This window comes from Lepidochelys olivacea (genome assembly GCF_965140295.1).
Source record: "Lepidochelys olivacea isolate rLepOli2 genome assembly, chromosome: 1".
In the NCBI taxonomy this organism is placed as follows: Eukaryota; Metazoa; Chordata; order Testudines; family Cheloniidae; genus Lepidochelys; species Lepidochelys olivacea.
In genome coordinates this window covers 252,440,554-252,584,732 of record NC_140411.1, presented here as the reverse complement: position 1 = coordinate 252,584,732, position 144,179 = coordinate 252,440,554, and the positions used below count along the sequence as shown (strand labels likewise).

General features: G+C 40.3%; 1 protein-coding gene across 1 annotated transcript; it reads left to right on the top strand.

Moving 5' to 3' along the window:
• The first annotated feature begins 65,764 nt into the window (after positions 1–65,764).
• IGF1 (insulin like growth factor 1) lies at positions 65,765–143,754 on the top strand. The gene is made up of 4 exons (XM_084614633.1): positions 65,765–66,125; positions 69,799–69,955; positions 124,894–125,075; positions 142,947–143,754. The coding sequence occupies exons 1-4, from the start codon at positions 66,063–66,065 to the stop codon at positions 143,004–143,006; spliced, it is 462 nt and encodes a 153-aa protein (XP_084470759.1). The 5' UTR covers positions 65,765–66,062; the 3' UTR covers positions 143,007–143,754.
• The last annotated feature ends 425 nt before the right edge of the window (positions 143,755–144,179 follow it).

Sequence of the window (144,179 nt, the reverse complement as noted above, 5' to 3'; positions counted from 1 at the left end):
GGGGTGGGAGGTTGAGGCAAATCGCCTGGCTGCTGATTACGCGCAGCCAGACACCAGGGCGGTTAGAAGAGCACAGGAGGGCGCGGTACGCATCAGAGAAGCTTTGAAAACCAGTTTCATGACTGGCCAGGCTACGGTGTGAAAGTTCTGTTTGTTTCTCCTTGATGAAACCCCCCGCCCCTTGGTTCACTCTACTTCCCTGTAAGCTAACCACCCGCCCCTCCTCCCGTCAATCACCGCTTGCAGAGGCAATAAAGTCATTGTTGCTTCACATTCATGCATTCTTTATTCATTCATCACACAAATAGGGGGATGACTACCAAGGTAGCCCAGGAGGGGTGGTGGAGGAGGGAAGGAAAATGCCACACAGCACTTTAAGCACAGCACTTTAAAAGTTTACAACTTTAAAATTTATTGAATGACAGCCTTCTTGTTTTTGGGCAATCCTCTATGGTGGGGTGGCTGGTTGGCCAGAGGCCCCCCCACCGCATTCTTGGGCGTCTGGGTGTGGAGGCTATGGAACTTGGGGAGGAGGGCGGTTGGTTACTCAGGGGCTGCAGTGGCAGTCTGTGCTCCAGCTGCCTTTGCTGCAGCTCAACCATACACTGGAGCATACTGGTTTGGTCCGCCAGCAGCCTCAGCATTGAATCCTGCCTCCTCTCATCACGCTGCCGCCACATTTGAGCTTCAGCCCTCTCTTCAGCCCGCCACCTCTCCTCCCGGTCATTTTGTGCTTTCCTGCACTCTGACATTATTTGCCTCCACGCATTCGTCTGTGCTCTGTCAGTGTGGGAGGACAGCATGAGCTTGGAGAACATTTCATCGCGAGTGCATTTTTTTTTTCTTTCTAAGCTTCACTAGCCTCTGGGAAGGAGAAGATCCTGTGATCATTGAAACACATGCAGCTGGTGGAGAAAAAAAAAGGGACAGCGGTATTTAAAAAGACACATTTTATAAAATAGTGGCTACACTCTTTCAGGGTAATCCTTGCTGTTAACATTACATACATAGCACATGTGCTTTTGTTACAAGGTCGCATTTTGCCTCCCCCACCGCGTGGCTACCCCCTCAACCCTCCCCCCTCCCTGTGGCTAACAGCGGGGAACATTTCTGTTTAGCCACAGGCAAACAGCCCAGCAGGAATGGGCTCCTCTGAGTGTCCCCTGAAGAAAAGCACTCTATTTCAACCAGGTGACCATGAATTATATCTCACTCTCCTGAGGATAACACAGAGAGATAAAGAACGGATGTTGTTTGAATGCCAGCAAACATACACTGCAATGCTTTGTTCTACAGTGATTCCCGAGTATGTGTTACTGGCCTGGAGTGGTAAAAAGTGTCCTACCATTGAGGACACAATAAGGCTGCCCTCCCCAGAAACCTTTTGCAAAGGCTTTAGGAGTACATCTAGGACAACCGCAAATGCCAGGGCAAAGTAATCCTTTCACATGCTTGCTTTTAAACCATGTATAGTATTTTAAAAGGTACACTCACCAGAGGTCCCTTCTCCGCCTGCTGGGTCCAGGAGGCAGCCTTGGGTGGGTTCGGGGGGTACTGGCTCCAGGTCCAGGGTGAGAAACAGTTCCTGGCTGTCGGGAAAACTGGTTTCTCCGCTTGCTTGCTGTGAGCTATCTACAACCTCCTCCTCATCATCATCTTCTTCATCCCCAAAACCTGCTTCCTTATTGCCTCCATCTCCATTGAAGGAGTCAAACAACACGGCTGGGGTAGTGGTGGCTGAACCCCCTAAAATGGCATGCAGCTCATCATAGAAGTGGCATGTTTGGGGCTCTGACCCGGAGCGGCCGTTCGCCTCTCTGGTTTTCTGGTAGGCTTGCCTCAGCTCCTTCAGTTTCACGCGGCACTGCTTCGGGTCCCTGTTATGGCCTCTGTCCTTCATGCCCTGGGAGATTTTGACAAAGGTTTTGGCATTTCGAAAACTGGAACGGAGTTCTGATAGCATGGATTCCTCTCCCCAAACAGCGATCAGATCCCGTACCTCCCGTTCGGTCCATGGTGGAGCTCTTTTGCGATTCTGGGACTCCATCATGGTCACCTGTGCTGATGAGCTCTGCATGGTCACCTGCAGCTTGCCACGCTGGCCAAACTGGAAATGAGATTTAAAAGTTTGCGGTTCTTTTCCTGTCTACCTGGCCAGTGCATCTGAGTTGAGAGTGCTGTCCAGAGCGGTCACAATGGAGCACTCTGGGATAGCTCCCGGAGGCCAATACCGTCGAATTGTGTCCACAGTACCCCAAATTCGAGCCGGCAAGGTCGATTTAAGCGCTAATCCACTTGTCAGGGGTGGAGTAAGGAAATCGATTTTAAGAGCCCTTTAAGTCGAAATAAAGGGCTTCATCATGTGGACGGGTGCAGGTTTACATCGATTTAACGCTGCTAAATTCGACCTAAAGTCCTAGTGTAGACCAGGGCTATGTATGTGTTAAGAGTACAATACTTATGACGGATTGTCACTTATTGTAATTTTGTTGGCACCCAGAAAGCAAGGGTGATGAATATAGTAGAAATAGGTAGAACAAATAGATTATGCAGACTGGGTCACAGTAAAGTAACGCCTGAAATTAAGAGCAGCAGCAAACGGATTTGCCCTTATCTTGCTGAGGAAAAAGCAGAGAAAGAACAATAACAGCCCTTCCATTACGTGGAGGGAGGATTGAAGCAGAACTGTGCTTTGAATTGTATTAATCGGGGAAGAGGGGAAAGAGAGCGTTGGCATTGCATGTCTTTTATTTCAAATCCAGAATGCAAATTTAAATGCAAAACAAAGCAAGGCAAATGAAACCAACCTACTTTTTGCCTGGCTCCATCCAATTGATCTGTTCTCTCCCCCACCCCTAAATTGGTCCAGATTCCCTTGAAATTTGGCCTATGTTCAGCCAATAGTCCTGAAACTCAGCTTAATCTAAATGTTATATGGATTTTATTACAAAAATGTCTTAACCATTCTAATTCCAGATTTTAAGTTTGTTCATTTCAAAGCATTAGGAGGGTTCTCTAAGATTCTGTTGTGTTCATGAGTTTGTTACTTTTTCATACTGGGATGAAAATTAATAGATACATTTACAAAATAAGATTATAAACAGGTCCCAGTTGAAGTATGTGCACAGCACGCTGCACGTGTAGCTATAGCTGTAGGAAGAGTTATAGCATAACCTCTCTGTGGCCTCAATTCATCAAGGCATTCTGGTATAAGCTTGACTTTAAGCACAGGAGCAATCCCATTGGCTTCCACTGACTTCAGTAGGACTGCTCAATCATGTATTTAAAGTTAAGCATTTTGCTGAAAAGTGGATTCAAAGCTCAAACGCTTCATTATATTATTTTCATAAAAATCTTTGAAATTCTGTTAGGATATTATTATTATTATATATAGTACTATTAATAACCAATACCCACAGTTACTCTTTCCCAGTTTCCATGTCTGTCCAATGCACAAGCATTTTTAAAACCTGGAAAATATGTTCATTACGCTTGCTGGAAAAATGCTCTGGTTCGATGCTAGGCAACAGCCTATGTGGTTTCCTTTGGTATCTTTATTTAATCATTGCCATTGGCAGATCACTAGTTCCCTACCATCCAAACTGGGTCATTAATTTGTGAAAGGTCAACTGCAAAGTAAAAATCTTCAACTGAGTCAAGCACCATTCAGTGATCACATTTCATAAAATTTGTGAGGCGTATTCAGCACAGAAATAAGTTCTAATTAATCTTCGTTACATTTTTTTTCCCTGAATTAAGTCCTCTTCCTATTTCCGGTTAACTAAGGATACCTCCGAATGCTTCACTCAATATGCCAAAGACCATGCACTGCATGGGGGTGATGACTGGTACTGGTGATGTCACATTCAAGATAATCTTCAGTGAAACTGTAAGTTCCCCAAAAAAATGCTATGGGAGAAAAATAGAATTTTAATAATTTTAGACAAGTGGGAGTTTCCCTGCAATATACTCATCAACTTTAATCTGCAGAGTTTACAATGTTTCAGAGAGTGCAGGGAACATACAGAGCCAGATCTGTGTGAGTTAAGTCTTTATTTTTGACTTGCCCAAACCCAGACCTGTATATACCAAGAACATGCTAGTCTCTGGTTGGAAAATAAGGCTTACCACAAACAAATTGTAGAAATTTTGAAACAACATCCTTAGATGAGTTAGAACATTCTTCAGTGTAATATCTAGCTACCATTTGCTACCACTGTAAATCTTCAAACTATCTTCACCCAATTTTGGAATACACTGAAGACCACGAAATTTTTGTACAAAGGCTAGAGGATCTGGCCCTGCCATTTTTATTTTCAAAACTTATAAACAAGTTGGTTTTTCAAAAGATTAATGAACAACAAGACATGGTATGTGTCTAGTGTTGCATTAGGTTAACAAGGCTTATATTTATTGATGTGTGAAAGACATCTTTTTTCCATTTGTATGCCACTGATAGTTGATTGATTGATTGTCCAAAGCTTACAAAAAAAGTATTTTCCCTCTACATTCAAAAGGACAGGATTCCAGGACATCTTTGTGTTAGATCAGATACTTGGCACAATGCAAGTAACCTCAAGTGATACTCTATAAACTGTTTTTATAAGTACTTTCCTCACTTATGTGGAAGTGAACAGTACATAATATCAATTCTCCAAAATACCCCATCTTTCCAAGAACAAATCAAGCAGAGATAAAATTTAAGGATTGGCTTCTAGTGTTTACTTATACAACAGGACCAAATTCTACTCTCAAGCTGGTGCAACCACTTTCTCTTCAGTGGGGTTTTATTGGTGAAATTGGGAGAAGAATTTGGCCCACATTATGTTCTATAACCAGTGTGGGAGGATCATAAAATGAATATTTTAATAACTTTAAAAATCACGAAAGTCCCAAAGCAAACATTATTTGCATTTAATCAGTTTTTTAACAGCGTTGTAAAGCTTTTCACTCATCTGCCAGGTATCTATTCCCAAATACCAAGACCTGCTGTTCTAACAAATCCTAATAAAATGTGAAATAAGCCCTCTCCATAAAATATTTAATAAATCTATAAAAGAAGAATAGCACATAATGAGCAACCCTATAAAATCTATGGACAGGCTTTAGTCATTAGATTTCATTAGTTCCTGGCTTAACCAAACAGATAATAAAGCCATTCTTCTAACAGTATCTATTGCATGTGATTTTTAAAAAATCAAGTTTCAAAGATGGGGAGGGGGAAATCCTGTCAGGATGATACACCAATGGAATTTTGTTGGCATTTTTATTATATTGAAAAAAAATAAATCACCCCTGTCACTCTGGCAAAGTTACCCTGATATGAACATATGTCAGTCCTAACTGGAACCTCTTAAATGTCACTATTTGATTAAAGAGAGAAGTAGAACTGCTTGGTATTGTGGTTATTAGGAGAAGTGCACTATTAAAACTATTAACAATTGTACGGAAGACCATTCATACGGAGATAAGGATCACTAACAATGTGTCACATGATAGGACTTTTCTTGAAAGAATAATCTGGGAATATTTGTTTTTCAGGTCAAATCATATTTGCCTTAGTCACAGCAAAGGAAGTAAAAGGATAAATGTTCCATTATCCTCCATGATGCTACATGCATAAGTCAGGCAAGATTTGGTCCTGTAAATCTAAATGATATACTTCCCAAAGAAAGCCAAAGTACAGAAAATATACATCAAACAATAGTGAAGACTGTTCTCCATTTCAGAAGTCTAAGTTGGGAAGTGTGGACATTAGTGTGCCTCTCCACACAAACTTATGTTTTAATACAGTACGATCTGTGAGTTTCATATAAATACTTGTGTAACATACAAGAAAGGGCTGAGGGGGAAAAAATGAAATTCCTATGACTTGAAACTTAATAGATTGCAGTTGGTTGCTCCAAATTGTTTGTGGTTAAGAGCATTTATAAGTTTTAAAAGCACAGTATTAGACTATGAATAAGTCAGGATTTGGGGTTTGGGGGTTTTGTTTAGTTTTTTTTTTTCCTGCAGTGTAACTTTTCCAGGAAATGTCACCTTGAGCAAAAACTGTACATAAACCCAAATACCAGATGCTACATTTTTAAGTCCCTTTTGAGCGATTAGTTTTAAGTCAAAGTGTCTTGAAGGTTAAGGGCCCAATTTTCAGAGGTACTGAGCACCCATAATTCCATTCAAAGTCAATGGGGTCTGTGGATACTCAGCAGCTTTGAAAAATTAAGCATTAAAGTAATACTGTGGACATGTAGGAGCAAGCCCTGAAAGCTTTTTGCATGAAGATCACCCACTGATTCAAATGGTATTTCCACACGTGAAGAGTTTACAGGATTGGGCAATTGCTTTCTGCCACTTTTCTGCACCCAACTCCTAAGAGGAAGCTGGAACCTGGTTCAGCATCATGGCTGAGCCTTTAACAGAGCCTGTCTGTCAAACAGTCATAGACATTCCAAAAGAAGGGTTCCCCACCCCCTTCACTCCCAAGGGTTTATTTTCAGATAGTCAGCATAACAAACTCCAAGTCCAAGTCTTCAGCTCTTGGCTGTTTAGAACTCACAGCCCAAAAAGAGTTAGAACTCACAGCCCAAAAAGAATGAAAAACGAAAAGGACCCCTTATATTCTTGAAAGACCCCTATTAGTAGTGAAGAGTTGATCTCCTGAGAGGAGCAGCAGCAACCGTCGTTACCATGCTTTCTGCCTTATATAAACACTATCCATTTGGTGCAGCCTTTGAGCATCTGAGCACGTTCCTCCAGATTCAAGTGTCCCCCCTCTCAGTTGGCCATCACTTCCTTTTACTAGCAATCAGTGGCAGGGAGAAACCAAACCAAGCCAGATCCTTCCTTGGCACAAGGTAAAGCACTCTCAAGGCTATTCTAGCTTTCACCAATATCAGTGTTTCGCCAGAGACTATTTTGCTAGCCAGGATTGCCAGAGCCCAGCATGCTGTCTGGCCACACCTTTATATGGGGAAAGAGGGGGGAGGAGAGAAAGAGGGGCAGGTGACAATCAGCCAGCTATGCCAGTTTTATACCACTTAAAGATTCCCCTATACAACCTACACAAGCTTTCCATCCCCTTTGCACTGACTGGGCAGCACAAAGAGGACATAGAAAGGCCCAGGCCCAGCACCTTAGCATATGTAAAAGAAACAAGTATGTGGTGAAATATAAGAGATAAAGGTTAACCCTTTGTCTGCCAAATGCCCAGTATTCTCATTCACAACTAAAAACTTTAAGGGAAACAAGGCAATGTTAAAATTGCCTCCTCACAGATGACCTGCAAAGTAAAAGCAAGAAAGTCTGTGTCTCTTTTATTTCTTTATAAAGTCCTGGGAGGTTTCTTAGCGTGCTCTCTCCAGCCTTTCTTAATTGAAGAGGGAGTGAGGTATTGATTTTAAAAAAAAGTATTTTCTTCCAACTGTTTGTTAGACATTTGAGTTAAAAAGGCATTCATGAAAACAAAGAGTAAAAGATGTAAACAGCCTGAATAAAAGTCACTTCCCTTTCTCAGTTAAAGCAAGTTCCTTGGTTCTGCTGCTGTGCCATAGTGCACCTCTGAGTCCCCCTGGTCATCCAGAGTCTGCCAAGAAAACAGGGTGGACAAGAGCTGAATTTCTAATGTGAAAAACCAAAATCTCCCACTCACTTTTTTTTTCTTTACTTTAAGTTAACATCATTCCTCAGGCCTTTTTGTATAACACAAAGAAGAAGGTGAAAAAAGGGTACAACAACATTTTTGTTCCTTTGCTGGTTACTTTAACATTTAGCCGGCTGAAAGGCCAACAAGTGGAGTGTGGTATTGACGTAAGAGGTATCATTCTAATTAACATGCCACATAGAACTTTTATGGGAGAACAGCAGCAGTGCAAACCAAATCAGTGCAGAATGGTTGCTGTCTGTTTAAAATATTTGGACAACAGGCTCACATTGTGAGCCTGCTTCCAGTTTCCAGTGGTATTAGGGCTTAAGCCAGTGTAAATCCAGTTGTCACAAAATAACAAGTTATGGTATATATTAAACCACAAAGAAATACTTTCAAAAGCATTAAGGGTATGATGTAAGCCCATAAAAGCTAGGAAATTCAGAGTTAGGACGGAAACTCTGTCCTTAACTCACCCCATTGTGTTGAGGTATTGTAGCATATACGAGCAGGGCTGTGTGAAACATGGTGGTTTTGGTTTACAAGGATTTGTGCAAAACTTGGGCCTTGTCTACACTAGAAAAGATTTGCTGATATAGCTATAGTGGAGCCTCTATTGGAGAAACAGGTTATACTTGTAAAATAGTTCCCTTGCCAGTACAGCTTATACCAGTCCCCTGAATGAAATAAGTTACACCAGCAAAAGAATATTTATGCCAGTACAGCTGCGTCTACAGTAGGGCTTTTGCCAGCATAGCTACGTTAGTTAAGGATGTGATGTTTTCCAACTCCTGCCCAGTACAGCTATTCTGGCAAAACTTTTAAGTGTAGGCCTTGCTCTGTTCTCAAGCCTACTCCCACTAAAGTCAATGGAAGAACCCATTGGGTTGGTTTGGGCCCCTTATCTTTGGTTTTGATTCACAAGCATTTGCATCCCCTAAGTTTAGATTTTGCTATCATTTACACTAATGACTTTAACTGAGTTATTCTAGAATTACATTAGTGTAACAGAGTAGAATCTGACCCAATAAAGGGAATGAACCCCAGAGCTTAGTTGGAACCACAATTTCCCTTGGTTTAGATGCAGAATCATTAATTGGTGCATGCTCTCTCAAAACCGAGTCTATGATTCACTTAAGATTTCTGAACCTTTCAGAAAAACTGGCCTGGATTTTGAGGTTCCAATGAAACAGTGGATTTTTGAATGACTCCAGGTTTCTTATCAAAAGTGTTGCACAGCTTTCCATAAGACAGAGTAGAAAGTCACTCATGGCTCTGTGACTCCTTACAAGAACTAAGTATAAGGAGCTGAATTAAAGATGGAGCAATAGCTGTCCACTTCTTGGGTTGAATTCAGAATTTTATTTTCAAAGGAAAAGCACAGAGATTTAGCAATATGACACTGTTTGATGTTAATAGGATTCACATGTTTTAAATCCCTCTGTACTGCTTTGGAAGTGTAGCAATTAGTATTATTTGAAAATACATTTGTAGGGCTTAATTCTCCTGCTTCTAAGGGAAACAGAGGACTTGTAAACACATATTCCCTTTAAAAACAAACTTATCTGACAAATTTAAAATGCACTTTGTATCTATATCATCTGTGATTAAGGTGAGGATCAGGAGGTAACTTAAATCTACCACAGTCCTCTCAACCTCAGAGGCGCTGCACTGAATCTCACCCTTAGGGCTGGTCTACACTAAAGCTGTAAGTCAACCTAAGTTATGCTACTTCAGTTACATAAATTACATAACTGAAGTTGACATAACTTAGGTTGACTTACAGCAGTGTCTACACTGCGCTATGTTGACGGGAGATGTTTTCCCACTGACTTACCTTATGCTTCTCAGGGAGGTGGAGTACAGAAGCCAACAGGAAAATGTTCTCCCATCGATTTAGCGTGTCTTCACTAAATTGACACCACTGCATTGATCGCTGCAGTGCCAGTTTAGCTGTAAGTGTAGACATGCCCTTAATATGAAGTCCAGTCTTATTTGGACTGTAGAGCTGGGTCTAGTTTGCAAGGCTGCCAAAGCCTTCTTTTTCTCATTTTCATTTTGCATAAAGGATTGCATCAAGTTTAAAAAAAAACCCTAAATTGAAACAGCCAGGTTTTATTGTTTTCAGTTCAAAACATAAATTGACCCAGACTTGCTTTTCACAGCTCTGATATATGGATAAAACAGGGCAGTTGCACTATAATATGGGTCTGTGATATGGCTGGGAAAGTTTGGCAGAAATCCCATGCTAAGGGAATCACCTGCATTTATGTCTACCTAACTAAGCCAGAACATTTTGAATCTGGTCAGAAAACACCGTGTTGTGTGACAATTGTCATCACATTGTGTTGTCTTTTCAGAAGACTGCTAACTCAAGGATTCAAACATATTCCCAGTATGCTAGCAGGAACCAGACATGCCAAACCCGTGAAAAAAATACAGAAATTGGGCTTGTTTTTGGCTTAATTGGCTTGTGAGTTGCTTGTTGGTTAGTTTTTGGCTTGTAGGTTGTTTCTTGTTTGGCTTGTAGCTTCTTGCCTTTTTCTTTTTTTAATCGGCTCCTGACAAGCGGGGGAGAGAGTCAGGGGTGCACAGCAGGGGGATCTAGTCACAGAGTGTTGGGGTTCTTAGGGATTGGCTTGTTTTGGCCTTGTTTTGAAATGGGATTAACTTGATTTTTGGCTTATTGTGAAAGTTGGGGTGCTTATTTACTGCATGAAAGTTGGCAACTGTGCCAGGAACATGGGTTCATTTTCACGTTCATCAAACTCTATTGTTAATACCAGACTTGAATGGACTGCCTTTGCCCCTCACTCCTATTCTATGTACTAAACACATTAGAAGAAAAACAAATTAGTTAAGCACCCATTGGCTTCAATAGGGCTACTTACCTGTGAAGGCAAGTAGGAGTTGGCCACTGGTAATCAATTTTCAAATATTAAAAGCTCAGCCATTTTAACTATAGTGAAGAAAAATGTTCACAAGTGAGTTCTGTAAGTCAGCTGATTTAAGACTTCCTTACAATCTCTAAATGCAATTGATGTTCCTTGAAATGATTGCAAATATTTTGAGAAAGCCATGACCCAATCTCGAGAAAAGTGAGTCCAAATGATTTTAGTCTTCAATGAAATGCACATTTTTGCATCACTTCAAAATAAGGCTGAGGGTGGGGGGAAGGTTTGGGATGAGTTTCACTTTGTTTCTTGGAAAAAGAAAAGGAGGACTTGTGGCACCTTAGAGACTAACCAATTTATTAGAGCATAAGCTTTCGTGAGCTACAGCTCACTTCCTCAGATGCATATCGTGGAAACTGCAGCAGGCTTTATATATACACAGAGAATATGAAACAATACCTATTCCCACCCCACTGTCCTGCTGGTAATAGCTTATCTAAAGTGATTTCCAGCACAAATCCAGGTTTTCTCACCCTCCACCCCCCACACACAAATTCACTCTCCTGCTGGTGATAGCCCATCCAAAGTGACAACTCTTTACACAATGTGCATGACAATCAAGCTGGGCTATTTCCTGCACAAATCCAGGTTCTCACATCCCCCCCACCCCCATACACACACAAACTCACTCTCCTGCTGGTAATAGCTCATCCAAACTGACCACTCTTCAAGTTAAAATCCAAGTTAAACCAGAACATCTGGGGGGGGTAGGAAAAAACAAGAGGAAACAGGCTACCTTGCATAATGACTTAGCCACTCCAAGTCTCTATTTAAGCCTAAATTAATAGTATCCAATTTGCAAATGAATTCCAATTCAGCAGTTTCTCGCTGGAGTCTGGATTTGAAGTTTTTTTGTTTTAAGATAGCGACCTTCATGTCTGTGATCGCGTGACCAGAGAGATTGAAGTGTTCTCCGACTGGTTTATGAATGTTATAATTCTTGACATCTGATTTGTGTCCATTTATTCTTTTACGTAGAGACTGTCCAGTTTAACCAATGTACATGGCAGAGGGGCATTGCTGGCACATGATGGCATATATCACATTGGTGGATGTGCAGGTGAACGAGCCTCTGATAGTGTGGCTGATGTTATTAGGCCCTATGATGGTGTCCCCTGAATAGATATGTGGGCACAGTTGGCAACGGGCTTTGTTGCAAGGATAAGTTCCTGGGTTAGTGGTTCTGTTGTGTGGTATGTGGTTGTTGGTGAGTATTTGCTTCAGGTTGCGGGGCTGTCTGTAGGCAAGGACTGGCCTGTCTCCCAAGATTTGTGAGAGTGTTGGGTCATCCTTTAGGATAGGTTGTAGATCCTTAATAATGCGTTGGAGGGGTTTTAGTTGGGGGCTGAAGGTGACGGCTAGTGGCGTTCTGTTATTTTCTTTGTTAGGCCTGTCCTGTAGTAGGTAACTTCTGGGAACTCTTCTGGCTCTATCAATCTGTTTCTTTACTTCTGCAGGTGGGTATTGTAGTTGTAAGAAAGCTTGATAGAGATCTTGTAGGTGTTTGTCTCTGTCTGAGGGGTTGGAGCAAATGCGGTTGTATCGCAGAGCTTGGCTGTAGACGATGGATCGTGTGGTGTGGTCAGGGTGAAAGCTGGAGGCATGCAGGTAGGAATAGCGGTCAGTAGGTTTCCGGTATAGGGTGGTGTTTATGTGACCATTGTTTATTAGCACTGTAGTGTCCAGGAAGTGGATCTCTTGTGTGGACTGGACCAGGCTGAGGTTGGTGGTGGGATGGAAATTGTTGAAATCATGGTGGAATTCCTCAAGGGCTTCTTTTCCATGGGTCCAGATGATGAAGATGTCATCAATATAGCGCAAGTAGAGTAGGGGCTTTAGGGGACGAGAGCTGAGGAAGCGTTGTTCTAAATCAGCCATAAAAATGTTGGCATACTGTGGGGCCATGCGGGTACCCATAGCAGTGCCGCTGATCTGAAGGTATACATTGTCCCCAAATGTGAAGTAGTTATGGGTAAGGACAAAGTCACAAAGTTCAGCCACTAGGTTAGCCGTGACATTATCGGGGATAGTGTTCTTGACGGCTTGTAGTCCATCTTTGTGTGGAATGTTGGTGTAGAGGGCTTCTACATCCATAGTGGCCAGGATGGTGTTATCAGGAAGATCACCGATGGATTGTAGTTTCCTCAGGAAGTCAGTGGTGTCTCGAAGGTAGCTGGGAGTGCTGGTAGTGTTTCTTGGAATACTCAAAACTTACAGCAAAATGAACAGGGCAAGTTAACATAACCACATGACCCAAAACCAAAAGAAAGGTTTGAATGGAATGCTATTACAGATATTATGTATATCTGTCTAGCTAGGTACTTATATGGTCCCTATCACAACAGTATTTGAGCAATGTATTTAGTAAGATATTTTAGGCTTCATTCTCAGTAGTGAGACCATTACTGGAAGACTGTGTTCAGTTGTGTCCATGCTTTTAAAAGGATAGTAAAATATTGGAAAGTGTTCAGAGAAGGGCTGCAAGAATGAGCCAAGGTCTGAAAAAAGTGAGAGATTAGAGATACTAAATATATGTAGTTTATCCAAGAGAAGATAAGGAGGTGACTTCATCACCTACATGGGGAGAAGAGTTTTGATAGTAGATGGCTTAATAACCTAGCAGCCAAAGGCATGACAAGATCCAATGGCTAGAAGTTGAAACTATATGAATTCAGACTGAAAATAAGGTGAGGGTAATTACCAACAGAGGTGGTTGATTCTCCATCACTTGAAGTATTTTAATCAATTTTTAATTTCAATCTTCCAAAAGATATGGTCTCTGACTAGGGCTCGTAGGTGCTATGGTAATAATAATAATTAATTATTATTATTATTACCATAATACAGTTCTAGCTCACACAGAAGCTAAGAGCTTGATGTAAAAAGTTACTACTTTAAAATCAAGGTGTGATCACCGTAGTCACAATGAGTAGTATCTTACTCTTTATTTCAGTGAGGCTTCTTGTGGTGTAAAGTACTATCCAAAGTGAGTAAAAGTATCAGTCTGGCAACAAGGCCCTCATGCTATTCCTGTTGAAGTCAGTGGCAAAGATCCCATTAACTTAAATGGAAAATCAGGGCGCAAACATAGACTTAGGCCAACAATAAGCACTTCTGAAAATCTGAACCGAACTCTGTTCCCACCAAAGTCAAAAGTTTTAGCATGTGCTTAAGTGATTTATAGCATAGGGATGGACAGCTGAATTGGGGTTCATGTGGTCTTAAATATCCACTTATTAAAAAAAAATCATTTTATGATGTTTACATCATCTACTAATTGGGCCAACGTGTAAGGCCCTGATCCTTCAAACAAGGATGTGCATAGCTTTACTTATGTAAGTAGTTGCATAAGCCAGCTAACTCCGAATATAAAATATATGCACACTACTGTATCCTGTAAGTTATCTGAATTTGTCAACAAACAGAAAAACAATTTCATGACCATTATTAAAAAATTTGAAGTTGTTTCTGTTTTACAGCATTTGAAATGTAAAAAAAAGATGCTCCGTTTTACCTGCATTCTGCCGTACATTTCATGTTATAGCAATCTCAAATGATGACCTAGCACATGTTGTTCGTTTTAAGAACACTTTCACTGAAGATTTGACAAAACACAAAGAAGGTACCAATGTGAGATTTCTAAAGATAGCTACAGCACTTGACCCAAGGTTTAAGAATCTGAAGTGCCTTCCAAAATCTGAGAGGGACAAGATGTGGAACATGCTTTCAGAAACTCTGATGCAGAAACTACAGAATCTGAACCTCCAGAAAAGAAAATCAATCCTCTGCTGGTGGCATCTGATGATGATGATGAACATGCAGTGGTCCATACTGATTTGGATCTTTATCAAGCAGAACCTATCATCAGCGTGGACACATGTCCCCTGGAATGGTGGTTGAAGCAAGAAGGGACATATGAATCTTTAGCGCATCTGGCACATGAATATCTTGCGACGATGGCTACAACAGTGCCAAGCGAATGCCTGTTCTGACTTTAAGGTGACACTGTAAACAAGAAGTGGGCAGCATTATCTCCCACAAATGTGAAGACACTTGTTTGTCTGAGCAATTGGCTGATCAAGAAGTAGGACGGAGTGGACTTCTAGGCTCTACAGTTTTATATTGTTTTTAATGCAGTTATTTTTGTACATAAGTCTACATTTGTAAGTTCAACTTTCATGATAAAGAGGTTGCACTACAGTACTTGTAATGGGGAAATTGAAAAATACTATTTTTATAGTGCAAATACTTTTAATCAAAAATAAATAAAGTGAGCACTGTACACTTTGTAGTCTGTGTTGTAATTGAAATCAATGTTTGAAAATGTAGAAAACATCCAAAAATATTTAAATAAATGGTATGCTATTATTGCTTAACAGCGTGATTAATTGCATGATTAATTGCGATGAATTTTTTTAATCGCTTGACAGCCCTACTTACAATTAATACAGTTTTCAATATACCACAGTTCACAACTGTACAAAGAGTGTGTGTGCTAAGGATCAGGTTAAAGTGTAGTGGCTCCAGGTCTAGGGAACCACAAAGATGGCTCAAAGCCAGCTTGGTCATTCTGCCATCCTCCAGATTTGTGCTGTGTGCTTCTTGGCCAGCCTGGAGAAGTTTAGCCCGCTTTGCACAGATTTAAATTATTACACAAGGTGCAAGATGAGAGCAAATCAAGCCCACAAAGTGTTATATAAGTGAGTACTACCATTAATGCTTCATTTGTGTGGAGTCACCCAACTAGAATGATCCTTGTCCACATAAATTGTCTTTCAAAATTAGTAGTGTATGCCTCGCTGGTGACTCTACTGAGTTTGTAGGGTATCAATTCAATAATGTATGCCAAGGTCTGCATCCTCTCCATCCTTAAGATCCCTCATTGACTCTCCCTTGTCCACTACATCCTGTTTCAATTTAATTTCCCTCACCTTACATACCCTGAGCAACTCTGCCACAGCCTACATCTCAGACATGGTCTCTTATTGCATCTGCAAACCCACTCGATTGTGAAAATGAACCTGAGCCAAAACCTAGCCTAAATACCCACTTTGTTTCCTTCTCCCATTCCTTTTGCCACGCTGTCCCTTATGCTTGGAGCAACATCCCTATCTTCATTCAACAGACCACTACTCTCTCCTCTTCCCTTCCTCTCTAACAGCTCAGAACTGCACTGCCCACAAAAAGGGAGCTTTGGAGAGTAATGAAATCATCAGGTCAGTGCCCGCCCTTGCTTCTCTACTTTTGTCATTTCTTTCCTATGCCTATCTATTACATTGTAAGCTCTTCAGGGCAGGGACTGTCCTTTGCTTTGTTTTGTACCACACTATGTATACTGTCAAGGCTTTATAATAACATGAACCTGAAAATGATGTTGCAGTATTAATTGATGTGTTTAGCATTACAGCAGGCATACAGTCATTTGAATGGTAAAGGAAAAATATCGTCTTTCAAATTAACCAAGCTGTCTTGTTTTCTGCACAAGATACACCATGAATTATACCAATGCAACACCCTATTCCTTTTATTGGGTATGTTCACTATAGGCCCTATTCTGAACCTGGTAATGCAAGTGCACAAGAATCAAAAGTTGGATCATTGCTGATAATGCACAACTAGGGGAACCAGTAGGAAAAAACATACATGTAAAATACAGGTTACTAAAACGACGTTTATGTCACAAAAGGAAAAGGAGGACTTGTGGCACCTTAGAGACTAGCCCATTTATTTGAGCCTAAGCTTTCGTGAGCTACAGCTCCCTTCATCAGGTGCATCGGAGGTCACAGAAGTCATGGAATCCACAACTTCCAGAGACCAGACTGACATTCTCTGCTTCAGCGCCAGGGGCTGTGGCACTCTCAAGCTGGCAGCCAGTAGGGCCCTGACAGGATTCTAGCGACAGGCGACAAGGGGCCCCCTGCAAGGTTCCCGCAACAGGTGACAGACTCCTGAGGGGGCCCTCCTCAGGGTTCCAGCGACAGGCGACAGCCTCATGCGTGGGGAGGAGGACGCCTCAGATGAGTGGCTGGAGGTGTCCCATTTTCTTTTTGGGAAATATGGTCACTCTGCAGCTCCCAGCCGCCCTGGGCAGAGGGCCCCTCCCCGCAGCTTCCAGCTGCCACGGGCAGAGGGGGATCCACACAGCTCCCAGCTACCATGGTGCTGGGGGAAACCATGGAGCTGCAACAGCAAAAGTCACAGACAGGTCATGGCTTCTGTGAATTTTTGTTTATTGCCCATGACCTGGCCATGACTTTTAGTAAAAATAATCATGACAAAATCTTAGCTTTGCTGATTACCATGCACACTGCAAACGGGGAGTGAGCTTCACTGGAGTGCAAGGATCCATAGAAGAGGTAAATGGGGTGTTGCTTCACAAACTAAGGACCATGGTCAGGACCTCTGCTTCGGCATAAATCCTGACAACCTTCTTGTGACCATTCTGCTAGCTATGTTCTTTACACCAGGCCAGCCAAAGAAGGAAGTGGCTATGAGATTGATTGCACAGATTTGTGAAGACACTGTGTCTGTACTGAGTTTCTTTCCTCCTCATTGCTTTAACAGTTTGCAGTGCAGTTTCCAGGACATTTTTCTTAGCTTCCTTACTTAGGTGGAGATTGATGCTTTATCCCTAGGGGCTAGATTTTTACATTCCTTACTGGGCCACATAGGGGAGTAAGGCCTCGGCTCAGACTGTAACTCCATCTGGGGAAGGAGGAGAGAGCAATGGTTACTCACTTGATACTCCCACAGGTAAGCAAGTTGTAGGCGGGGGGGAAGACAGAAGGGAGTGGGAGGAGCATTCCCACTAGACAGAGAGATAAAATGGCTGGGCACACAAGGCAGGAAGTAAGCTGCTCCACAAAAAGGGGTATTGTAATTTATTCTTTCCCCAGAGCTGGGAGAAGGAGGTAGGCAATTGTGAGTCAGAGCTGTGTCTCAGAATCACAGTGCCTGCCAGGGCTACTCATGGCTACACCTAAAGTCATAATCTCACCCTATGTGAATATATAAATGTCTTGATATGAAAATATTAAGAAGGAAAAGGAATACATAATACTAATCAAAATTCTATAATGTTAATTGCTGTTCTACAAGAGATCAGGTTTAAATATTTTTCTTCTATATTATACTTACATAATGTGTGACAATAACAGGCTGCCATCTTAAACTAGTTAGTAACAGCATAATATTATGATGAAAATTATATATTATTATTTTTATTTATAGCAACTACTGCTGAAGTTGTTAGGTTAAAGAGTTAGCCCAACTACAGAGGAATAGTTGGTTAACCGATTATCGCATTTTCTTAGAAATGAATGCATAAACCTCAAGACACACCACAGCTAAAAGCTATTTCTGTCACTGGCAAACAATTGAAAGACATCTAGAAACCTTTAGAAATCATTTAAAAAAAAATCTTTGATGCAAGTCACAAGAAAGTTATTATCCCAGTTAGGTCACTGACAAGAGATGTCATTAATGATCCCCTCTAAATTATTAAAGCATTTACCAATCACGTTTGCAAACTTTAATAGCATATCCTGGGAGAATACTGAATCATGCTGGTTACTTGGCTAAAGATCAAATAAGCAAAGGATGAAAAGAGCAGACTCTGAGAAGGTCTATAATACTTTATGATTAATAACAATTAAATGCTAGAATTGTTAGACTTCCATTTCAATCCACAAAAGAGAATCTTGCTAATCCATAATACAGTTGGTTTGTTCAAGCCACGTGATTCAGAATTAGACAGTACCTAAGCTTTCCCCGGTACACGCAGAGTAAGTACAAATATCAGTATGGGGTGTCTAATGCAGCCAAACATACACAAGTCATAGCAATTTGGTATTGCTACAAGGAATATTGTACACTCTTGGGTTGTTGATCATTAATTTAATTACACTGTATTATGTTTAGTATAATCAGGTTTTTGGACTATTCGTATAGGGTGAATTCACCCTTGTGTAGAAGTCCTGCATACGGACAATGCATGACTGAAATCTCATGTAACCCTTCAAAACACCAGTTCACCGATGCAGTGATCTTTTGCGGAATGATGAACTACACCTTCTGACACCTCAGTTTACTTCATCAGTAGCTCAGATCTGAATATCTAAAAAGGTGCCTAATCGATAATACTAAATTAAGCAATAAATTAAAGTAAAATGATCTCATAAAATCTGAGATAGCAGTCAGACAGGCAATGAGAACTTTCTCAGTCAGGGTACATGTATATGAAATATTAATTTAATAAATTAAAAGTAGAATAACCATTTACAGGAGTTATGTGTCACCTGTTCACAAATTCTGCTAATGTTTAATTAAGGCTCATTTGGGCCCCTTTGATCCTAAACTCTGAGTCTTAGAACACTTTCTTATCTAAAGAGCCTATGGTTGTAGCAGTTTTAAACGGCTCCACCAGGCCAAATGTCTTTTGGGCCTGAAGGTTGGGGTGCAGAGCGTTTTGAAAGGAGAGAGTCAAGCCGGGCATGTCTTTAATGGCAAAACAGTGATATGTCTCAGACAAACAGAGGAGATTGTTATGGGGAAATGAGTACACATGGTCAGCATCTCATGGTTGGGGAGCCATTGTTGGTATGAGGGATCTTGAGTGTGGGTAGACTTCTCAACACAATGTAGCTCTTTCTGGAGACAGAGAAGGAAAACTAGTGACCAACAGTCACCCCAAGCTGCACCGAGAGCACAGGCTGCTGTGGATGACATGATCTTGACTGATAAATTCACATTTTTCTGAATTTGACAAATAAATTCAAAAATAAGTTTCCACCACACATACCTGGGGGAGAAATGAGGAGAGGCTCAGTGACTGCTTCTGGGGAACACAGCACTTTCTATGCCTTGCAGCAGGAAGCAGTGTGCACATTACAAAGTGTTCTTGCACCAGCCTCCTGGGAAATACAACTCCCAGGCTGTCTTGGGAACAAGGCCACAAGATTTTATTTCAGAAGATGGAGAAAGTGACTAGGGTAGAGGCTGTTCTAGATTTGATTTTGACAAATAGGGAGGAACTGGTTGAGAATTTCATGAAATGATAGAGTTCATAATTCTAAAGAATGGTAGGAGGAATAAAGATAATGGATTTAAAGAAGGCAGACTTTAGCAAACTCAGGGAGTTGGTAGGTAAGATCCCATGGGAAGCAAGTCTAAGGGGAAAAACAGTTCAAGAGAGATGGCAGTTTTTCAAAGCGACATTATTAAGGGCACAAGAGCAAACTATCCCATTGTGTAGGAAAGACTGGAAGTATGGCAAGAGACCACCCTGGCTTAACCAGGAGATCCTCAATGATCTGAAACTCAAAAAAAGAGTCCTACAAAAAATGGAAACTAGGTGAAATTGCAAAGGATAAATATAAACAAACAACACAAGTATGTAGGCACAGAATTAGAAGGGCCAAGGCACAAAATGAGATTAAACTAGCTAGAGACATAAAGGATAAAATGAAAAAAGAACTAGATAAGTTAATGGAGGACAGGTCAATCAATGGCTATTAGCCAGGACTGGCAGGGATGGTGTCCCTAGCCTCTGTTGGTCAGAAGCTGAAGGGATGGATCACTTGATGATTACCTCTTCTATTCATTCCCTCTGGGGCACCTGGCATTGGCCACTGTCAGAAGACAGGATACTGGGCTAGATGGACCTTTGATCTGACTCAGTATGGCTGTTCTTATGTTCTTAAAACATTCTAAAAATACATTAGAAGCAAGAGAAAGACCAAGGACAAGGTAAACCCATTACTCAATGTGTGTGGGGGGTAGGACAATAACAGAAAATGTCAAAATGGCAGAAGTGCTAAATAACTTTTTTCAGTTTTCACCATCTAATACAATGAATGCCTGTGAAAATGAGGTAGGATCTAGAAAACATGACCAATGAGGGAAGATTGAAAAAATTGGGTTTGTTTAGTCTGGAGAAGAGAAGACTGAGGGGGGACATAATAGTTTTCAAGTATACAAAAGGCTGTTACAAGGAGGTAGAAAGATTGTTGCTGTTAACTTCTGAGGATAGGTCAAGAACAGATGGATTTAAATTGCAGCAAAGGCAGTTTAGGTTGGACATTAAGATAAACTTCCTAACTGTCAGGGTAGTTAAGCACTTGAATAAATTGCCTAGAGGAGTTGTGGAATCTCCATCATTGGAGATTTTTAAGCGCAGGTTAGACAAACACCTGTCAAGGATGGTCTAGATCAGTGCTACTCAAAGTGGTGGTCCACAGACCGGTGCCAGTCCGCGAGCCATTAGCTGCCGGTCTCCGTGCACATTGGGGAAAAAAATTGCCAGCCAGATAGCTTGAGAAGCACTGGTCTAGATAATACTTAGTCCTGCCATGAGTGCAGGGGACTGGACTAGATGATCTCTCGAGGTCCCTTCCAGTCCCATGATTCCTCCTACAGCCTCTGGTCCCGCCTTTTCCTCCTCCATCTCTGGGTCTGCAAGCTCATCAACAATCTACCAAGTCCTCAAGCACCAAAAGAGACACTTTCCTCAGTCATGGCCTCCTGCTTCCTCTTCCCACTCTACCTCCCCTTGCCCATGAACAGGCTCAGGTCTATGACTCACCTAGTCTTCAAGACCAGGTGATGGGGCCTCTGTTTCCTACAGACCAATCTCCTCCTGCTGGAGGATCCTGCTTCTGAACCTCACACTTAGTAGCAGGCAGTATGAGCATGTTCCTACCAGTAATAACTCCTGCTTATTTTTATTTTTGTATTACTTCAGTCAAAAATAAAGGCATATGAATGTGTAGGTCAAGGAAAGAATGAAACAAGACAATGTGAATATATACAGATTTTATTTGTAGTGCAATACTGTCTAGCAGCCCCAGCCCCATCGTACTAGGCACTATACAAACAGGTAACAAAAAGACAGTCATAATCTAAGTAAAAGAAGACAACCAACAGAAGGATACAGAAGACTGAGTGGAGCACAGGGTAACAATGAGATAATATGATCAGTTTTAGTGTATTAATTTTATTCTCTCCGTTGGACAATTGGAAATATTGGAAAGGGTCTCAGAGACCTGCGTTTCCCCATTGGCTAGGCAAAGTTGGGTGATGAGACAGTAATCTCAAAAGGACCTTTGCATCATCCCAGCCAGCTAGAGATGCTTGCCCATCTGAACCTTTCCAAAAATCCCTCAAACTGGAGGTGTGGAAGAGGTGAATCCTAGCTGTACAGATGCTCGTACTATGTCATAAACCCAGAAATAGTTCTTTTATCCACTGAGGACAGGACAAGAAGTAACGGGCTTAAAAGACAGCAAGGGAGATTTAGGTGAGATATTAGGAAAAATTCTTACCTATAAGCAGGGGTGAAAGTAACTTAAATTTATTACTGGTACAGTCATATCACAAACCCCTATCTCACCTCCACTCCTATACACTTAATTTCATGGATCCCTTGGCATGACTTTGATACAGTAGCTATTAGTTTTATTCCAGATTACTGGTAGTAGCTTTAAGGGTACATCTGCACAGCTGACGTTAAAGGGCTGCCGCGGCAGCATTTTCATGTCGGCTGTGTAGACATACCCTTTTGTGGATGACTTTCAGCTTCTTCATTTGTTGCTCTTCTTTTTGACTGACAATCCCCCATTTCTTCACTTTTACGTTTAAAAATACCAATTAGTGTGTAAGATGAGCAGAGGCCTGGGGGGGTGCCACAGACCAGCAAACAGCAGCAAGCCCCCACACCGGGAAAGAGGCATGAGATGGAGAAGTTTCACCCAGGGCACCAATTGCTTCGGAACCCAGCTCGCGCGAGGCCAAGCCCCACGACATGCCCCCCTCCTGCTGTTGGCTCCTGCCTCTGGCACTCCACAGCCTCCTGCAACAGAGACTGCTACAGAGACTTCCCCAAAGATCCCGGGCGCAGGAGAAGGAAGGAGGGTCCCTGGCTCTGGTTCTCCCCGATTGCAGCCAGATTACCTCTCCCTCCCGCAGCTGGCTGAATAATGAATGAACCCAAGGGCTGGAAGCAGAGCGCAGCACCCTGGGCACAGAGTGCGAAGCCACCCTTCCGTCCTGCAGCATGCACATAACACTCGCTCCCCAAGCTGCCTTGTCCCCCAAGGGCCCGCGCGTGTGGATCTGCATGCTGGAGAGCAGGTGGCCCACAGGAGAACCAGCCCAAGAGCGAACCGGGTGGGGAACAAGGGGCTTTCTGCACAATCACACTCCTAGGTCCTGCTCGCATTGCGCTCCTTAGGACCCCCTGCCACCTATCAGCTCCCCTATTCTCTGAGGTCAACTCTAATTCCTTTTCCAACTACGTTTAGGGTGGTCAGTTTGCTTGCAGAGAGGGATGTTTGCTGCAATCCATTCTGCCTTCATGGATTTCACAACACTGGGCCCCTTCCAGCAACATTTCCGCTCCGAAGACTTGTTCCCTCTTAGCGAAGGCTGAATTATGCAGTGTGTGATTCTGCAATCAACTACATTTAGTTACATTGTTCCAACGGAGGGGACAGTCACATCGGGTGCTTTCTACTGTAAATTGTGCACCTTACACAACAGACTTGACCAATAAGAAGCAAGTGGTTACCATGATGGCACTCAAAAGCTAACGTTCCGAACCACATGTATGTCTTCCACCTGACAAGAAGTAAAAACTGAAAACTGAAGAGGAGCATTTTGTTTCTAGAGAATGTAAAATATATTTAATTCAAGCTATAAATCTGATTTTTGTTATTACTACAGTTAAACCTAGCCTATTTTACGCATTTGTACTGGTACGCCATACCGGCCTGTACCAGCTTACTTTCACCACTGCCTATAAGGGAAGATAAGCAGTGGAAAAATTACCTAGGGAAGTTGTAGAATCTGCGCCTTTGGAGGCTTCTATGAACAGGTTAGACAAACACCTGTTGGGGTGGGTTAGATAATACTTAGTCCTGCCTCAGTGCAGGGGGCTGGACTAGATGACCTATCAAGGTCCCTTCCAGTTCTACATTTCTATGATTCTGTGAAAACTAGAGCTGCTCTGCCAATGAACTCAGAGTCATGATATCAACCCAGAAAGTTAGAGATGCATGGTCTCTGAACAAGAGACCATACAGTAATCTGTGCAAAGAAAAGAGCACAGAAAGTTTAAGGTGCTGATCTTGTAACCACACAGCAGCCCTTTTCTTGACATCAAACCAGAGTTGTTGGGTCAGTGACCTCACAGAGGCCTGCCCCTTGACATCACACCAACATGATAAAAGATGCTCAGTTAGTGACTTGTGGATTGTCCTCTTACAACAATGCAGAAGTTCTCATCCATAGATGTCATAGACATCTAAACCTTCATACACAGCCAGCAAGCATGGGAGGTTTTTCCTTGGTTTATGCTCAGGTTGCAACTTGACATAAGCCCAGAAAAAAAAGGATTCGCTAGCTTGACATCTTTGGCATCTGTCCAGCAAGCTAGAGATTCTTAAAGAAAGAGGAGTATTTGGGAACTTAGCTCCACTTCTTCTGCTAAGTGAAGAGGCAGGGTTCTTCTTCCTATCCTCTCCTGAGCTTGAGGGAGGTCAGCCCACCTCTTTCTGTCTGTTCGCTGGCTGGTGAAACAAGGACACATCAGGCAGGAGAAGCTGACCCATGACTGAGGAGTTTATAAAGTTCCAAGCTTTTCCTGCCTGTCAATGGTTAGGCACTGGCACTTGAGAGGAGAAGAAGAATCGCTCAACCTGGGAATCCCCTACCTGCTTCCTTTCTCCAACATGCAGCTCTGTCTCTTTAGCTCTGCTCCACTGGAGAGGGATAGGAACCACCATGGGGGACCAGATGCTCAGAACACAGCTGTCAAATTTCTCTCCCTCCTGCCACTCCAAATGGGGCTGTGTGGGTGAGGTAGGGATTGGGAGAGAGCCTGGGAGCACAAGGGTTATTCCCCAATCTAGCTCCATACTCTTCACATGTACACACCTTTTGGTGGTGGTAGGTCTTCAGGAGTTGGACAGATTCTGTCCAGACACCTTCATTCCACTGCCTCCATTTTCTCCTCCAAGCCAGTTCCCAGGATACCAAACGATACAACATGACCTCAACCTGCATAATGACATGCAACCACTTTCAGATTGTAAGCATTTGGGGGATATCCTAGATGGCACCAAGAACATCACAGCCCACCCTGGTTGGCCTTGCAGTGATACCACGATATAAATATTAAGCAATAATAATTAAGCTGATCGTCATATTTGGGGTCGGGAAGGAATTTTCCTCCAGGGCATATTGGAAGAGGCCCTGGAGGTTTTTCGCCTTCCTCTGTAGCATGGGGCACGGGTCACTTGCTGGAGGATTCTCTGCTCCTTGAAGTCTTTAAACTACTATTTGAGGACTTCAATAGCACAGATATAGGTGTGGGGTTTTTTTTGTAGGAGTGGTGGGTAAAATTCTGTGGCCTGCGTTGTGCAGGAGGTCAGACTAGATGATCATAATGGTCCCTTCTGACCTAAATATCTATGAATCTATGAATAATCATTACCACCATGGAAATTGGTGAGTTCCCTCCCCTGTTTGGATATATTGTAACTAAAGCTCATGATAATGGTGTTCCATTCATTTCTAGGTCACTGGTTCAAACCCATTCTAGCTCAGTGATGAGGAAAATTATTACTAACCTGATTTACACAGTATTGTTGTAGCTGTGTCAGTTCCAGGATATTAGAGAGGCGGGTGAGGTAATATTAGGGTGAGCAGATGTCCCGATTTTATAGGGAGAGTCCCGATTTTTGGTCTTTTTCTTATATAGGCTCCTATTACCCTCCACCCCCTGTCCCGATTTTTCACACTTGCTGTCTGGTCACCCGAGGTAATATCTTTTATTGGACCAACTTTTGTAGGTGAGAGAGAGAAGCTTTCAAGCTTACACAGAGCTCTAGATATTACCTCAGCCACCTTGTCTTATTAACCTGATAGCAGTTTGGTTCCCTCTGAGAAATGAGGCTGGCGGTCTCTGTCCAGTTCCACAACTGATACTCTTGTTGACATTCTCAACAGGAATTCTGGTTACTGACTAGGCCATGGAGACTTAACTGTCCTCTTCCTCCTAGAGGCTGTCCTTCCAGTAAGGGCTTAAGGTACATTGGCAGGGAAGAGGGAGAGAATCTTGCACTGCTGTTGCCTGTGCTTTACCTATTTTGTGGCTAAATAGATTATTTCAGTCTCCTGAAATAAGAGGATTGCGTAAGGAATGGTGTCCCTAGCCTCTGTTTGTCAGAGAGTGGTGATGTATGGCAGGAGAGAGATCACTAGATCATTACCTGTTAGGTTCATTCCCTCTGGGGCACCTGGCATTGGCCATTGTCGGTAAACAGGATACTGGGCTGGATGGACCTTTGGTTTGACCCAGTATGGCCATTCTTATGTTCTTATCCTACTATCTTCATATGTAGAGGTTCTCTATCATTATATGGATATGATAATTATCCATGATAATTCAGTCATTATAATTTAAGAACTGATAATGAGTAGGCAGAAAAAGTTGATATTTAGGAAACGCTAGTTTATTTTTGAAACTTCTGCCTGGAAATTCAATTCTCATCACTGGAACTTTTCCTGCAACTCTGAAGTAGATGAATTACGAACAGAATTTCTAGCTGGTCATTAAAATTTGAAAAATGAATTTCCTTCGATTAATCCAACTCCATGCCTCGATCAGCTACTGTGTAGAGTGCTCTGTATTTTCATTTATTTTTTCTGTTTCCTATTTCAGTCAGAGAAATTAAAACTGGGAAGCCAGGATTTGGATGCAAAACAAAATGAAACAGGGATGGGGGAATGGGTGTGTGAAATGTTAAGGAGATTGAATAGCAAAAGAGTCAGATTACAGCGCATGAAGAGGCCAGGGGAATATTAAAAAAATATGAAGTTTATAATACTGGACAGAGGATTAAAAAAACTAGAAATACAACACAAGAATAGATGGATGACAGCTGTGGGACAGTGACGAGAGAAAGAATAGGAAGGGGCTGATTTTGTTCCCACGGAAGTCAATAGCAAAACTCCTTTGACTCCAGTGGGAGTTGGATCAGGCCTATAGTAAATGAAAACTCACCACTGGGGGGCGGGGGCGGAGAATCTAGATGAATGGAAAGGGAATAAAATGAACAGGGTTAAGAAAAATAATAGATTATAATAATCAAAGCCTGAGGTAACACAGTCAGAGTAGTATACATGGCCAAGACAATTAGGGATTTGAGGGTCTTCAGTGTATCACAGGACTGAGCCCTGACTGAGGGTCTAGTCCTGGAGATCTAACTCTCAGTGTGCTGTGAATGAAGCAGGGGATTGCAGGAAGAGAAAGGACAGTCTTGTGGCTACAGCAGTTGAATGCTTCCATGGAGAACTGGTTTCTATCCCTTCCTCTTCCATAGAGTTCCTATGTGATGCCAGGCAAGCCATTAAACCAATCTTTTCACAAGTGGTCACTAATTGTGTATTCCTTATTTTCTGGGTGCACAACTTGAGACATCTGATATGCAGAAGTGCTGAGCAATCACAACAGCAACTGAGGTCAATGGAAGCTCAGTAGGAGCTATGTACGTATAAGGTCTAGATAATGCTAAGTACTCTGAAAAATCAGACCCTAAGCGTGTCAAACTATGCACCTAAAAGGACTTGACACTTGTGGCAAGTTTGGCTTTAATCTCTGTGCCTCAGTTCCCCATGTGTAAAATACTGCCTCACCTCACCGGGGTGATGCAAAGAAAATTTCATTATTGTTTGTAAAAAAGCTAAGACACTAAAATGAGAGCCATAGAAACACTTAGGAGGAAATAATAATTCTGTATTTGGGGCAGGGTTCGGATGGTATGCAGTAAATAATGCATGGGGCCTTACATTGAATGATGAGGATAAATAGAATGATTGAATAGCTACCATTCCTCCTGTGAACTTCAGAAGGCAGGGGTCCTGTGGAAAAAAAGTATGTGATCATGTAATTAAAAACTATCAAAATGTACACACATGAGGGGGCCAAATTAAGGTTGCACAGACAACCTTAATTCTGGCAATTTCTGAATGCTTGACTTTGCCACCTTAATTTTCTTTTAAAATACTTTTGTTTTGAAATAATTAGAGATAAAGACAGAGAAAGAGTTTAATACAGCAATGTGTGTATGTGTGTGTGTGAGAGAGAGAGAGAGACTACTGCCTGAGACAGAGAACATAATGTACTGTTTGTAGGTCTTTTGGGGCTGACTTGGCTTCACTTCCCCCCCCCTTCAAAATTACACACAGATGACCCATTAATTACAAGTATCCTATCTGGAAAAGGACATCAACAATATTCCCAATCTCACAGGGCTGTTGTAAGGCTTAATTAATTTATTGGGCCAGTCCTACTTTCCTTACACCCTCAAAATGTATATTAGTGGGACTTCTGGAAGGTGCAAGGAAAATAGGCTCTAGGCCAACATATGTAATCAGATTTGAGATCCTCAGATGAAAGGGCCTGTGGAAGTGCAAAACACAAGACTGTATATACTGTACTTCTAACAAAAATCTCATATTCTCCTCATCCTTGTTATTTGGCATTGCTTGTGCTGTCACTCTCCAATCTGTCATGTTAAAATCAAATGTCAGTGAACCCTGATGGTCTTTATTCACTCTTTTTTGTTGAAAGACCAAAGATTAAAGCTAAGCCCATCGGGTATTATCACATGGTAAATATTAATTTAGTCCAGCATCTGAACATTTGGAGTAAATTTGAAAACAGAACCATCTGTTATATAAACTAATCCAATAGACTCCACACTTTGTATGACCAGCCGCTGTCAAGTAACAGATTATGAAACCAAGTCATAAATCTTAATTCAAAAAATGTTTCCCCATCTGAAAGGTTTGAGAATTCATTTCTCCTTTCCTTGTTTTAATGTAAACTTGATGCAAGTTGGCAGAGCTCTGTGACCTAAAGGGAGTCTGGTATTCACTCAGATCCCTATGGGAGGCTGTGGATGAAGTCTCATTGAGGTCAGTTGCAAGGCAAGCCTTGTGATACCGGCCCTCTTTTTGTGCATCAACCATTTGCTCTGATACACAGAAGGTGCTTATAAGTCATTGTTGAAACAGAATTCAAAGAGGCCAACGGTTTTCTCTTTTCCCAAAGAAGGACCCGGCGCCTCATGCCACCCACCTAACTTTCCCTCGCAGCATGCTGGGGAATTACTCAGTTCATGACAGCTGGCCCAACCCTGCTATCCTGACAATCCCTGTACTTATTGCATATAGCTGTGCTCTTTCCTCTACTCAGGGAGAGAGAGAAACCACATCCAAAGACAAGCAGGGAGAAGGGTTATCCCTTCTGCCCACATCACACCAGTTTACAAAAACCTGTCTGAACATATTTTTGCTGCCTCTGTTTATATTAGTCTGACATTCGTGTGTCAATGCGACACACAGAGAAGAAAACATTTTTTAGGGGCTATAACAAGAAAACATACAAATGAAGCTGAGGAAGGATCCAAAACTGTAGCTTATTTTCAGTGTAAAAGGAATTTTAATTTTTGTTTTTTCAGATCCCAATCCCAAGTCATCATGGCACTAGGTTTTATCACATCCCAGCAAGAATCACATTTGTGGGAGATGCCATGAGAAATGTAATGAGTTTTGCTACCACATATCTACAAGTTTGGATACAGTTAATCCTTGACAAGCCACTGGAAAAATTCTTAAGAACACTAAGCATATGGAAAACTGCAAAGATTAGCCACCTTTAGTTTGGGTTTGCTCCCAGTTACGTATGGTGGTGAAAGCAGAAGAACAGGATGTGTTTGGAATAAAATCTTTGGAAGCAGGATGATACTATGCTGGGACTTCGTTTGCCTGCCATGGGGAAATAAAGAAAGGATGAAGGAGTAGCTTTAATATCTTACTCAATAAGGGTCAGATTCTCTCAACCTTATGATGAGTAATATGTTATTTCTCAAGCAGTCCCACCATTTCAATGGGACTAGTAGAGAAGTAAAGCACTAATCTGCATGAGTAAGGGTGGAAGAATCTAGTCCTAACAGTTGTATCTCATTATAAATATACAGTTGGCTAAAATCTTCCAAACTCTTTAATGGAAGCTCTATACCGCTGGAGCACATGTGACCCAATTTATATCTTCCATTTCCTTCTTTACCACCACTACCCTCAACCCTCCACCCATGGTTGATTAATCCATTTAGTAAAAACTATATTAATCATGCAGCCTATTTAAATTCACCATCAGAGGTGCTCATTTGGGAACTACAATGGGCAATCCTTACTCACATGAGTGAGCACTTCATAAGTAGCACCACTAGTACCCAACTGGACTGCTCTGGTGAGTAAGGCCTGAATCCCCAAAGGGACATAGGCATTGTGATGCTCAGCATCGCAAAGCCTAACTTTTAGGTGCCTAGAAAAATCACACAAACAACACTGAGATCCACAAAGCCTCATTTAGGTGCCTAGGGTCCCTGTATGGATAGGCAGTCTTAAAATGTGATTCATAAAGCCATCAAGCTAGGCAGAGAGCTATCTAAACTAGCCAATGGGATATGCTCATGAGAGGGATGTGTCCTAAGCCCTGCCCCTCTTGCAGAGATCAGAACGTAAGTCCAGGCTGCAGGGAGGCACCTATCTCTGCTAGTGATCCACAAACCAGGCCAAGATAGGTGTTCCTCTGCTGAACTCACATGCAGGGCCCAGTCCAATAGGTGTGCACAGAGGCCACCTAGATCTACACAAAGCAGCTGGGGTGGAGGGAAGACCTGTAAAACCTTCAGCTCAGTGGTTACAGTATTCACCTGGAATAATGAGACCTCCAGCTCAAGTCCCCTCCCCCTTATGAAGAGAAGGGATTTGAATAGGGATCTGCTGCCATTCAGGGGAGTGCCATAACCACTGGACTATAGAGTCAGTCACACTCTTGCTGGCCCAATTAATATTTAATTATTTAATTAAAGTGGAAGAACCTCAATAGAAGAGACTGAGGGAAATCCACATCACACTATTCCATAGCGTAGTGGTTTGAGCACTCTCCTGAGCGGTGGTATAGCCCTGTTCAAATCCTTTAGACAGATGGAAGAAACTGAACAGGGGTCTCCACCATCCTGGTGAGTACCCTAACTACTGAACTAAAGGTTAGAAGAGAGTTTGTCATCATCATCATCCTCCCCCCTACCCCTACGTGTTTTGGGTAGATCTGGCAGCCTATGAGCACACCTACTGGATCGTGGCCCATACACAAATTAGGTGGAGGAGCACTTATTTCCCCCAATTTGTGGATTGTTCTGGGGCTTAGGTGGGATGTTGGTGTTCAGTTAAGCAGCAATGCATGTGCCCATAGCCAGAACCATAGGTGCCTGGGGAACTTTTACTGCAAAAACCTAAGTACCGAGTGAGTTAAGGTGCCTACAGGGAAGGCAGTAGCTGCATGCAAGTTTTGTGGATTGCAGTAGTACCTAAAATTGGGGCTTAAGCACCTAAGTAACTTTCTGGCCTAAAAGTTCAACAAAGTGATTAAGAGTTACACAGTCTAGTCCTTCACCTGTGAGATACATTCCAACTTTTGGGTACTTGCACTGCATAAATTATCTGTATTCTCTCTGGACTTTTCCAGTTCTAAAAATGGTAAGTCGGTGAAAAACTACTCAGAGACATCTGTTCTCCCACCGATTTGCTGAACTATTTCCCATTCGCATGTACACAGAAAGGAGAATAGGCTCTGCAGAATGCAATAAAAATATGTTTCCCTAACTAAATAAATTCCTTTATATATTATGGCAAGAAAAAATAAACAAACCCTGAGATTTACAGACAGCCACCTTGGCTGACATTTCACAGAGTTGGATCCTTCAGCATAACTCTTTGCTTAACTCTGTCCTTTCAAAGCCCTTCTACTGCTCCCAAAATCTCATTTTTCCATCTCTCCCCCACATCTTTCTTTCAGCCCTATTTCCTGGTCTCTCTGTTTCCCTCTCCCTCTGTCCAATGTGTGATTCCTCTCTCTCTCTCTGGTCCCCAAATCCTCTTTTATTGTTTTGTTCTGCTCTAAGAGTCCAAGACTTCTCTCTACTCCAAAAATTAAGTTGCCCTTTTTATTATTTCCAGGCCCATCTTTCTCCTCCAAACTTTCTTCCTTTTTCTGTTTTGTCTGTTCTTTCAGACTCTTTCCTTCAACTCTATTTCCCCTCTGCCTTTCTCATCTCTCTTTATCCCTTTTGTAACCAAGTCTTTCTGCGGTTAGAGCACCAATAATATAAATTCCATAGTACCAAAAATGCCACTATTCTTTGTTTTGAACAGTGACAGCTGAAAATGCAGAGAGCTCAGGTTCACAGAAGCAGTAAAACAGAAAACATTTGGACAGTTTTCATCATGAGAATCTACACATAGGAACAGGAAAGATGGAGGTACATGTTCATTTCTGAAGGTACTTGAAAGCTGAGTTCTGCAAACCAGCCCAAAAGCCTAAAAACCAATGGAGACTTTCAGAACCATCTGTGGTCCTCCTATCCTTTGTCTGAATTTCCCGTGGAAAAAGACACCATTTGAATTCGAACTGACAATCTCTGTTCCAAAGATGAACACTCGAGACCAATTTAAGACCTGATGCGATGTAATTGCGCCCACCTACACCAGGTTGGATTTTTCGGCTCTGTATCTTCACTTACCAGGACTAAGGAACAAACATTACCCAAGTGAAGTTACCAAAATCTCATGCTGCGTACTTATTATGCATTTTGTTTTCATGTATATTGTGACATGCAATATAAAATAAATGCAGATAAATCTAACACTGCCTCTCAAATGAATTGCTTTCTCCTGTTTGGTCTTTTATTGGCACAACCATAGGGGATGGTAAAATTCAGTACTGAAATGACATACATGGAAGCTTTTTATACTGCGGGGGCCTTAAAATTAATATTGGACTGATTATTTGCAATTTATCTAAGGTTTCACTTTGGCACCAACAAAATACTTTATTTTTATCCAGGTGTTTACTCCTGTTCCCATTAATGTTAATGAACATTTTCCCATGTACTTCATCCAGAGTGGGATCAGAAGGCAAACCAATGCAATTCACTCTTCTTATTTAACTTCAGAAATTTGATGGTGCTCTGTGCTGCATTTCTTATACAAGCAAAACTCCCACTGACTTCCTGTACAGTATTTGGAATGCAGGATCAGGTGCATCACTATTATGTAGCAGATTGACAGAACCCAAGTGGTACCATCTTTTAGTACTGGCACACAACATTTGAATTCATCTTCCCCTTATTCACAGGATGACTCATGCTGTCTTGTACATACTTCACTTTTGATTTATGTAAGTTGTACATCTCAACATCCTTTTTGAGATTCGCAATTATTCCATCTATTTTTATCATTCTATTCATTGGCTTTTGCAAATCATTCTGACTCATTATTTAGTATTTTGTGATATAATGGAGTATGTACCAGTTAATCAGACTTCTGGATGGGTGACACATTTACTGCTAAAAGTTAAAACATAAAACTTCAGGCAGCAAAAAGGCAACATATTTCTAAAACTACTGTCTAGTTCGGAAGATCATGAGAGTGACCTGAGACAAGTAAGTAACAATAGTGCTCTCTTCCCAGCTTTCCAAGGGTTGACATGGGAGGGAGGCAACTATGAAACATCCCTTAGGGAAGGATTTATTAAAGGGGATACTCTATATCATCATAGAGTCTTAGAATCATAGGACTGGAAGGAACCTCAAGAAATTATCTAGTCCAGTTCCCTGCACTCATGGCAGGGCTAAGTATTATCTAGCCCATCCATGACAGGTGTTGGTCTAACCTGCGCTTAAAAATCTCCAATGATGGAGATTCCACAACTTCCCTATGCAATTTATTCCAGTGCTTAACTACCCTGACAGTTAGGAAGTTTTTCCTAATGTCCAACCTAAACTGCCCTTGCTGCTATTTAAGACCATTGCTTCTTGTCCGATTCTCAGAGGTTAAGGAGAACAATTTTTCTCTCCTCCTGGTAATAACCTTTTATGTACTTTAAAACTGTTATGTTCCCCCCTCAGTCTTCTTTTCTCCAGACTAAATAAACCCAATTTTTTCAATCTTCCATCATAGGTCATGTTTTCTAGACCTTTAATAATTTTTGTTGCTCTTCTCTCAACTGTCTTCAATTTGTCCACATCCTTCCTGAAATGTGGCACCCAGAACTGTACACAATACTCCAGTTAAGGTCTAATCAGCGCGGAGTAGAGCCAAAGAATTATTTCTTGTGTCTTGCTTACAACACTCCTGCTAATGCATCTCAGAATGTTGTTTGCTTTTTTCACAACAGTGTTACACTGTTGACTCATATTTAGCTTGTGATCCACTATGACCCCCAGATCCCTTTTTCCTAGGCAGTCATTTTCCATTTTGTATGTGTGCAACTGATTGTTTCTTTCTAAGCGGAGTACTTTGCATTTGTCCTTATTGAATTTCACCCTATTTACTTCAGACCATTTCTCCAGATGTAGTAAAGAGGAGAGAATAGAAATGTATAAAGTACAAGTAGTAACTGAAGAGAAACAGTCAAACAAAAAAACTGTCCCATTCAATTACTTCACATGAAGGCAGACAACTAAATATTGACAAATTTTATAAGTACCTATATATAAATGCTAGAAGTCTTAATATTAAGATGGATTAACTTGAGTGCCTGGTATCAAATGAGGATATTGACATAATAGGCATCACAGAAACTTGATTGAATTATGATAATCAATGGGACACATTAACAGCAAGGTGCAAAATATAGAGGAATGACAGAGTAGTTCTTGCTGGTGGGGGCATGGCACTATATGTGAAAGAAAGCATACAGTCAAATGCAGTAAAAATCTTAAATGAATCACACTATACCATATATAGCAGTAGGAATATACTACCAACCGCCTGACCGGGGGGGGAGGGGTAACTGTGATTGTGAAATGCTCAGGAAGTTTAGAGAGGCTACAAAAACAGAAAACCCAGTAATAATGAGGGATTTGAACTATCTCCATATTTACTTGGCGTATGCCACCTCAGGGTGGGCTGCAGCAATAAAATTTCTAGACACTATTGATGACGGCTTCTTGGAGCACCTACTCCCAATCCACAAGGGGAGAGGCAATTCTTGATTTAGTCCTAAGTGGAGCAAAGGATCTGGTCCAAGAGATTAATATAGCTGAACTGCACAGTAATAGCAACCATAACATAATTAAATTTAACATCCTTGTAGAAGGGGAAAATACCAAAGAAACCCACAGCAATATCATTTAGCTTCAGAGGTGAAATACACAAAAGTGAGGAAGCTAGATAAATGGAAATTAAAAGGAAAAGTCACAAGAGTGATATGCCTGCAAGCTGCATGGAAATTATTTAAAAATACCATAATTGAGCCTCAAACTAAATGTAAATGCCAAATAAAAAAAACAGTAAGAGGACCAAAAAATGCCACCATGGCTAATCAACAGAGTAAAAGAGGCAATTAGAGGAGAAAAGGCTTCCATTCAAAATCGGAAGTCAAATCCTGCTGAGGAAGGTAAAAAGGAGCATAATCTCTAGCAAGTATTGGAAATCTAGTTTTTCCTGTGTTTTGCACACACCTAATCACATCATATTGAAAAGTTATTTGAATAGAGGCTTTATTTATGGAAAGATTTATAAATAAATGCAAGAAAATTGATGTTCATCATGTCATTTATTTGTTTAATCTACATGCTTGACATACTGAGTCTGTGGGCAGAATGACCAGCCAGGGGAAATGAATAATGTTCTCACCAGCAGCTGAGTTTCAGTGCCTTACCTCAGGGTCTTCTTTTATTGAGTCATAAATGAAGGATCCAAGACCAAAACAAGTCACTCAGAACAGTGAATGCCAGCTGCAAGAGACCTTTCCAGCTTCTCAACAGCTGGGAGAGGAAACAACACATCCGTCCCTCAAATTAACCATCACCACGACCGCTTCCCCTCCAACTTTATATGTACAACCCTGATCACCCAGGGGATAGGCAGGGTTAACTCTCCATGCACTGGGTCTTGTGGAACACCTTTCTACCTTGTCATAAGTCAAATTGTCATGACCTTTTGCAAAGACATATGATTGACCTTGGTGTGAACTAGGGAACTGGATTCGTGTGAAATGTGTAGTTCTAAGATACAATTTCCCCACTATACTGTAATCCTCATTATGCAGGAAACACCATCAGAGAACTCCTGTAGCTAGCACATGGACATGGATAACATAGCCTGAGTAGCATCACGGATGTAGCATCTGGTTTATATCACACAGGTAGTGAATTCAAATTTAGCTGTACATATTCTTTTAATAATTTTTATTATCAATGCCATTAATTATTCTCACTACTTTCCCAAAGAATAAGAGTGAAAACAGATATAATAGTTGAGACAAAATATATCATCTCTGAAAGCAGTCAAGATAGGAGAAAGTTCAGCCCTATAAAGATGTGTCATCTATTTTAAAATGACCAAGCCAGACAAGGACTAGACATTTAAATGGTTGAGGTAAACAAGATACAAGTAGGACTAAATTGGCACCTATAAGTCAAATGTTAAGTAGTCAGATATAGATTATTAAGCAGCATGTTAGCAAATTTTCAGCTTTTCATCCAGATCCTAATGAGTTGTGGTTGGAAAGAATCACTACCCACAGTTCTGCACTCCTCATTATAGCAATGTTCACCAAGACTGGAGGATGACATATGGCATCAATAAGACAATTCTCCCATAAAATATCTGTCCCTAATTAAAACAATACCATTCTTCTTTGGCACAAACCCTTACCAATTAGCTACTGATAAGAGGTTGATCAAATCTTCATCATCTGGCTAACCATAGACATCTCAAAGATATATATGCTGTGAGAAGACCCAGGATATTTTGCTAAGATATTAACAGTAATATTTCTAGCATCACTGACTTCCGCATCCTGCATATTCAGACCATGTCACTGTTTCCTATACCTCTACATCTGTTCATTCTCTGGCTCCTTCCACAACTGGAATTCAGAAACGATCAATCACTCTCATGGCACAGGCTGAACCAACAGCAATACACAATATTTTCTTCACTTAATACTGGTGTTATGAAGAGAGAGAGAGAACTCTAGGACTGTCCGGATGTGATATAGCTCAGTGTTTACATACTGAAGGCCCCACCAGAACGCAGAAAGACTAACTCCAGCTCACAGTCTCTTCTCTCAGCCTGTGTGCAAACTCTATACGCAGGATGGTAATGACATACAGAGTTGCATGTAACTCCACAATAGCATTTCCAAATGATAGGACATGATTCAGCACTAGCTATAGAATTTTCTTTCCACCCCTGAACAGAACTTGTCAGCCACAAGGCCAGCCTCCAAACCAGCCTGAGATAGATCAACTGAACAAAGCTGAAACTTAGAATGCTAGACCTACAGTAGCTTTTCTTTTATTTCCTTTGGTTCTCTGTTTTTTCATTCTTTCTTGGGGAGAAAGCAATGTCACTCTTACAGATAAAGCGGGGATTTGTTGTTGCTGTTTAGGGACAGAATGTGATATAGGTATAGAACAAGAGACTAGGTGTCTGGCTTCTAGGCCTTCTGTCACTGACTCTTTATGCAGCCTTCTTGGGCAACTTGATAAATCTACATAAATAAAACAGCATATGCTTTCCCCTCTGCAAAATGGGGATTATAATTAGAGATGTATAAGAAATTCAAAATGAAATTTTGCTCTAACAAATACTTAGAAGGGAGTGGTGAAGCTGTATTAATCAAGGTTTGTAAAACACTTTGAGATCTTTCATGAAAAGTCCTATAGAAGTACAAATTACATTTTTCTGTCACTCCCTTCACAAAGGTACTTCCTTATCAACACAACAGAACATTTACTTGTGCATTTTAGATTAACAGATTATAAAGCCAGAAGAGTCCATTGTAATCTGACCTCCTGCAGAACACAAGCCATAAGATTTCCCTAAATTAATTCCCATTTGACCTAGAGCATGTATTTTAGAACAAAACACAACCTTGATTTTAAAATTTCCAGTGATGGAGAATTCCCCAAAGCCCTTCATAAATTGTTCCATATATACCTATGTATTACCTGAAAGGACAGCCAATATTGGTGTTTATGTATGTTTCATCACGCAGTATGTAATAAAACTGTATTATTGTTAACTGTATTATTGTGAACCTATCCAACTATACTCTTAGCCCAGCAGAAGCAGCTGTCCTATCTCGGGGCCTCTCCTTCTGCCCCTCCACCCCCACGAACATGATACAGTTCTGTGGTGACCTAGAATCCTATTTTCGACATCTCCGACTCAAGGAATATTTCCAACATACCTCTGAACAACATACTAATCCACAGAGACCTCCATACCAACACTATAAAAAGAAGGATTCTAGGTGGACTCCTCCTGAAGGTCGAGACAGCAGACTGGACTTCTACATAGAGTGCTTCCACTGACGTGCATGGGCTGAAATTGTGGAAAAGCAGCATCACTTGCCCCATAACCTCAGCCGTGTGGAACACAATGCCATCCACAGCCTCAGAAACAACTCTGACATCATAATCAAAAAGGCTGACAAAGGAGGTGCTGTTGTCATCATGAATAGGTCGGAATATGAACAAGAGGCTGCTCAGCAGCTCTCCAACACCACTTTCTACAAGCCATTACCCTCTGATCCCACTGAGAGTTACCAAAAGAAAATACAGCATTTGCTCAAGAAACTCCCTGAAAAAGCACAAGATCAAATCCGCACAGACACACCCCTGGAACCCCGACCTGGGATATTCTATCTACTAGCCAAGATCCATAAACCTGGAAATCCTGGGCGCCCTATCATCTCAGGCATTGGCATTCTGACAGCAGGATTGTCTGGCTATGAAGACTCCCTCCTCAGGCCCTACGCTACCAGCACTCCCAGCTACCTTCGAGACACCACTGACTTCCTGAGGAAACTACAGTCCATCGGTGATCTTCCTGATAACACCATCCTGGCCACTATGAATGTAGAAGCCCTCTACACCAACATTCCACACAAAGACGGACTACAAGCCGTCAAGAACACTATCCCCGATAATGTCACGGCTAACCTGGTGGCTGAACTTTGTGACTTTGTCCTTACCCATAACTACTTCACATTTGGGGACAATGTATACCTTCAGATCAGCGGCACTGCTATGGGTACCCGCATGGCCCCACAGTATGCCAACATTTTTATGGCTGACTTAGAACAACGCTTCCTCAGCTCTCGTCCCCTAACGCCCCTACTCTACTTGCGCTATATTGATGACATCTTCATCATCTGGACCCATGGAAAAGAAGCCCTTGAGGAATTCCACCATGCTTTCAACAATTTCTATCCCACCATCAACCTCAGCCTGGTCCAGTCCACACAAGAGATCCACTTCCTGGACACTACAGTGCTAATAAACGATAGTCACATAAACACCACCCTATACCGGAAACCTACTGACCTCTATTCCTACCTACATGCCTCCAGCTTTCACCCTGACCACACCACACCATCCATTGTCTACAGCCAAGCTCTGCGATATAACCGCAGTTGCTCCAACCCCTCAGACAGAGACAAACACCTACAAGATCTCTATCAAGCATTCTTACAACTACAGTACCCACCTGTGGAAGTGAAGAAACAGATTGATAGAGCCAGAAGAGTTCCCAGAAGTCACCTACTATAGGACAGGCCTAACAAAGAAAATAACAGAACGCCACTAGCCGTCACCTTCAGCCCCCAACTAAAACCCCTCCGATGCATTATTAAGGATCTACAACCTATCCTGAAGGATGACCCAACACTCTCACAAATCTTGGGAGACAGACCAGTCCTTGCTTACAGACAGCCCCCCAACCTGAAGCAAATACTCACCAGCAACCACATACCACACAACAGAACCACTAACCCAGGAACCTATCCTTGCAACAAAGCCTGTTGCCAACTGTGCCCACATATCTATTCAGGGGACACCATCACAGGGCCTAATAACATCAGCCACACTATCAGAGGCTCGTTCACCTGCACATCCACCAATGTGATATATGCCATCATGTGCCAGCAATGCCCCTCTGCCATGTACATTGGTCAAGCTGGACAGTCTCTACGTAAAAGAATAAATGGACACAAATCAGATGTCAAGAATTATAACTTTCATAAACCAGTCGGAGAACACTTCAATCTCTCTGGTCACGCGATTACAGACATGAAAGTTGCGATATTACAACAAAAAAACTTCAAATCCAGACTCCAGCGAGAGACTGCTGAATTGGAATTCATTTGCAAATTGGATACAATTAACTTAGGCTTGAATAGAGACATTCTTTAGAGAATAGCCCCCTCCCCCCCACACACATTCTTGTTAAACCCTGGATTTGTGCTGGAAATGGCCCACCTTGATTATCATACACATTGTAAGGAGAGTGGTCACTTTAGATAAGCTATTACCAACAGGAGAGTGGGTTTGTGTGGGAGGGGGGAGAAAACCTGGATTTGTGCTGGAAATGGCCCACCTTGATTATCATACACATTGTAAGGAGAGTGATCACTTTAAATAAGCTATTACCAGCAGGAGAGTGGGGTGGGGGGAGGTATTTTTTCATGCTTTGTGTGTATAAAAAGATCTTCTACACTTTCCACAGTATGTATCCGATGAAGTGAGCTGTAGCTCACGAAAGCTTATGCTCAAATAAATTGGTTAGTCTCTAAGGTGCCACAAGTACTCCTTTTCTTTTTGTATTCACAATGTGTCATGAATGGAAAAGTTGGATGACAATGTCATTGATCATTCCTCTTTTTGACACTGAAGTTATAAACACCCTTTATCTGGATAGTCTACTTCTCTCCCTCAGCTTACCACAACAGTCCAGTTGTAAATAAGAAAAAATGAGAACTTTCTCCTTTATTTCATTCCTTCAGGAAGCTATCAATCCACTTGCATGCTCTCTCTCTTTATAGGTTTCAGAGTAACAGCCGTCTTAGTCTGTATTCGCAAAAAGAAAAGGAGTACTTGTGGCACCTTAGAGACTGACCAATTTATTTGAGCATAAGCTTTCGTGAGCTACAGATGAAGTGAGCTGTAGCTCACGAAAGCTTATGCTCAAATAAATTGGTTAGTCTCTAAGGTGCCACAAGTACTCCTTTTCTCTCTTTATAATTCAGCAATCCTAGTGACCTAACAAAATGCTTTGTCATTCATGGTGACTATACTGTTTTGTGAATGAGTGTATCTGCATAGAAATTAACTTTAATGATAGGTTGTATTAGTCCCAGTGCTGTTAAAAGTGTAGAGGGCATCTTCAGCTAAGTAACCAGTGAATGGTGGGGTAGCACTAATGCTACTGGAACTGAAGGTGAGCCAAAGGCGTACAGATTTTTTTTCCTGTTATATTCCCCTTTGTTTTTTAATTACATTTTTTCTGTCACTCCAGAAGACTAATTATATAAGAACAAGTAACTGAGCACAACGGCATTGATTGGTCATTCTGTCAGAGCACAGAGCTGCAGCTGCAGGGAGTCAGTTTGGATGAAATTGATGTGTAATCATCTCAGGAAGAGTATTTGTGTGCAACTTTTACAGAACATCTGTACCATGCACTAATCGGGATCATGGAGCCCTGGGTTCTCCACCTACCCCAACTCTCCTACACATTCCTTCTCTCCTCCTCACATCTTCTTTTCTTTCACACCATCACAAAGTCTTAATCTTGAGATCCTGCTTTACTCACAGATATCACTATGCTGTTTCCTGACAACAGTGCAAGCCCATAGGTCACTGCTCTATAGCTACATTTCACCATGAGGATACTGCACACTAATATGCTCCAAGCACTGCCACTAGCTGGATGATGCTAGTATAACATAAACCAGCAAAAATTTAGAATTGTAACATTCACCAGGTCAGATCTTTTCAAAATGGCTTAAGACCATGGATACATTTTTGACTCAATGCATCTTGCATCATTCTCCCATCCCTGGCTTTAACCTAAAATTTCTTATCCCAAAGAAATCTCTTTAATTAATAAATTCAGATAATTTTGAATGCCTCTTTACGGATCTGAGGGACACTAAAGGCACTATGATCCTCAGCTCTGGTTTGGCTAAAATTTTATACACCTGTGGGTTAATCTTTTCTAATAGGCTAAGGACTAACCCTAGCTATAAGTGCTCATACAGGGAAAAATTATATTATTCTTTCCTCTCCAATCTTATTTTCTTTAGGATTAAGAGTTAATGCATCTGGAACAACAGTCATTCATCCAGGTTTGTGGTTTATCTAAAAGTCCAAATTCCTGCAATCTCAAATGACATCTGGCTAAACACGCACTTGGATCAAGTTTAGACATCAACCACTATAAAGGACTGTGGTTAGATATCACACTAAACTTGACACCCCCAAAATAGGAGGACATGGTCTTCACACACCAGATGAAAAAGTTTCTTTTTCCTGTGGCTCAACATTTTCTTTCAGCAGCCTGCAAGATTTATTGGCAAAAACATTTGTAGTATTTATATGGTAACTTTCATGAAAACCTGTGTTGAACAAATGCCCAAACCCACAGTTGATGCCGTTCAAATAGAGATACAGTTATGCTGTTCAGATTACAAATCAAAATTCAGAAGTTTTATCCCTTAGTGTCAGAAAACAGCCTTTTTGCATAGTTTGGACTAGCATTCACATTGAGATTTATGGACAAATCAAGTTGGGGACTGGATGTGATGACCCAAGCCTATGTTCAAGTTCAAAGAAGTTCAATAGGATTGAACACATTTTAACAAGGTACTTTAGACTGTTTATAAACCCAAAACTAATCAGAAGTTCAGTCAAGCTTCATTGAAACTCAGGAGTTAGTCTTGACCTGGTTCAGACTGTGTGCCAACAGATCCAGCCAAGAACCTCTTGTGACAGGACCTAATCTCTTTCTTATCTTTAGCCATCTTCTGGTTTGGATGATCAGTGGCCTTCTCTTGTCCCTCTCATCTTTAGAGGATGGCTGGTAGACCCACTTTCCACACACAGATCTTGAGGGAGCAGCTAATTGGCCTGCTCCCCCTTCTGTTTTTAAGGGATAACACCAGAAACTCATTTTTTTTCTACAGGAGCAGCAAGATTGGAAAGGATCTTCTTGCACTCACTACTGCCCTTTCACTGGTTCTTTACATCATTTTGGGGTTGAGACACTATGAACTATGAGGTTCAGTGAAGCAGCAGAAGCATGAAGTTTTCAGCATTTTCAGTTCCAGTCATACCACCTTGAGCTGAGATTGCAAGAGATGTAAAGAGGGTCAGGTCTATTCACTATTTGGATATTAGACTTCCGGTGAACACCCAAGATGCTGTCGGATGTGGTGTGATTGTAACGAGGGGCCCCGTTGTCTGGCTGAGCCGCCCCCATTGGCCCAGTGTGGGGTTGGTACACCCGTCACCCAGTTGTTGGGATTCCCTGTTAGATCAGGTAATTGCAATATGGTGGGCTCTGGACACCTGGTGGGGCTGAGCAAGCAAACAGCCAGTAGCCCCTGAGACTCCGGGCTGGGGCCAACAACAACAGTTGGAGTTCTGGCCCTCTGGGTAGGGTGGAACAAAGGTCAGCCTATAGCCCCCAAGCAGGGCTGGGCAAACAAAAAGTCTATGGTCCCCAAGCCTCCTGTCTGAGGCAGGAGGTAGTAATTGGGGTTCTTGCCATCAGGGTGAGACCAAACAGTTATCATTCTATAGCCCCCGGCCAGGGCAGGGCAAACAAATAGTTTATAGCCCCTGAGCCTCCTGGCTGGAGCAGACAGTTGCAATTGGGGAATCAGCCTCTGGGGTGGGGCAGAACAAACAAACAGTCTATGGTCCCTGAGCCTCCGGGCTGGGACCAAGAGCAAACAGCAGCCATGCCTACTGGTCTGTGGAGTGTGGTAGGGGAACCTGGCTCCACCGACTCCACCAGGTCCGACCCAGGGCCCTATGAAGCCGGGGACTTCCCCACTAAGGTTTGAGGCATCGTCTTCTACTGCATCCCCTGGGTCACTTTATTATGCTGTTGGAAGCGCTATCTTTTGAATTAGACATAAAAATATGGTCCTTACTACTTGTGTTCATTAAAGATCCCTTAGATCTTTCTCCAAGAGTAGGGGAATTTTCCTGATCTTACCATTTTGACTATACTCTGACTTAGGTAATATTGCAACTGCACTGCAGTTTCAAATGGATATGGAGATCTGCATCTGGGGCCTGATTCTTATTTCCATGAAGGCCCCTTTATAGTGCTCTGTAAATTATAATTACGTTCGCATAAAGAGCCCTCTACAGTGCCAGGGTGGTATACAGAGACATTAATGTAAAGAGAAAAGGAGTACTTGTGGCACCTTAGAGACTAACCAATTTATTTGAGCATGAGCTTTCGTGAGCTACAGCTCACTTCATCGGATGCATCACGAAAGCTCATGCTCAAATAAATTGGTTAGTCTCTAAGGTGCCACAAGTACTCCTTTTCTTTTTGCGAATACAGACTAACATGGCTGTTACTCTGAAACCTGTCATTAATGTAAAGGAAAATCAGGCTCTTCAGTCCTAAACTACTATCTGGTATTGCTGCAGGCTGCTAAACAGCTGGTGCCTTTCAGTGGTTCCTGAATATACAGTTACAGTTATATGGAATAATGTCTAACACCTTGTGGAATAAAAAAATAGTGTATTACATATTGTACGTGTCAGATGTCATGATCATGATCATGAAGTTTACGGGAATATTTTATTCTGAAATGGAAATGGGGAGGGGGGGACCATTGTTTATTTTGTTTTGCTTTCTTTTGGTTTAAAAGCAGTAGGTGACACAGAGTTAAATCCAGGGGCCCAACATTAAGGCTATAAGCACATTCTTCAGCTCGAATACATTCTCGATCTTTTCTTGTCAGTTTGATTAAAGGCTCATGTTTAATATAACTGATGTCCAAGAGCGTTAATTTTCCTTTGATAAACTGACAAAGAAGACATTTCTTTAATGTTAATCCAAAGGGCATAATGTTTCAATGGACTCTTTGTAATGCACTAAAACATATTTTAACCTGTTCTTATCTCCCGAACCCCTTGATAGCAGCGAATACAATATCCTGCCAGTCTGATGTGCACATTCAGTGGATTAGTCTGGAGCAATTAGTTATCAACCTTAGGTAGTTGTTCCTTTAGTGGGGACAGGGGTATATTTAATCTCCCCTGGGACCTGGAAGGGCAGTAACTGCCTTCAAATCAATCCAGCTGAAATACAGACTGCACTAGTCAAAGGAGACAATGGTGACCCAACTCAATGAGGACATATGCCTCTCACAGGGGTCAGTGTTTTGTCTAGTCTCTGGATCCTACCAGAGTCATCACCCCCACCGGAGGCCAACAAATGGCTTCTTTCATATTCACCTGTTTATGCAGACTAGACACGCCCATAAACTAGAGTAGAGAAGTTTTATTGTAACCAGTTTTACAGACTGAACTGAAACACAGCAGGATTAAGAGACACAAAGTCTATGGAAGAAGTGTGAAGATAAAGCTTCTATTCCCAGTCTAGTCCAGCGCTTTAGCCATAGGGCCATCTTTCTACCTAATTGGCATATGTACTAGCAAGAGGATGACTAACACACTGTCCTGTTGTGCACATGGCACAGTTAACATTTGTCTGTTTTAAATAAAGTATCATCTGTTGTCTTACCCTGAAATTGTGTGTCTTGCTTCATTCAAGTAGAACCTTGACATGACAGGAGTTCAGCTCAAAGGAATTCATCATGTCAGCATCATCACAGGAATGAAATTTTTCCCCCTCTCTGTTTCCATTTTCATTCAAATGGAAGGAAGGAAGCAGCCCTAGCAGAATCAGTTTGTCAGCTGTATTGCTGGTAAAAATCTGTTTAGAAACCAGATTCCTCCACATGAAAATCAGTGTGTTAATTAGCCCCTTTTGAGTCAGGCTGTTTCTGAGCCAAGTCTGGAGAGTGATCTGAGGGCACTGAATGTCTGTTCCAAAGAGAGGCTTATATGACTGAGAGTGTCATGACCACTTGAAAAACTTTCTTCAACGATGAGAACTTTTCTGTTGGCAACATATTATCAAGAACATCTCGTCCAATAACAGCAAGGGTTTTTCTGTTTATTTTAAAAACATCCAGCCACTACAACTTCTTTTGGTTGCAGTGATACAAGGAAATGAGAGCAACAGAAAAAAGTTTCAGGAAGATTTAATTAATGACTGATGCAGACTTTGCCATTAATACAAGCCTGTATATCGAGGCCACAAGTTGCAGTATTATCTAATGCTTTATCGGTAACTCCTGTAGGACAGGCCCAAACCAGGAAATGTAAATATTGATTTTGAACCTCAATTTCAGTTACAATGCATGGGGATGCTTGGCTTCAAGGCTTTGACTTATTATAAGGATAGGGCCCAACGTTCAGGAAAGCTGGGATCCACATGAGCCTATCTTTGCTACCATATAGGATTGCCATATCTGCTACTTTTGGTTTATCCTGTTTGGGCCAACAAAAACTGTCCAGTTTGACTTGTCTAAGTTATAGACAACACTTTGTCCTCCAACCTGTCTCTTCTCCCCAGGGATGATTGAATCGCAAATCCTCTGGATGAAACTGGTACAAACAGAGCAAGTCACCAACTTTCTAATGAAATCTGCATGTTTCTTTTTCCTTTTTCCCACTAATAGGCCCCTGTACTCACTATATCCCTCCATCAGATACCTTTCCACCCCCTCCCAGAACAAACCTGAGGAGCCTCCTTCCCTTTTCCATTTAGCCATTCCCACTGTCCTAAGAGCATCTCTATCACTCATTTTCAGGCATCTTCTGGGAAGGCCAGTGTTCCCCCAAAAGAAGTTTTTATAGGCAGCCAGCTATTAATAAAAGAATATGTACAGCTAGATTTGAATTCACTACCTGTGTGATGTAAACCTGACACTGCATCCATCACACGACTCAGGCTTTATTAACAATGTACGTTTGCTAGCTATAGGAGCTCTCTGGTAGTATTTCCTGAATAATGAGGATTACAAGTATAGTGGGGAAATTGTATTTTAGAACTACACATTTCACACACATTCAGTTCCCCAATTCACACCAGGGTCAATCATATGTCTTTGTAAAATGTCATAACCCTTCACATAAATCATTGGGAGACTCAACAAGTAGTTTAAGTGCTAACTCTAAGTGAACAATGAGACAATACTGATCAGCACAAAACACTGGGGTCCTTGCATATCAACAGCTTAACTATTGTCAAGTTTTTTCTAGGCATGCTAGTGAGACTCTGGCAGGCCAGGTGCCAGTTCTTGCCCAGGCTGCAGGAATTAACTAAGAACAGATGGGGACCAGACCAGGTCACCTGTGTTAGTTTTGTTCAAAAAGGTATTAATCTTACAAGTATGTATTTAGTGTTTAGACTCTATGAAATGCTTGTATGTTGCTGCATGCATTAATCTCACTTATAATATCTATAGCCCATCATCTAAGGCAGTGGTTTTCAACCTGTCATCCGTGGACCTTTGAGGTTCCACAGACTATGTCAAAGGGGTCCGAGAATGGTTGTTGTAACCACAGAACAGTGGTATTCAACCGATGGTCCACAGACCCCTGGGGGTTCCGCAAACTATGTCTAAGATTTCTAAAGGGTTCTACACCTCCAATCAAAAATTTTTAGGGGTCCGCAAATGAAAAAAGATTGAAAACCATTGTTATAAGGTAATATTCAAGTGTTTGCTCTGTAACTATAAAAGTGTTTGCTCTGAAACTGTAACGCCCCACTCCCATACAGACTAACACGGCTGCTACTCTGAAACCTTTGATTAGACAGAGCACTACAATTCTGTCACTCTTAGGATTTAGATAATAACTCATTTGTGTGTATATGTTTGCTTGCTTTAACCTGTAAATAACTCTCTTATTTCTTTTTCCTAGTTAATAATCCTTTAGATAGTTTATTTCAGGATTAGCTACAGGCATTGTCTTTGATGTAAGATCTAGGGAACCAATTGACCAAAGGGTAAGTGACTGGTCTCTTGGGACTGGAAGGAATCTGAATGTGGTGTGATTTTTGGTGTAAGTGACCATTTATCACAAAGTCCAGTTTGTCTGGATCACAAGATAGACTGGAGTGCCCAAGGGGACTGTCTATGACTCCATGGTAAGACAGTTATAGCAATCCAGGAGTTCACATTTGTTATTGGCTTGGTGAAATCTAATTCTAGAACATACCACCATCTGGGAGTGTCTGACCTGTCTTTGACAGTCTGCCCTGAGGTAGGCACTCACAGTCGTGAGCCACTCCAGAGAGCGTAACATTTAGCAAAGGAGAGTTTTGAGGAGAGAGCTGAAGGTGGATAATAAGGATTTGAAGGTGAATAATGATATATGGATTACCTGAAATTGACTATACAACTGGACAAATCTTTCTGCCCTTAGCAAAGAAAGGAGACATAACAGAATGCAATAATAATAGTATCGTCTCCATGATATCATACACAAGAAAGTTCTGCTCTACATAATCTAGAATCAGATGAAGAAAATAATGGAAGCAGAACTATGACCCCAACAAGCTGGTTTCAGAGAGGGATGAAGTATATGTGATCAAAGAGTGAACATCCTTCACATCATTGAAAAATTCAGGGAGCACAGTCACACATTGATCATATGTTTCACTGACTACTCAAAAGCACTCAGTACCATCCAGCATGACCATCTTTGGAGGATATTGGCAGACATGGGGATTCCAAAGTATCTCATTTAACTCATCATGAGTCTCTACTGTCAACAAGAGACCATGGTGCAAACAGCAGCAGGCAACAGCAACTGGTTTTGTACTGGGCAGGGTGTGACCCACAGCTGTATTCTGTCCCCAGACCTTTCCAACATGCACACAGAATTTATTATGAGACACCCTGGAAAGTTTTGACAAAGTGGAAGGGACTGGGATTTCAATTGGTGGACACCTCTTAACTGACCTAAGATCGATGAGGATATGATTCTCTTGACTACAACCACTCTTGTAGGGCAATGTAAGTCTGTAAAAACAGTTAGTGAGGAATATGGATTGTTCCTGAATATGGCAAAAATGAAATGCCTGCATATTGACATGATTAACAAAAATAAGATGCAATCAAACAACACAATTAATAGTCAAGTTGTAAAAGTAGTATATGAATTAAATTATCCCGGATTATATATATATTATATAACCAAGAAGGCAGTTCAAAAGAAATCAGAAAAAGACGAGGATTGTCTCGCTCAGCCATGGCCTCACTTACAAAAGTTTGGAAAAAATGTGGCAGCTGGAAATGTATGAAGGTTCAACTGGTTTAAAGCTTAATTTTTTTCCTTAGTGACTTTTGGATGTGAATCATGGGAAATTAATGCTGCTAACAAGACAAAAACTGAAGTCTTCAAGATGTGGTGCTGGCAAAGACTCTTGCATATCTCCTGGACAGAAAAGAAGACAAATGCTTATGTTAGAAATAATATTGGAGAGAAGCATACCATACTGTTAGAAATCAACAGGCGCAAACTTATGTACTTTGGTCACATCAGGTGTAGAGATGGAAATAATCTCAAGAAATTTATCATGGAAGGAATGTTGGCAGGTCATCTCAGTAGGAGCCAACCAGCGAATAGGTGGATAGAAGGTGCTTGCAGATCACTTTGATGTTAGCTGCTGAATCTTCAGAGATGGATCAAGAAGGCTTCCAAAAATTTTGCTCTGGTGTCACCAATATTCAGAGTCAATGGATTTTACTTTCTTAATGAGGTAGCTTTATGGACGTTTATGCCTCAGATTTTCCTGGATGTGATAGCTGACAGATTTCTTCACCAAATAGTTGCTGAACCAACAAGAGTTGATCCCATTTTAGATTTGGCATTGGAGAGTAGTGAGGACCTCGTAGAAAAACTGGCTGTAGAGGACAACCTTGGTTCAAGTGATCATGAGCTAATTCAATTTAAACTAAATGGAAGGATAAACAAATCTGCAACAAGGGTCCTTGATTTCAAAAGAGCTAACTTTAAAAAATAAAGGGAATTAGTTAGGGAAGTGGACTGGACTGAAGAACTCAAGGATCTGAATGTGGAGGAGGCTTGGAATTACTTTAAGTCAAAGTTGCAGAAGCTATCTGAAGCCTGCATCCCAAGCAAGGGAAAAAATGTGTAGGAAGGATTGCAGACAAAGTTGGATGAGCAAGTATCTCAAACAGGTTAAGAGAAAGCAGACAGCCTACATGGAATGGAAGATGGAAAAGATCAGTAAGGAAAATTACCTCTTGGAGGTCAGAAAGTGTAGGGACAAAAGCCAGGCAGAGCTGGACCTTGCAAAGGGAATTGAAACCAGTAGTAAAAGGTTCTATAGCTATATAAACAAAAAGAAAACAAGGAAAGAAAAAGGGGGACCGCTAAGCACTGAGGATGGGTTGGAGATTAAAGATTATCTAGGCATGGCCCAGCACCTAAACAAATACTTTGCCTCAGTTTTTAATGAGGCTAATGAAAAGTTTAGAGGTAGTGACAGGGTGGCTAATGGCAACGAAGATATGGAGGTAAAAATTACCACATCCGAGGTGGAAAAAACATCTTAATAGGACTAAATCGCAGGGGAGGGGGACGGCTAGATAATCTCCATCCAAGAATATTAAAGGAACTGGCACATGAAATTGCAAGTCCAATAACAAGGATTTTCAATGAATCTGTAAACTCAGGGGTCATACCCTATGACTGGAGAATTACTATTATAGTTCCTATTTTAAAGAAAGGGGGGGGGAAATTGATCCAGGAAACTACAGGCCTGTTAGTTTTACCTCAATTGTATGCTAGGTCTTGTAACAAATTTTGAAAGAGAAAGTAGTTAAGGACATAGAGGTGAACGGTAATTGGGACATTAATGCAACATGGTTTTGCAAAAGGTAGATCATGCTAGACCAACTTGATCTCCTTCGTTGAGAAGATAACTGATTTTTTTTAGATAAAGGAAATGCAGTTGATCCAATCTACCTGGATTTCAGTAAGGCATTTGATATGGTTCCACATGGGGAATTATTAGCTAAATTGGAAAAGATGGGGATCAATATGAAAATTGAAAGGTGGATAAGGAACTGGTTAAAGGGGATACTACAGTGAGTCACACTGAAAGGTGAACTGTCAGACTGTGGGGAGGTTACTAGTGGAGTTCCTCAGGGATTGGTCTTGGGACCAATCTTACTTAACATTGGCACAAGAAGTGAGTGTGCGCTAATAAAATTTGCAGCTGACACAAAGTTGGGAGGGATTGCCAATACTGTGGAGGACTGGAATATCATACAAGACTATCTAGATGATTTTGCGAACTGGAGTAATAGAAATGGGATGAAATGTAATTGTGCAAACTGCAAGGTCATGCATTTAGGACTAACAACAAGATTTTTTTCTATAAGCTGGGGACTTATCAGTTGGCAGTGACAGAGGAGAAGAAAGACCTGGGTGTATTGGTTGATCACAAGATGACGCTGAGCCACCAATGTGAAGCAGCTGTGAAAAAAAGGCTAGTGCAGTCCTAGGATGCCTCAGGCGAGGTATTTCCAGTAGAGACAGGAAAGTGTTAGTACTATTATACAAAGGACGGGTGAGAACTCATTCAGAATACTGTGTGCACTTCTGGTCTCCCATGTTTAAGAAAGATTAATTCAAACTGGAACAGGTGCAGAGAAGGGGTACTAGGATGATCCAGAAAACCTACCTTATGAGAGGAGATTCAAAGGGCTTGGCTCGTTTAGCCTAACCACAAGAAGGCTGAGGGGAGATATGATTGCTGTCTATAAATACATCACAGGGATAAATACCAGGGAGGGAGAGGAGTTATTTAAATTAAGCACCAATGTAAACACAAGAACAAATGGATATAAACTGGCCATCGACAAGTTTAGGCTTGAAATGAGGTGAAGGTTTCTAACCATCAGAGGAGTGAAGTTCTGGAACAGTCTTCCAAGGGGAACAGTGGGGGCAAAAAACCTAACTGGCTTCAAGACTGAGCTTGATAAGTTTATGGAGGGGATGGTATGATGAGACTGCCTTCAATGGCATGTGGCCCATCGGTGACTGCCAGTAGCAAAAATTTTCAAGGGCCAGAGACGGGACACTAGATGGGGAGGACTCTGTGTTACTACAGAGAATTCTTTCCCAGGTATCTGCCTGGCGGGTCTTGCCCAAATGCTCAGGGTCTAAGTGATCGCCATATTTGGGGTAGGGAAGGAATTTTCTCCCCAGGTCAGATTGGCAGAGATCCTGGTCATTTTTTTACCTTCCTCTGTGGCATGGGGAACAGGTCACTTGCAGGTTTAAACTAGTGTAAATGGTGAATTCTCTGTAACTTATAGTCTTTAAACCATGATTTGAGGATTTCAGTAACTCAGCCAGAGGTTACAGGAGTGGGTGGGTAAGGTTTTGTGGCCTGGAATGTGCAGGAGATCAGACTTGATGATCACGATGGTCCCTTCTGACCTTAAAGTCTATGAGAGCAAGAGGTTAAGGAGAAGAGTAAGAGAAGGGATAAGAGTGTGCATGAGAGAGATCAGGGGATGTGATGGGGTAACTGGGGAAAGTAGATTTAAAATAGTCATGTCAAGGCTGTGGTCAGAGCCAGTGCAGCTTGAGAATCAAGGAGCTATAATCAGTTCCCTGACTGCACCCATCCCTATTTCCCTTGAGCAGATCTAGGTGCAGAAGAGCATTTGGGCCATACTAATTCCTCCTAATTCATGTAGGATAGAGAGAGGCAAAAAGGTAGGCCTAGAAATAGAAATTTATTCTAACCTATTCCCACAACTGGAGACATTTGACAGCTACTACCGTGGAATGGATATACAGAAAATGCTCCACCACCTCCCAAAGCCCTAGTTTATTTATTTCTTTAAGTTATAACCTTAAATAGAATGTTTATTTAACATTTTGAACAAATTTAGACATATCTGTCTACTGTATGTCTAATAAGACACACCTATCTTGTTGATTAGATATTGAATGTCAAATTTTCCTTGGAAGAGTTTTTGAAATTTAAACAACAAATAAGTAAATGTCATGTTTTTTGTTAATATAGGTCATCTAATTTCATGGTTTACTCAAAATCAGTTATTTAATGGTATGCTTGAATCTGCTTGTGGCTCGCTTTCTTTTCTCTACTTTTTGGTGTTAGCTAAATTTTCATAGTTCTTATAAATTTACCTTAAAGGGCTAGTTTGACAATGAGAGCCGAGTCTGCCAGTCATTGTAATTGTAGTGGTTTTGTGGGCCTGGACTATAGTCTGCTGGGGACTAAAGGTCCCAAACCAAAAGAAGAAAATGCTTTTCTAGATCTCTCTCTTTCTTTCACTATTATTTTCACACACAATTCAAACTCTGGCTTATTAGTATAGTCTATAAAGAAACATAACAACTTTACTCATGCACAGGTTCCAGTCACTGAAAGTGAACATAGACATGGCAGAATCACCTCTTTTTGCCAGTGAAAAAGATTACATACTCAACATCTGGAACATATGGAGTTTTCTTTAAATGATTACCATTAAACACAATTTTGTTCTGTTCTCACAGAGCTATAAAAAAGTGTTAACATGGTTACATCATGAACTTCAGCTGTTTTTTATAACACATGAATTCACCCAGAGATGAGATGTTCACCTCACATTTGTTTGAAAAAATGTATTGCAAGATATAATGCATTTCACTGGATTTCTTGCAAGTTTCCTCTACTTAACGTGGGTCCAGATTTTGCCACCCTTTTACATGCACACTGAATAATACTTAAAAACGCATGTAGTCTCATTGATTGGGAATACGAATGTAATAAGGTACAACTCAGTTTGAGTCAAGGTGGCAGAACCTGGTCCGTAAGTAACTGACCCTTTGTTATGGAACCTCTCTCTCCAGTCTATAGCTCAAACATTACCTTAATTACTATGTTGTGCACAAAGTGCTAGGTGATCGTGTTTTAAATATAGATCGCATTGGCCAGGAAACACAATAAATTAGTACATAATAGTGTGTATCTTGAAGAATCTTAAAGTGCGTTGCAAAAAAAGTCGCACTTCATGCAGCAGTAGAGTGGCACACTGCACCGATTTTCACGGCAAAGGACTGCACACCAAAACATCCAGAATACCATAGCCAACTGAAATTGCAGGGGAATGTAGGAAGTTTATACAGAACCCTATTGGGATCTGTCAGGATGCCCCTCATTCCTGCAATAAAGTTAAAAAGAAATAAAAGGCAGCTTTTCCAGCAGCACAGTGCCCACTCGCACCATGCTGGCGATGCGTAAGGGCCCAGGAACATAGGGCAACTGATATTCCCACAGTGCCACCAGGAGGCCAAGAGGAGGCACAGCCAGGAAGCAGTGTGGAGCGCAGGTGCCACAGGAAATACAGCCCAAGAGACCTAGAGTGAAAGTACCCCACAGCCCTGTGGTTGGCCAAATGCCACTACTTAAACCCAGGGGTTGCCCCAGGAAGGAAGTTGTCTGGGCAATCACACAGACTTTGGTCTGCTGCAATGCCAGACTTTGCCTCATCTCCTGATCTCTGACTCCAGCCTGACATGGACTCTGATTCCTGCCTCTTAATTCTAACCTCGTACTACCGCTGGTCTCTGACTCTGGCTCTTGTTTATGGGACCCAGCCTTGCAATTCCTTCAATTCCTGCCTGGCAACTCCTGTCTCTAGTAGGCAGACCTCAGGCTAGCTGTGACTGCTAGGCCAGACTGTCTACACACCTTACTGGAAGAGGGCCACTTGACAAAACAATTTTTGCAGTGGATAGCATTTTTCTTTGAGACAGGTTTTCATTCAAATACTTACCTTATTAAACCTTTATTTGAGTGTGAGACATGACAAGATCACAACACAAGATGGTATGGTTGCTGACAAACTAAGGCCCTGATCCTGCAAACCTGTACAGATGTGCTTAACATGTATGAGTAATCTCACTGAAACCAATGAGACTAGTCACGTGTATGTTTGCAGAAATGGAAAATGGATTAGGAAATGCCAAATGTATCGTTATCAATGCAACCTGGATTCAGCCCCCTTATTATGATCTTTAATTACGTTATCACAACTGCCTCATTCAGTGTACAGGCTAGATACATAAGGAGGCTGAATTAAGGTTGCAGAGGCAGCTGTAAATCTGACATTTCCTAATTTTTGAGTGCTTAACTTTGCAACCTAAATAACATTTTTAACTTTGTACATAGACATATAAAAACTATGTCATAGGTACCTTAAATGAGGTGCCATAAATGCTCAACCGGCAAAGCAGCTTGGTATGAAGAAATGCCCCAGATCACCTGGAAAAGGATTGAACAAAAGGATTTGCACATACATGTTGTAGCAGGGCGGTCACCCCGCTCTGGCTCAAAAGGGTTAAAGCCAGCCTTTGGAGAGGGCTGGGGCTGAGGGAAAAGCCTAGGCTGATTGGGAAGGCAGCCACAGCTGGGGCCATGCCCCGATCAGGCCACAGCTGGCCTTATAAAAGACTGTGAGCCAGGTACTCAGACAGTCTTTCTCTAGCTGTAGAGAGAGACTGGTCTGGTTGCTTAGGAGCTCACTAGGGTGCCTAGAGTGAAGCAGAGCTGGGGAAAGACCAGCGGAGCTGGGGCGCTCCAGGTTGGAAAACCCCCAGCCTGCAGGCCTTGTTGAAGGCCTAAAGCAGAAACTGGGGTTGCAGAGGGGCAGCCCAAGGTTAGACAAAGGCAGCAGATCCAAACCCTCCTTGACGATGATGAGTGGCACAGACTGAAGTCTGCTCCAGTGTACGGGGGCTAGATGAGGACTGGCAGTAGCTGCTGAGTCAAGGTGGGGCTAGAGGGTGGGGATTCCTGCAGGTGGGGAGACCCAGAGACTGTAGGGGGTACTACAGGTGGCAGAACCCTGATGTAGAGGGGCATCAGGGTCCAGGAGGGACACGGGGGCCTGAAGCAAGCAGGACACCGGCCTGCAGAGGGCGCTCCAGAGGCTGGAGAGCTAATTCCCAAGACAACCAGCAGGAGGTGCCACGCTGGTGAGTCATCGCCTTGCTACACATGTATTTTTGGCATGGTTAGAACTGAATACATAAATGATGACAAAATCTTGACAGCACATTTTTGTAACATAATAAAATAACAACAGCAGCAAATAACAGGTAAGACAACTTACAATTTTTTTCAGAAGGCAATAATTTACAGTAATGTAGATATAATTTTAAAAAACTGTTCATGGAAGTGGCTCTAGAACTTTCTAATGAAGCCAGAATATGTTTTGTGTCTTGGTAATGAGATCATCCTATCCAGAGAGGGAGAATTATTAACAGTATTAGAAATCAGATATTGCTCTAGATTCTCAGCTGCCATAAAGTGGCATATCCTCTCATGGCCTTGACTTCACTGGAGCCATGCCAATTTATATCAGCTGAGTATCTGGTTTATTGTGTTTTGCAGCAGGTTGAATCATTCTGCCAAAGATGTAAAAGTAAAAATATGCTACTAGAAAATGGGGAGAAAAATATTGGATTGTTGCACAAATACCTGCTTAAGCCATAGATCTTGTGCATGTGCTTTCCCTTGTGTTAAATGCCATATAAATAGAAGTAGAAATACTCATTTCTGTAAATAAAGAGAACCCCTTTTTAATCCATTCACAAGGAGAGATTTTTGACCCATTCATAAAACCCAATGCATTTATAGTCTAATCAGAATTGTTGTTCGGATGAACCCACCCCCACAAACACACATTGCAGAAGTGTTCAGTTCTCTTACGATCATGATGCCCTTATTCACAAAAGAAAAGATTATAAACTGTCAGAGTATAAAGGCAGCACTTCTCTAAAGAAGCAGCAGTATTACCTGATCCAGAAATTTTCCTGTGCATTGAAGCCAAGCTTTTTTTAAAAAAAAAAAAAAAAAAATTTTAGCACAATAAATGTGCTAGCTATGAAAACAGCCCCATCAGAAAGGAGTGTATTGTTTCGGGCACAATTTGCATAAGCTGTCTCCTCCCTCCCTCAATCAAAACTTCTGTGTATAGGTTTAGAAACTCTAAGCAAAGACCAATTTAGCCCTAAATGTACCTTGTTTCACCTCACCATTTTAACAGCTAACCCTTTAATAAAATATTTTTATAAATCTCTTTTTACAGCTGAATTGTCCTTTTTCTTACTTATCCTTCTACATGTCATAAAACTTTTCAGCTCAGTTATTTTGAAAGCAGTGGCAAAAATTCATCTCCAATCTCATAGAAGGAGAAAGGGCAATAGAATCACTAAGAATGACAAACAACTGTCAAATAAGGCCTGACGCTCAGAAGGGTGGAGCACCCACAACTTCAAATGCTTGGCACATCTCAAAAATAGGCCCACGGTTCTGTTTGCCAACGGATCTCAATTTGTTCAAATGTAGACCCTGACAATCCCCTTGGGCAAACGCATGTGTGGAGCCAGCAACTTGCAATGGGACTTTGCATGAGCATGGGATTCCATGCTAGTGGATCCTATTGTAGGATCACAGTCTTATTCTCTAATCAGAATTTTTGATGGACAAATCATTTATGGGAACAAATTTCAGTCTATGGGTTATTTGTAACTGTTCACTTCACCTATACATCACAAACGATGAATAGCAAGCAGCTGGTCCCCTAAGTTTCGTGGGCCCTGATTCTCCCATCACTCTGGTTTATGCTCACGTAATTCCACTGACTTCAGCTGAGCAACTCCGGCTTTACTTTGGCTTATGAGAGAGAAGAATGGGGCCATGATATTGTGTGGGTTTTTTCTGCCTGATTGAACAACTGGAGCTTCTTAACCAGGAGAATAATGAACCATGCATATTTATTATGCACTAATATTAACACTGGAACAAAGAACAGCCATCCTCCCAAACAACTGGGTGACAACCTTGGTCACAAGAATTTTTGTGACTAGTGTATAGAAAGGGGGATGTGAATAGTCAAAGCAAAGAGCTGTTGGAGATTCATCCAGCGATGATCAACACCTGGGGAAAATGATGGACAGTGACCACTAGGGTTACGTCTACACTATGAGCTAGGCATGTGATTCTCCTACTCGCGCACACCTACTTGCACTAGGTCTCATCGAGCTAGCTCTGGTAGCATAGGTCGCAGCAGCAGAGGCGTGGCTGAGCTGTGCCGAGTTCGCACCCCCAGGTTTCAAGTGGGTTTGTATTCAGCATGGCTCAGCCATGCCTCTCTGCCGACCCTACCAGCACTAGTGCAGCTACACGGCTATTTATAGTCCCACTAGCTCAATGAGGGCTACAGCAAAAATGTGCACATGAGCAGGGGAATCGCGCTCCGAGCTTGTAGTGTCAATGTAACCTAGGTGACATAGTAACTTCTTACCTACAAGAATGTAGAGATGTCACTTTGGCCACCAGGGTGCTCCCATGTTTTCCAATAAATAGGGTGACCAAATGTCCCGATATTCAGGGCTTTTTCTTATATGGGCACCTATTATCCTTCCCCCCCTCCCCCCCCCAACACACACACACACACACTCTGTCCCAATTTTTTCATACATGCTGTCTGGTCACCCTACCAATAAATAATCTCTGCTTTTCATCCCTAGATCTGAGTGCTTTACAAAGGAGAGCAAGTGGCATTACCCCTTCTTTCCAGATGGGGGGGGAAATGAAGCACAGAGAGAAGAATTATTTGCCTGAGGTCACCCAGCAATTCAGAGGGAGAGGTGGGACTAGGAGCCACTTTCAACAGAAACATATTTGAGAAAAATTACAAATGTCTAAAGATGTGCTTTTATTTTATTATTTCTTTAGCACCCACATGCTCTAAAATGTGAAACTGTGGGTTAACACAACTAGTTTCCATGAACCAGGCAGCCAGCACCATTCAGGAAACTTAACATTATGGACAAAGAAATAATCCAAAAAGAAGAGCTGCTGGGGATAAAAGAGATTGACGGTGAATAATAAACTGGCTTGACAGGCAAGCTCTTGCTCAGTGATGTGAAGAGAGCCACCAAAGGATTTAGGCAAACACATTCAGGGACAACTGTTCCATACTGGTAGATACTGTCCCTAATGCAAGAAGTACCTACCAGCCCAATCTAGTTTGTACCTCAGGGTGAAAAGCAAATATAATTTGACCAGTCAAAACTGTTTGGGGTGAGGGAAATGGGGGGAGATGGTTGCTAGATCATTAAGTATCCATTATCCACTGAAGTCAAAGGAAAGCCTCCCCACTGATTTCAATGGGCTTTGGGTAGACCCTTATATCATATGTTGAAGGGCTTACAATATTAATAATAGACTATTACAAATAAGTTGTATTATTAATCTTTTATCATTGCATAGGCCTTGCATGGGATGTGGCTGGAGGGTGAGTACAAGAAAATGGACTGTTTGGCTTGCCTTTTTCCATTTGGAACCATCTCCCTCAACCCCATTAATGGTTGTTTCTAGGAAATTTATAGAACTGCAGACATTGGTAAATAAATTCCTTATCAAACCTCACACAAGATCGCTTCAGTCTATGATAAGATAAAAACAGGTTTTCCTGCCATGTCCTCACACTGTCTGATTTGTGTGGAAATATGTAACCTGGCTATAATATACTTTCTAATTTTTGTTCCTTTGTAAGTCAGCAAAATAAACAACCAATGAACCTGCTGAATAGAAATCCTACATTTCCACAAAAATAAGTTATAACTTCATGGAAAAAACCCTAAGTCAGGAGCCCCTGCAGGAACCACTTTTTAAAGCAGCCCTTTTAGTTGCTACCACTTCTGCTAGGCAAATTGATAAGATGAGTTCTCTCATTATTACTCCCCACTACTTCCAGCATGATGAACATGGTCTTTCATTGTCCACCTGACTTTATCCCTTACTGGAACACAGAATTTCATAAAACTGTTGTTCTCCCCCCATCATCTCTCCAAGCCCAGTTTCCTCCCAGGATATTAAAAACTACATTTGTCCAGGGTTAATGTGACATTTTACACCTCATTCACAAGAGTTTAGAAAAACCAAACAATCATGGTCTGCTTCAGGAGATAGTACCTGTAATTTTACAGCCTCTAAAAGCGTGCACGGTGACTGACAGAATGTATGAAAAGAGATGGTCCCCACTTTACAAAGCTGAGGCTGTGATTTTCAAAGGCAATTAGGCATTGATTTTCAATGGGAGTTGGGTGCCTCTCATCCCTTTGGAAATCTCAGCATTAACATCAATTTAGCAAATAAGGACCCAAAGGAAAAGCTGCCAGAAAAATGACAATTGCCAGATAGGCCAAAGACTTTAATTTAGTAGCAACCTAGTCAATCATATTTATTTAGGCATCACTCCGGAGGGCTCTCTACTTCTTGGGGAACGAGAGCTGAAGGAATCTCACCACAGATATTCAAGACAACATATCGCCTCACATTCCTAAGGCACTACCATCTTGATCTCACTGCTTCTCTGAATGTTTCTTTCAGTATCATTGTCTTTCAAGCAGCACAATAAGATGATTGCCCTGTCTCTGTGTAGAGTGGGAGAAGAGAAATGTACAATGAAGCAAAATTACTCACTACGATTTTTGTTTATGGTTTTCTGCCGTCCTACATCCCACCTTCTTCCCTGCTCAAGAATGGTGACACTGTATTTCTCATCCTCCCCCACACCATCTTGGTCTCTGCCCCCAAAGACTTTACAATCTATGTATAAGACCAGAGATAACCAACAGATGCATGGAACACAAAGTAACAGTGATATGGCTATGATTTGTGTATTAAGCAGAAGTCACAGCATCTCAATTGCCTACCCGTTGTCAAGTGTTTTGCAGGCATCACACCATTAGTGGTTTTAAGGAGAGATTTAAATAAGGCTATTGTAATAGCCTTGCAGATTTTTACCAAGAGCTCCTGCCATGTATAAATAGGGATGAAGAGAGAAGGTGTAATTGTGCCTGTTGGAAAATTTGACAAACAGCCATTACAGCATGTAATTGATATAATTCAGGTCTTAAAAGTGCAAAAGGTGACACTGATAATATATAAATCTCCAAAAGTCCAATTATTTCATATGTTTTCAGTTATTTGTATGGGTATTATATAATTTCAGGATCCAGTTAAGATGAACTCTCACCAAACAAAGCACCACCCATGCAATCATTCTGTAATTTTAGATTGATTACATACATTCAAATTAAATCCTTGTTTGTGACCTAAACATTTCTTGGTGATCATTTTTATGACTACAATGTAATCTGTAGTTTATAGATGTGCTTAATTTTATGGGGCACAAGTAATCGTGTAATCACTCAGTCATTAAATAGTAATCATATGGCACATTATTCCCTGTGGTTTATATAGTAAAGGCTATTACAATTAGCAAGGAAAGAATGGACACTTTTCTAGTAGTTAGCAGTGACAGTTAATAGACAGTCCTGCATGATAATAAAAAACATTCCCCAAATTGAAATCTATATACCTTCAAGTCAGCAGCATTGCTATGGGTACCTGCATGGCCGCACAGTATGCCAACATTTTTATGGCTGACTCAGATCAACGCTTCCTTAGCTCTTGTCCTACTCTACTTGCACTACACTGATGACATCTTCATCATCTGGACCCATGGAAGAGAAGCCCTTGAGGAATTCCACCATGTTTCAACAATTTCCATCCCACCGTCAACCTCAGCCTAGACCAATCCACGCAAGCGGTACATTTCCTGGACACTACTGTGTTAATAAGCGATGGTCACATAGACACCACCCTATACCGGAAACCTACTGACAGCTATACTTACCTACATGCCTCCAGCTTCCATCCAGGACACACCACATGATCCATTGTCTATAGCCAAGCTCTAAGATACAACTGCATTTGCTCCAATCCCTCAGACAGAGACAAACACGTACAAAATCTCTATCAAGGATTCTTAAAACTACAATATCCACCTGCTGAAGTGAAAAAACAGATTGACAGAGCCAGAAGAGTACCCAGAAGTCACCTACTACAGGACAGGCCCAACAAAGAAAATAACAGAATGCCACTAGCTGTCACCTTCAGCCCCCAACTAAAACCTCTCCAGCGCATCATCAAAGATCTACAACCTATCCTGAAAAATGATCCCTCACCCTCACAGATCTTGGGAGCCAGAACAGTCCTTGCTTACAGACAGCCCCCCAGTCTGAAGCAAATACTCTCCAGAAACCACACAATAAAAACACTAACCCAGGAACCTATCCTTGCAACAAAGCCCGTTGCCAACTCTGTCCACATATTTATTCAAGTGACACCATCATTGGACCTAATCACATTAGCCACGCCATCAGGGGCTTGTTCACCTGCACATCTACCAATGTGATATGTGCCAGCAATGCCCCTCTGCCATTGACATTGGCCAAACCGGACAGTCTCTACGCAAAAGAATAAATGGACACAAATCTGACATCAGGAATCATAACATTCAAAAACAGGTAGGAGACCACTTCAACCTCTCTGGCCACTTAGTAACAGACTTAAAGGTAGCAATTTTGCAACAGAAAAGCTTCAAAAACAGACTCCAGTGAGAAACTGCTGAACTTGAATTAATATGCAAACTAGATACCATTAACTTGGGTTTGAATAGAGACTGGGAGTGACTGTTTCATTACACATATTGAATCTATTTCCCCATGTTAAGTATCCTCACACCTTCTTGTCAACTGTCTAAATGGGCCATCTTGATTATCACTACAAAAGTTTTTTTCTCCTGCTGATAATAGCTCGTCTTAATTAATTAGCCTCTTACTCCACTTTTTCACATTCTCTATGTGTGTGTGTGTGTGTGTGTGTGTGTGTGTATAGATATATATAATATCTTCTTACTATATGTTCCATTCTATGCATCCAATGAAGTGGGCTGTAGCCCAAGAAAGCTTATGCTCAAATAAATTTGTTAGTCTCTAAGGTGCCACAAGTACTCCTGTTCGTTTTGCGGATACAGACTAACACAGCTGCTATTCTGAAACCTATCATTTAAAGTTAGAATGTTTCAAAATGGGCAGCTGATGAGGATGATTACAACTCACCAAAAAATCAGTTTTATTTGTTTTATGCCCAATAGCTAGGCCACACATTTAAACAAATACTGTCTTCAAGATAGGGCTAGAAAGAGGTTACTGGAATTTGGCCACCAGAAAAAGGAGCTGTGACTCTGTACCTTACATCTTCAGGAACTAGCAAAACCGAAGGTAGATGTCACCTATGGAATGGTTAATTTTCTAGAGGAAGTAAGTGGGAGTCTGATAAGGGGTTTTGTAAGAGGGATGGTTTGTGGATGATGGGAAGAGAGATCAGGTTAGGAGTCTTACTAGCAGTAAGTCTAAATGGGCCACTGCCAGGAACGTCACCTTAACATGGTCTGCTCTCTCTCTGAGCCTCCCCCTGGTTGCCTGTTCAAGACCTTACTCTTAGGCCAAGAACTGGAAGAAAGAAGTGAAGTGCATCAGAAAGTTAGGCTGGGTGAGGAATGTGGAGTTGTAGTGGGTTTAATGGTCATCTTTCCCTCTCTGGGTAGGAGAGAGGCCACTCCACCTCACTGCGTCACTGTGGGTCAGCCCAGTTGCAGGGGGAATTAGAGACTCAAGGGTATGATCTTTGAGGCCCTGTCCTTCAAGCAGCGCAGAGCTGCAAATGGTTAGGGGGCTCTGGCCCTCAAGTAGGGCAGGGCAGCAAACAGTCCAGTGAGCTCTGGCCCTCAGGCAGGGAAGAGCAGCAAACAAACTGTTTGGCCTAAGGTGGGGAGGCTGCCACCCCAGAAGTGGGATTGGCAGCAGGGGGTAAGGGGACCACGGCCCACCCTACTCCACTGGGTCCCAGCCCAGGACCTGACATTGGTGGAGGACTCTGCCACTGGGTCAGTGGAGATCCTACCGAAACATGCCAGTTCCAGCACTGACAGCAAAATGGACTAAAGTCTGGTTTCCCTGGGCCACTTCCTACCACAATCTGGGGACGGTCTCCGGGCTCCACAGGTCCTCCATCTCCTAGCAGTATTAGGCCACCAGCAATCCCAGATGCTCCTCTTTGGGCTTGGTCTTCTCTGGGAGCAGGCTGCAGCCCAGTTTGGCTACAAGGCTGGAGGCCTGCAGCAAACAAGAGGCATCTGTCTCCTTCCCTGGCTCCTCTTCCACTGAGCTGTGGTCCCCGCTTCTGATACTTCCTGTTCTACCTCTCAACTTCCAGTGGGAGGGCGGAGCTCAGCCTGACTTCACCACCCAGGCACAGAGAGAAGCCCCTCACCCTCTGGCTCAGAGGGAAGCCACTCCGCCTCACTACAGGAGTTCAGAGTGGATCCATGTATGGAGGGAGAATTAGCAGTGATGTGAAGTGACCAGAGACCACAAATCTTTCCAACCACCATAGGAGCTATATTAATACCATCTTCCAATATAATTGTATCCACCTTGCTAGGAGTACAACCAAGGAAGGTCTAGCGAGGTTGGAGGGACGGAGGAAGGAAGGACTGAGGGAGGGAGTAAGAGAGGGCTTGTGTTTGGAGTTTCTACTGGTTAGGGGAGAGTGTGGAGGAAGGATCAAGCATACTCATCTTCATTGCTATAAGGGTTACTTCTATAGGAGATCAGTGCTTTGATCACCTCTTTTCCAGAACAATCCTATTAAATTGATGAAGTAAGGTGATACATGCATTCTTAGTTACAGCAGGACATGTCTGACTCTCTGCATGACCATGTGATTATTCAATGGACTCTCTGAAATATATTGACAAGGTTAAAATACACTGAAGCCACTCTGGAGAGTAAAAATAATAAAATACAGTACCTGTACCACACATGAATATGAAGATCCCTTTAATATTGGGTGTTATCTGAGCAGCCAATATTTAATTTAGCTCAGAAGTACAAATGATTCAGCCTTACTACCCATGATTAGGAGAGAGAAGTCCCTACCAAAGAGTATTCAGTTTGGTCAGTTGTATGCCACCTAGAACGGTATACTGAGAATATAATCAAAGGGGTATTAACCAGTGAGAGAGTGTTGGAATAACCAAATGTTGTTTGATTAATCATTGTCATGTATCTTTTCTGCCTGACTGATATGATGTACTCCAAGGTGGACCTGAAAACTGGACTTGAACCATTACACATGTAATGATATGAACTAACGTGATTTTTAATAACATCCAACTAGCTCCTCATTATATGGAGGGTGGAAAGAGATAACGACAAAATGCAATGTAAATAAACAGTTTTTATAGAAATAATGCACTGCATATGGCATTTGTTTGGTCCCTGGCCATGCAATGTTGTTTAATAATCTTCTTTTATAGGCCACCTCTCAAACCCAAAGGATAACAAGCAAAAATTGCATCTATGAAATATCATCACATCTTTATTCTCAATGGCAAAAATTGAAATGCAATATACATTATAAACAGAAAAACAGCTGGCTTGGATTGTGTTGCAAGCCACTAACAGTTGAGGGATTTGAATGACATCATAACCCGTGAGAGCATGTTGCTGGCCAGCTGGTGTTATTTATAATATACACATAACTGAGGAAAAATAAAAAGACAAAACTTATGTATTATAAAACTAACAAAGTAAAATTATCTCCTGCCTCTTGGCATTTAACTTGTTACCAAGACTAATTATGAAGAATACTAGTGAAAGGGTAAATTTCACTTTATTTTTACTGCACAAAAAAAGAGCAAAGTCATGAGACAGTGACCCATACTAGGTCAATAGCACTGCTATATTCTGACTCCAGGAGGTTCTAGGAAATGCTATCACTTCTCCCATGAGGTTGTTAAAGGTATTTTGTCTTATTTAGCACAAGTAAGTGCTCACCGAGCCTCATATTTATATCAAATTGCTAACTGCTATTTTAGGGTTAATATCACTACAAGCTGGAGGTTTCAATTATTACTCACTGTATAGACTACCAAATTTCCAACCCTAACAATGCAAAGGTGTATAACCTGATAGATAGATACCCAGCTGAAAGTTAACCGTAATACACTTTCTTGTTTTCCACGGCAGCATAAGTTTTTTCATGTGCTAACACTTTTGTCACTAATGCACATTCTTTTAAGGGGAAAAAAATATGCTTCTGTGCTCTAGTTTTAAAATACAAAGGTATGATGTTATTTGTCACCATGCCCAAAAAAGTCCTTACTCGGTAACTTTGCCAGAAGAGGGAGAGAGAGAGAAGGCAAATGCTCCCCCAGCTGTTTCCTGTCTACAGTGTCTGTGTAATGTAGATAAATGTGAGGATTTTCTCTAAATCCCTCTTCTGTTTGCTAAATCTCACTGTCACTGCTAAAATCAGAGCAAATAGAGCCTGTGCAATGGAATAAAGTCCTCAATATTGAAATGTGACATTGCTCTCAACATCCACATCTCTCTGGATTTCTTTTTTCTCATTATTTCTGCTAACAAATTCATTTCCAGACTTTGCACTTTTAAGAAGCAATGGAAAAAATCAAGAGTCTTTCAACACAATTATTAAAGTGCTGCTTTTGTGATTTCTTGAAGGTAAATCTTTATTACTATTTGAAATCATTTTGGAGTTTTATTTTATTGTGGATTGTCTGCTTCTGGCTAAGAGAGTGTTATGCACTTTTTAGTAACATTATTTCTGAACTGGAAATTATTTATAAATTGCTGAATATGCAGTTTTATATGATCTGAAAAATGGCTGTATGTGATAGTTGCAATTACATACCGATAACAACTGTAAAGGTAGAACTATTGCAGGTAATTATTTTAAATTCTGCTTCTGTTAGGAAAACTTTACAATATTTCTGTTATGTCAATATTAAAGCTTCCAGTTACATTATTATCTATAGTTAATTAATGTTGTTCAACATAGAATAAGAACTTTTAGATATTTTCTGCAGGTGCAGAGGTTTATATTGATATATGCATTATACACATTGTAAAGGTTAAAGTACTGTACTATTATTCTATGCCCACAATATATAAAATGTTCATACTTTATGGTGTTCAAACTTATAGGTGAAGGTAGCATTGCAGCAATGTTTTGCCACTATATTACATTTACTTATTTTTGTGCTTTCATTTATTAAAAGTAAAAATGAAGTTCGGTTTGCCTTTTATATTAGAAACCAGTTACAACTCTTGCTGACCTTGCATATTCATATAGTTTAAACAATTGTACATAAGGAAAGTGGAAATATTCCCCCATCATCTTGTCCAACTTTTCCCTTTGTAGGGAGGGCTTTTTCAGGCAAAGTTTCATGTGACAATACTATCATTTCTATTCAGGAGTGTCAATTCTCTTTAGGTAAATTGGACTGCAATAGATGCACCGACCTCCGTTTCAATCTACTGGCCCCCATTCAAGTTTCCATTCTCAGCAAAATCATATCTTTCAAGAACTATGTTGGGATTTTTTTTCCAATTTGCAAGCACAGTTTTAAGAAGCTGACACAGACTCCACAGCTATTCAGCTCCACAGAATTACCCGAGGGCCCAATTCATTAAAAAAAAGTGCCTGTCACAGGCAGAATTCATCCACTTTCCTTACTATAATTCATAATAGCTTTTCTAAGTAAAATATGTGAATTGCAATTGAACAATTTTTTGGTGTCCAGATAGGCACCTCATTCCAACATACCTGAAAGATGAACAAATAAAGAAAGAGCTGAGCAATGCTAAAAGTTAAGAGACCTAAAAATAATGGGCTAATTCTTCAGTCAGTATAAATTGGCATAACTCCATTGAAGTCAATGGAACGACACTGATTTACACCAGCTGAGGATCTGGTCCAAATGTATACTTTACTTACATGATAATTACTAGTGAATACTATGTTATTACATTGTAATTACATGTTTCTTCAGATACTCTGGTTTGGTAATTCGGTCCAGCAGTTTCATATGCAACCTGTCCTGCAGAAGATACATATAACCCTATATTCTATTTTACGCTGTAATACATGCTACTTATGTCATTACTGGTATTTATACATAGTATTTATTATAACTGCAAATGTAATTAAATGGACAACTGTTTTCATAAATGTAAAGATTATTTACATACAATTTGTGCCAACTGATTTAAAGTTTTTGCGATGGGTGGAGATTAGAAAACATGAAAGGTGTAAAAGAGTTCTGGAGTGGTCAGCCTCTGTCAGTTCATTTATGTGCCACTATTTTGCACTGTTGGAACAGAACTGCAGTAATAGCTGGTTATGTTACTGAAGAAAGATCCATGGAAATTCCAGCTGTGAAAATATGATCAATCATTTGATGTAATTAACAGAAGTGTTTACTCAGGCTCATCCTGTACCTGTATTTGGTGTCCAAATGTAATTAAATGCTTCAGTAAACCCCACCCACCAACCAGTGCATTTTTTTAAATACCTCGGTTTTCTATTCAGATTGGACTCACAATAAACACCCTAACCTGTTGTAAAAAACCTGTGACCAATTGTGTTACATTTCTGAAAGTATTTTTCTTATATTCCCCTGAGATGTAAATGAGAATTTTAATCTTATCACAAACATCTTGAATCAACTAATGGCACCTTTAATTAAAATGATAAAGAAAATAAATCCTGTTCCGGAATAAGTTTGGAGGGAACAGTACTTAACTTTTTTTTTTTAAATCCATCAATTGAGCCCTATGAACATGTGAATCCATTTCTTTTTTCAACATTTTAACTTGTCTGCAAGTTCTTGATTGTTTTATATTTTGGGATAAACTGCAGAAATTCTCTGTGGTTGGACTGTGCAGCTTTCTTGGCCTGCACTAAAGGAAAAACACTGGAGAATCTGTCTTGTCCTAGCTACATGCTGATATTTATCTTACCATGTAACCCAGCTGAAAACTCTTGAAAAACATAAAATTGTTAAATTCTTAGGATTTATGTTTATTGCAGTCCCAAATGTTATTCAAGAACAAACTGTTAAATACATAATGTTCTTATATATACAAAGCCTTTCAGTCTACTGAGACTATGTGTTTAACAGCTTTCTGATTTATCTCCTCTGAAGTAAGAGCTATGTTAAATTGCAGGTGCATCACTTTCTTATTTTAAATTCAAGAGTATGGAAGGGGAAAGAAGAAACTGGTGGTGTTAAAATATGGAATCCTTACAAGAAATAATGCCCGATATTGTCAGTCATTTATAATCTGATCTTCTTGCATCTACCATTGAAGTCATTTTAATGCAATAACACTTTGTTGGTTTTTCCATGGCAAAATTGGCTAAAGACTCTTGTAAATGGGAATATAATTATTCTCATACTTTGTATGACATACTAAGGGATTTGGATTTGTTGGTTATTTTCACAGCAAAAATGCCATCTAGAAAAAAGGGAAACCATTCCAAATTATTTATATGTTTTCTTCTTTTGAACTCTGCAACTTGGTAAGCATGGGGCATGAATTTGGCTCATTGTTTGTCTCACTCACTGCCCCTACTACTAAACATAAATGGGATTTCCTACTATTTTAACAATGGTATTTTCTAAAACTGCTATGTCATTTCTACAGCATAAGGGTTCTGTAGCACTGCACACATTGGATTAGATCCTTGGCTGCTGTAAATCAATACAGAAATGGAGACAAACGTGGCTCTGTCAATTTACATCAGCTGAGAATTTGGACCTTTAATATTTTTTCTAGGAAAGAAAAAACTAAGTCTGTACCACAACTACAAAAGAGAGAAAGTAATTGTAAGCTCTTCTGAATATGGTCAAGTTCAGATCTAAGCTAAATGGGTATAATTCTAACTTCAATGAAGATACACCTGCTGGCACTGAACTGAATTTGGCCCATAAACCATGACTAATTTTCATCTTAATTTCTTGAACATTTCCTGTTTCCTGCTTTTTCTCTCCCACCCTAGTTATTTTGGCCTCTCTCAGTTCCCTTGCCTTCCTTCTATCGCTTCCACATGCAGTTGCAACAAGTCAAAGTCCATTCTTAGAAGGTTCTTTAACTCTGTGTAAACATGAACCATGAATGTTCACCAGGAAGAAAAAAACAGGTTATAAAATGCATACAATGGAAAATGTAAAGACTTACAGTATTATCATGAGAGCTTTCTTAATATGTGGTTACTTTTATTTAACAAATTACACTGCGTATGCATTCGCAACTCACTGGGGTGCAGTATTTCATTTTCTTTAGGACTCTACTGGGAAACTCTGACGCAGTGGTTTTGCTTCTTTGGCAGGTGAAGATGCACACTGTGTCCTACATTCATCTCTTCTACCTTGGCCTGTGTTTGCTTACCTTAACCAATTCTGCCACCGCTGGCCCAGAGACACTCTGTGGTGCTGAGCTGGTTGATGCTCTTCAGTTCGTATGTGGAGACAGAGGCTTTTATTTCAGTAAGTCAACCCCTTCTATCGTTCAGCTTCAAAAATTTTCCATGTAATCCTTTGGGTTTTGCAACCACTACAAGCATGCACAAGAATAATCAAACCAGACTGTGAAGTATGGCTACTATCCTAAATCGTGGAGTTATCCAAATCCGAAGTGAACATGAAGTTTCAATAAAGCATAGAGCACAGTCTGAGTTCAGCTTATCTGAGGTTTTAATGGGTTTTCTTTTTCAGCTATGTTATTCCTTTTAACCACTTCCCAGCTGCTTCTATTCCACCTGCTGTTCTGCTACTTTCTGCTGGCCTTCCATTGAAATCAATGGAATGACAGGACATGCTAGATCTGATAGGTTCATGTGGCAGCATAGTAGGTACAGTGATACATGAATGTACCAATTTGTATATTATTGGATGTTCTATGTACTAAGATATCAAGCAATAGTAAACAAGTTAAGTACATACCACATCATGTTAAAAACACACTACGCTCCAAGATCTGGTTTGAGAGAGGAAATCTGGAAGGCAGAAAGTTACAACATTTGAATATCCATACACTACATCAATTCAGTTCAAGCGAAGACAAAATTAATTTGCATTGGGGTAATAAAAAACAATAATCACAAATGCAGCCAATATTTCAAATGAATGAACTATAAGTCTGAACATAAGTTAACGCATGAATTCCTATTCTGAGCAATATCCCAAAAATTGGCCTTGATAGACCACTACAATATTTCACTGACTTAGCTTCTTTTGTATGAAACCGGAATAATGCAGTGGTAATTCAAACCCATTATACCTTCCTAAACAATTACAAAAACAACGAGGAATTCAGTGGCACCTTAAAGACTAACAGATTTATTTGGGCACAAGCTTTCTGTTAATCTTTAAGGTGCCACCAGACTCCTCGCTGTTTTTGTGGATACAGACTAACACAGCGACCCCTCTGATACTAAACAATTATAAGTGGTCTGCAATTCAAAAAGAGTAAAGCTATGAAACAGAGGGAATTTCAGTGTCACTTCCTACCTGAAAGGTGGCTTATTCTAAGATTCCAGTGCATTGATATCAAGCATATTCTGGCTGTACCACTGATACGCTTCAAAATATCAAAGTTTCCACATTTACTCATGTTGAGTGCATCTCAGTCTGGTAACTACTCAGATTGCAGCTTTTGAGTCCATGGAAAGACGTGTGGCCTCTAATGAAACTTTCAGTGATTTGCTAAAGAAAAGCCATTCAGTGTCTGGTAAGGTTACTCTAGTTGATATGAGGTTCACTCTGTGCCTCTACTAGCCCTCATTTTCGGAAAACCACAAAAGATTCAGATCAAGTGCCTCAATTCTGGACACTTACCTGAAGCTTATCCAAATCTTTGGATGCTTTCTCCATCCTTTCAGTCTATTCAGATCCTTCCTTTTCTTTCCAGCCATCCCCAACCTCACTTCAATAATGAAGTCACTTCCTCTTTTTCTTCCCAATTCCCACAAGCACAATCAGTTTTCTGACACGGTTACCTCTATCTCCTTCATGCTTTTATTGTGAACTCCAACACCAAATATCCTTCTACCTGGTCTCCTACAGGCTTTCCATTGCTTTGGCAATATCACACCAAGTACATTAGGTCTCTACTGATGTACAACCACTGTCCTCAAAATTCATATGTTCTACAGCTGCACAGGTCATAAGAACAACTCCCAAATGTATAGATATTATATATTACCATAATAGAAGGTGTACTGGACAAAGATACGTTACATGTATTAAATATGCAACATTCTTCTTTGCACAATGTCTGCATAGTTTAATAATTATAAAATATTGACATTCTGATAGAAAGTTTGTGTTCAATAGACCTTGGAATGTGTTGTTTCTGTATTTTGGTGCAAGGGATTATAGTTACTGTAGATCTGTTAGTGCTTTATCTTTGAACACTGTTATTTAAATCTTTATAACTATCTTTCTATAATTAAAAAATTGAAATGCTATGTTTTTTGAAAGCTATGTCCTGGGGTCAGAGTTGAGGCTGTAATTGTAAAGTTTAATGTTAATTTTTACATGTTTACATTTTTGTGGAAGTATCATGGAATCATAGAAATATAGGGCTCAAAGGGACCTCGAGAGGTCATGTAGACCAGCCCCCTGCACTGAAGCAGGATTAACTATACCTAGACCATCCCTGTCAGGTGTTTGTCTAACCTGTTCTTAAAAACCTTCAATGACAGGAATTCCACAACCTCCCTTTGTAACCTTTCCAGTACTTAATATCCTTATAGTTAAAAAGGTTTTCCTACTATCTAACCTAAATCTTCCTTGCTGTAGATTAATCCCATTACTTCTTGTCCAACCTTCAGTGGACATGGAGAACAATTAATCAGTCCTCTTTATAACAGTCCTTAACATATTTGAAGACTGTTATCAGGTTCCTACTCAGTCATCTTTTCTCAAGACTAACATGCGCAGTTTTTTAATCTTTCCAGACAAGTTTTGTAAATCTTTTACCATTTTTGTTGCTCTCCTCTGTACTCTCTCCAATTTGTCCACATCTTTCTTAACGCCCAAAATCAGACACAGTGCTCCAGCTGAGGCCTCATCACTGCTGAGTACAGTGGAACAATTACTTTCTGTGTCTTACATATGACATTCCTATAATACATCCCAGAACGATATCAGCCTTTTTTGCAACTGCATCACATTGTTGTCTTATATTCAATTTGTGATCCACTATAACCCCAGATCATTTTCAGCAGTTCTACTGCCTACCCAGTTATTCCCCATATTGTTTTGTGCATTTGATTTTTCCTCGCTAAGAGTAAACTTTGCATTTGTTGTTATGGCATTTTATCTTGTTGATTTCAGTCCAATTTTCCAGTTAATTCCAATCCCGTCCTCCAAAATGCTTGTAACCTCTCCCATCTTGGTGCCATCTGTAATTTTTATACATACACTCTCCACTCCCTTATCCAAGACATTAATGAAAACATTGAATAGTACTGGACACAGGACAGACCTCTGCAAGACCCCAGGAGATACATCTTCCCAGTTGGACAGTGAACCATTGATAACTATATTCCTGAAGTAGTTCAAATGCTTGAATTATATGAGTAATTAAACCTATATATAAAACTTTCCTTATTATTTCTATTAAGTGTAACATTCTTCATATTTATTGTTCTGATGTTTATTACTTACTTTAACAATGAAGATTTGTCTGGGATTTTTCCCCCTAAGGAATATTAAGAATATACTATATACTATACCTTGGGCTCCTATGAGATCTTCAAGAGCTCCTGAAAATGTTGACCCTCAGTACTTAAAATTCTGTGGGTTGACACCTTCCAGCTCGCCTTTTGCTCCAAGTTACCATGCCTCTAGAGCTTGTAAGATTATTATTTTCTCCTGCGGAAAAATAAAACAAAAGTTTTTGGTTTTTCAACAAAAAGTTGAAATTTCCCCCAGGAAGCAGGCACTTCCCATGAAAATGTTCTATTGAAAAACAGTTTAGATCAATTTTTTTTTCAACCAGCCCAACACTGCTCTCCCCAGACTAAAATAAGTAAGGTGTCTCTTATACACACACTATCCCTCAACACTTCCCTGCCTTTTCCACTCAGCAAACCTGTTGGGGCTGGTCACAGGGGACTGCTGCCGCCACAGAGGACCACAGCCATGATTCAAAGCCAATTGAAGTCAACAGAAGAATTTACATTGATTTCAATGGGCTTTGGGTCAGTTCCCAAAGGAAAACCTCAGTAGGTACAAGGAAGGAGTAGCTTGAGGTAAGAGCAGAGAGGTCATTCCCCCTTTTCCTGTGAATCTTCATAGGTCTGTACAAGTGCAAAATCCCATGAGCCTGAGGAGGCTCAAAGCCCATAATGCACCATTTTGGAAAAAATTATCTTTTATTTCACCAAGCCTCATTTGGGAATAAGTTACATGTTTAGGTCTATGTATGCAATAAAAGGGGCTAGATGCTTACTAAGAGCTGTACTAAGTTCACCAAAGCCAACATTCCAGAGCAACATCTCAACTGAAAAGTTGGCAACTTCTCAAATTGACTTTCATCATATGAATTCTGATGCTGTGCACTAGCTGTCCAATGAAATACACGCTGAAGTCAGTGAAAAGACTCCCAGCTATTTTAATTTATGCCGGACTAGGCCCCAGATATCAGCTAGGAAATCAAATAAATTAAGTTTCATTTCTTTTCTGCTTTCTTTTTGTTTATTTGGTGCCAAAAAAACCCATCCTCGGAAGACTTCTGGAATTCTGGTGAACACTTCTATGTTTAGGGTGTCATAGTTCAATAAAACATTGTTCAAGTCATTTCAAATTTTGTAGAAAAATCATATGTCAACCCTAGATCTAAGCCACAAATTTTGAGGCCAGTACATGGCTGTTGTGGGTTTTTTTGTTTTTGTTTTGTTTTGTCTATTAAGAGGTAGGGGCGAGGTTCAAAATCAGGCTTATGTAATTAAACCTCAGTTGCAACTGCTGTCATTCAATAATACTCAGTATTTTAATATAGATATTAAATTATATATTATACTGGTTATAGACAATAGTGTGTGTGTGTGTGTGTGTGTGTGTGTGTGTGTGTGTGTGTGTGTGTGTGTGTGTGTATAGGGTAAATCTTGGCCCCATTTAAGTCAATAGGAGTTTTACAACATAGTATCGATGAGACTGGTGCATTGCCTATTATTAAGGTTGCTTGACACTTCCCATTATAATTCCCTGGTTTCAGTTGCTTATAACTTTGCCAACTTTTGGGCTGAAATTTCCATGCCAGGTATCTACATTAGGCTGAATAAAAAAAAATTCACCCAAAACAGTGTAATCATTTCCAAGAAGGAGACAAGGGGAAAAATACATTATTTTGCCCATTTTAAAATTTTCTGGTGATCTTGTCTTTGAGAAGCTGTAGCACCCCATACTTTGCAGCAAGATCTTGGAATTTAGTCTTTGTCCTGGGATGTGCTTTTTCCCATCCCCATGAAAATGCATCCAAATTTGGCCAATCTCTGAGTCTTTGAAAAAAATCATAGTTTGCACATATTCAGTAAAGACTTGAGAGAGCCTCTCAGCTAAATTTACCAGAGATCCCATCCACACTGGGCATTCGCAAGCCCAGGGCTGAGTGGGATTTTCCCTGCAATTGCTGCTCTGGTATGCTGCAGGCCATGATGGGGCTAGGCATCAGACCCAAAATCTCTTGCACTCTCAATGAACCCCCACTGGGCCCAGGCAGTAAATGAAACTACCCAAATTGAATGCAGAAGGGACAAAAGCCAGACCTGTGATGGGACAGAGGAAGTAGATTTGGACAAGAAGCTTGAGAGTGGGATCCTAGGATTGGAGGCTGGGGGTGGCAGAGAGGAAAAGTGAAACTGAGAGTTCAGTGGGAAGCCTGGGACTGAGAGCTGAGGTAAGCGAGACTTGGATTGGCTAGACAAGGAGACTGAGATTGGGATGAGAACCAGTGTGGCAGAAGAGTGAGATGAGAGGAAAGTACACAAATCTAACTATGAGCCAGGGTTTGGGGGGAGAACTGGGAATAGTTGGGCAAAGAGACTGAGACAAGGAGCTTGAGGGCACTAGGGGGGAGACACTGAGCTTGGACAAGGAGCCTGGGAAGGGAGACTGGTGGGCATGGGTTGGGGGAGAGAGACAGATTGGACAAAGAACTGGAAGGGGGAACTGGGACAGGGATACTGGAGAGGTCAGGTTAGTGTATGCTAGGCAGTGTGACTGGGACTGGGATGAGAAGCCTGAGGCGTGGAGACTGGGACTCGCTAGGTGAGGAGAATGGGACTGGGATGAGGAGCCAGGGCGGGGAAGAGACAGGACTGGGATAGGGACAGGGCAGAAGCATTCAAGCTTGGGCAGAAATAGGCAGAACAGTCTGAACCCACTAGAGTACAGGGTTTCTCACAGTGAGCACAGTCCATCCTATTCATTGAAAGAGGCAGGAGTCCTGTGGCAAAAACAGTATGTGACCATGTAATTAAAAACTGTCTCATAATGCATATGCAAAGGGCATAGGTAACTTAATGCTGGCACTTTTGAGTGCTCGATTTTGCAACCTTCATAATGTTCTTTTAATATGGGGTGGAGGGTTGTGTGTGTAATTATATGTAAAGTTAAATTTCCATTTACTAGCACAGCCAAGTATTTAGTTACAGCACATGCTATCTTCATTACCACTGAGGAGAAGCAAACTTAACTAATGCTTAAGTATTAAACACCATGGAATTTTAGGTGAATGCAGTGCTTCTAATAGGCTTTGTACTGATAGCTTGGCAGACTGAAGTCTTCTGCTTATTCACAGAACAAACACAAAATGGGCAGCCGCAGTGCAAGTTTCCCCACACTATTCTGCCAGTGTGCCTCAACCCTGATACGGAGGGACCATCTCTAGGGCTGAGAGGGTAGTTCATTCTACACACTGCTTTTATATTTGGAGTTCTCTCCTGAGAATGCTGTCAAGAGTGCTAAATAGTACTTACTATGATGGCAGTTTTATGATGTGAGCACCTGTCTATTAGCTACGAGACTGAATCCTTCAATTCAACCGCATCGCTTTCTGTTGCTACCTTGTTAGAACTAGTGTACTAATCAGGGTTGGGCCTGGTTGGTATTTGGACGGGAGAGCCCCAAGGAAAACAACAAGCTGCTGCAGGAGATGCATATTCAGTAAGTGGTATTCTTCCCTGGAAGTCAGTATTGAGCCAGTGACAAAGTATTCTATTAGGAAGGTGCCATCCTTTGGATGAGACTAAGAGAAGTCCTAACCACGGAAAAGATCCTAGCTCATGTTTTACAAGGGAAGAAAAATTAGCCCCAGTGGGCTAGTTTGGGAAGTCAGTCTACCTCCCTGCATGCATGTAATTGAATCCTTCTTTATTGTGTTTCACATCTACCTATCACTATCTATTTATCAGAATTTCTAAAGTGCCTATCCACATGGCATCCAGTTGCTGCACATGGAAAACACTGGGCTCTGCCCTGAAGGGACAGTCAATTCTCCATCCTATGACACATGATGCTTTAAACACTGAATCCAGTAATGTTCAACAGCTGGTACATTCCATGAAGTGGTAGATTAATAAAAGCCCACATTCTGGCTTCTCTTGCATGGTTTCTGACATGGGCAGAGAAAGTATAGGGAGATTTGCATGTCCTTCTGTTCCTGCACTAATAGGCAACCTGAATCCCACACTCTGAGTTCACTAAGTAGGAGTTTGAGGATGGCCATAATGCCACTGCAGGTTATGACCATGTACCATTCCCCGTCCATACCAGTTGGCAGCTGAGGACAATACTGTGAGAAGCATGTGCTGGCCCCATGATGGTGTGAGAGTCCTGTGTGTACTCCTTAGCAGTCTTTTCTCCACATGCAGAATTTCTGTTGCTTGTGCAAAGGACCACTGCATCTGTTTACTGCAACTGTGGCAACTAATGCCACACAATGTGACCCAGTGTATGTAGAGCTCTTTAGGTTTCTTAGGGGTAAACATAAAAGTAAGATATTAGTCAGCAGTGATCACTCATTTCACTTTCAGCCCTAGTGACCTTGAGTTTAAGGATTCTGTTTCAAATTATTATACTCCCTGAACCACCCTCCCTTTCATTTAAGATATTACCATAAGTAAGCAGAAAGTTAAAAGGATAAATATTGCTACACTGAGGTGGAATTCTGCAGTTTTGGTTTGCCATCAGTGTGGACCTTTCCCCTTGTTTCCCTAAATATGGGGTCAGATATCTATGATTCACTCAGAGTTTCAGGTTAGAATGAACACAAACAACTCAACTGACACCTTCAAGGGTCACCTGCTTTGGATTGAAACCAAACCAGTTAAGTGACTGCCTGAGGAAACTCAGGAAGTCTGTAACGAAGCCAGGTACAGAACACAGATCTCGTCCTGACGCAGTCTTGTGTGTGAAACTCAAGATCATCCTTCCTTGTCATAGCTTTCTAGGCAATGTAGACCTTGTATTCTCACATCCTGTTATTTCAGGTTCATACATTGTAGACCCCGTGCTTATTTCGCCTGGCAAACTGATAAATCTGAGTGTAACTTGCTCAGGAAAATAGTGTTATAAGAAGATTATTCTTCCATCATTCACATTTCACTAGACACTTCAAAGTTAAAGAATAGAAGCAGAACATGCTCCGGAGAGCTACAGCACAGATCAGAGGGGTAGAATTTTGCTGTAAGTGTTGTACTCTTCCTGTAATAGTTATTCTGTCGATTTCTCTAAAAGGATATTATTTCTTTGTTTCTTTATATAATTCAAAGAGAATAACAGAATACAGTTTACTCTAGCTCACACTTCTATGTTATGAATAAATTGAACTAGCTTGGGAGAGGAGACCATGTGCATTTTGCTCTAGGAAACAAGTCATTGTTTTCAATTCAGTTCCTTCTTCTTTAAGAAATTAAAGAAATATGCATTGCCACATTCCCAAACAGAGATGGTTAATGTAGTTAAAGGTGCATATAAGTGTTAAAAAATAAATGGCCTTTCAGATGCTTACATAATTTAATGAGTCACTCTAATTTCTCAGGCCCAACTTAGATGTAATATGTACCTGGGGCCATGTATAAAAATGGAAGCTAAAGTTAGGGACCTAGCATTATGAAGCTCTTCCAACATTCTTCAAAGAATGATCTGACACATGCTTCCTTACAGAGAAGAAAGAATTTCTGAACAGGAATGTATTCAGTGTTGTTGTAGCTGTGACAGCCCCAGGATATTAGAGAGACAAGGGGGTTGAGATAATATTTTTTATTGGACCAACTTCTGTTGGTGAGAGAGACAAGCTTTTGAGCTACATGGACCTGAAGAAGAGCTTGAAAGCTTGTCTCTCTCACTAATCTAAATTGGTCAAATATTACCTCAAAGATATTACCTCACCCACCTTGTCTCTCTAATAACTGGGATGGGCAGATTTAGGCTTTCCCAGTATCCAGCCCTCCCATTGCTTTTGACAACCACTATGTGGACTATTATGGCATATTTTTACTATTGATTTTCTTCCACTGAGACAACAAAACCAATGCAGTGTCCCTGGGAATGCTCAGAGATATTCCCCCTCCCTTGTACATGTCATGAGAATACTGGATTATTCTTCCAAACTCCCAGTTCACCAGGAAGTCAGGAAGAGTTAATGGGCAGGAATCTCTAAAATGAGACCTGTCATCACACCTCCCATGCTGTGTAGGAAGGAGGTATAAATGAAGGAGTCAGTATCCTGCAGAGAAGGAAATCAGTGGCCCAGTAATAGGTAGTTATGTGACCAGCACAGTGCTTCTGCTAAGTACCAGGACAATGATTTTCCTCCCTATTAATCAATAGCTGCTCAAAGTCTGCTTTTAAAATGGCTTTAGGATTTTTAGGCCTGACAGCAGAATTCATCAATGTAATTACAACAGATGGAATTGCATTGCATTGCATTCCATACCTCTTCCATACCTCTCCCATACCTGGGGGGGGGTCATGACAACCATATAGATGCTCACGCCTCTAAATGTCCCAAGCTGAAAGCAATGATCTATTCCAAGCCCTGAAAAGAAATGTTGAAAAGTTGCAATTACTGTACTATGTTCAACTGTATTAGGGAAATTTTTAATAGACATTTCAAGAATATATGCTGGTGAAATAGATGAGCCCGTGTAGTAACAATATGGAAACCACGCAGTTTTGGATTGAAACAATTGTGGAATCAAATCGGATCTGACACGTACCTCTTTTGTGTCTATATAACCCACTAGTGAGTGTGTGCTATGGATCCCTGCTCTGTGCCAATCCACAGAGGGTATGAGTTGTTCCAACCTCCACCTATAGAGTCTTGGCTGTTTAGCTCAAGATGCAGCAGCTCCTGCTTTTTATCTCTGCAGTTCCCAATTCAATCCCTGGTGTGATGACCTACATTTTACTGCCATTCATAAGAAACATGGAGGAGTGCCTTAAAAAGAAGCAAGGCCTATGAGAGAGAGTCTGCAATTTTTGCCACATTGGAAAGGGTTGGGGGGCTCATGCCACTGTGTTCTCCTAGAGAGTGTCCCAACCACAATACAAATAAATTTGCTTTTCATTCAATGACACTACACTGAGCACAGTGATCAGCTGCCTGGCTGCTCTGAAGCCGAAGCAGTGGGCAAACTTTCACACATGTACATCTTTGTGAAATGTCCCTATACTATTAAATCCAAATGAGAGTGTAGTAGGTTTCCTAAAAATTCAAATTATGTGTGCCCTCATCAGTGGTTAGACAAAAGAGATGACAAAGCTTGTCATGATGTCTGTCTTTATCAATGTGCTAGCTCAACTTTAACATTTAGCAAAAAGCTGTTACTTGACGTTTGGTTCCTTAACTGCAGTTAGTTGTATGTGTATTTAATGCATTGTTTAGTCTCATGTTGGCTAAAGTCACTTAAAGAAGCAATTGGCAAGCTCAGTGTTAATTCTTGGCATTGCTGCCCCTCTTACTTTTTCACTGAACCTTAAATACCAAGAAAAACCCTTGACTCATTTTACTTCTGGCATATTCCTTTATGTAATTGGCCAAAACCTTTGCACATGGTCCTCTGCATTTGTCCTGATATTATTAATGGCTTTGCAATATTTGATCACAGCTGCTACAGTCACAAAGACAAATCATACAATTTTGACCAAGCCCACACAGTCTCTTAATTCAAACCTTTTGCATTAAATGCTTGAGCGTCTGAGGCAATCCATATTGTAAGTGTTTCAGGACAGGGAATTCATACGGCAGCCTCTCTAGTGACTCAATTCAGCAGTCTATGTCTATTCAGCAAAGTATGTGCTTAAGTCCCACTGATTTCAATGGAATGTAAGTGTGTGCTTAGATGTAAGCATGGGCTTGAGTGCTTGGTAGAATAAGGATGGATTTGAGCATACGTTCTAATGCTTTGCAAAACGTCTGGGATAAGTTTCTTATTTAACCAAACCTAATATCAACATTCATACTTAAAATGAGCCCATTTGTTCAAAACTATGACTACAAATGAAAGTAATTATGCGCAGCTAAGTTATATTTCAATGTAACTAATAAAAAACAAATTAAAAAGTGATATCAAATTCTTTCATGCTACTCCTACCAAAGATATTGGGCCAAATTAATGCCTGGAGTAACTCTAGGGCCCCTTATGTCAAATGGAAAAAATATCAGAAATTCATAACTATTTTACAATTTGGTTTAGTGCAAATATGACAGTCACCATCTAAACTGCTGCATCAGAGATTAAAGAGCTAAAAACCAGAGCTCAAAACATATCTCCACAGTTCTGAGCCAGGGACCCAGGTTCTCAAAGGGAGAGCATGAACAGATCCATATCTTCTGTGCATCAGGCACAGAAGGGAACATGTAACATACACTGATGAGTGGGCTGCACACAACAATCTAGAGTTTAACAGTGTCATTATAAGCACAAGTTTAGACAAGTGAATCTAGTTAAAATGTCTCTCACTGCCTTCCTGATCCAAAATAGCTCATCATAGTCACTTGTTAACCAATAGTTCTCAGCATAGGGTGACAAATTGCTTTACTTCTATCAAGGGGAGTAAAATTAAATGATATCCCTTCCCAAAACTTCACCGCTGATTTGAAGCCATTCTAGAGATGGGTTTATTTTGTCAGTGTTATGGCAGCAATCTAAGTTAAAATTCTGGTTTTTAAATCTCTATCATGTAAACCTTTTTTTATGAAAAGTGAAGAATGGAAGTGACTCATTCCAATCACCCTGGCCAAGTAGTTTTATTACTGAAGATAAATAAAGGGTGAACACCTGTTGACCAGTTCTACCTCCAAATGAGGTAAGCAACAAAATAGCATGACCAGAAATATTGCAAACTAACCAAAATGATAAACACTATAGCAAATTATTTAAGCTTAAACAATTCTCTCCAACAGTCATCCAACACTAGTTACTGAATCATGAGATAAAAATCTAAACCCTACACACTTGCCATCTCTTTCAATGCAACACCAATTCTACATTCCAAACAACTGACAAACATCCAACTGACAAACGACTCTACATGGTCAGATTTAAATGCTGTGTGTTTTATGTGGTTGTGGAGGGAGAAAGTGTATATGTTGTGGATGAGAATGTGTGGAGAAGGTGAAATGATGGTTGCAGGTTGAAAAAGATGAGGAAATCCTGATTTGGAATTCCCTTGTGCTTTTGATGGATGTGTTGGTGTTGTATACACTTCAGCAACCTTGACTGGTTTATAAAGGAGTTTTTGTTTGGGATGCATATACACACACAATATACTAATGTTTTCTATTATGTCAGTCAACTCTGTCAATTAACAGACAAGTGCTTGTACTATTACTAAGAGCTTTTTTAAAACATCTTTTTGTAACTTTTCATCAGCCACAATAGCTTTTTGGGAGTTAATTTGGACATCTATTTTAGTTTAATATGCATGTTCACATTCAGGAATACTTCAAAACTCCTGTAGATTAGAAGGTTGTAATGTCGCGCCTCTGCATCCCCTAAATTCCTGAATTACTAGCCAATAGGTCATCCAAGAAGCTTAAATTTTCCTACGTATTTTAAGTTTTATGTTTCTTTCCATTAAAGTTTCCAGCCTTTCAGAGACATATTTAGTTTGGCAGAGTGACTCTGGTGACTCATGGAATGAAGAGATTTTAGAGCAAGCTACTGAAAATGTATCCAATTTCTCCTTGTGTAATTTGGGAGCAAGCTACTAATAATACATGTAATTTTTCTTGGTTTAAACAGATGCATTATTGCCAAATATTTATCCTGTATAGAAGTCTTGTTATTCCTGAAATATATAACAAAGATCAAATGCAAATATACCTGTGCATTGCTTTATAAGATATTCCTGGCTCCTTTTCTAATTGTTTTTGGCACTGTCCCCTAAATCAATGGGCACTGAACAAAAACACGGATCCTAGTGAAACCTTTTCCAGTTTGATCCTAACTATACTTTGGAATTCAGCAAACAAACTTTCCTTATTAGAGTAATTATTTTCTTTCTACCAGGTTCTGATCAATTACATTGATGTTACTTTCCCATCATTTTTGCATGAAGAGGTATGTTGTTAGAATAATTCCACCTTCCATGCTATATTGAATATTCCATTGATTCTTTTGTCAAATTAAGATAAGATGTTTTTCTCTTCACTAAGTCCTTTCTCAGACTGATGATCAGTGACAAGCTTGTGTCATTTTTCATTTATATGAGTACATGCACCTGAAAGATATAAGGCTAGAAATATTGCATAATGTAATAATGCTAGCGGTTCCTCTCTGTAGTTTCCTTTTATGACAGTTTACTTCTAATTTTACAAACCTCATTAAGGCCTGGATCCTCCTATCTGATCCAAACAAGCGGTCTCCTGTGCCTTTCAGACCCGCACTTGACTCCGGTAGACTCCACCGTGGGCATAGCTCACACAGATCACTACAAAAGGTTCTCCCTCTCCCCCCGCTCTCCTGCTGGTAATAGCTCACCTTCAGTGATCACTCTCTGGTTACAGTGTGTATGGTAACACCCATTGTTTCATGTTCTCTATGTATATAAATCTTCCCACTGTATTTTCCACAGTATGCATCCGATGAAGTGAGGTGTAGCTCACGAAAGCTTATGCTCAAATAAATTGGTTAGTCTCTAAAGTGCCACAAGTACTCCTTTTCTTTTTGAGAATACAGACTAACACGGCTGCTACTCTGAAACAGATCAGATTGCAGACCTACATTTGGAAACTCGAGCTTGTGTTAGTTGGGTCTGACGTCAGTGGATCTCTGCATGGACACAGGGATCTGCTCACGTGGATCATGGTAGCTGAGCCTCCTCCTGCTCTTTTACTCAAGCAGAACATCTGATGACTTCAGTGGGAGTTTCGTAAGAGTGCGAACTCAACACTGGTACAGCAAAAGTGGAAAGAGAAGGCAATCACTGTATATACAGATTAGACCAGGTACAAAGGAAAATGAACAGCTTCTTAAAATACAATACATGGTGTGTATTGCTAGAGTATCATGAGAAGTCAGTTGTTGTATTTGACTGCCAGTGAAAATGAGGTAGGCTCAGAAGAGGCTAAAATAGGGAAAGAACCAGTTAAAAATTACTCAGACAAGTTAGATGCCTTCAAGGCACCAGGGCCTGATGAAATGCATCCTGGAATACTCCAGGAGCTGACTAAGGAGATATCTGAGCCATTAACAATTATCTTTGAAAAGTCATGTAAGATGGGAGAGATTCCAGAAGACTGGAAAAAGGCAATTATAGTGCCAATCTATAAAAAGGGAAATAAGGACAACCCAGGGAATTACAGAGCGGTCAACTTAACTTCTGTACCTGGAAAGATACTGGAGCAAATAATTAAGCAATCAATTTGGAAACATCTAGAAGATAATAAAGGTGATAAGTAACAGTCCGCATGGATTTGTCAAGAACAAATCATGTCAAATCAACCTGATAGCTTTATTTGACAGGGTAACAAATCTTGTGGATGGGGGAAGTAATAGATGTGGTTATTTCATTACTTTAGTAAAGCTTTTGATATTGTCTCGCATGACCTTCTCATAAACAAACTAGGGAAATGCAACCTAGATGGAGCTACTATAAGGTGGGTACAAAACTAGTTGGAAAACTGTTCCCAGAAAGTAGTTATTAGTGGTTCACAGTGATGCTGGAAAGGCATAACAAGTGGGGTCCCGCAGGGATTAGTTCTGAGTCTGGTTCTGTTCAATATCTTCATCAATGATTTTGGTAATGGCTTAGAGAGTACACTTATAAAATTTGTGGAGGATACCAAGCTGGGGGGGGGGGGTTGCAAGTGCTTTGGAGGATAGGATTAAACTTCAAACTTATGTGGACAAACTGGAGAAATGGTCTGAAGTAAATAGGATGAAATTCAATAAGGACAAATGCAAAATACTCCATTTAGGAAGGAACAATCAGTTGCAAACATACAAAATGGGAAATGACTGCCTAGGAAGGAGTACTGCAGAAAGGGATCTGGGGGTCATAGTGGACCACAAGCTAAATATGAGTCAACAATGTAACACTGTTGCAAAAAAAGCGAACATCATTCTGGAATGTATTAGCAGGAGGGTTGTAAGCAAGACACAAGAAGTAATTCTTCTGCTCTACTCTGCACTGATTAGGGCTCAACTGGAGTATTGTGTCCAGTTCTGGGCACCACATTTCAGGAAGGATGTGGACAAATTGGAGAGAGTCCAGAGAAGAGCAACAAAAATGATTAAAGGTCTAGAAAACAGAACCTCTAGGGGAAGATTGAAAAAATTGGGTTTGTTTAGTCTGGAAAAGAGAACACTGAGAGGGGACATGATAACAGTTTTCAAGTATGTAAAAGGTCGTTACAAGGAGGAGTGAGAAAAATTGTTTTTCTTAACCTCTGAGGATAGGACAAGATGCAATGGGCTTAAATTGCAGAAAGGGAGGTTTAGGTTGGACATTAGGAAAAACTGCCTGTCAGGGTGGTTAAGCACTGGAATAAACTGCCTAGGGAGGTTGTGGAATCTCCATCATTGGAGATTTTTAAGAGCAGGTTAGACAAACAGCTGTCAGGAATCGTCTAGATAATACTTAGTCCTGCCATGAGTGCAGGGGACTAGACTAGATGACCTCTCAAGGTCCCTTCCAGTTCTATGATTCACCCATGTGCAAATACAGGGACAGGTTTGATACCTTTTCTCATATTTAGTGTCTTGCTCCATGAGTATACATAGAAGAAATTGACTCAATGCAATTTTCTTAGAGACGGAGGAGACAATTTTACCAGAAGCCAAGATTGAGCTCTGAATCTGGAAAGCATTTTTGTTGTTTTTATAAAAGGATTATCTCTGAACCCATTGGACAGTTCAATTTGACAATGAAAGAAACAGCATCTGTACTATAATGCTGTGCCCCAAAGTACATGGGGAAAGGGACCATATTTCAAAAAGCAAGTGGACACTGAATGACACTAAGCTGAACTGTTTGGAGGACCCATAGGTTCTATATGCATTTGGGGGGATTCAATAAAGTAACAGATAGTGTAGCTCTACTTAGCTCAGCAGTGGATATATATGTGGTAGAACAATTGATTGAAGAAAACAAGACAAAACTCTGCTTGAGGACATTACCAATTCATGCGCTGACTCAACAATGCAAAATCCCTTTAACTCCATCCCTTCAGTTTTTCTTTTTCTCCAAGGTAATATAACTGCTCCAAAGATAACCCCATTGCCTGACCTTCTGTGAACTGGAAATTGGAAATGCTAATTGCTGTGGTTGCAATTTCCAAACCAACTGCTGGGGCCAGGACTGTACTTCAGTTATTTGGATCTTGCCAATTTTTTTCAATAGTTACGTTCTTCAAGGAGAGCCAGAGAATAGCACTAAAAAAAACAAAGAGGATGATTTATATTTGCTATGAATAGATAAATGTGTAGTTTACTTGAATCGTGTTGTTTTCTTTGTCATTCTCAACCCTATCTTAATATTTTGGCTTGTACCAATTTGACTTGGTTTGGAAAAAAAATTAGTCTGTCTCATAGTGTGAGCGGAAAATTAGGTTTGAGAAGTTGTAATAATGTGTTGGGGTCAGCAATTTAAAAACTGAAGGGCGTGCTCTAGAAATACATGCTCACAACACTGACTTCTAACTTCTTTAGAAACACTGCTAAATAGCCCCTCTGGTCAAGTAATAGATGTATTAAATACAATGTTAGCTTCACAAGCTGTGGTCAAAATAATTTAGTCTCCTCAAAAGAAATAATAGCACGTTATCAGATTATGTGACTGCACGTAACTCTTAATCACTGCACTAGGTCAATTCCTTTAATTTGATATTTATTGTCCACACCACGGAATGTTTTTTAGGTATTTTTAAGAAAATATTTTGTGGATCATGAATTACTCTTTCAGGAACTACAAAATGCAACATTTACTGAGACAACAGAATTTGACCCTTAGCCTTTTCGTTTTTCCAAACACTGTAGTTTACCTCTGTTATCGTAGCTCTGTTTTAAGTTGAGCATATCTGTTGCAAAAGCATCTTATATTATTTTTCAAAACCCACAGGGGTTGATGCTGTAACCCTAATTGTCATCACAAAGAGTAAGACTCATAAAGAGAAGACAATCGATGGTGGTGGTGGTATCCTATTTTTCTATGACTCTTTTCAAATGTGAGTTCTAGACTGGATCACCTGATTTCAAACAGATCAACCTGAACTGAGTGGAAATAGATTGAAACTTTTTTAATAAATCAGATTTGATACCACCAAAAAGAATCAACTAATAGATAACAGATTCTGAATTTAAAGTGATTATTTTTGAATTATTAAACAAGTAGGACTCCACCCAGCTTTAATAAATACTTAGCACCCTAACGGGAAAAAATATGCACAGAGCAGAAGTGAGGCAGAAATTACAAAGCTAAGACTAGTGCAGACTATCCTAAAGGAGGGAGAACCAGATTGGATAACATAAGAACCTACTCAGTCCTTTGTCCAAAATTCTAATTGTGCCAAATCTCAGCCATATTTAGGTTCAGAAAAATTTGATCTAAACAAACAAAAACAAACTTAAAGAACCAATCAGCTGAATTCTTACAGGTAATGAATAGTCTCAACAACCCAGACCACCATGCCCCATCAGATCAGGCCTGATCACAAGTCCATAGAAGTCAATGAAAAGACTCCCGTTCATCTCTGTGGCTGGTTTCTTTGGGCCTTTTGACTGCAGGTGCCATGAGCTTCAGATAGATTGTTTCTCTTGGTTGGGTTCAGTCTGGTTTCTGAGTACCTCACCCACCTTTTCTCTCTGTATGTCCACTGTCATTTGGGTTCCCTAAGAACCACCGCCTGCACGACTGATACTTGTGCATCCTGGTTGTTTAAAAGCAGGGTGGCTGTGGGACTATTGACAGATACTATCAACACTTGGCTTGGATAGGGCAAATGAGCTTCAGACAAACACTCATTTGGGGGGCTTATATAAGCAACCTGTGTACTGCTTGAGGTTCACCAATCACTTGCGCATAGAGAGTGAATTTTCCAAATCCCCTAGAGTGACTTAGAAGCCTCAGTCATATTGGCCAAAGTTATTTAGGCCATGTCTACATTAGCACTTCTGCAAGCAAATCTTTTGTCGCTCAGCAGTGTGAAAAAATACACAGCCCAAGCAACATGAGTTTTGCCGGGATAAGCACTTGGCATGCACAGCACTACGTCATTGGGAGAAGCTTTCCTGCTAACACAGTTTCCACCACTCATTGAGCTGGTTTTAATATTTCAACAGGAGAACTCTCTCCCAACAGCATAACAGGGCTACATGAGCGCTTTTACAGTGGCACGGTTGTATCAGTTAAGCTGCGCCGCTGTAAGCTTGTAATGTAGACATGGTCTACGATTAGGAGCTTAAGGCTATGTCTACATAGCCCTGCAGTCCTGAACTGTAACAGGCATTAGTGTGCTGTGCTGTAAATCCCCTGTGTGGAAGCTGCAGGTATGAACTAAAAGGTATCTTGACTGCATTAAGGTAATCCTTGTTCAAAAGGACTACGTTAACACAAACTGGGTACCTTTCAGTTTGAGCCCGCAGTGCCCACACAGGGGAGTTTCAGTGCAAAATACTAGGGCATGTGCAATTCACATCAGGGACGGCTCTACCAATGTTGCCGCCCCAAGCAGTCGCCGCCGAAATACCGCCAGCGCAATAGCGGCGGAGCTGCCGCCGCATTGCCACCGTGCCTGGAAGATCGGCGGAGCTGCCGCCAAATTGCCACCGTGGGACATGAACGGCCGCCTCATTCTGAATGCCGTCCCAAGCACCTGCTTGCAAAGCTGGTGCCTGGAGCCAGCCCTGATTCACACACACACATACCCCCGTGGTCCAAATTACAAGGCTGTGTAGACAAGCCCTAAGTCTTATTGAAAACCAGTGGAACGTAGGAGCTCCTAAGTGCCTAACTTCTCTTGAAATCAGTGGGAGTTAGGTGCTCATGCACTTTTGAAAATCCCACTAGGTACTTATCTGCATCTTTGGGAGCATAAGCATCTTTAAAAGTCTGTCCCTAAGTCAATTTTGAAAATAGAAGATAGACTGCTAAGTCACTTGGGCATTTTTGAAAGTTTTACTCACAGACTTTAATGAATGGTTGTGTGGCCATGCTCTCCCACATGCCCCTGTACTGCATGGTGCAGTATGGCCATGGCTCTGCCTCGGTCTCCCTCCTGGTCTTCCACTGATCCGTCCAGCCTCCAACACCTTCTGGGCTGAGGTGAATTAGCCTTCTGGCTAGGTCACATAGAAGTTTCACCCCATCCAGGATGCCCAAAGTCCAAAATAAACAAAGAAATACAAACTCCTCCACTCCTCCTGGGCTCAGCAGCATACCAAGAAACAAACACTTCTGCCCCGCATGGGCTTGTGCAAGTCTAAGTTGGTCACTGACAACCAAACAAAGCAAACAGGCCAGGCCAAGTCTATGTTCCCTCAGGGAGGTCCTCAGTTCCTCACCCCAGGCAGCCTTCACTCCCACAGTGAAAGCTGAAGGCCTGCTCTTCATCCCAGTCAGTCACCAACTGAGCTGAGCTCTCCCTTTTTACCTTCTTCCTCAAAGCCTACCTGCTTCAGATATTATGGGTGAGTGTAGCTGATTGGACCCCCAGCAGCTGTTTAACCCTTTGCAGACTTGTGTAGTGTTTGTAAACGCTGTCACCGCTTGTGAAAAAACATGATCATTTTTAAAAAGAGAGAGACATAAAAAACTCTCAAATAAAAATTGGCATAGTGATTCCTCTCGGATGTGAAACATTCTAATATGCTTAATATAAAATCTTCTAACATAAGTATGTAAAACATGAAATGAAAGATGGTAATTTCTAGAGCGAGCTAAAAATAATGAAAGCTGAATATGAACAAATATTCTATATCAGGAAGTAGTCTGAAACAGATGGTGGTCAATCAAGACTGCAAAACCTCAAGTTTGTAAGTTATTGCTTGCAAGACCCTACAACATGCCAAAACCCAAATGTGGGACAAAAACAATAGAGGATAAAAATTCAGTATGAGAAAAACAGTAATTGATGCAGGAAGCATAAGACAATGCATGTTTTCTAATGTCTTCAATGTCTCATATGTAGAACAGTATAAATAAAAATACCTCATAACCTCTTAAGGAGTTTTGCCCATATTATTAAAGGATTTTATTTCTGTGGGTTCTGAATAATCTGACCATAGTTTTGGTCTCCATAACAATGAGGTGCAACTAACTGTATTTAAATAATTTTAAATTCCTTGCAATTTGAAGAATATAAGGAATTGTTGGTGATCTGCAAAAGTCTCTGTTGCTATAAGATACCAGTATTGCTCCTTTATCTTCTCTAAGTACTCACTAAGAATGCAGGAATGTATGGGTATGTCTACAGACCACAGAAAAATGGGGGAGGAGGCTGGCCCATGCCAGCTGACTCACGCTCTCAGGGCTCCGCCTGTGGAGTTGTTTCATTACTATGTAGACTTCTGGGCTTGGGACAGAGCCTGGTCTCTAGGACCCTGTGAAGAGGGAGGGTCCCGGAGCTTGAGCTGCAGCCGGAGCCCAAAAGTTTATACAGCAACTGAACAGCCTCACAGCCCCAGCCCGAGTCTGCTGGCATGGGCCAGCCAAAGGTTGTTCTTTGCTGTGTGGACATACAGACAAGGTGTGATATCACCCCCATCTTTGGCCAGTGTCTCAATATGTAAACAGGCACAAAGGCTTGGTTATTTTGGGAAGGGTATGTGGGAAGCCCATAGTAATGTAAATCAGAAATACTTTATTTGATGTCTGATATACCAATTCATCTTACAATCCTTCAACAGAAGACACTTCACACACACACACAATTGTATTACATATAAAAAATATGTTAAAAGTATGGTCTCAAAGTTATGTGACTAAGTAGTCAAAAGCTAGGAAGTATCAGCATTAAGACTGATTTTTAAGACTGTAGAAGCAATTTGTCTGTCTTATCAGATGGAAGGTTAGAACTACCACTGGGTGGAAAATGATTTTCCCATCCCATGAAAACTTTTGAGATTTCTAAAAAAAATTCCTGTCCAAATCTGCATAAAAAGTCGAAATTGTGAAAAATTTCATGAATTGATCATCTGAAAAAAAATCAGATTGGGTAAATTGAACATTTCATTTCAATTATTCAAACTGTTTCATACTGATTTCCACCTTTTAACATTTTTAACCTTTTTTTTAGTATAAATCCACTAACATATAAAACCAAAAAGTTATTTTGAACCAAAAACAAAACTTTTCATTTTGAATACAGTATGTTAGAACATTTTGAAAGTTTCAAAACCTTTTTTTCCCAACCTTTTTTAAACCAGGAGATTTGTCAAAACCAATCCCTTGCAGCGTTCAATTTCAGTTTTGATGAATCAACATTTTCAGACCAAAAAAAAAACAGTTTAGTCTGAAAATTCCCAACCAGGTCTAGTTAGGAGATGACTAGATCATGGTCTATAAATACCTACGTGGGGAGAAAATTTCTAATAGTAGAGGGCTTTTTAATCAAACAGACAAAAGCATAACAAGAGCCAATGACTGGAATCGAATCAAATGTAGGCTTCAAATATGGGGCAAACTTAACAGTGAGAGTAATTGTCCATTGTAATAATTTATTTAGGAATGTGATGGATTCTCCATCACTTGAAATCTTTAAATCAAAGGCTGGCTGTCTTTTTAAAAAACTATTTTATCGCTCATACAGAAGTTATGGGCTAAATGAAGGAACTTCTGGGAGGGTTCTATGGGCTATGCTATGCAGAAAGTCAGACCAGATTATCATAATGTTCCCTTCTGGGCTGGAAATCTATTAACCTTAAATGTGCTCCTTTGTTCAGCTTTGGGCAAATCAGATTCTATATTATGATAGTCTTTAATTACACAATTACACCTATTTTTACAGGACCTAAGTGCCTAACTTCTCTTGAAATCAGTGGGAGTTAGGTGCTCATGCACTTTTGAAAATCCCACTAGGTACTTATCTGCATCTTTGGGAGCATAAGCATCTTTAAAAGTCTGGCCCTAAGTCAATTTTGAAAATAGAAGATAGACTGCTAAGTCACTTGGGCATTTTTGAAAGTTTTACTCACAGACTTTAATGAATGGTTGTGTGGCCATGCTCTCCCACATGCCCCTGTACTGCATGGTGCAGTATGGCCATGGCTTTGCCTCGGTCTCCCTCCTGGTCTTCCACTGATCCGTCCAGCCTCCAACACCTTCTGGGCTGAGGTGATGCATTCGATGAAGTGAGCTGTAGCTCACGAAAGCTTATGCTCTAATAAATTTGTTAGTCTCTAAGGTGCCACACGTCCTCCTTTTCTGAGATACTACAGTGATTCTGATTAACAATAATGCCTTAACCCTCTTTCAGCTTGAGGGGAGGGTGGCTTCAGTGTATGTGTGTAGTCACTAAAAATGTTCTCTCATGTTTCCTCCTCTCCTTTTGATTTTTCCTTCCTAGCTCCTTAAAAGTTGTATCCAGCAATTAACTATATTCACTGATTTCCTCTAAAGATGGTTTGTATTTTGCCGACCTCAGCACTATGTTTAGAACAATTTCTAGGTTTGTTTCTAAGAAGAAATTGATATTGTTTTCAGTTCATTGTTCACTGCATTCAACATCTTTTTCAAGCCACCAAAGAAACAAAACCTTTGCTTGTTCCCTAACTTTTATATTCTATAGAAAACTCAGTGTATCTTTCAATACAATGTACAATATTCCAATTTTACTTACAGAAAACCCTGTAATAGCAAACCCTCTTAAGAGAATATCAATAACTTCTTAAACTCCCCACACCTCAACATCTCTTCTCTATATATTTCTCTGAGCACAGTTTAGATCAGTAAAGCCTCCAGCATAAAAGTTGTCAGTGAACCTCAAAAGGTTCAGAAATTCGTTTAGCTTTCTTATCCAATGTAAACCAATTTGGTCTGGAAATCTCATGAAATCTGACTCTTTCCTATGATTTCCTCTATTTCCTGGTTTTAGCTAGCTGAAAGAAAAGAAAAGAAAAGAAAAGAAAAGAAAAGAAAAGAAAAGAAAAGAACTATGACAACCTTCTTTTCTCTGTCTTTTTTTTAAAAGTTAATGTAGGAGCTAGTGAAAGATAACATTGAGAAACATTGAGACAGAAACTCTTTATTAGTCCACAAGTGCAGAACTTGCAGCAGTTGTGTAAGCATCCCTCACAGTAAGGTGTAATGTGTTTCAGCCCTGAGCTGGATTGACTATCTCCAGGCTACTAGGGGTGAAAGTATAATTCAGGCTTTCTGCTCACTCGGCCATTGCCAGTCTACTGAAACTACTAACAAGAGTGCCAGCTAGTGCCAATGGTTTTGTGATGTGAATTATTGCCCCTTAGGAACTATAACAGAGATGACTAACTCTTTTCCCAACCATTTACAGATTGTAACGCATTTCACTTATTGAGTCTGGTTGGAATTGAACTGATGAACCACAAAAACCTCACTAATACCTTGAACCATCCCAGTCCTCTCTATGTGTCAAAGTGCCATTATACATTGCTTTCTCCCTTTGTGGCTTTTCTTCTCTCACCATTGTGTGCAACTCTCAAAAACTGATGTCTACTTTGAACAATTTGAACTGACAAATCAGGCTTTTCCCAATGAGTCCATCTTAACTGGCTTTGACCTGAATTTTTCAGAAGAACAGAGAAACTGATAGCTGTTTGTTTCTATGTTTTCAAAGCAAGAGGAGTATACATTGAGTAAAGATTTCATTTTGCTAGTTGCTTTTAAACGCAATATATGGCGAGCTATCCAGGCAAAGCAGGGGCATGTGCAGGAATAAAAATGTGGCCACTTTTGGAGGGGCACTTCCTGTGCCTCCCGCAGCTGGAGAAGCTCGCTCTCCCTTCCCCCCCACAAGGCCAGAAGAGCTGGATCTCCCCACCGCAGCCCTGGGGCCAGTAGAGCTGACTCTACACCACTTCCCCCATGGCCCATGGAGCTCGCTATCCACTGGCAGCCAGAGGAGCTGGATCTCCCCCCACGGCCCCAGGACCAGAGGAGCTGTAATCTCCTGCCCTGGCCCGGGATGGAGGAGCTCGCCCTCCCCACCCCGGCCCCAGAGGAGTTTGATTGCACACATCCCTGAGGCAAACTCAGATCTATTTGTATACCAGTGGAAGACTATTTCCTTACTGAAAGGCCTACAATCACAAAGAAACTAGAATAAATAGACTGTGCCTGAAGCTGACAAAAGTTAGGAATTTTGAAGTCGAGCATCACAATCTCACAGCAGCATGACCCCAGGGCAGAGTAACAAACTACACTTTGAATCACCTACCTTTTCTTCAGTCTCTGACTCCTCCTTCATTCTATTTTAAAAGTACAGCCGTAATACTATTTTAAAGCACTGCTTTGTGGTCCATTTTAGATGCATTTAAAATTACAGTAAGTGCACTGACGACTGCTCAGTCTCAGTGCAGCCAGTAAGAAAGCAATCCAATGACCCCAAGTTCACTGAGATTTGTGGAGAACAATAACACATGCCGCAATACATAAAGAAATATACTGAATACTTTCAATACAAAATTCTTAGAACTGTTGGACAGGCTTCAGTATGTGAACTCGCTCGTCCAAATGGTATTGCTAAATAGCATGATTCCAGTCAGAAGACTGACACTGTGTCGTTGCGTAACTCATAACCATAGCAATGTGACTTCTGTAAATGCACTATGCATTCATTCAGCAACTTAAAATCTCAACAGTCACATATGGTGAATAAAAGCATCTTTCAAGATATTTTTTTGAAATATGAGAGCTCTTTGGTGTTTTTTAAGTAAGAAAAAGAGAATGTAGAGGTTGTGAAGCCAGAACGCTAGCAGTAGAAATTGGAATCCTTTATTTATTCACAGAATTGAGGTAGCAGGGGCAGGTTTCACCACCAATAAAATACAAGCATCATGACCATTGTTCTGGCAGCATGCCTGAACACTGACTTAGAGTGACCATCTCTAGGAATGAGAGAAGTAGTTCATCATTTTCGGTGCATAATTAAGCCATCACTTGGGCTGCCCAAAGTGACTAACTATGATAACAGATTTTGTAATGGGGATGTATAGCAACTAAGAACTAGACTGAAATGCCAGTTTTGTTTCACATAGGTCAGTAAGCGGCCAATAGATGGTAATGACTTTACCAAACTGGCATGGTCTCAAAGTGGTGACCAAGAGATTAAATATTCCTTTTTGAAATTTTTTATTAGCAGCTTCAATAGCAGTTAGCTATTGAAATGGTCAAGTTCAGTAAGACACCATTAAGGCTAACTTGGCCCCTATCCATACAGTCCATGAATCCACAAGTGGGAGCTGCAAATTGGGAAGGAGGAACCTAGTTAACCTATTCAGTGTTTTTGAGATCCACTGATTAAAAGAACAATATAAATATTATTCATATTAGAGTGTAATGAAACTGTTTTACTAGACACAATAAGGTTCAATTGTTCTTTTTCTACCTTGTCTTTTTTGTATGTTTTCAAGAATGTTTTCCACCTTTTATAAATTCTTTTTTTTCTTTTGCTTTAGAAATTCATTGATCTATAATTGCATTGTTGGAATAAAACTAATCCAAATTTTAAGCAAAATGCAATACGAACATGCCAGGAAATTATAGGTTATAATCAGCTACCAGAATAAGCCCAAGCAAATGCAATAAACACATTCCAATTGATAAATAAATAAAAATTAGCTACAGCTTTCAAAAAAAACTGTTACTGTATATCACGTGATTGCACAGAATTCTTCAAAGCTTTTAGTAAATCTCTGTACCATTATACAAAATTTCATGGAAATTAAACGTAGAGCACACTAGCAAGAACATTGCCAATATAAAGAGCATGGGATTGGGTCCATGATTTGTATTAAGATTTGTTCTCCAAACAAAAGGACTTATTTTAACATTGGTTTAAAAGCAGAATATGAGCCCAATTCCATCCCCATTGAAATCAACAAAACTCCCATGTGTTCAAACATCTCACCTTTGGCTTCAGCAGAATTAGATTTCAGCCTTCCCACATGCTTGGATGAAAAATGTGTTGATAATTTAATGATCCATTTCATAGATAGCTAAAACATAAGTTTACTTTTTGAGTTTGCTACAGTTAACTCTTCCTTTGCCACCTTGGAATTACCTCCATAATATTGCTGTCTACACAGGGCTATATCTGAAGATCACAGGGAAATGTCAGCTAGTGCTGAATCCAGTGGCTCATTTGTTTATAAATGTCTTATAGGGCAGCTTGCTAAATATGCTCTACAACCTGCTCTGCTTCCAATTTGTTTTCAGGTTAGTTTTGACCTATAAAGCCCAGCTATCTAAGAAGCCACCTTTCTCCTTTCATGGTACCTCAACAGTTGTGATCAGTGGAGATGTCAGAGCGAACAAGCCCTTAGTTTAAACAGGAGGAGACTAGTGCCAGGACTATACTGGTCTTCTATAAGCTGGCACAGCTTGCTCCACCATGCTACTCAGCTTGCCATTTACCTGTCGATGACAACAGGAGGCTATTGTCAGGACTACACTGGCCTTGTATGAATTGGTGTAGCTCTGTGCACCAGGCTGCTCAGCTTGCCACATAAAAAGAGAGGACAAGGGAGGTAGAGTACTATACTATTTGCATCTGACATAAAATGCAAGAAAACCCCTTCTGGAAACAGACTCTTTCAAATGTGCTCACCATGTGAGTCAATCCCAGATCAAATCCAATATGGGAACTCTAATGGAGTGCAAATCAGCCCACAAGTACTAAAGAATTCATGGAAATGACTTCCAAACCTACTCATAATGCCCAACAAGGACTGAACTGGATTTTTGTCCTAAAGGGAGAGATCAGGGGTGTTGTAATAGTGCCTATAATCTGATCTGACCACCACTGCATCCAAGCAAAGCTAAGGAGGACTTCTCTCCTTATCCTGTAGGGGGAGGAAGAGGAGCAACCATAAGGAGGCTGAAACTCCTGCCGCTGGTGCACCATGCCTTCAATACGTGACAGGCTAAAGAGCAAAAAAAAATAAAAAAATAAAAAAATCAGTGCTCTGCACTTTACAAAGGCTCCCATCTAATTTTGGCATGAGTTCAAGGTGTTGATCCTGAATATCAAAAGCCCTCAGTGGGATAGGCCCGTGTTATCTCAGAGCCCACTTCTCTCTTCATGCTTCATGTATCAGCTATGGTCAAACACAATACTGCAATTAGCAATCCCTAGAATGAAACTCTCAAGGGCAAGGTATTCTAGATGCAAGGCCTTAGGCTGTGAAGCTCTCTAACACCAGAGGACTAGGATGAGCCTAAGTCTTGGTATAGAGCATGATCTGCTTGAGCAGGCTTTCCCACAATAATAATGATCTCCTGCAATGGTCTCATGAAAAACAGCCATAATTAGATAAAATAAAGGTGAGAAAGAATGTTTTAGATCTATTTTGGACAGAACAATAGTTAGGTACCTTATTTATGTAAAAGGCACCTCGACATTATTGTGCTGGATACATTCGAAATGTTAAGGGAAGGATAAAAACTGTTTTTCCAATTCTGATACCGGGCTCTGAGACTCTTGGAGGATATTAATAAATAATAAATACAACTAATAATATTGTGGGTCACCATCTATAGCATTAATCTTCAACCATAATTCATATCTTTCTACACAGTGGTTTGTTTCTCTTACCACATAAGCTTTTAGATTGCTGTGCTGAGCAAACTGGTGCAGTTAGGTTTTAAGTACCAAGTTCCAGTCTTCAGTTTACTTTTAGGTATGTTCTGACTCCTCATCCTTTAACTTTCTCTGAGCCTCCAGCTCATGTTTTCCCCCTTTCTCCCTAGGTGTGTTATAGCAACTACTGCTGCTTCGCTCCACTTCAGTGGTGCAGCCTGGCAAGCAGCTTCTCTTCATTCTCCAGAGTACTCAGCCAATGCCACATCAGGGATGAGCCAAAAGGCTCCTAGTGACAGGGCAGCATCGCCACTCCTTTCCCTATAAATGTTTCTGTAAATCAATCCCGAAAGAGTAACAGACTCAATTGAGAGATTTCCCTGGAGCTTCAGTTGCCACTCAGCATGTTTCACACTTACATTCGTGCGTATCTGAAGTGGGTTCAGGACCAGGCTGAAAGCAGCGTTTGTAAGGATTTCTGAGCAACTGCGGGAAACCAGTTGAGGTTTCAAAAGTCTCAATCTAGTTATTCCTGCTCCATTTTAGCTGCTGCATTTCCTAAGGCCAAAAAAACCCCTCTATTGTGAACTTTTAGGATGTTCCTTCTTAATTAAAGAAGCTAATTTTCTATCCTATTTTCAAAAAGATAGTAATTGTGAATTAGCATTGGACTGGAAAGAAAGGCGGGAGAGCTAGTGGGAAGTGAAGAGGATAGTCAGGGATGATTGAAGAATTTGTTTGGTCTGGAAGGCAGCAAGGATGAGACTTAGGAGGGTGCCAGAGAGGAGAGAGTTGCCTTCAAAGGGTTTGGCTACGTATCTATTTAGGGGATGGAACTTATCTTACCTGAATTGAAATTCTGAATCTTTTGAGACTGAACTGCTTTTTAACATGGTTTTCAAAGACAGCTCCATTGTCTCTGCAGACTCTTGCTCTCTTAGTCCAATAGGTTCATTCATTCAGATTTTTGTGCCAGTCATAGCTTAGGCACAGATTGGGCCTTTGTGACCCTTTCAGTGCCACTGCACTCTACAAGTGATATTACATAGAAACAAAACAAACGTCTATGTGGTCAAGGTTGAAAATTCACGCACTCAGGAGTTAGGAAATGCCTAATGTTGCCTGTACAACAGGTGCCCTTGTGCATATGCATCCTTCTGTTCCTGTCCCTTCCCCCCTCCCTAGCCCCCCCCTCCCCCCCCCGGCTCCTGCTGCCATTGCTCTCCCGTTGCTCCTTCCCCTCTGACCGTCCGTCACTCTCTGGGGACAGCGCATGCACAGTCTGGACAGCATGTAGGAGATATGTTGGGCCTGAACCAAAGCTCAATACAGATGGAGTTTTCAGAGATTATAGCTGCCAAACTGTAACAACTCTCTATTCAGCATGTGCAAACTGAGATATTTCAGAGGCTTATAACTTGGCCAAATGTGGGAAAATTTTCACACACATGGCAAATTGCACATTCCTGACACCCAGGCAACCCTACTTGCCAAATTTCAAGTCTCTGCTCTGCAGCATGAAAGTGGTACAGCTTCTCAACAAAACAGTTGAACAATTTTTTTTTAATATGGGCAAAACAATGTATTTGGCCCTAATCGCATTCTTAGAAATGGCAGAACTGTTTTAGCTGAAACGTCCCCAAAAAATTAAGCCTGGGACAGCCATCTTGCATAAAAATTTCAACCCAAAAGGTTTTAGTTTTCTAGGCTATAAGTAACCGAAAACAGGGTCTCATAATGGAAATTGTCATGCAACCTTAATTATAGTTTACTCGGTTGGTAATAGTCTATGGCAGAAATCTCAATTTATATTTCATGATTATTATAACCTCAGTTCTTCCACTAGATTGATGATCATTGTACAAAGATTTTTTGTTCATTTTAGCAGAGATATTTTGCTATCAAATTATTACATGTACCATTTGCACAATAAGAGTGTATAACTTGTTCCTGGTGCCCAGTGGTCCCCACCGTGAGCTGTGCCAGTGCCACAGGGCCAGTCCTAAGCACCTAACCCTTTTAACTTTCTTCTTCCATATCTAATAGAAGAGGCTTTAGGTGTCTGTGCAACAGGACAGAGGTAGTAATTAATGCATGGCCTATGGCAAACATGGAGAGGCGTTAGCAATTTCTGAAGGAAATTAGTCAAAATGAATCTCAAGAAGATATGGAAGATGGCACAAGTATGTGTGTATGAAAAAGCAGGTGCCCTATCACTGACACGACATCTTCAGCCAGTGCAGTGTCTGACATGAAAGTTTGCAATGTGAAATCATACATTAGAAACTTCAGCTCTATTAGAGCAGTGGTTTTCAACCTGTGATCTGCAGACTATGTCTAAGATTTCCAAGAGGTCCACCTCCATGTGAAATTTTTCAGGGGTCCACAAATGAAAAAAGGTTGAAAACCACTGTCTTAGAGAACAAATATACTCAATAATTATTGCCAGCTTCACCACTAAAATGTTAACAATATGTTTGAACTCCTAAATATTGAATTTACTTAGCCATTTTTCAGCATATCAGTTTGGAAGATATTCTAGATACTTGCCAGATGTGGTTGAGGAACACTACAACACAAAGTTTATTTATCTTTAGATCACCCCATTCTCTCTCTCTCTCTCTCTCTTCCCCCGTCCCCCCAAACTGGAGATAAATGATTACAGAATTTTCTAATGATCTTGCAAGATAAATATTAAGAGTTAGCAGAGCTAAAATTATTCTATTGAAATGAGTATTATATTTTTAAATGCTAGTGCTAAGAACATAAACCTTTTCTAAGTCCTGCTTCTCAGCACAAGAGATCTAATGCAGTGACGTCACCTTGGAGAGGAAGCAAGGATTATCTCCTCATTGCTGCATTATTGAGGAATGGCTGCATTATTGAGGAATGGTGGTGAAACACACCTACACATATATGTTTAATTAGAACCAACACGGAGTTCTCTGATACAGTCGGAAACAATAGGTCACGGATTTTATAAGCAGCACATCTTGTTTTCAGCAGTTACAGTGTCTTGTCTTTCTACTTTATGGCAATACTTTCCAAGCATATTTTTGACGCTAAACAGGACTGGGCTGTTCATCTCCACACCACCAGCTGTCAGCCCTGTGACATTCCACAGCACAAAGCTGACAAGGAGTGGCATAAAGCTAAAAACTAAGTCTGTAGAGATCAGTAGCAATATAAAAAAAATTATCATCAGGTTTTAGGGACAGATTCTGATATACTTATTTACATGGAATAGTACCTCTACTCCACAAGCAGTCCCTTTGAAATCATTGGGACCCGCTATTTCTGGAGTAAAGCACTACTAAAGTAGAGTATCAGAATCTTGCCCTAAATTTATATCGCCAGATTTTTTACCATAATTTTCCATTTAATCTGGAAAGGAAGGAAGATTAGCTGGATTGACAGTAAAATAATTCTGTATATAGCAGAAAACCACTTAAATCAGTTCTGTTCTTCAGCATCTGTTTTTTATTATAATCATTTAATCCGCTATCAATATATCTGTAACATTTAAACAATTACCTATAGTTACGTGAATACATAGCTGATAGCCATGAAAACAGGAAATTATTCATAATACAAGACTGGATGTTCACAAAGCAAGGGGAAAGTGATCAACAGGAATTTTACCTCCTGAAAATCACATACTTATCACCAATTTTTATTTAGTATTATTGATTCGTCAAATCACTTTCAATTCCAACATAAACAAGACCAGAGGAATTTATCAAAAGGGGGAGCCTTTCTGCTACAGTTAAGACTTATCCTGCCTTTGTAATCTACTGTATCTGTGATGTCTGGGTACACATAAAGCACCTATTACAGTTTGTAGAGCTGGTCTAAGCATTCTGAGGTGAACTAGCACAATAATTTCTCTTCCACCAAAATATAATTAACTCCTTCAGTCCACAAAGTGATCTGGATCCTCCTAACGAGGATCGACAAGTGGTCATGATTTTCAAAAGACCCCAAAGTCCATCCATGGGTGGCTATAAGAAGGACCTTAAATAACCTATGGGGTTTTTTTTAGGAAAAATTTGGAACAAACTCAATCCTACTAACCAATTTACAATGTTTTACCTTTTCAAGGTTATCTTTACCAAGAAAAGAACCTGAAACGTATTTATTCTTAAATCAAAGATAAAATAAGCCCCTGACATTTCTAGGTATCCCAAACTGTGAAGGAGGAGGGGAACCAGTCACAGGCTCCAAAGCTCAGCTCTGACAGTTTGCCACTGAATTTGAGGTCAGCCACACCAGGTTTATGCAGAAGCAACTTTAGGAAATGGAGTCACAGGGTGCTGGCTAAGGCAAGACATCTAAACCGGTACTATTAGGACAGGGAAAATAAATAACCCTTTACCTCTCCCATTTTCTCTTCCTTCTTGTCTCCAGCTCAGCTGCTTACAGCTTACGTAGTGCCATTCCATGACGCTCCCTCAAAATTTTATGTCCTGGCTCCGATGGTATCTCATTTAACCAACCACCTGGAGAAAGGGAAACTCTTTCACAGATGGAATCATGACAGATAAAAGAACCAGATGAGTCATTGAGCTGAATGGGAAGAAATGGGATGGGGAGACCAAATTCTTTCAACACTGAAGCAACTCATCTATATTTCTACAGTTGTTCCTATGGCTGTTGTGTCAAGATGCAAAAATGTGTAAAAAATAAATAGAGAACAAATACTTGAAGATGTAGGATAAAATTTTCAAAAGTGCCCAAGGAAATTAGTCCCATTTTCAAAATTTCCTTAAGTACCTAAAAGCCTCGTCCATAAGTGAAAGGGGTTAAGCTATACCAGTATACCAGTGGTACCTTTATACCAGTATAACTGCACACATACCAGGATCTACACATCTATTGATGTAACTATACACACACACACAAAACTGTAATATGTAATTGTATAATGGATCAAAACATTTGGTTCACACTTTGTTTTGGGATTGTTATATTAATATGGTCCTAATAGCTTCAGTTTTGATAACAAAAATATTACCATAAACCATTCTTATGGTGACTGTTCATTACTCGCAAACAACAAATTATATATATTTTAAAATGTGAATAGCCTCCAGATTACATAACTCTTGTGTTGTATAAATGAGGCTTCATTCAATAGTTTATTTGTCATCATCTTTTAATCTCTAAGAATTTTGAATGATCATGGCTTATTGCAGAACATTTTTATTATAACAAATAGAAGATGAAAAATATAATTGTGAGGCTTTTAAACAGATTGCATTTTATTTTTTAATAACTGCCGTCTAACTGCTAGAGGGATAAAGAAAAAGGCATCTTGAATGCTACTATCCAAGATCTGGGCAATTCATTAGCAGAAAGTTAATGACTAACATCAGAGAAACCAAAGAAGAGCAGCAGCAACGACCAAGAGGCATGAGAGGCTGACATATGAGGAAAGATCAGAAGTAGCAAAGGCAAATTACAAAAGATTTGATTTGAGTAAGCCTCCAAAAGCTCAGTAGTGAAATCCTGGCCCCACTGAAGTCAATGGGAGCTTTGCCATTGATTTCAGCATAGGCAGAATTTCACCCCAGATGCTGACCTGAATCTTTTCTGAGCTCTACAAATTTTGGGGATCTGCAAAATTAAGGTCTGGTCTGCATGGTGCTGAGCAGCCAATATTGAGCGTCCTCTCCTTAATGGGAGTTGAAGGCACAAAACATCTCACATGATGAAGACATTAATTTGGAAATTTTACATGAATTGACTCTCTTATTAGACTTCCAGTACTTCCTTCTTCCAGCCAACCTGAACAACCTCATTGGGTTGTTCTGGGGCTTCCCATTGAAATGAAAAAATAACGAGAGGCAAAAAGCTAATCCAACTTTCCCAAATCACAAAAAAGGCTCATTTGGTACAAATTTTGACCAAAGGTGCTGTGAGAGGAGCAGTCGTATTTTATCCAAAAATCACTCTGTATGGAAAGAACTAACTATGTATAGCTTTGGTACAGGAGGACTAAAGGAGGGGTGCAATAGACATCTACATAAACATTTGAACAGTGTAAATACAACAAGAATGTGGCAGAACTACTTAGACTTTCCCAAGAGCGTATTAGTAAGAGTAGTGAAATTTTAAGTAAGTCAAGGAAATGATAATCCAAATAAGGTGTAAGGAAGCTCTTCCTAACACTGACATCTATGGTATTAGGCCATGGAATATTCTCCATAAGGGAACATTGTTGCACATTACCTGAGTCATTTCAAGTTAGACTGGAGAAGCTACTCTAGAATATACTGTATGGACTGTCCTTCAATGGCAAGAGGTAAACAAAATAACCTCATGTCTTTTGCACCTTCATATTTCATCATCCCATATTATTTAAATTAAACCTATTTAAAATGGATTACTTACCATTTTAATTGAGCTGTTACTAATCATTAATACTGATACCATGGGAAAAAGTAAACACAGTGCATGTCACACTATAGAAATGTTTAGGAATGTAATACTGCATTCAAGAGTTTCCTCCCCATTTTCATGGTAATGAAACATTCTCTTTCAAAGTGTCAAAAACTATTAAAAGAGTTAATGAGATTTTATCAAATAACTTGCCAGTCATTTTTCCTTAGTGGTGTGGGTAGGGGGTGGATATTTTTAATTCAATGCATACAAGTGTACAATGAAACACAAACACTTTGAAGTTATTGGATCAGTTCCATCATGGGTCAGATTTTCAAAACATGGTCCCTCATTTGTACCCACAGTTAATAGAATTTCACATACAAACTGCTTCTGGTTTAACAAAACGCATTTATATATATAAAATAATTAATCATATCCTTTCCTATGATATCAGCAGAGGCCATAGCAATGCATGGTGATTTTGCTAGATCTGCAAAGGTTTATCTCCCCAAAATCACAGGGATTGATCCAAAGTCTACAGTTTTGTGGTGGGGATTTTTCTGTTTTCTATCCTACTTGTCTCAGCTCTTGTATTTCAATACCAGCTATAACTGTAAAACTCAAGGATATTAGAGAGACAAGTTGGATGAGGTAATATATTTTATAGGACCAACTTCTGCTGGTGATAGAGACAAGCTTTTGTGCCACACAGAGCCCTTCTTCAGGTCAGGGAAAGGTGCTGCAAGCGGCACAGCAAATGCAAGGTGGAACAGATTGTTTTTACCATAAGTAGTAAGCACATATTCCATTCTAAGGAAACATTCAAGGTAGAGTGGAATATGTGCTAACTACTTATGCTAAACAATCTGTTCCATCTTGCATTTAACTGTGATGCTTGAAGTATCTTTCCCACACCTGAAGAAGAGCTCTATGTGGCTCAAAAGCTTGTTTCTCTCACCAAGAGAAGTTGGTCCAATAAAAGATATGACCTCACCCACTTTATCTCTAATATTCTGGGACTGACATGGTTACAACTACACTGCATACAATTCAAGGATATTCAAGTCAGTCAAAAATGTCTATCATCTCATTAAATCAAACTTTGGTTCCCAGGGAGCATGTTTCACATCACTTCCTTATGTGAAACTGGAACTATTAATCTAGTTTCTTGAATAACAGATTACTCATTTTAGATACATTTAGATAGATTAAGAAAACTCTGACTGAACTGATTAAGAACCTCAGGGCACACAACAAAAAATGCTTGAAGACATCCATACAGTGGTCTATACCTTTGCAGTTGCTTCAGATGCAATTTAGAATCCATGCAGGTGATACAAAGCTTCCTCCAAATTCCTCCAGGCTTTGGAAATATTAACATTTAAAGAAATGAAAACTGAATTACAGATGTTGAAGGCTAGAAAGTTAAAAGAGACTGTGCTCTCCAATAATCTACACAGGAGTACAAGACATTTTGTAGAAATATATTTATTTCATAAAAATTGTTCAGCCCTCCTTTACTACCACACTAATATGGCACTTGTGGCCCATAAACCTCTCAAGTATGTTACAGACAAGTATTTTTCCCTCCTGCCCTTGCTACTATTTTTGCTCCAGAACACTCCTAACTTCTGTTCGCCTGGGGAATGAGAGACCAGGCCCAAGTGTCAATGAAGCTGAACATAAATCCCACAAAAATCTGCAATATTCCAAAAACCACACTGCTTGAGTCAACCACTTTTAGCCCATGTCACTATAAACCTCACGTTTAACCCAGTTTAAAAATTAGTAGAAAATAGTCTGACTGTTGCCTAACTGCATATTCAAAACATGCAACATTAGTCCTCTGAACCATCCCGTCCACTGAAGGGGCTGTCATGATGTGACTAGGCAAAAACATTGTCTGGCTCTTTCTAGAAGAATAATCAAGAGGAAAACACATCCATCAACATGGACATTTAAATGGTCAATTCTAGGATTCCAAGTTAACATAGCATTAAAATAAATGAAAAAATTCACACATTTTTGAGCTATTGTTTCATCGTGTCTCTCCACATCATAAACTGAGCTAGATTATTCTGCATAAATCCTTGTATCTGGGTAATACTGTGGACTCAAAAGAAGTCTGTGAGCTTTTAATATAGCATGTGGGATTTAAGAGTTATACTAATCCCAGGAGGAGCGGGAGTGAAAACTTGATTCCTTTCAGATACAGATTTCAACATAACCACACCTCTCTTAAAATTTACAATGATCCTGTTTCATCCAGAGAATGAACCTAGTGAAAGAATACGACAGAAAGACTGCCAAATAAAAGAGAAATCTCAGAGAAACATCTTTAAATGATTCTGGGCTTTCCGTTATCATTCAAGTTTTTAGAAAAGTTGGAGTGGAAATAGTACAAGAAAGCAATTACTCTGGTTACTTATGAAACTCAATTTTAAGGGGAAATTTAACATATGTAACATTTAAACTCCACTAAAAAGACTATACCAAGTTAGTAAGAACTCAAAAATTCCCATTTAGAAAAGCATGTGGCCCTTTAAAAAAAAAAAAAAAAGCAGGACTAGGAGGGCTCTGTCAGCTCTGCAAGTTCAGGAATTTTTCCTGTTTGCGCCCAAATTTCACTGCCTGTAAACAGTCTTCTGTGGTCCTACAAGCATTATACCAGAGCTGATCCCTCTAGGACCCCCTCAGCAGCAGCAGGGGGTGTTCGATCATCCAAAGAACATCTCTGGAGAAGCTTCATTTATTTCTCAAAACATGCTCTTTGTTTCTATTGACAGGTTTCAGAGTAACAGCTGTGTTAGTCTGTATTCGCAAAAAGAAAAGGAGTACTTGTGGCACCTTAGAGACTAACCAATTTATTTGAGCATAAGCTTTCGTGAGCTACAGCTCACTTCATCGGATGCATACTGTGGAAAATACAGAAGATGTTTTTATACACACAAACCATGAAAAAATGGGTGTTTATCACACCCATTTTTTGTGTGTATAAAAACATCTTCTGTATTTTCCACAGTATGCATCCGATGAAGTGAGCTGTAGCTCACGAAAGCTTATGCTCAAATAAATTGGTTAGTCTCTAAGGCGCCACAAAGTACTCCTTTTCTTTTTGTTTCTATTGCCATCGCTGAATTGGATTCTCTTTTCACTGACTTCAGTGTTAAATGAGAGCAAATCCATCAAAGTGAATGGAGTTACAGTAATGTAAAAGCAGTGAGAGAGAGAGATGAATCAGGACCACCAGTATATTTTAGCTACTTGTTTGTTTTTTTTCCCAGACACAACTCACTGTCCCTCTCTCACCTGTGACTTTATTCTCACTCTCTAATAACCATGTGCCCCACTGGAAAGCTTCACTTTTTCTTTTAGCTCATTAAACAAGTTTAACAGGAGCATCATGACTTTGCAGGAATGTTTTTCTTTCAAGGTTACTCTTTTACAAGCCAATAGCATAAATCTAATAACTAAAAAGAGGGCTGAAGGGAAGATAGTGATGTGATTAAGGCATTATACTGGTCCTTGGGAGATCTAACTTTGCTTCCTTGCACTGTCACAGACTTCCCTTAGGCAAATCACTTCAGGCTGGATTCTGCCACCACTATTCAGGTTGAGAAGTCTCTTGCTCCGTGAGGAACCTTCTGAACTTTGAGCAAGGTGCTACTTAACATAAGAAGGGATGAACTAATACAACTATTAATCTCTTTGTGCTTTAGTTTCCCACCTGAAAAAGAGGTAAATACATCACTAGCTATCAGAGTTCCTGCATGGATATCTTCACAAATACTTGGGAGGCATTGGGAACATAGTGATGACAGGGACATATAGGTACCTCAATAGCTAGGAAGTGGCAGTAAACCAAAATTCTACTTCCTGGCAAATAACTCACTTTTAAAATTATGGGCATAAGAAATCTACAAACTGAAATTATGTAAGAAGCCATATTTAAGTCATTATCTTGTCACAGCTCTGGTAACCAATCACCCTTTAACTCCTAAAGAAAAGTACCCTAGCTGGAACGACAAAGCTCTTAGTCAGGGCTGATTCAAACAATGCTACTCAACCTGAAGCCACAGATACAGAATGAAATGTTAGTGGCTTATTTACGGTTCATTCTGTATTTCTGCATCATGTAGGCTAGAGCATGAAGCTGCTGCTTTGCTGATCAAGAGCTCTGTAATGTTAACTTGAGCCTCTATCATATTGTGCACATTGCAAACCTATATAACTGTACAATATTATTACCATTATCTTCAGTCTCCCTCTTCCTGTCCCTCCTATTGCTTATTATTCTCACTTGTCTTTAATGAGATTGTAAATGTTTTGAGACAGGGAGCATTGTCTACCTATATGTTTGTAAGAGGCTAACACAATGGTAGCTTGATTGTGATCAGGACCTTTGGAGGTTATCATAGGATAAATAAAAATCACATAACAACATGGGTTATAATGGCTGTGTGCAGTCTTACACAGTCGCTGGGCTAACACATCTTTGTAAAGTATTTTGACATATCTGGAGTGTGAAAGATGCCACAGAGAAACAAATTCTATTATGTCTATATTATACTATTCTATATATTATGCAAAAGCGCTTAAATCCTACTGTCCCTAACAAGATATCGATGCTGAAATGTAGGAAGAAGAACACCACAAGTGTCATTTGTTATCTTCTATCATTCCTCAGAATACAGCTAAGGAAGGACATACAAGGAGCACTACATGGTTAGAAACTTTATTATGTAGCCAGATTAGTCAACTCTCTTCCATTTTCACAAGCATTACCACAGGAAAATGATCATTCTGATATAGGGTCTCTCACTAGCTTTTTTTATACTTGCCTACTTCAAGGTCTCCCCAAACATCCATTGACCCCATTCTCTTTACATGTTAGTGAGCTGATGTTTGTTCTCCATCAGGACAGATGGAAGGAAAAGCAGAGAATTATTCACTATGGATCTGATCCAAAGCTCACTGAAGACAATGGAAGTTTTGGATGCGCTTTCCATGCACTTTGGATCAGGGCCTACATAAGCAGCTTCTTGCAGGCAATGTTTAGGGTGAAATCCTGGCCCCACCGGAGTCAACAAGAGTTCTGAGATTGACTTCAATGGAGCCAAGATTTTACTCAAACAATGGCTTTAACATGGCTTTTCGCCCACTAATCCAACCAGAAAAAGGGAGATGCTATGTTGACCATAGGAAAAGATGGGTATAAAAGAGGCATAATAGTTCTTCTCAGGACCATGTCTTTACTGAGTGTGGGCAAGGAAAGGATACATAGACTCACTGGACTTTAAGGTCAGAAAGGACCATCATGATCATCTAGTCTGACCTCCTGCACATCGCAGGCCACCGAACCTCACCTACCCACTCCTGTAATATGCCCATCACCTCTGGCTGAGTTACAGAAATCCTCAAATCTTGATGTAAAGACTTCAAGTTACAGAGAATCCACCATTTACACTAGTTCAAACCAGCAAATGACCCTAACCCATGCTGCAGAGGAAAGCAAAAAAAAAAGCCGAAAATGCCAGGGTCTCTGCCAATCTGAGCCAGGAGAAAATTCCTCCCTAACTCCAAATATGATGATCAGTTAGATCCTGAGCGTGTGGGCAAGACCCACCAGCCAGGCACCTGGGAAAGAATTCTCTATGGTAACTAAAAGCACTTCCCATCTAGTGTCCCATCTCCAGCCATCAGAAATATTTGCTAATAGCAGTCACAAATGGGCCATATGTCATTGTAGGCAATTTCATCATACTATCCCCTCCATACATGTATCAAGCTCAGTCTGATGATTAGAACCCTTCATCTAATTTCAAGCCTACACTTGTTGATGGCCAGTTTATATCCATTCATTCTTCTGCAAACATTGGCTCTTTATTTAAATAATTCCTCTCCCCCCGGTGTTTATTCCTCTGATGTATTTATTGAGCACACTTATATCTCCCCTCGTTTCTCATTTCATTCGGCTAAACAAGCCAAGCTCCTTAAGTCTCCTCTCATTAAGATAGATTTCAGAGTAGCAGCCGTGTTAGTCTGTATCCACAAAAAGAAAAGGAGTACTTGTGGCACCTTAGAGACTAACAAATTTATTTGAGCATAAGCTTTCGTGAGCTACAGCTCACTTCATCGGATGCATCCGATGAATGCATCCAATGAAGTGAGCTGTAGCTCATGAAAGCTTATGCTCAAATAAATTTGTTAGTCTCTAAGGTGCCACAAGTACTCCTCTTCTTATAAGATAGGTTCTCCATTCCTCTGATCATTCTAGTAGCCCTTCTCTGCACCTGTTCCAGTTTTATTTAATCTTTCTTAAACATAGGAGACAAGAACTGCAGACAATATTCCAGGTGAGATCTCACCAGTGCCTGGTATAATGGTAATAAAACTTCTCTATCTCTACTGGAAATACCTCACCTGATGCTCTAGGATTGCATTAGCCTTTTTCATGACGGTGTTGTTAGTCCCCAAGTGCATGACCTTGCACTTTGCATTATTCAATGTCATCCCATTTCTATTATTCCAGTTTTCAAGGTTGTCTTGTATGATATTCCAGATCTCCCCTGTATTCCCAATACCTCCCAACTTTGTGTCATCCACAAATTTTATTAGCACACTCATGCTATTTGTACCAAGGCCATTAATGAAAACGTTAAATAAGACTGGTGCCAAGACCAATCCTTGCGGAATTCCACTAGTAACCTCCCTCCAGCCTGACAGTTCACCTTTCAGTATGACCCATTATAGTCTCCCCATTAACCAGTTTCTTACCCGCCTTTCAATTTTCATATTAATCCCGATCTTCTTCAATTTAACTAATAATTTCCTATGTGGAACTGTATAAACTGTTTTACTGAAATCTGGGTAGACTAGATCTACTGCATTTCCTTTGGCTAGAAAATCAGTTATCTTCTTGAAAAAGAGAGATCAGGTTGGTTTGGCACGGTCTACCTTTTGTAAAACCATGCTGTATTTTATCCTAATTACCATTTATCTCAATGACTTTAACTACTCTCTCATTTAAAATTTGTTCCAAGACTTTGCATACAATTGAGGTCAAACTAATCTGCCTGTAGTTTCCCAGGTCACCTTTTTCCCCCTTTCTTAAATATAGATACTATATTTGCAATTTTCCAGTCATAGGTTACAGCCCTTTGCTATTGGGTTTGCAATTTCATGTGCCAGTTCCTTTAATATTCTTGGATGGAAATTATCCGAGCCTCACCAATTTGGTCCCATTATTGTTTGAGTTTGGCTTCCACCTTGGATGTGGTAACTTCTATTTCCATATCCTTGTTTCCATTAGCCATCCTGCCACTGTCTCCAAGCTCCTCATTACTCTTATTAAAAACTGAGGCAAAGTATTTGTTTAGGTGTTCAGCCATACCTAAGGCTACATTTTAGTCATGGGTATTTTTAGTAAGAGTCATGGAGAGGTCACGGGCCATAAACAAAAATTCACGAGCCCATGACCTGTTCATGACTTTTACTAAAAATACCCACCATGACTAAAACTTGGGCGGAGGTGCTCTGGTGGGGGAGGGCAGTCTGGTGGCACTATAGGTGCTGGGGGAGGTGACCCAGGACCCCCGCAGGCCCTAGGGAAGTTGGCAGGGCTGGCAGGGGCTCCCTACTCAGCTCCACATCCCTGCAGCTCCTAGGCAGCAGAGGCAGGGGCCAGGGCAGGGGCTCCTCTGCTCTCCCGCCACAAGCACCGGCTGCCGCAGCTCCCATTAGCTGGAAACCACAGCCAACGGGAGCTGCGGGGATGGGGCCTGCAGGTGCAGGCAGCACAGAGACACACACACCCCCCTTCCTTCCACTGCCTAGGAGCTTCAGGGAGGCCCCCCACCCCAGGTAAGCACCTCTCACACAACCCCCAAAGCCCTGCCCTGAGCCCCCTCCCACACATCCAAATTGCTGCTCTGGGCCAGCACCAGCTGCTGCAGAAGTCACGGAGGTCTTGGAAAGTCATGGAATCCATGACTGCTGTGACCTCCGTGACAGACTCGCAGCCTTAGCCACACCTAAATTATCTTTAATCTCCACCCCATCCTCAGTGCTTAGCCATCCTACTTCTTCTTTACTTGTTTTCTTTTTATTTATACACCTTATATTATTGGTTTTAATTTCTTTTGCAAGCCCTGCTTGGCTTTTCACTTTTTTCCTATACTTTCTGACCTCCAAGAGGTAGCTTTCCTTGCTGATCTATCCCTTCTGACATTCCTTGTAGGCTCCCTGCTTTCTCTTAATAGCCTGTTTGAGATGCTTATTCATCCAGTTTGGTCTGCAACCCTTTCCTACAAATGTTTTCCCTTGGTGTGGGATGCAGACTCCAGATAATCTCTCCAACTTTGACTTAGAGTAATTTCAAGCATCCTCCACACTCAGATCTTTGAGTTCATCGTTCCAGTGCACTTCCCTAAATAATTTCCTTAATTTTGTAAAGATTGCCATTTTGAAATCAAAGACCCTATCCTTCCATTTAGTTTAAACTGAATTAGCTCATAATCACTGAAACCAAGGCTGCCCTCTTCAACCAGTTCTTCTATGAGGTCCTTGCTACTTACCAATACAAAAATCTAAAATATTATCACCTCTTGTTGGTTCATTATGTGGTGAAGAAATCTGGCAGCTATCAAATCCAGAAATATCTGGGCCCTACCATTATTAGTAGAACCTGTCCTCCAATCTATATCTGGGAAATTAAAGTCTCCCATAATCACACAATTCCCAATATTTATTTCATTAACAATATTAAAGATGCCTCTATCCCCATCTAAACTGGATTTTGGGGGTCCATGTTTTACTTGGATAGCTGAGAGCAGTGCCATCTCCACTACCACAGAAAATTGTTATGCAGTACTTCATTGTGAGAAAAAATACAAGAAAAAGAGGATATGGTGTAATGTTAATTTATTTTATTGTAACAAGAATTGGGAATATATTCTCATTACAGTTGGAAGAATGCAATACCAATGTCCTCCATGGAAGCTGCACCATAGTATGCAACATTCTGTGAATTCAAATGTAACAATGATCTACTGGTTTCTGATTATCTTATCCTAGACCTTGATAAACCTGGCTATTCTCTTAGAAATGAATTTCTGTCCAGCAAAGCATTTCTCTTGCCAAAGTATATTTTTTTTGGCAGCGTCCAGCACTTTCCAGTGCTGGAATCTGACCTAGGCTTGTAAATTGTGCTGTGTTGGCAAGGTTTTCATCCCCTGGAGAATTGTATTGGTCTAAAGCAATACATCACATTGTTTCCCAATTTTTTGTTCAGATTTTTGTTTTGTTTTGTTTCAAGAATTCTAAAACTATAGAATATATGCTTCGTATCCCAGTGCAATATTACCCAAGCTTATAGGCCTTATTCTTCACATCAGCACAACTGACTTTGGAAATTACCATGTGGCAAATAATGGCCTTATTGCATGTTTAGTACACTTAATAGCTTCCAAATAGCAGCTCTGTGCAGATGGCATAGTGCAATGCACCTATGTGTGAGGGTAAATTGTTACAAACTCTGTACTTTGGAAACAAGTTTAAGAGGGATTGTTGGGTTTTCTTGGGGGTGGGGGGAATTAAGATTAAATATCCAGTGAAGAGCAAAAAATTGTTTCTGAAAGCAGATTCCTAGGGGAAGAAAATTACCCTGTTCAATTATGTGGCCGGTTGTCTGACAAACACTGTGTTAATTTTTAATTTTAGTTAAACTGGAGACTAAATCCACAAAGATGGAAGTAATAATTTCCTTCTAAGTAGGTTTAGCTACAGTCTATTAATACAGAGCTGAAATACAATGTTTGATTTTGTTGTCTGTGTGGATTTCTCTATTCAAAACACAGTGATTTTTTTCTCATAAAACCTAATCCGTGAGTCTTTATACACTTAATCCTGCCATAGCACAGGGGGGGATGAACTAGAGACCTCTTGAGGTCCCTTTCCAGCCCTAAGTCTTTATGATTATATGATTCCTCAGGCAAAACTCTCAGTAAAGTCATATGATTTCATATGTTACATGGCTATGCCACCTGAGTGCTCTTGCGTTCCCAACAAAACTCTCTTAGGATTTGCAAAGACAAAGCCCTTTACAATGATTTGAGACGATATCCCCTATTGTTTTACATTTAGAATGCAATGGAACCAAGTATCCTGCAATCTAGTGTTCTCAATGTTAAAAAAAAAATGCACAACTCTCATTCAAATGTTACTTGGTATATTTTGATAAAACTCATCCTTTAGCCTCATACATGTAAAAATTAGGCTTCAGAGCTAGTACATCCATTCATCATATATTTACAAATATATGCTCACTTTGGTGGACATAAACAAACATATTAATTTTATAACACTCAATAAAACATAAAAGCAAAATTGCAACTAAGGATTCAGGGTTCGAAACAAGTGCACTACATTTTTATTAAAATCTGCTTGCTTTGCTTGCTAGATTTAAGTTTTAAATCATTCCTAGTGTACAGGAACTTTTGCTACAGGTAGCAAGATTTCTGTAAATCTTCCATACCATCATCAAAACACAGACATTTCCTTTTGATTTAACACAGGCCTCTAGTTTTCCCAGTAGTGACTGGAAACCCTAAAGAAATGCCACAGAAGTAAACTCATGCAGAAGTTACAATGGGAACAGTTTAGTCATCAACAGGGGCGTCATTGCAGAAAAATTCTGGGAGGCAAAGTTGTGTCAGCATATAGAACATTATGTGTGACGGTATCATATCCTCAAAGTCACATGGAGGAGGCAAAAAGTGGAAGAGACACAAGCATATGAAAAGTCTGGTGGGGAGGGGAAACCAAGATGGATGCCAGGGTGGCAACTGCCCCCATTGCCAATAGCAAATGATCCCCCTCATAGTCAAGATTTTCAAATGTGATTTTGGGCACCTCATTGCTTAGGTGGCCAGTATCAGACACCCAAAAGTGGAGCACCCATAATCACTAGTCACATTTAAAAATCTTGGCTTTGTAGATCTGACGATATTTAATTTGGATTTCACGTTTTGCATTTTATGCTTAAAGTTAAGCATGTGCTTAGGTGGTTTCCTAAATTGGGATGGTTTCCTGAATCAGGGCCTAAACATCACTCTCAGCTTGTGCTCCCATAATGACAAACACTTTACTTATTACAGCACAATGTGAAGACTTGGGTAATGACTCAGATTTAGCTGATGCCACAATTCCTTCCAGAGCCCTTGTAGTAGTAAGCTAGGTCTGTGTTTCTTCTGGACTATTCTTCATGACATTTCTCATTATTAATATTACTAGTGCAGCTTCTAATCCTCAGAGGAGGTCTAGATGGCAGGATGGTTAGACCTTCTGTAGCTGTCTACAGTAGAGCTCCCAACATTGCTACTACCAGTAGAGCTGAACTGTGCTCTCAGCAGTGAGAATTTGCTGCAAAAAGAAAAGTCTAGCATAGAAAAGGCCCTACTAAATTACTTCATGGCCACGCATTGTTTAAAGGGAAGTGCTGTTATTACAGAAGCCAGCTGTTTAACCATTGGAATTCTATAACTTGGCTCATTTTCAAGAAACAGCAGAATACTTTGCTACAGTAGATTAAATGGTAGCCAAAAATTCTATTAAGTAAACTTTAACCTACATGATATGAAACCTCTTTGGAGCTAACAGCTGACAAAAAAGGAAACAAACCTCCATGGACATCAGTATACATCAGCAGAAAGGAATTCCTAGGACTGTTACATGTCCAAAGGCATCATTCTGAAGGTTGAGTAAATATAAAGAACTGTTTGATGGCAGCCAGAGAGCAGTTTTGAAGTTGAGTCAGAACGCAAGGGAAGAATTATGTGGGTGAGTAGGACTGGATAGGTCATACTGGCATATCAGGATCAATCAGTATTTTTAAAAAGAAAAGGAGCACTTGTGGCACCTTAGAGACTAACAAATTTATTTGAGCATAAGCTTTCGTCAGCTACAGCTCACTTCATCAGATGCATTCAGTGGAAAATACAGTGGGGAGATTTGTATACATGGAGAACATGAAACAATGGGTGTTACCATACACACTGTAATGAGAGTGATCAGGTAAGGTGAGCTATTACCAGCAGGAGAGGGGGGGGGGAAAAACCTTTTGCGGTGATAATCAATGTGGGCCATTTCCAGCAACTGACAAGAACGTCTGAGGAACAGTGGGGGAGGGGGGAATAAACATGGGGAAATAGTTTTACTTTGTGTAATGACCCATCCACTCCCAGTCTTTATTCAAGCCTAAGTTAATTGTATCCAGTTTGCAAATTAATTCCAATTCAGCAGTCTCTCATTGGAGTCTGTTTTGAAGTCTTTTTGTTGAAGAATTGCAACTTTTAGGTCTGTAATCGAGTGACCAGAGAGATTGAAGTGTTCTCTGTCTGGTTTTTGAATGTTATAATTCTTGACGTCTGATTTGTGTCCATTTATTCTTTTACGTAGCGACTGTTCAGTTTGACCAATGTACATGGCAGAGCGGCATTTCTGGCACATGATGGCATATATCACATTGGTAGACATGCAGGTGAACGAGCCTCTGATAGTGTGGCTGATGTGATTAGGCCCTATGATGGTGTCCCCTGAATAGATATGTGGGCACAGTTGGCAATGGGCTTTGTTCAAAAACTTCAAAAACAGACTCCAAGGAGACTGCTGAATTGGAATTAATTTGCAAACTGGATACAATTAACTTAGGCTTGAATAAAGACCGGGAGTGGATGGGTCATTACACAAAGTAAAACTAGTTCCCCATGTTTATTCTCCCCCTCCCCACCACTTTTCCTCAGATGTTCTTGTCAACTGCTGGAAATGGCCCACCTTGATTATCACTACAAAATGTTTCCTCCCCCACCCCGCGCTCTCCTGCTGGTAATAGCTCACCTTACCTGATCACTCTCTTTACAGTGTGTATGGTAACACCCATTGTTTCATGTTCTCTATGTATATAAATCTCCCCACTGTATTTTCCACTGCATGCATCCGATGAAGTGAGCTGTAGCTCACAAAAGCTTATGTTCAAATAAATTTGTTAGTCTCTAGGGTGCCACAAGTACTCCTTTTCTTTTTGTGGATACAGACTAACACGGCTGCTACTCTGAAACCTGTCAGTGTTTTTAGGCAATCGTAGCTTTTAGGTAACAGATTACAATATGAGCAATGAAAGGTTAGGGAGCTCATTCCCTTGAATGAACTCCCCTTCAGCCTATTTCCTTTTATTATAAAATTTCTTGGGAATAGGACAACTGATGTTGCATGTGTAGGCCTACTTGCCTTTTTTAGATATTTTCTCATGCGGTCACTCAGGTAGGGCCTGATCCAGGAAAGCATTCCAAGCACATGCTTAAGTCTATCCCCATTTAGGATATCAATAAAGCTTGTGCTTGAAGTTCAGTGCATGTTTTAGTGCTTTGCTGAATAGGAACCAGAGGGCCTGATCCTGTAGTCCTTTTGCAGGAAGAACTCCTTGTCAGGTCTGCAGTGAAGTAGTTATCATATCTGACTGTAATTATTATTGGGACCTTGTCTGGGATAATAAATGTTATTGTATACTGCAGCACTTGATTTAAGGGGATACAGTCAGCTTAAAAATCATGCTTCTGTCTGAAAGGTTTCATTTTTCTAATACTGACGTGTTACAGGTAACACCTGAAATTATCATAACCAAAAGAGACTAGAGAAAAAAATCTATTTTCCTTTGTTCGCCTCCTTTGTGTATTGATAGCACTTAGGCCAAAACTACAAAGCAACTTAGGCATTGTGATGCTCAGCATTACAACACCTAAATTTTAGGTGCCTAGACAATCAACGGAGCAACACTGCAACCCACAAAGCCTGAGTTATGCACCTAGGCACCCTGCACAATGAATGGAAAGAGCTAAGTGCCTTAGAATGAGATCCACAAAAAACAGCACACCATGTAAGGACCTGAAATGACCTTTTAAACTCATTTTCTGAAACTGATTAGCTATCAAATTAACCTTTTCCCTTTAACTAGCAGCATAGATGGGGATGTTTTAATCTATGAAACATGGATTGTTCTTTGATCTCCAGTACAGTGATATCAGTTAGCCTTAATATGCTCTAAGTATTATTTGTTAATGCAAAATGAGAATCCAAGATGTCATGTGCCAGATGTATACACCCACACATAAATAAATACCAAGATGTATACACAGATATGTTCAGTGTGACACCAATATACCAGGGATTTCCATTCCAAATTGCCTATTTAATGTTCCTTAAAGATTCTGGGTCTCGCCTTCTAAGTTTATTATTCAGTGCTTGCAAGTAGTTCCAGTATAATAAATTAATACATTAATTACTAGGACTAATAATAATGATTTGGAATTCCATAATTGCACAACATCACACAGTAACTTGGTGGTAAAGCTGAGAACAGAGCCCAGAAGTCCCAACTCCAATGCTCTACTATTACACAACACTCCTTCCCAGATAGTTCTGAAATATTTGTTTTGTATTTCTACTTCCACAAATAAAAGCATGTCTAATTCCAATATTTATGTATTGAGCAGATCTTGATTTCTTAAAGCCACGGCAGAGAGTTAAGTCAGTCATGTAAAAATTGGAACAGACAGCTAGAGTCCCTTTACTGGTCACAGTAAGTGTAAGATCAAGTGGCCTTCTGGGAGATGATTAAGTATCATACTAGAAAGTAAAATGTAGTACAGTATATCAGCTATAGTATGTCTAGGCTTTCCCTTATCTGTGCTTGTCAAGATTAATGTATGAAAAGAAACACCAGCTCAAACGCTTGACCCTAGGAAAAAGTGATAAAATAAAAGCATATACTATATAAATATAGAATGTCCCTGAGCACACTGGCAGGGTCTACTGATCCATAAAAGAGAGGAAACGCTTTCCAGTAGAATCATTTCAAACTACTAACTCATTTCTGATTTGTTTATTCATATCAAAATCAAATGTTAACTGTAATACACTTCAATATAGTTGGGAAGTTTTCAGGCATTTTAAACTTTCTTTGAATTTGACTACTTCCTTTATAGCCTCTTTAAGTACAAATGTCTCAGAAATGTCAGTTCAGTCAACAGTGCTTCACAGCAAATAGCAACAGCAGTGAGACAAAAAATTACCATTAAAGAAAACTGTTAGTGTAAAAAATGTTCTGATACATCTGCGTAACACCGCACTGGCTTTGTTAAAGAACCAGGGATACTGTTATCTTCTCGGGGAAATTCATAAAACACTGTCATTCACAAGACATGTAGTCAGTGAAGGGGAACTTGGTTCTATATTCAACTTGACTGATATTTTATAGGAGTATTTGACAGTGACTTAATCTTATTATGCCTCAATTTCCCCATCTGGAGGCTTTATTGTTTGCGATATCTTTTCATGAAAGGTGATAAAGAAGTATTAAATATTATGATTATCGCTAAAATCTCATAGCATTTAGATCGATGAAAAACAATGGTGACATTCCCAATGACTCAGATATTATGGTGATAAGGACCGTATGAGACTGTCTACTCTTGCAGCAGCATGTGGGGTACATGTAGCTCCTTGTCACAGTGAAAGGAAGTCTAAGTCCACACTGTGAGAGTCTGTGGCAAGTAGGAGGTAGCAGGGAAAGGCTCCAGCAGCGGGGAGCTCCCAGAGCCTTTCCCTACTGCCTTTTCCCAGTACCAGAGCTTATCACTGCAGCAGGGGAAGACTCCAGCAGCGGGGAGGTAGTGGCACACTACACTGATGAAAATAGCAGTGTAGATAGAGAAGGTGCTGCTTGGGCATGTAGACAGCCATGTAGGGTATATACTGTAGGGTTCTGGTGTGTCTCTGTACTCACCTAAGCAGTGTCTCACTGTCTACACTGCTATTTATACCAGTGCTAGCTGGGTGTGCTATGTCTGTACTCTACATACCTTAAGAAGATAAGCAGAATGACTGAGAACAGACTGACTTTTTGATGATGATTCCCAGGTCCTAAGTAATTCAGTAGCACCCAAAGGAACCAGTCAGGATTAGTACTTTCTAGGTACTGTAAAAACACATGTCAAGTGAAAAATAAAGTTCTTGACCTCAACATTTTACGACCTAAATTAAAACAAGCCACAACAGATTTCTTAAAATTACAATCTGTGAACAGGCAATATGTAAAGTGAAAAAAGCTAAATTTGATAAATAAACTAGTTTCTAGGAATAGTTGGAAGATCTGTGTCAGTGAGAGTTACACAGGCACAAGCAGGGACATAATTTAACCTGAAATTATTTAAATGGAAAATAACTAAGAGAATCTGAGACAGCTCCCAGTATCAAGTAAAATAAGTGCCACCCTATTTTTGACCCCTAAACACTAAGTTCTATAAAATAAGTTATGCTGAGGAGATCAAGTTAGAAAGCTTCAGAATCAGATCTTGCATATCTCACAGGTAGTAGTGTTCCTTACTGGGTGAAAATAATCTAGATAATCCGTTAAAAATGTCTTTATCTCTGCACATTTATAAGACATTTCAGTGGTACACACAAAAACCCCAAAAAAACAAACCTATGCCATAAAATATTACTATAATCTATTACTGGCTTGCTGTCCTGTTTATCCTTATGAAAGGAATAATTTAGGAGAGAATGTACAGTATAGAGGTCCTCAGTGGATTACAATGTACTAAATAAGCATGTTTTTCTTTTTCTTTAATTTATAATCCCTGGGAAAGGATGTTTAAAAAAACCCTATTGTTTAAGTTTACAAAGCTCTCAGGGACAGTTAGTTCTGAGCTGACGGTATCCCTGGCTAAAAAGTTAGACATATTTTATCACTAAAAAAGTTTTTTTTTTTTAATGGATGTACTGTGGTCTCAGGGGCTCTTGATCAGTGATTATTTGTTTTAATTACAAAGGAGTACAAACTGTACTGTCTTCCCAAACTGACAAGTCCAGGATGTCTTTATGGATGTGCCTCCAGAATTTACTGTAAAAGGGCAAGAAGCAAAATTTTCCCAATGAAAAACTAAATTAATCAACTTTGTAACAGTTTCACTCTTCATCCAGCCTGAGTCCCTGGTCCCTTCCTAAAACTCAGTCTCCTGACAGTGCAACTGGATGTCATCACTGGATAGTAGTGAAACTACACACCCAGCAAAGAGATGGCTGCTCCATGCCCAACTCCCTGCCCAATGTCAAAGAGTGGAGAGAAAAGCAGAAACTATATGAGAAATCAAAAAAAGACAGTCAGAAAGAAAGAAGCCATGGATCAGAAGGAGAGAAAAATAGAAGTGGATGTTGTGGGGATTTTAATAACACTGTTGTCTAGAGCTGGATTAATACTGCAAAACATTTTCTGTGACCATTAATTTGAGTTATTAAGTGGATTCATTTCTGCTGCATTGGTTCCCCTGTTGTATTCACATCGGGTAAACATTAGTGTAATCAAGTTTTACTTTCGCAAACATTTAATGGGCAAACACTGCCTCGTTCACAGAGCACACACTTATCGCAACTGCTCAGTGACCATAGTGTACAATAAGCAGCAAACAGTAAGCAATACCAGGCCTGTTTCATACATTATGTCATAACTATACAGTGCTAGGCAGCAGTATTCAGCATTCCCTCACTCACCATGCACCTTAATGCTTACTGCTTTTACAGCACTTTAATGGACACTGCTAACTCAACCTTACTTTCTATTGCTTACTGTTTTCTGATTAAACAACATCTTACAGTCTGTAGAAATTCACTATATTTTTCCCCTTTACTCTTAATTTTAGCCTCACATGCAGGCACAAGGAAGCCCCCTTTTGTTTAAAATGTTAGGAAATAGTATCTTAACAGCACTATCCATTATCTTAAAGAAACTACTATACATTACCTATCTATAAGAAGAGGAAAAAGGACAGCCCATGGAATTATAGACTAGTCAGTTTAGATAATGGAGCAAATAATCAAACAATCAAGTTTCAGAGTAACAGCCGTGTTAGTCTGTATTCGCAAAAAGAAAAGGAGTACTTGTGGCACCTTAGAGACTAACCAATTTATTTGAGCATAAGCTTTCGTGAGCTACAGCTCACTTCATCAGATGCATACTGTGGAAAATACAGAAGATGTTCTTATACATACAAACCATGAAAAAATGGGTGTTTACCACTACAAAAGGTTTTCTCTCCCCCCACCCCACTCTCCTGCTGGTAATAGCTTATCTGAAGTGATCACTCTCCTTACAATGTGTACGATAATCAAGTTGGGCCATTTCCAGCACAAATCAAGGTAAGCACCTAGAAGATAATAAGGTGATAATTAATAGTCAACATGAATTTGTCAAGAACAAATCCTGTCAAACCAACCTAATATTCTTCTTTGACCGGGTAGCAAGTCGGGATAGTGGGGAGGCAGTAGATGTGATATAATTCGACTTTAGTAAGGCTTTTGATACGGTCTCACCTGACCTGCTCATAAACAAACTAGAGAAATACAATCTAGATGAACCTACTATATGGTGGGTGCACAAATGGTTGGAAAATCATACTCAGAGTGTAGTTATTAATGGTTCACAATCAAGCTGGAAGGGGCTATTGAGTGGGGTCCTGCAGAGATCTGTTCTGGGTCTGGTTCTATTAAGTATCTTCATAAATGATTTGGACAAATGGCATACCGAATACACTTGTAAAGTTTGTGGATGATACCAAGCTGGGAGGGTTGCAAATGCATTGGAGGACAGAATTAGAATTCAAAATGGTCTTGACAAACGGGAGAAATGGTCTGAAATAAGTAGGATGAAATTCAATAAGGACAAATTGTTCTCCTTAACCACTGAGGACAGGACAAGAAACAAGGGGCTTAAATTGCAGAAAGGGAGATTTAGGTTAGCCATTAGGAAAACTTCCTAACTTTAAGGGTAGTTAAGCACTAGAACAAAGTACCTAGGAAGGCAGTGGAATCTCTAGGCTTGCACACACTTGTGCTTTCTTTTCTAGAACTTAAGTCGCTCGGGGTGTAGAAAAGGCACCCCTGAGCAACGTAAGTTACATCTATCCAAGCACCAGTGTGGACAGTGTTATGTGAGCAGGAGAAGCTACCGCTGCTCAGGGAGGTGGAGTAATTATGCTGACAGGAGAGCTCTCTCCCGTTGGGCCAAAGCGTCTGCTATAGCAGGGGTACAGCAGCACAGCTACATCGGTACCCTTGTGCCACTGTCGCCCTTCTAGTGTAGACTAGCCCGAAGTCACTGGAGGTTTTTAAAAGCAGGTTGGACAAACACCTGTCAGGGATGGTCTAGATAATACTTAGTCCTGCCTCAGTGCAAGGGACTAGACTAGATGACCTTATAGATGCACTATAAGGTGGGTAGAAAGCTGGCTAGATTGTCGGGCTCAACGGGTAGTGATCAATGGCTCCATGTCTAGTTGGCAGCCGGTATCAAGTGGAGTGCCCCAAGGGTCGGTCCTGGGGCCGGTTTTGTTCAATATCTTCATAAATGATCTGGAGGATGGTGTGGATTGCACTCTCAGCAAATTTGCGGATGATACTAAACTGGGAGGAGTGGTAGATACGCTGGAGGGGAGGGATAGGATACAGAAGGACCTAGACAAATTGGAGGATTGGGCCAAAAGAAATCTGATGAGGTTCAATAAGGATAAGTGCAGGGTCCTGCACTTAGGATGGAAGAACCCAATGCACAGCTACAGACTAGGGACCGAATGGCTAGGCAGCAGTTCTGCGGAAAAGGACCTAGGGGTGACAGTGGACGAGAAGCTGGATATGAGTCAGCAGTGTGCCCTTGTTGCCAAGAAGGCCAATGGCATTTTGGGATGTATAAGTAGGGGCATAGCGAGCAGATTGAGGGACGTGATCGTTCCCCTCTATTCGACATTGGTGAGGCCTCATCTGGAGTACTGTGTCCAGTTTTGGGCCCCACACTTCAAGAAGGATGTGGATAAATTGAAGAGAGTCCAGCGAAGGGCAACAAAAATGATTAGGGGTCTGGAACACATGAGTTATGAGGAGAGGCTGAGGGAGCTGGGATTGTTTAGCCTGCAGAAGAGAAGAATGAGGGGGGATTTGATAGCTGCTTTCAACTACCTGAAAGGGGGTTCCAAAGAGGATGGCTCTAGACTGTTCTCAATGGTAGCAGATGACAGAACGAGGAGTAATGGTCTCAAGTTGCAGTGGGGGAGGTTTAGATTGGATATTAGGAAAAACTTTTTCACTAAGAGGGTGGTGAAACACTGGAATGCGTTACCTAGGGAGGTGGTAGAATCTCCTTCCTTAGAGGTTTTTAAGGTCAGGCTTGACAAAGCCCTGGCTGGGATGATTTAACTGGGAATTGGTCCTGCTTCGAGCAGGGGGTTGGACTAGATGACCTTCTGGGGTCCCTTCCAACCCTGATATTCTATGATTCTATCAAGGTCCCTTCCAGTCCTACTTTTCTATGATGTTTATGAACAAACTATGATCTTTAAACACCCCGAATTCCACCAATTCAAAGTCAGTTTTCACCTAAATGATGATCGGTACGTTGCCAAATTTAAGCTTCCTACCCTCAACCTCTTTAGTGCTAAAATAGTTCCAAAAAAGCTTTTAACAACATTTTATAAGAAAAGTTATGGTTTTGCTCAAATGTTAAAAATAATAGCCCATTTTCAGGTGAATGATTCAGAGAGTTATGAGCAATGGAAGAAAGGGTCTTAGAATGGAAACATATAGGCAGCCTTAACTAAGGCTGTCACTAGTATTCCAGCTATAATAATGCAGCCTATTATAGGAGTGCTACTGAGGCTTTTGCATTTTTTCCCCAACAATAAAATTCTCCCATTTGTGTTGTGTGCAGGTAAGCCAACAGGGTATGGATCCACCAGTAGACGTTTACACCACAAGGGAATAGTGGATGAATGCTGCTTCCAGAGCTGTGACCTGAGGAGGCTGGAAATGTACTGCGCTCCTATCAAGCCACCCAAATCTGCACGCTCTGTACGTGCTCAGCGCCACACTGATATGCCAAAAGCACAAAGGGTAGGAGATTTTACTCAAGCCTGGTCATGTAGCAAGTAGTATGTGTTTTACCTAATAAGGAAAAGCATCATGATTGTGAATCTTATTTAAAATATCCCGTAGGTTTCAAATATAGGTATCAAAGATTTAGTGGCACTTTTGGAAAGTAATGTCTGTCAAGGGAATGCCTGGTTCCTTGAATGTGGAATATTTCACCTCTAAGTTTTCTACAGAGTAAAACAGAAAGGAGCATAAACTCAGGCAAGTCAAGGGTAAAATTAGAATTAACCAGGAGAAAAAAGAATTTGAAGAGTAACTAGCAAAAGACTCAAAAACTAACAGCAAAAAGTACATCAGAAGCAGGAAGCTTGCCAAACAATCAGTGGAGCCACTGGATGATTGAGATGCTCAAGGAGCACTCAAGGAAGACAAGGCCATTGCAGAGAAGTTAAATAAATTCTCTGCATCGGTCTTCACTGAAGAGGATGTGAGGGAGATTCCCACACCTGAGCCATTCTTTTTAGGTGACAAATCTGAAGAAAAGTCTGAGATGGAGGTGTCAATTGGGGAGGTTTGAGAAAAAGTTGATAAATTAAGCAGTAATAAGTCACCAGGACCAGATGGTATCCACCCAATAGTTCTGAAGGAACTCAAATGTGAAATCGGAGAACTACTAAGTATGGTATGTAACCTATCACTTAAATCAGATTCTGTACCAGATGACTGGAGGATAGCTAATGTGACACCATTTTTTTAAAAAGACCCCAGAGGCAATCCTGGCAATTACAGGCCTAACTTTATTGCCAGGCAAATTGGTTGAAACTATAGTAAAGAACAGAATTAGCAGACACATAGATGAACACAGGTTGCTGGGGAAGATTCAACAAAGCTTTTCTAAAGGGAAATCATGACTCACCAATCTATTAGAATTCTTTGAGGGGATCAGCAAATGTGGACAAGGGTGATCCAGTGGCTAAAGTCTACTTGGACTTCCAGAAAGCCTTGGACAAGGTCCCTCACCAAAGGCTCTTAAGCAAAGTAAGCTGCCACAGGATAAGAGGAAAGGACCTCTCATGGATCAGTAACTGGTTAAAAGACAGGAAACAAAGAATAGGAATAAATAGTCAGTTTTCCAAATGGAGAGAGGTAAGGTCCCCCCAGAAGCTGTACTGGGACCAGTGCTGTTCAACATATTAATAAATTATCTGGAAAAAGGGATAAACAATGAGGTGGCAAAATTTGAAGATGATACAAACTTACTCAACATAGTTAAGTCCACAGCAGACTGTGAAGAGTTACAAGGGGATCTCACAAAACTGGGTGACTGGGCAACAAAATGGCAGATGAAATTCAATGTTGATAAATGCAAAGAAATGTACAATTGAAAACATAATCCCAACTATACATACAAACTGATAGGATATAAATTAGCAGTTACCAGTCAAGAAAGAGATCTTGGAGTCATTGTGGATAGTTTTCCTAAAACATGTCCTCAATGTGCAGCAGCAGTCAAAAAAGATAACAGAATGTTAGGAACCATTAGGAAAGGAATAGATAATAAAACAGAAAATATCATAATGACACTATATAAATCCATGGTATGCCCATAGCTTGCATACTTTGTGCAGTTCTGGTCACCCCATCTCAGAAAAGATATATTAGAATAGAGAAGGGCAACAAAAATGATAAAGGGTATGGAACAGTTTCTATATGAGGAGAGATTAAAAAGACTGGGATTTTTCATCTTGGAAAAGAGACAGATATGCCAGAGAAATATAAAATTATGAACGATGTGGAAAAAGTAAATAAGGAAGTGTTATTTACTCCTTCACATAACACAAGAATCAGGGGTCAGCCAATGAAATTAATAGGCAACGTGTTTAAAGCAAACAAAAGGACATACTTCTCTACACAACGCACAGTCAACCTGTGGAACTTGTTGTCAAGAGATGTTGTGAAAGTCAAAACTGTAACAGGGTTCAAAAAAGAATTAGATAAGTTCATGGAGGACAGATCCATCAATGGCCATTAGCCAAGATGATCAGGAAAGCAATTCCATGCTCTGGGTGTCCTTAGCCTCTGACTGCCAGAAGCTGGGAGTGGACAACAGGGGATGGATCACTCCATGATGGCCTGTTCTATTCATTCCCTCTGAAGCACCTGGCATTGGCCACTGTTGAAAGAAGGATACTGAGCTAGATGAACCCAGGGTCAGACTCAATATGCCCATTCTTATTTTCTTACTTTCTTATGTTACCAATTCATCACTCTCCAAATGTAATCAGATGGCTATTGTGGATCTACTGGAAGTGAGTTTATAACCTCACTCCAGATCCCACTGGACAATTATTCACATCATAAAATCATCACTACTGTTGGCAGTAGGTGCCATTTTTAATAGAGAAGCCAAACACTAAATGATCATGAACTGATCTCCTCCGAATTCTCTCACTAGCTCAGAGCAGAGGCACAATGAGGGGACATTAGGGAAGAAACTTGCACTTCAGCTGCCCATGTGTGCTGTGTCTGCTCTGTAAATTAATAGATGATTTTAGTCTCCAAAGCTGTAGTTCTGGCATTTTTCCCCAGAACCAAATTAATTTAATATTCACCACAGCTATTATATACAGGCATAAATGTTGTCCACTGATTCCTTGTTTTGGTCTTGCTCTCCATTATTATTTCACATATACATTACACTAGCACTCTGAGTCCCGCATTATTATTATTTGTGTCGCAGTTGTCCCTAGAGACTCCATCTAGGATCGGGGCCCTATTGTGCTAAGTGCTGTACATGTATGTAGTAAAAGATGTCCCTGCCCTGAGGAGCTTACAATCTAAATGACTAAGTAAGCTGCCATGGCCACTGTCACATCTGGACATGTCTCCACCTTGGTCTCCTGTTTGGCCTCTGAGCATCTCCCCTTTATGTGTTACTTGCCTTTTACATTGTGCAGCACATTTTCTGGGGTTAGGCCTGTCTGCCCAGGCCATTTGACTGAGTACAGTGTGCAGTGGCCTGGTGTCACAACTCTATCCTGAAGGACCCTCTCTGGAAAGTTACACGAGGGATTTTTTCTCAAAGACGGAATCCAAATTGACAGCTGAATTCATAATCATACAAAAGGTAGTGAGAAAAGGATTTAAATTAAATCAAATTAAATAAAAATTAATGGTTGTCTCAGCATATTGAGATTTATATTTTGCAAAATGTCAAGCTGATAAAGCATTTTCAGTGAAAGTTACAGAAGAGCAAAGTAGAATTTATATAGTCCTAAAAGCAAATTCTAAGGTCTGAATGTCTTGTCAGAAATGCAACATCCTGCTCTTTTTTGAGAGAACGTGAGCCCTCTCCCACCTCTTCCCCAAGGCTTTGTCAGCCCTCTGAAAAAATGGCTCTGTAATACTTGCTGAGAGTCAACCACAGAGATGTACCTCCCACTATGAATGTATGAGGAGTAGAGTCTTCTCCAGGCAGAGATCAACCATAGAGCAGCAACCTATGTGGTTTCTGTATGTCCCAGCATTTCAATGCTCATGACCTTGGGAAAAAAAGAAGAGAAGAACCATGGCAACTCCTCTTTGTGCTCCACACCCTTTTGATGACCTCAGGAGACGGGGAAAAAATAGTTGCACCATGGCTGAAGGGAGAGAAGATTCCCAGCAGCTCCCTACTGGTTCCCCATGACACACCTCCTCCTGAGGGCCACAAGAACAATCAGTCACCCTCTAGACATCTCTCCTCTCCACACAAACAAAAGATGTGGCTGCCCTCATCACATTGGAACACACTTCTCCTCACAAAGGGAAGAAGGATTAGCAGAAAGGTCCTCACATCCTCGCAAAACATAAAGTATGATCCTAAGGGAGGGAGAGCTTGGAAGAGGATACTGGAAGAAGAAAAGAGTGAGAGAAGGGGAGGGATTATTGAGAGAACCAGGAGGGGGGAAAGAGGACGATGGGAGGCAAAAGGAGAGGGAGAATGAAGCTTGGGGTAAGGAAATCCAGAAGAGAGTGGGAGATAAGCAAGGGGGAATGGGGACAAGAGAAGAAGAAAGAGAGCACACTCTGGGAGAAAAAGAAGAGAGGAGGGATTGAGAGGAAGAGAGAGAATACATGGAAAGATGGAAAGAGAACAGAAGAAGGAGGCTGAGAGAGAACTCAAGGAAACCAAGAGAAAGGGAATCACAAGAACAACAGAAAAAGTTGGAGTTCAAAAAAGGGGAGAGAAAAAAAATCAGCTCAAGAAAGAGAAAATAAATAAGGGGAAACTGGGAGGGGAAGAGAGTTGAAAAGAGGTGGTCAGAAAAAAGATGAGAAAAGGGAGGTGAAAGAAGAACAATCAGAGAAAAATGAACTGAAATGTTTGCTAAGTATTAACCATGGGGAAAATCAGACTGAGGTGAAAGAGATGGAAGGAATGATAAACTCAGATCTACGGCAGATGAAGGGATAAAGTAGAGGGAAAGAGGGGAAATGCAAAAAGAAAGCAAAACAAAGACAAATGGAACATTTTTAGAAGAATGCTTTATATAAAGTTTGATGAGACAAACTTTCCTCTGCCTGATGACAGCCACCAAAATTGGTGAGCTTCTTCCTCCCTGAATCCTCTATTCATCTATGTTAACCGCTGCCATGAAATGAAAATAAACATGAGAGAATATTTTAACAGTGGATTCTCCTACAGCGCATAGGCAAGAGAGTTCAAAATGCAATTAATATACTGCAGACTTTGTAAAGGAGGATGAATTAACTAACTCAGGAACTTGTAGAAATAATGTGCATCTAGATGTTATAACTGAAAAGCAAGTTTTAAATTTATTTCAATAAAAAGGACAGTTATACTATATAATGGCTTTTATAGGTGATGGAGTTAGTGTTTGAGAAACACCATATTTATGAACCACTTAAATTAATGTAATATGTGTTTTTATTGTTCCTTGCATGGAATAGCTTTTCCAAAACTATTGTACCTAGGGAAAATTTAATTGGAGCATGAATTCAAGCTCTTACAAATGCAAAGCCAGAATGCCAAAATAAATAGAGATGTAGGATATTTCAAAGCTCATGCAGCTTCCGGGACTTCAGTCTCTAGGGCTGTCAATACAGGACTTTTCATGAACATAAATTCACTTTGAAATAAAAAATTAATAAATACAAGCTCACAGACCTTCACATTTTATGTAGCATACAGATGAAACAACAGAAAACATGGCAAGCAATCAATTTTTGTAATAGGTACATTTTCAAATTTAATAAATTTCACAGCTTTTGCAATCAACTTTGGAAGTGTCCATTGGGGAAGGCAAGGTTAATAGACTAATAAGGTTCAGGTCTTTTCCTCTAATGCATGCCATATTATGAATATATTTAGCTGATGGCTAACCCATGGAGTAGATCTGGCACTCTCATTTTAATGTATGAAATTAATTATGTTAAATGGGAAAAAAAATTGGGGTTGTGCACAATTTTTTTGTCTGCTTTAGAATATCCATTGCATAGTTCCTAAACACAAGCCTGCTCCAAAGCCCACTGAAGCCAATGGGAGTTTTTCCAATGACTTCAGTGGGCTTTGAAGCAGGCCCTCTGGGTCAGATCCTGAAGTTCTTGCTTATGCCCTAATCTTGCAAGCAGATCCTGTGTCTGTACAGAGCCCCACTCTCTTCAGTGGGCCTCTGTGTGGGTACCAAGATCCTCCTGTGCAGAATAGCTTGAAAAAATGGGACCTTGGGGCTGACAATCCTTATTCAAGCATATCTCCCATTGAAGTCAAAGAGGGACTTGCCTAAACAAAAACTGAGTAGGAATTTGAGGATTTGACCCCATGTTTACCCACCTACCATAAAGACACTGTTGAAGATTTCTTATGTAGCTGGTGCCAACATGCTGGCCAACATAGGAGTGTACTATTAAGCAACAAGTACTGAGGTTAGGGGAGTAATGAGACTCTGAAGTCCAGTAAAATATCTGAACGTCATTGAAAATCAAAGCCAGCATAAGCACTTTTGGGAAGGAGACTACTTTTCTTTCTGAGGAAGGGATCAACTTCTCTATCCCTGCATGTCTGAGCAAAGTCTGGCAATTCTGGACTATGCCTAAATGTTTCAATCCTTCTGTAATAGAGCTCCACAGAATGAAATTAAGTTACTAGAAGTAGGTCATCATCATCATCATAACATGACTCTAAGCCAATACAAATATAACAGTGATTATTCTTGCCCATGAAAGCAGGTGTTCTGGAGGTCTTTAGAACCCCTATAATAGCCTGCTGATAAGGTCATTGGAAAATCTTTTAAACATTCACTGTGTTATTTCAGTGACCCTAATGTGATGAGCCAATTCACAAATATAAGTAAGATTGGAATAGCATATTTATTTATGAATAAGCTATATTTCAGTCATGGCTTCCTATGATTTGATGAGTGTCTTCTGAGAAGTTTGAGTTTTTCTGTTACAGTAAAAACTATTAATAAGTCAATGAGATAAATTTTACACCCAATTACACCCATTCAGCCCCATTGACTTCAGGGGGAATTTGACCCAGTATGTTCATCAGATAGAAGGTAACAGGCTGATACTTTACATACAGGTTTTGCATAAAAAGATGTAGCATGAGGAACAACAGAAATCAAATTCAGGAGACTACCATAGTACAGCAAAAGGCAATTTGAGTTTTATAATACAGAAATAGAATAAGTCTCAATTTGATTTCCCATTATGAGAGGTTAATGCAGATTTTGAGCTTGGGGAATCTTCTGAAAATAAATATTTGCTTCTCAGAAACAGAAGTTTCACATGTGTGCTCCTTCTTCTCTGGAGGAAAAACTATGTGAGAGCCACATCTCATAGGCCTGCAGGTCCCAGAACTAAATCAATAATTTGCACTTCTGCAATGCTTTTCTCCCTGAGCTCTCAAAGCACTTCACAGCTACAGTGTCAACAAATTTAAGCCTCACAATACCTATGTGATATAGGGAGTTCCTGTTATGGAGACACTTCTACAGTTAGAAGTGAGTTGTAAAATGGAGCATAATTTTTTGTTTTGCTCTAAAACTTGATGGCCAATGAAAGTGAAATTTCACACGTGGTTAGTTTTTATTCCCTTTGAATTTTCTATGTAGTTTTTATTTGGTTTCTTTTCATAAATTTCTGACAGGAAGACTTTGAATTTGGGTTTTGGCTCATATTTTTCTTTAGCAGTCCTACTTTTCATCAATGATGGGTATCTCTTTTAAAAAATATTGTTACAACTACTGCACACTACTGACCACACACTGCAACTGTAAGTCTGCCCTCCTAAGAATGCCAACCTCTCATCACCCCCTTTCACTGCTCTGCTAAATGGCCCTCTCCCAGCATAGCCAACTACTACGCCAAACATGCACAATTGCTAGCATTGGGGGGAAATAATCTGATAAAGTGATCGGTGCAGAAAGGTGAACTGGTGGGGCTGCAGGCCAACAATAAACTTCATATTGAGCAAGTGCAGTCTTATATGGTATCCTTCCAGCAAGATTTCAGGATATGGGTAGTTAGGGGAGATTGCAAACTACAATGACACATAGCTTCTATCGGTCCTCAGTGTGGAAACCTTGGGAAGTAACCTGTTCGCAGGCAGCCACCTGAAAGGATGCCAAAGGAACCCCTATACTCACTCGCTAACCAGGGAGTTAGATTCAGAGCCTCAAGAGTATTTAGGCACCTAACTCCCATTCATTTCAGTGGGAGTTAAGCTCAGAAATACCTTTAAGGATCTGGGCCTTAGTGCCCTACTTAACAAGAAAGATAAGGCTGTCCCCGGTCCCAAGATACTAATTTTTTTTTGGGGTCCCAGCATACAAGGGCAGCCAACTGGAGGTTGTTGTTTTTCCTCTGGGCAGAAAGGACTATTTGTGGACAGGAAATGCTTTTTTTTTTTTTTTAAATCATGAAAAATGGTTTTCTCCAATACAAAACTACAATTGTTTCTAGCGACATATCAAAAATTTTTACTTCCAAGCTCAACTGGCAAAATTCACAGGCTTTGCTGAAGGTGAGAACACTGTTGCACTTCTAATTTAAAAATGTGCTAATTCTATAATGGAATTTTCAGTCCAGCCAGCACCAAGAGTTTAAATAGTCATAGTTGAAAAAGCCAATAGCTTGTTCTAGAGTCATAGCCTGAGATAACCATTGTGGCTAGACCGAAGTATTTTGACTAGTCAGAAACTACTCAAATCTGGGCTGAAAGTTAGGTACCATTTACACAGTCTTGTGCTGAAAAGTATTCTTCCATTGAAAGTGATCTGTGAAAGAAAATCATCAGCCTTCTGTGACATTCCTCAGGATACAATCTGGACCATGAAACAGCTGTGTCCTCTTAATTGTCTAGCCTGAGGTGCCTGTTACATTGCTTTGCAGTCAGAACATCCAGTACTGGCCTGTTCACACAGCCTCCAGCATGCAAATTCACTCCCAGATAAATACATGAGTCTCTGACCAGTCACTAATGAATTAAACTACAGAGTAACACCTGAAAATTCTTAGTCCCAGCCTTGTTCCCCCAGAAATGTGCATCTTGTACTGTCCAGCACACCTCTGAACAATGTAAGCCCATAGAAAGTCTGTCATTTCATGAAAGGAAAATGATATGTGCACCAGCCTTGTTATCCCAAATGGAGCCTTCCATACACGCTAATCCAAACACACTGGTTAAAATAAAACAATAAGATAATTTTATTAACTACAGAAAGAGAGATTTTAAACATTGATGCATAAAAGTCAGGATTGGTTACAATAGAAAATTAAAGAGTAACACACAAGCTAATAATCTAACTTAACAAACTAAGTGGCCTTAAAAGCAAAGGTTTTGTCTCATCATACACTACTGTAAAATTCACAGGCTGGGTCTCCTTCCAGCCTGGGACCACTCCCCCTTTAGCTCAGTTCTTTGAGCATTGATGATGTCATGAACAGAGAGATGAGAGGAGGAAAGGTGTAGTCAGATGTTTTCCTCCCCCTTTATAACTCAATTGCTAATGCTAGAAACTTCCCTGTTGAGTCATGGTGACACACAGTCCGTTGCAGACGTGAGGTTTGAATTGTCCATGTGATTAAATGTAAATTTCTTGTTTACATCTCTCCTTTCCCCCAGCTGGAGGATGGCCATTTAAATAGGTGATGGCCCTCTAACACCTGTCTGGGGTGCTAGTGTGTTTTTGTCTCGGAAAAACTGGTTTCAGCCTGCCTGTCTAACTCTGGAACATGTTACAGCAACATTATACTGTAGAAATTTATAACATTACATACAATGTTGATCATATATTTTACCAGGACAATAATGTTCAACAGATTACAATTTTCAAACTATACCTCAATAAGGCATACGGTGTACAAAATTTATCATAGTCTTGTAAAAGTGGTGACCATAAGAGTATAGATCATTACGCCTTCCCATAAAATAAATAAATAACTTACATTTACCATCTACAAGCTGTCTCCATTCTCCTGTAGGGTGCGCCGATCACTCTGATCTCAGCATAGTGGAAGCTGGCCTGAGCCTGAAAGAGAAATGCAATAAAAAAAGTGAAATGGTTTTAGGTGATGTAATTGCCTTTTTTTAAAGTGACTTGTGAAGATATTGGTGAAGTTACTGGAATTTAATACTTTGCCTTTTGTAGGTCACTCTAGTATTATTACAAAACAAGAGCCTTGTCATGACCTATAGGTCTCCAACCTGGGCCCACAAGGTTCATGGGAGCAGCCACACTCCATCCCTCCACCTAGCAGCCTGCTGGCAATAACTTACCTGAGACCAATGAAGCCGGCTCCATCCATGAGGTCCAACTGGCAGAGTCCCAAAGAACCTGATTGGCTCGCTGGCCCTATTTAAGCCAGCAACAGGAACAGGAAGCTGTATGAACAACTGGCCTCCATCCTGCTCTGGACTGTGTGCCTTGTGCTTCCTGCTACCTACTACCTACTTTTCCTTCCCTTAGTCTACTGGCATTCCAACCTGGCTTGACTCCAGGCATCTGACTTGCAGTTCCTAACCTCCAGGCCCCAATATCCTGACTTGGCCTGACTGGTCCCCAATTCGTGGTTCTGATCTTCCAGTGTCCCCACCCAGTTGACTCTTGGCTCCTGTCCTGTGACTGCAGACTCTGGCTCCGACTACTAGGTCTGGCTGACCATGACCCAGCCATGACAATCCCAATCCTGCAAACATTTCACTTGAAACATAGAATTTAATTGGACTATTTCAATGTGTAAAGTTAAGCATGTGTGTAAGTGTGTGCAGGGTCAGGGCCAACCAAAAAATCCTCACCAACTCCAGCTTTTCATTGAACAAGCTAATCCAGTGGTGGGCAACCTGCGGCCCGCACACGGCCCATCAGGGTAATCCGCTGGTGGGCTGCAGGAGAGTTTGTTTACATTGACTGTCCACAGGCACAGCCGCCCACAGCTCCCAGTGGCAATGGTTCCCCATTCCCGGCCAACGGGAGCTGCGGGAAGCGACACAGGCTAATCTGTAAAATCAGTGCTGTAAAATGTCCCATGTCAAAAACCATTTTCCAACCTCTCTCAAGCAAGTTAGGTGTTATTAATTTTTTTCAACATATGCTGAGTTTAATTTCAGTAACACTCAAACCCACATCTTTTCCTGGGGCCTTTATGTTGTGGTGATCAACTAAATATTTATTCTAAATAAAGCACATATAAGACTGCAAACATAAAATCACACATTTACAGCTATCTTAACTTGAAATAATCAATGCAGAATATTAATATTCACCAGTAATTTTCCTCTATTCTACCTTATTTGGTTGCATGTAAATTAGCAAGAAACAATTATCAGTACTACATATGTTTTTACCAGTACCAGACAGCAGCAATTTTTCCCCTTGCTATAACAGATTAGGTTCCACAGACAACTGCATTGATTCCTTAGATGACAGTTAAACTGTTAAACGGTGTATGTTTTATTGCAAAGTTTTCCAAGCCACACATGAAAAATTCCGAAGTTGCGAGTGAATTACAAAAATGCCAGTGGAGCTAAACCAGATTTACACCAATGTAACTGTGAGCAGAATTTGATCCAACTGGCTGCAACTGCAATGTAAAATACACATAGGACAATTTGATGACATACTATTGCTCAATAAATTATTTCAAGATATAAATCGTGAGCTCCCAAGTACCTTTGGGAAAAGAATACTGCAATTTCATAAGAAAAGTTATATGCTCAAATATACATTGGAATTCATAGTCTCATAGAATATTAGGGTTGGAAGAGACCTCAGGAGGTCATCTAGTCCAATCCCCAGCTCAAAACAGGACGAACACAAACTAAATCATCCCAGCCAAGGCTTTGTCAAGCTGGGTCTTAAAACCCTCTAAATTCAATAAATTACACAGAATCTACTTTTAAAACAGTTGTATTTAAAGCAGATGTAATTATACTAAAAATCCTATGGACTTAATGGTGTCCTCTTTTGACAGGTTAGAGATTTGATGGATGTTTCAGTATCCGCCCATTTCTAGACTATGCATTTTAAACTAACATGTTTAATCCATTTTTTAAAAATCAGTATTACTCTATGTTTTTAAGATACTAGTTTTAAATGAATTTTTAGTCTTTGAATACATATCATTATATTTTTGCAGCACATACAGTCTATTTAATATTTCAAATCTAAAGTTTTATTATGTTGCATTCTGGGAAGATTGAAAAAATATTTTCAAAACATACTTTATATGTTTAGGATTTGCAGTAATTTCATGCGTAAAATCCCGGCTCCATTGCAGTAAATAGGAATTTTGCCATTGACATCTGTGGGGCCATGGTTTCACCAAATATATACAAATTCATTAAGGATGAATTTCACCCCTATGCAGAGGGTCAGCACACAACTTATGCACCACTTATATCCCACTTAACTCCTCAAAATAGAACTTAAAGGTTACGAACAGCCTTTGTGTTGGCACTCTGTCCAGGACTGAATTTCAACCCAAGTCTTCGAACATTCACTGAGTTTAAGGGCAGTCCCACATATGGTCACAGTTTATTGTTAATGAGATAGACCTCTGATTCAATCTGTATGGTCCAATGGAGTTTTAGGTACTAATATCCCTAAACACTGAGTATGTATTGTGACATAGCTGTCTAATTTTAATCGTACCTAAATTTATTTGGATTTCATTATTTTACTCAACTATGCTTATCCAAAGTAGCTAAAAGTGCTTGTTCATTTGTATGTTATTGGAATACTCTGCAGGAAGATATTACCTAGATTTCTTAGCAATACAATAGGCCAGTTAACTGAAGTCTGTTTTAAAAAAAAGTGTTTATTTATCTAGCCAGAATCATTAAACGATAAGACGTTGTCTAAAATTGAAAGTCTTTGTGTGATGAAAAGTTTTTATACCTAAATCCCAGCTAAGGTGAATGTAGTTATCCATGTAAAGAAGCAAACAAATTACTACAGAGGACATAACCTAATCATATGCTAATGTGCCTAATACCAAGAAAAGAAGACATCACTATATTTTTACAATTAGCAAAGCGATGTTTTAAGTACAAAGTACACTATACTTTGTAACACCTTCATACCAAACTCTGAATTACACCAATTACTAAACTGGTTTTCAGGTAGAAATCTGATTTTCGGAGAACATGTATAAAATATCTAAGATTGCAGTATAAAACTGTGGGAGCAGCTCTCCATTATTTAGGCCATGAGGTAACATTGTTGCTTTCCTCAGCTTTCCTATGGAATTTAAGTTTATAGTTCTAGATATAGTGAGCTGTACATCCTGTGTTAAGCATGTACATTTTTATTTTTCTGATTTTTTTTTCTCTTCTGCCAACAAAAACTTAGTCAATTTATCTCTAAATTGAGTTTTGGGTTTTGACAGTTATTTGGAAAAATTACAGGCCAGCACTCTCAAAGGAAATTAATTTCAGTCCAGGCAAAGAGGTAGAGAGATTACCACAACAGCCTGTACATAAATCAAAGATATAGGGAAGGCTATGGCTTTTCCTACATCAAAGTGCTGTGGTTACCACAGTGGGCACAAAAAGACCTGTTGACTTAAGATTAAAAGGCACCATCACCATTGTACATGTAAGGATTAGGCAGGCGATTCATCTGGTTTTTAATATGGACAGTCCTGTTTTTAAATGGTTTGTCGCCTGTCCAGTACTGAGACAAAACCGGATGCAGTTTTGTCTGGTATCAGGGATTGGGGGAGGGGGGAACGCCATTTTGAAAAGTGCACTGTTCTGCCCCAGCCAGCATGCAAGGTCACACTGGTGGGGGTAGAGTACTCTCCACAAGGGTGTTCTCTGTGTGGCATGACCTTATATGCACCATGCATTCAAGGCCATACTGGCAGGGGAAGGCCCACACTGTTCCTGGAATGTCCAGTATTCTGGGAATGCATGATTGGCCACTCTTGTAAGGATGTCACAGCCAACCTTAAGGACAAGAAAATAAAATCTTGTTTTAGACCCCATGTACTGTGCAAATTCTGGAGTTAACAGGCCAACCTTATCTCTCTGAAAGACATCAGGGCTAGAGGGGAAGACAAAGACTCACTACCAGACCATCCGCTCACCCTCTAGCAAAAGGGCCAGAGAAGGGGACAACTCATGATCTAATTCCCCCTTTCTTTTATTGTAGGGCCTTATTTTCCCTACCCCCCATACAGTAACATCCAGGTACAAGTAGTATAGCTGATCTTTAACAAATTCAGATATTTGGTCATCTCAGAAAGATTGTATCTATACTTTTGGCCCTAAGTAGACTTTTCGACAACAAAAAATTGTGGAAGTTAATATTTTTATATTAAGAAAACATCATTAGAAGAGGAAAAGTGGAGACTGATTTAGTTCTTATTTCTGAATGATTAGCAGCATCTCTGGTGATTGGCAATTAACAATTCATATATATATATATTCATAGGCCAAAATATGCACAATGACATGAATCCTACCGCCTCTTGGACTCATGCCACACCACTGAAGTCAATGGGAAGCAGTAGGTGTAACAGAGAACAGAATTTGGGCTGTTTTCTTTAAGACTTTTCAGTCTAGTTATTTTGTCGCTGACCACATTGCCCACAAAGCTAAAAAGCTTTTCAAAATAGACTCCAGAGGGTTCGTAACTAAGATATAGTGGCTGTAAACTACAAACATTGGACTTTTTATTATTATTACCAGTAAAGCAGAGAGGTCTTTTTATGCCAATGTTAGGTTTGAATGTCCACCGTGAAAGCTTAAGAAAACCACTGCATGCTTCCTAATCCTCTTTGCCAGTTTCAGTTAAATGACCCTTCAGATCATGGAGATAGTCATTTTCCAAAGGTTGGCTGGTCTTTCTGTGAAAGAAGTCAGAGCTGAAGAAGATAAGCTCAATTTCTGTTCTCATGCCTCCGCAGCCTGATTGTCTTAATTAGAGTTGTACAGGTGTAAAGGAAGGCTTGGCGCCAATGTGCACTCTCTGCTGGTTCTGTACAGGTAAACCAGGCATTTGGCATTTTGCAAAAGCATGGCTACTTCGCTTTGTCGGTTAAAAATTGCCTGTAGTCCTTATCTCTGTCTGTTATGGCAACTAAGGAGAGGTCTATCCCAGAACCCAGCATCTGAACAAGACCATAGCTAATGCTTTCTGTATTTAATAATTGCTAACAGATTCTCAAATAGTTGAAAAAGAAAAAAGCCATTTAAAAAAATATATGTTTCCGGATTTTAATGTCAGCATAAGTGACCAAGTGCCTCATTCAAAGCCTATTAAAATCATTGGAAAGGCTCCCGTTGACTTTCAAAGCACTTTGGATCAGGACTATACTAGGGTCTTTATTTTTCTTCACTTTGTTCATTTTTGGATGTTTTGGGGATAATTTGTTGTATTATTTGTTCAGTTTAAGAATTTCATTCTTATACATCAGAGTGTTCCAAGATCCATAAAAAAATGATAAAGAATGGCACTCTGGCTGGATGATCAGCCCCAGTTTATTTTATATAATGTTGTATTTAATGATTACCGATTTCTCATCAAGAATACGGTGAATTAGATTCCATCTGTTTGTTATCTATTCAGCAAGATGCAGAAATGCAAGGGGGCTTTTTAGCTGAATTTGGGACAGAGCAACTTAGGCTTTTGGAGATCAGTTAAAGTGGGGGCACACATTGCATGACTCCGCATAACGTGATTGGGATAGGTCATGCACTGTTGAGAAAACCCTGCATGATCGAATTAAAACCAACATGTGTGAACCAGCAGATGCGAGCTAGACCAAGCTCCCCGCATACTTTTACTCTATTGCTGTCATTGTCTGCATGAAGAGGCCAGATGTGAGACCTTGGGAGATGATCCAAACACTAACCAGACATTCCAGTTAGTTTTGAATGGTCTCAGCTGTTCATGTTAGTAGGAAATGGGCTACTTGGGGCAGAGTCCTTTTTTTTTTTTGGCATGCACTGCGGCTGCCACCGCCACCAGTGCCTCCTCTGTCTAGCAGCAGGGATGAAAATGCTGAGGCCATGACCAGAACAGAGGAGCAACTCCACCGTTTCTCAGATTCAAACCTAATTCCATGTGCTATGACAGGATAATAAGCAATGTCTCATTTGGCCATATCTCAGTACTGAAACATGATTTTACCCCGGCCCATCAGAATCTATGTTTTGCTTTGATGACTAAGCTATCATAAATTCAAAGTACAACAACAGTGGAGAAGATATATCTGCTCATTAGGAAACTGCATGGTTCATTATCAGTCTAATAGTTTCTGGAAGCCATTTCCTCTACCATGCAATACGGCTGTAGATCAAGAACAGTCATTTGTGCTACTTTCTAGTTTATAGATAATATACTTGGAAAATTTTTGGAATACTTGACTTAAGGAAAAAATTATTGTGTGAAATAACTTGTCCCTTCCCCATCTCTTAGTAAATTCTTCTTAGAGGCGGAACATATTCTGGAGCAACAATGATCATGCTGGTATTTTAAGCCATTGCCATAGCAGAAGTTGTAAGGCTGAAGATACAAATAATTTATCCTTTCCTCATTTGTTGTTGTCATCAGGGTGGATTAGGGTAGGATCCTTGGAATCTTTAAGATATGGGGCCAGCAGCATAAATGCAACATGAATCAGTGAAAACCAAAGGGTTCATCTGGGGTGAGTGTATGTGAGGAGAAGTCATTTGGGAAAAATTAGAGACAGGTAGGGAAAGTTATTTTGCCAAGCCTGGGAGAGGCAAAATCAAGTATAGTACATTGGGCCAGCTTACTTTTATTATATTCACTGTTTTGCATTATATTCTTCTTTTATTATATTCAGCAGTAATGCAAGGAACCTACAGGCCTGTATCCTGAAAAACATTAGCTTCTGCAAGTTATCATAAGGCCTGAGGCCATTGAACTTTGAACAGATAAACTTTGAACAGATATACAGCCCAACGGAAAACCTCAAGTATTGGGGAGCTGAAAATAGAATGTTTAAGAGGAATTTCCAACCACAGAAACATGAGTCCAATCAAAAGAACGTCATAACAATGACTTGACATACATAACAGGTACATGAGCTACATCAGCAGATACCGAACCACAAGAGGGCCATGGTAATGAATTGATGTATATTATAAGAAGTTGAGATAACTGATAACACCACCCGATAGGAGAAGAAAACTGCATCATTAGTATAGTGAGAATATACAAATAAGAAAAAGGGGGGAAATCCCTACTAAACAAACATCAGACATAGTGGCATCAGTACAACATATTATAAAAGGGGCATCCCAGCCTATGGACAGTAGGAGAAAGAGACGTAATCTTTGGGAGTTGCCAGAATGATAGCCACTGATGATGATGAAGAAGGTGATGGTGATGAGAAAGATGATGGCTAACATTTCAGGTTGTTCTACAAGGGATGGTGTGAGTATATGGATGTGCAGATATACATTCTGTAGCATTGCTATGTACCTTACTGAGTTGGGGTGTTTGTGACTGTGCTAAATGTATTAATAAACTATTTGTAAATATAGAGGAGTTCCTATAGTGTGAGTGTTGCAGCTGTGTACATTGGGGTTCCCAACTATATAATAATTTGAATAATACTGGGCCTGATCTTGGGACAAGAACCTATCAACCCTCAGTGTTAAATGGTCATTCTTAAGTAATCAATATAATCAATCTATAATCTATAGATTAGGCTCCACAAGGAAGCTGCAAATGAGACCTGAAGTTATAGTGGATCCAGATCATATTTAAATGTATCTACCCATGTGTTCAAGGTATATGAGGCAACTATTTATTAGTGACATTAAGAAGTAATATCTGGTAAAGGGGAGTAGGTATTTCATTGAACTAATCATTGGAGTATCCCTTGATTGCTAACTTTTATCTGGTGAGACTGTTGAAAGGTACAGGAGTATTGGAGCAGGATTACAGATCAAATCAGATAAATAACTGGATGTAATTTTCTTTCTGGTGATGCCAGGAGCACTGGGAGTTCTGGGTGCAAAGGGACTGCAGGACCCAGTGCTGTATGTTTTGGTGTTAGAACTTTAATACCACCCGCACTTAGGATATCTGCATCTTCATATCTGTATTGGTGGACAGAAAACATGTCTGGAAACCATCAGCCTTTGAGTATGCACTACTGCACAGGCTCTAGGGAGTTACATCTTCCAGTTGTTTTACAAACCTTCATTAATTGCCACAAACATCTACAAGGTAGATTTTGCATGATTGACTTGCCCAAGGCCGCAGACAGCATCACTGTCAGAACCAGGGATATGAATGGAGGAGTTAATGATTCCTAATCCTAATTCCACCCACCCAAGTTATTCATATAACCATATCTCAGATTAAAAACTCATTAAAATATATTTTTTTAAACTTTCAGGAAGTGCATTTGAAGAATACAAGTAGAGGGAACACAGGAAACAGGAACTACAGAATGTAAGAAAATGCCATCCACAAGAATGAAGAATGAATGTGCCATCTGCAGGACACTTCACTGTAAATAAATTATTTGTTAAACATTGGAAGACTTAAAAACTATAGTTTAATGAGCTTGATGAAATCTCAACCAGTGGGCATTCTCCCAATAAACAATGCAAGTAAACATTCCAACATCAAGTCTTTAGAGAGCAGAATGTTATAAACCAACCCAGTGCTAAAAATGTTCTGAGGTTGGTACAATGCTGCTTGAGTATTAACCTGTTATAAATGTCCTGCATGAAAACTCTTAAAATCCTGTGCCCCTCAAAAGCCTGCAAATTTATGGGCCTTTGATGGATCCAATTGCACTAAATTAACCTATGAACCCTGGCCGCTGGAGTCATTCATCAGCCTTGGCGTAGAGTTGGGGGTTTGTTTTGTTTGGTCTTTTTTTTTTTTTTGCACTTCTATACAAGAACAGGCTGTTTGTTTTACAGTGTCTGATAACTTTGTTTGTCTACCCCTTTCATATTTGCACAGTCTGATATTCCCAGTAGCAGCAGCAGTAAAGTAACACAACTTTTAGACATCCATTTATTCCATCTGTGGCATTTTGACAGCATATGGGTTAAATACATTTAAGACAAAGCTTTATTTTTCCACATCTTGCTAACATGCAAATAGTTGCAACTTGTGAGGCAAATGATTGTTAGAAGCAGTTAAAGCATATGTAGGCTATTAGACCATCATTGATTGTTTCAGGTAACAAATTGTTTTGCAATGGTATAAATAACTTTTTTTCCACCATATAATGCAATATGTAAAATTTAGCATATCAATAATACACATATATCAAACAGTATGTAAAATTCTCTTTTATAGTACAATGGTGCTATTTTGTAATCTGTTATATGAAAGGGTCTGGCCAAAACTGTAAAAGGTAAAAGTAAAGATAGAAAACTAAGCCAAAGATGAAATAAAAGAAAGTAGGTCAAAAAAACACAAGTATATTTTTTTAAAAGACTCAGTGCTTTAGATTCTTATTTCAAAATTGTTTCTCACCTTCAAAAGAAAATAACGATGTGAAGTTCTAGTAGTTTCCTTTTTGAGATTTGGATTCTAGTATTTATAGTAACACACGAATACAGTTACAGTAATTGTGAACACAGACATATACACACAGGCCCACTGAAGT

Coding starts and splice junctions, on each gene's coding strand:
- IGF1 (XM_084614633.1), top strand. CDS start 66,063: ATGGAAAAAATCAAGAGTCTTTCAACACAATTATTAAAGTGCTGCTTT. Junction 69,956..124,893: donor AGACAGAGGCTTTTATTTCA/GTAAGTCAACCC, acceptor TGTTGTGTGCAG/GTAAGCCAACAGGGTATGGA. Junction 125,076..142,946: donor ATATGCCAAAAGCACAAAGG/GTAGGAGATTTT, acceptor TTAAACTTTCAG/GAAGTGCATTTGAAGAATAC.